Source organism: Rissa tridactyla, chromosome 4, assembly GCF_028500815.1.
Source record: "Rissa tridactyla isolate bRisTri1 chromosome 4, bRisTri1.patW.cur.20221130, whole genome shotgun sequence".
Taxonomy (NCBI): Eukaryota; Metazoa; Chordata; class Aves; order Charadriiformes; family Laridae; genus Rissa; species Rissa tridactyla.
In genome coordinates this window covers 20,976,980-21,116,604 of record NC_071469.1, presented here as the reverse complement: position 1 = coordinate 21,116,604, position 139,625 = coordinate 20,976,980, and the positions used below count along the sequence as shown (strand labels likewise).

General features: G+C 49.9%; 3 protein-coding genes and 1 non-coding gene across 9 annotated transcripts; 1 reads left to right on the top strand and 3 right to left on the bottom strand.

Moving 5' to 3' along the window:
- Window positions 1–6,564: 6,564 nt before the first annotated feature.
- On the bottom strand, window positions 6,565–13,019 carry LOC128909584 (synaptotagmin-12-like). The gene is made up of 4 exons (XM_054201468.1): window positions 12,901–13,019; window positions 10,770–10,889; window positions 9,553–9,664; window positions 6,565–7,724 (listed from the first exon to the last, which is right to left on the bottom strand). The coding sequence occupies exons 1-4, from the start codon at window positions 13,015–13,017 to the stop codon at window positions 7,423–7,425; spliced, it is 651 nt and encodes a 216-aa protein (XP_054057443.1). The 5' UTR covers window positions 13,018–13,019; the 3' UTR covers window positions 6,565–7,422.
- Window positions 13,020–26,541: 13,522 nt separating this feature from the next.
- Window positions 26,542–40,953, bottom strand: RNH1 (ribonuclease/angiogenin inhibitor 1). 2 transcript variants are annotated; one of them, XM_054200501.1, is made up of 11 exons: window positions 40,915–40,953; window positions 40,713–40,815; window positions 36,534–36,639; window positions 34,645–34,815; window positions 32,856–33,026; window positions 32,006–32,176; window positions 30,979–31,149; window positions 30,306–30,476; window positions 29,190–29,360; window positions 27,773–27,943; window positions 26,542–27,337 (listed from the first exon to the last, which is right to left on the bottom strand). In XM_054200501.1, exons 1-11 carry the CDS (start codon window positions 40,936–40,938, stop codon window positions 27,250–27,252), a joined length of 1,518 nt encoding a protein of 505 aa, XP_054056476.1. In that variant the 5' UTR covers window positions 40,939–40,953; the 3' UTR covers window positions 26,542–27,249. The 2 variants fall into 2 exon arrangements, with proteins under 2 accessions (XP_054056476.1, XP_054056477.1); XM_054200502.1 differs by lacking the exons at window positions 40,713–40,815; window positions 40,915–40,953 and adding an exon at window positions 38,692–38,769.
- A 5,431-nt stretch (window positions 40,954–46,384) lies between these two features.
- Window positions 46,385–46,457, bottom strand: TRNAA-AGC (transfer RNA alanine (anticodon AGC)). The gene has a single exon. It is a non-coding gene; the product is annotated as a tRNA-Ala (tRNA).
- A 127-nt stretch (window positions 46,458–46,584) lies between these two features.
- LOC128908435 (USP6 N-terminal-like protein) lies at window positions 46,585–133,649 on the top strand. Of its 5 annotated transcripts, none has more exons than XM_054198645.1 (17): window positions 46,585–46,678; window positions 61,237–61,318; window positions 97,002–97,290; window positions 105,108–105,229; window positions 105,551–105,624; window positions 106,159–106,244; window positions 107,099–107,138; window positions 107,861–107,941; window positions 116,250–116,357; window positions 120,585–120,694; window positions 121,619–121,667; window positions 123,123–123,243; window positions 124,172–124,266; window positions 125,869–125,934; window positions 127,330–127,429; window positions 128,671–128,823; window positions 129,048–133,649. In XM_054198645.1, exons 5-17 carry the CDS (start codon window positions 105,559–105,561, stop codon window positions 130,334–130,336), a joined length of 2,364 nt encoding a protein of 787 aa, XP_054054620.1. In that variant the 5' UTR covers window positions 46,585–46,678; window positions 61,237–61,318; window positions 97,002–97,290; window positions 105,108–105,229; window positions 105,551–105,558; the 3' UTR covers window positions 130,337–133,649. The 5 variants fall into 5 exon arrangements, with proteins under 5 accessions (XP_054054620.1, XP_054054618.1, XP_054054617.1 ...); XM_054198643.1 differs by lacking the exon at window positions 105,108–105,229 and adding an exon at window positions 61,464–61,491; XM_054198642.1 differs by lacking the exon at window positions 105,108–105,229.
- Window positions 133,650–139,625: the final 5,976 nt, after the last annotated feature.

Below are 139,625 nucleotides of genomic sequence, written 5' to 3'. Positions count from 1 at the left end.
GCCAGCACTTGGCTTTGAAGCCAGACACTCGGTTATCTTCCCGCTGCATCGGGGCCGGAGCTCCAGCCAGCCCCGTAGTGTCTCTCTTGGCCTCTCCTGATGGACTAGGAAAATCTCTGTACTGTTAAAAAGACATTACAAAAACAGACTGCCTGGACCACAGATGTCTTTTGTGTCTGTGCCGGATGCTTAAAAACGAGAGTTGTGGGGTTCGGATGCCCAAACTTGTCACTCAGGTGAGGCTTGAATTTTCCGGGGTGTAGTCAGGCTTTGGGGGGAGTTTAGGTGCCCTTAAGATGTAAGATTGGGTCTTCAACTGCTGGGGCACCAAAAAGCACGCAGTGGGTTTAATTTTTTCTCCCACTCTCTCCCAGCTGCGTTTGGATGGCAAAACTATCCCTGTAGGACCGGGGCTGGCTCCAGGAGAGGGCAATAGATGGGTTCCTTCCCAAGGCTCCCTGGGCCACGGGCAGAGCAAAGTGGTCTGTTTCTCTTCAGAGAACAAATTGAAGTCTATGCTCGGACGGATCACAGGTACCTGAAGGTATCCTCTCCCTGGAGTCTCATTTGGCTCGCCGTAACATTTCCTCCTTTTCCTTACGCCACTTCTTCCTCTCCCCGCCTCATCCCCCACACACGCATGTGGTTTCCAGCGTAGTTTTTTTTCCTGCCACGTTGTTATCCCCGTCGCCCGCGCAGCGAGATACGCCTCCAGCCAGAAGTTGGAGGGTAGGTCAGGAATCGGGTCAGGAATTCCTCCCCTCCAGGATACGTTGTATTTGTTGTCCCTGCAGGCAGAAAGCACCAAGCAGAGGTGGCCAGAAGGCTGCCAGCGGTCACGGGGCTTCCCCTGCGCCAGCTGGAAAAGGAAGATGCTGGGAGCGAGCGTGAGATCCTTGCGCCTGCTGGGACCCAAAGCCCGGCTCAGCTCGCAGGGGGGATGTTCCTCAGGCACCACCAGCAGATTCTCAGCAGGGAAGAGCTGAGCCTCGGCTCTCATCAGCTTTCACACTGGCGGGTGTGCAGGGAGATGAGGCTACGGACAAAGCGAGGTGGATCAAATACATTGCCTTTGGCCCCTGCACCAAATCCCAGAGCAGTAAGAAACTCAGACTTGTATTTCTCCAAAGGGCACAATTGCCTTTTATCCGCTCTCCGCTCTCCCAGCCTGTTTGTTTTAAAAAGCCTCATTTTAACCCAGGATCGCAAACGTCACGCTGCTACCAGGTAGCAACCTTCATCTTCTCATTTCTGCCACAGCCACGGGGTGGTTAAACAGGACAGGCTCCTAACGGGCGCCCCGGTGAGAAATGGCTTGTAGAGGGTTGAGCTGCGCTCCCACCTGGAGTAAAGCCGCCTCTGTCTGCGACTAAGGAAGGCAACCATGGCTCTACAGTTTTAAATTCTCTTTCTTCTTTTATAGCAGGCTTTCTGTGTGATTTCGGTCAATGTGCCCTTATCTCTTGCATGGGGTAAGATTCACCTCCCAGTCGGTTTGTTGGAAAAGTTAAACCGGTCGTGAAGCCACTCAGATTCCTGATGAGACCCTTGGAAAAGGAGACGAGTGGTGTGGGGGAAGCTGGTGCTTATCAAGAGCCAAGCCGGCCTCGGAGGCTCGCGAGTCGGGCCGATGCTGCTGTTCTGCCCTCGCGGGGGACTGACCGCTCCTCCTCTGGATGGCTGTCATCTTGGTGGTGCTGCTGTGGGCCCTGCGAGAGTTGACACGGTGACACAGAGATGCCACCTGGTCCCCCACCGGCTCCCTGCAGCTTATTTTTTTAAGCACGTATTTGCATTTTGTTTGCGTGGGGTAAATGCAGGGGGAAGGAAGCACCATTTCTCCCTGGCGGCTGTTGGTACAAGCCCCTGCTTTGCTTGCCTGGATGGGGGCTGTGGACCGCCACCGCCTGATGGAGCTGGATGAGGACCTTATGGCGGTGGTGTGACATCAGATGAGGAAGCAGTCACGGAGCTGGCCCAAGCGCACTCTGCTTCTGTCCTTGCAAGCAGAGAAAAATCCTAAAATACACGGAGGGGCTCCCAGAGGGATCATTTGCCAGTGCAGAGCGTGTGAGTGATGTTTGGGGGTACGCAGCTGAGCGTGGGCAGGCATGGCCAAGGGCGCTTTCTGACTCCCTGCTTTTGACATCCTAGCGGATGTGATGGTGTACTCTTGCTCTGGGACTCCAGTTTGGGTGGGAGGTGTTGCCCAGCATTAAGTCCTGAGTGCTAGAGGCAAGGTTTGGGCAAGATCTTTGGGATTTCTGCAGGAGTGGGGCTCTGTTGGCGCTGCTGGGGAGGGTGAGCAGGGTCAGCCGCTTCTGCCCAAGGTTGTCACAAACACTCCTGACAAAGGATTGTTCTCATGAGGACTGTTTTGGCCGTGCCGGATTAGGAACAATCACATTCTTGTTTTTTTCCAGAGAAGGCATGGCCACTGATTTTACTAGTGGCAGGCACCAGCATGGCATGCAGGGAGGGGAGGAAGGAGGGGGACAGGCGGGTGGGCTGTTTCACCTCACCAGCAAACACAGCTGCACCAGAGCATCACCACGACGATGCTCAACCACTGGGACTACCATCATCGTAGACTTGATTTTTCCAGTCAGCAGCGAGGGAGAGGCACCATCCGGATCTGGCTCGGCCCTGGGGAGGCTTGACCTGCTCCCGAAGATGCCCACCCCTGCCAGGCAGGGTAGCTGGGTGTCTGGAGGCAGGTAGGCAAGCAGGGTGAGCCTCAGCATTTTTGGCTCCTTCCCGTGACAGCCCATCACAAATTGGCACTTTGCAAGATCCGCCCCCCCCACCCCACCTCTCCACCAGCAGCTGCACAGGCCAGGAGGAGGAAAGGCCCGTGTGGGGCGCGAGCAGCAGGGTCGGGAATGACTCTGAGGTCTGGGTGGGACAGCACGAGAGGGCTGGCAAGGGTCCAGCAGCACGGGGAGCGTGGGAATGGCGGGGGAGATGCCCGAGCTTGATGCAGGGCGCACGCTCGAGGCAGGTGCCTTTTGTCTCTTGCTTTCAAGTGGGGAGACACGCCTGGGGAGCGGGACCTGCACTGCATGAAGATCGGGGAGAAGGGGAGAGGCAGGCGTCCGCTCCCTCCCGTGCTGCGGAGAGCAGGTGCTTAGAGAGGAGGAGGAGGGAGGGGAGGGTGGACATGGGAGGTTTGCCAGGCGCCAAAAGCAGCTGGGAGCTCCTGGAGAGGAGGCGCGTGGCACGCGTGGGCGGATTAACAAGCTGAGGCGATCGGCGGCCGCTCAGCCCTGCGCACGGGTGCCTGGGGCTGGCTGCCAGCACCTCTGAAATGATTTTTGCCTGGCCAGTGGCTGAAGAAAGGTGCTGGTCAATGGGGGCAAATTCGTGATCATCCGAGTTTTTTGCTCCCACCAGACAAGCCCTGGTTGCAGACTCTCCTGGCTGGGGCCAAGACTTGGATGCCAGAGCGCTCAAAGCGTTCAGTGGCACAGCCTAGCTGCCTTCAGAGTCCTTCCCACCAGCTGAATGGCAGCTTAGCACTGGAAACTGTGGCTTAGGGGACTTGAAACTAAATGCTGAACTGGTTCGTCCCCGAAATCTGTCTCCAGAGCTGAATCTGAGATCTGCCATAGTCTGGGGAGGACTAACATGTCCGTCTCTGAGACCAGACCAAAGGGGACCCGCGTACTTTGGTGTCTGGAGGTGCTTGAACCAGACATGTTGCTTGAAGTCCACTTACATGGTGTTTTGCTAGGGCTACCCAAACATTAATTAAAGAAGGTGCCTCCAGGCCTGTTTATAACAGAAAAGCAAAGCGTGTGACACTGTTGTCCCACCGGCACTACAGGAGCTATGCATGGCAGGGAGGACCACATCCTGATTCCCCATATGCCCCCTCCCACTCCACCATACGACGCAAGCAAAGTGCAGCTCTGGTGCCCACAACCACATGCCTGACATGGCTGTCCCCGCATGCAAACTCCTCTGGGCTCAAGGATACAAAGCCCCCTACTTCAGCCCCTCCATCCCAGCTATCCGTAGGGGAGAGCTTGTCTTCCTTGCAGTGTGTGATGCCTGGCAGAGAAACCCCAGCGACGCTGGGGCTGCTGCTGGTCGCAGCTGAACTTGCCCTGGGCCCTCTGGGCCAGATCCTGGTTCCAGCAAAGCTGCTGCACATTGATTTGACGCAGTTCTGCTGGTACCTGCATGACAGCCTGCCACTACAAAGCCAGCGGAGGAGCTCGGAAGAGGAAGCCCAAACCCTGGAAAAAACAAGGAATAATCCCAGGCAATTAAGACCTCTCACTGAAGCCACCCAGATCAGATGCAAGAGCCTTCACGTTTCCATTCTGTATTGGTGCTGCCTTCAGGCTGTTCCCAGGCACTGCGTGTTTCCTGGGTCATTGAAACTTTTTCTGCTACTTCAGTAAGGTGTTGTGCTTTACCATCCCAAGAACACCATCGCCTGTAGCCACTACAGGCAGGCAGGGGAAGCTGTGTAAGGGCTTGAGCCTGCAGTTGGCTTTCAGAGCTGTCCCGGGCACACCCAAACCAGTCAAACACGGCCAACAACCAGGACAAGGAATTGCACAGAAATGAATCTCCAATCCATGCTAATAGCTCCAAACCTAAAGTTGCCAGAGGCTAATTAGAGAAGCTTTGAGAATTTGAGGAATAAAACTATCTTAATAGTTTAACTGCATAAACACACTGACTCATTATATTGAGGGTGGAATAACTGTCTCGTGAGCGGCGTGTTCACCGGTAAGCCAGAGGCTGGCTTCTTCTCCACACGTTCGCGTTGAGATGGGGAAATCTGCATGAGAAGGAAATGAGGTTATGGCTCTGTCATTTGATGGCACTTTATTCATTTGTCCACCCATCTGTGCTCTTGAACGTATTTATTTATTTAAATATTTTGCACGTATTTATTTATTAATATATTATAACATAGCTATTTTTGTATAAATAATCTATATTTATTTATTAGCCATGTTTTCCTTCCTCAACTCAGCATTGCTTGGCTCCATCTGGAGTCAGATCTGTTGACCACGTGCTCTCATGCAAAGGCAGCAGAATGAAGGTCCTGATTGACTTCAAGTGAAATTCAATATATGGTGTTCGGGAGAGGAAAATTGTCCATTGTAGAAGACATGAGTGAGTGTCACGTCCCCAAAAAGTCCAAAGAAAGCCTCAGCCTCAGATGCAGTAACAGTCAGGGCAACAGGCGTCCTGTGTCAGGAAGGGGATGCTGCTGCTGCTGTGTCTGGACGACTTTGGAGATCAAAGCCTGGAAGGGCTGAAGATGGTCATGGATGAAAGGAAGGAGACCCCAAAGTCAACCAGACCATGCTTGGGCTCTGCAGGGAGGGGAGGACAGAGAATGAGAAAAACAGCAACTACTTTCTGTTATCCCCTTGCAGCTCTGTGATGCTGTTTGCTTGGAGAGCTTCTGCCACCCAGGGGCCACCATCCTGTCCACCTCCGGCAAGCACTCTGAGTCATCAGCTGCTCCCACCACCCTGCCTGGGCTTTGCACCTTGGCTGGTTGAATACTGTCCTCTCTGGGACTCCTCATCCCAACTCGAATATCGCAGCCAGCCTGCAGCGCATCGCAGCCTTCCTCCAGCCTTCCTCTTCCAAGCTTCATCCTTCCTGCCCTCACAAGACCAGCGAGTCAGATCTGTGTTGCAATCCAAGACATTTTGTAGGGCAAGCAAACATAAGAGGAGCTGTGCAAAGGTGGGGATGGCTGCAGGAGCACCCATTTCAGCTTCTCCTCCCTCTCCTTTTCTACTGGCCTCCTTTCACTTGCTTCCCACACCAACATAAGCCTGTGTGACCTAAAACTTTTTTTTTTTTTAGGTCATCCTCTATGCAAAACCCATCCACAATTTAACAGATTTCTCGGAAGGTGAGAACTTACATGTCTTGTGACTGGGGCAGAGGGGGAGGATTTTCAAGCAGTGCCACTAAGAAAAAATATAAAACAAAGGAAAACTGGAGTTCCAGCCCGCACCTGCCTGCAGGCAAGGCAGAGGATGGCTCTTATGTGAGGGAATTCTCCACTTTGAAAGCCTGGGAAATCAGTCAGAAGATGTGCTGGGAGTATAGGAAATCACAAAAGGGTCTCTTGTATCAGGCCAGGACAGGGACATAAGTGAAAGGAAACTTTAATCTGTGAAAAATCTTTTTTTCTTTAATGTATTTTCCCCTACGACATGCAATGAACATGGCCCAGGAATTCCCAAAGGGCAAAAATACATCAAGATTCAGAAAAAGACTAAATGCATGTGGACAGCAAGAATATCCACGTTCATTGGAATTAATGGCAGTAAGAATGCCAGCAGGTACACTAAACTCGCCGCTTCAGGCTGCAGGAAATGCTCAAGTCATCAGACCCAGCTGGAGTGGAGAGGAAGAGGGTGGGAAGGCAGCTCCAGCTCCAGCCCTTCTCCAGCCTCCATCAGAGGTTCCTGCAGCAGAAGGATGATGTGAGGTGGGCAGATGGCTGACATGTCTCGCTTTCGTGTTCCCTGTGTCCGGACATGGATCCAGGGCAGAGCCCTGTAGCTGTGGTCACCTTCCAGCGTAGCAGCCGCCCTCCCGGGTGCAGGGAGCAGCATCCTTCCCTGGAGGGAGATGTCTCTTCCCAAGCAGCATGAGAAGCTGTCTCTGCTCGGAGGTCAGAGAAGACATATTACCCTCGTGCCCACAGTGTGGGGAGAGGTGTCCGTGTTCAGCTTTGGGATGGCTGTACTGCTAATGAAAGCCTCTGGCTGGCATCTCGGAGTAGAGGTGGGTGGCGCTTTCCCGTTAGCAACCTGTCCTGTGCAAGCACAGTGGTGCTCACACCGAGACAGCTTCACTCCAATAGCCCCAGGACCTCTGTTTTCACTCTTTCTGCAACAAACTTGGAAGTTCTAACAAGCCAAGCCTGGGACATTACTAGGTAAAAAATGGTGATGGCTTTCTGAAGTGCTGGAGAGGATCTTAATACAAATTCAAGCTCCCAGCTACATTTCTTGTTTGAGCTTAAACAAATCAACTAACCTCTTAGTGCTTTTCTATCTTACAAATAGGATCGTTGACTCCTCCTCCTTCTCATCCCTTCTTCATCTTGTCTATTCATAGTGAGTGCTCATAGTGAGCAGGGCAGGCTATTTCCTTTCCGAGGTACAAACCTTCTCCAGCTCAAGGCGCTACTGAAACCCTGCTGCTATCCTATAGATGTCATGGGATCAGCAAAGATGGAGGAGCAGCAAGGAGCAGGAGAAAGCCAAAAGATCGTTACAACTGTTCACGTCTTCGGGAGCATGAATTTCAGGCTCTGATCCATTTTTTTTTTTAGATGTACCCACTGTGAGCGCTGCCTTGGCTTGTCTTTGTGACAGAAAACCTGGCCAGATTTACCACATGCAACTGCTGCAGAAGACATCCCCTCTAAATGAGCAGAGGATGCCATTTAGCTACGGGCTGCTGGATGGACTTTATCATGAGGCCCCAGTGGTCGGCAGCTTCGCTCGCTCTTCCCTTCCCCAGGGTGGCCTGTCCAATGAGATGCCTGGAGTCTGAGTCCACTTCATAAATGGAGACCAGGACCGTACAGTCCCACGCTGGAGGCTCAGGCATGTGGAATAGGAAAGTCTCGTTGAAGATGATGAGCGGTGTGTGGGCCCGTGGCCTGGACTTCTGGTGCTTTTCTCTGTGGCGTCTGCAGGAAACATCTATCCTCGCATATACATCTGGGATGGGGAAGAGAAAGGAGAAATGAAGCATTGGGGTATCTATCTCTGTCCCAGAGCTGGGCATTTCAAATGTAGACATAATAATGCATAAAGTAGTCATGCTGGAAAAGGGCTGTGTGTTGATTAGAGCTGAATATTGCAACTGTTCGGGCTTGATCCCATGTTTCTCAAAGCTTGTGCTGCCTTCGGTACTGCTGGAAATCAGACCACTCGGCCAAGGCAATCACGTCTTTGTAGGTACATAGCTACTAAAACCTAGTAGGACTTCACCATCCTGTAATAGTAAAGCGTGATTAAACAAGGACTACCTCAGAGTAGTCTCTGTAGCTGTGGAACAAGCTCTGAAGTTAGTAGAAACAGGGCAAGGGAGGAAAGGATTTACTCCTGTTAGCCCTGTAAGTGCTTATGCTGAATCCAACACCTGCAGCAAAACTCAGAAAGAAACAGAGAGGAGCCTTTGCAATTGCTCTGCCTGTATTTAATTAGTGAAATGGAAAACAGTGGCTTTAGAGGTACAGACGAGAAGACCTTTTGAGCATTTAAGGCTGTGGGAGGAGTTCAGCCCAGAAGAGACCAGCTCAAGAATTCAAAGTCTGCTGTGCTTCCCCCAGTCCCAAGGAGAAACCTTGGACATACAACTAAGAGGAAGACCAGGACATGAAGTGAGGCAAGGTAAAGGGCTGCCTACCTTCTCGCTGTTTGTGTGCTGAGCACTACAGAAGGAAAATGGCTGCATCTTCCCCTCCCTCCATTCCTCCAACTAGCTAGATGCTGCAGGGGAGAAACCCACGTAAGACAAGGGCCCAAAATTTGAAGCATTGTTGTGTTGTGTATCAAATATTGGGCTACAGGAGAAAAAGGTTGTTCTACCTCAGCCTTCTCAGGGTAGGGAGCTCTTTACAGCTCATCTGCAATGCAAAGCATCTCTAAGGCTGCTCTCAAGTGTCCATGGCCTCAGAGGGCCATCTCATCAGTGGAGATTGAAGGATGATAGTGATGCTCTGGTTACATCCCCAAGGAGCACTGTGCATCTCTGCACTGCCCCCACCCCACGGTAACCTCAAGAGGAAAAACAAATTGGCTCTATAATGAGGGCAACAGGACTGTGATGAAGTTTGGTCTTCAGGTCTCTGCAGAGCAGAGAAATGGGATTCAAGTCCTGCAATAGAGGGAAGAAGAGTGGAAGGCATTGCCTGAGAGAAGTAGCTGGGCGTTTCATTAGTGTGATGAGGCAACAAAAGCAGCTCCCATGTCAAAACTCGTGGGACCTAACATCAGATGGCCACCTTGCTGAAATGAGCTGGGGGCCGTGCACCAGCTCATGGCAGCGCAGCAACTTTCCTGTGAGCAGCAGATGGAGGCAGCGAGGTCAACGCTACCAAGGGAAGGTGGTTCTTCACAGAAGCGTGGTTTGGTGTGGAAGTCCCTGCCACAGGGCACTGTGGATGTTAAATGTTAGTAGCACAGGGTCAAGGGGGGACCGAAGGAGTGCAGGGAGGAGAAACACACTGGGGATTTCTAAATACGCAGAAGCCAACCCCAGCCCAAGAAATCTCTAAGCCATGCATTGGAAGAGGCAGGGTGAGTAGAGAGGGGGAGTATCTCTTACACCTCTCTTCTTTCCATGCTACTTTGTCCCTGTCAGAGACAGTCACTAGGCTAGAGAGACCTGTGGTCTGATTCAGCAGCGCTGGTTGGGGTGCGATGGGTATATAAGGGACCTTTCTCTCCAACACCTCCCCATCCCTCTGGGTGGGTAAGGTAAAGGTCGCAGGCAGCAGAATAAAGACTGGAGTAGCAACAATAACAGATATAAAAACCTTACTCTTCTCTGCAGTGCTTCGAGGGCATGTAGTTTTTGCCTTGAGCAGCCCGACCTCTATCCTCTGAGAGATGGGAAGGCACTTTAGGGACACAAGCACTTCTCCCACAACGTCCTGTGAAAAGCGTATGGGCATGTGATGAGCAGACATCCCGTGCAACAACCTCTGCAGCCGCCAAGGCCACACGTCAACCTTGCTGCAGCTCATGAGTGCGCTCTTGGGGCCTCAGCAACAGAGACTGAAGGGCCACCACAGCATGCTGGCCAGATCCTGCCCTTCAGTGGTTTTCTTGAGACTGCATTTTAGCCTTTTAACTTTTTAACAGTTGCTAGCATCCTCTCTTTATTTGTTCGGCATGGCAGCTTTCCTTTCTCCTAGGGAGGAATGGAAGAGCCCCTGTTCTCCTGTGTCTGGATAACTTGGATGTGAGGTTGTCTTCTGAGTTTTGAGTCCCATCAAACATGAGGTAGTACAATAAAGACTACATCCACATGCATCTGTGCTAATTTTATGGTACTAAAGTACTAACCCTTCTGGCACCATGGTCGTTTTTTCTGGAGGGACATGGGAAAGCCCACAGGCTGTAGACTTTGCTATGTTAGGGTACTATGAGAACTAGGTCTGGAATTAAATTCGTGTTGTTCACATTTTATATCAACTTCCCATATATAAGGAACAAATAGCTGTTTCTTACAAACAAATTGTTCAGGTTGCTGGACTTGAGATGCCACTTGTTCTCTGTTGTAAAATACACTACTGTCATTAGAAACCACTTAAAATACCCCTCTAACATCTAAAAATTACTATTAATCCCTTATTGGAACACTTCACATGTCTTCATTTTGGGCCATTAATTTCTTTAAACAGACCAAATGGCCACCAGTGTAATGTACAATGAACTCTTGTCTCTGTGGGTGGAGAAGGGAGAAGGTGCTGCAACATAAGCTCGGTCATCAATATGCCTTCATCCTTCCCTGGAGATCTCACCTTTAAGATGCATTTTCAAACTCCATCCCTGTAAATCCCTGTCTTCCTGACGACCCTACCTAAGAGTGTTGGGAGCAGAAGGGATCTGCTGCCACGAATATCATACAGAAGGTCCCCAAGGATGCAGGGTGGGGATTTTTCATTAATAAAATGAAGGGATGGCTGTACTGACATGCAGCTCCCTGGACACTGTGTGGGCACACAGGGCAAGGCCATGTGATAGAGTCATCACCTTTGTAGTCTTCTGCAGCTCTTTACACAAAACCAAACTTTGGGAAGCCTTTAGCTCGCTCAGGGTGACCCTGACTTCCCCCAGCACAGCGTTTCTGGAGTATTTGTCAAATCGTTGAACCTGCAGGAGAGAGGGAAAAAGCATGTCCATGGGAGTGAAGTGCATGAGGGAGCCGTGCCACAAGTAGATCCACATGGTCCATATCTGAGCCTCATTCAGGGGGACCTACCTGCCTTTATATCCTATTTTCATGTGTTTCCATTCTCACCTATGGGCTTTTGTGGGAGTCAGGATTAGGCTGTCATGATAGCAAAGAAGGTCCATGCCAAGGAGTAAAATTCAGATACTTTCTTTCAGCGGTATCACCTGAAAAATCTCTTCTGCTGTCCTTCCATCTCAGATAATGCCCTTGGGCATCTGCCTACTGGAATATCAAATGGCATTTCCTCACCCTATCCCCCTTCTCAGACCAGCTTGAACAGGCTGTGTGAAGCCTGTCCTGTCCCATAGGACATGTATGAAGTCCATGGCCCCTCTGATCTTGCTGAGTCCTGCCCTTCCTCCATGCAAACTTTGGTCCCTGCCAGGGCTGGCCAGCGGAGCCGGAGGGTGCTGGAATCCCCTTGCACAAGGGCATGTCCTCTGCCAGCTGCCCACACTTGCTCACAGCAGCTTGGGGCCATCACTACATGTGCTCACACATGGCTTCAGTCTCCTCTTTGTGTCCTTTCTCCACAGCTGTTTCTCCAGCATGTGGCTCTCCAGCATGCGGCCATTTCCCACGTCTGGCCTAAGCTCCCTGGCTTTGCTGCTTGCAAAAACAGGACAAATTCATGGCCAAATCAAAGGGGCTTTGAAGTAACATGCAACTGGACACTCATCAAGGAACATGAGATCTTTTCAACAGGTGGGAACCACCATTCAGGTTCAGACCTACAAGCCACCTAGTCCACTTGATGTCTTTTGAAGTAGCAGTTGCTGGCTGCTCCTCAGAGAGAGGAAAACCTGCCAGAGACCATTAAAGGATTACAAGACCCCGGGAAAGCCATCTACCCCAGGCTGATTACACCTCTAGCTAACACCTCGAGACTGGTGGGTTTGTACCAGCTTGGCAGTACTGGTTTGTCTTTGTCCTGCTGTTAGTGCAACTCCATATTTCTAGGTGATCCGCTTCCCTCTGCCTCCAGCTGAGGTCTTGGGCACCACGGTATAATGTGGCAAGGGGGTGAAAATACAAAGACTTCCAGCTTCATGCCCTTTCTTACTGATGGCTCGTGATGTCCGCAGATCATTCGCAGGGAACAGTTGGCTGGAAAATGATCTGTATGCTGTGGATTTCACCAGTAATGTCTTCACTGCTGTCCCCTCGGCACACATTTCAAATCCATCACAGCCTAGAGGATGTCTCACAGCTGTCTGTTGCCAAGGCATGGTGTACATTTAAAATCCCTGGGCATTCACAGGTACACCTGCAGGGTTACATCTGCAACTAGACCCAAGCTAGCTCTAACGGAGACACGTCAGAAGCAGCCAAGCAAGAGTCACAAAGACTTCGGGAAAAGAGGCCAACAGTAGCTGTAGGCTGCTTCTGCTCACCATGTTGTCTCCATTAGAGCCAGCTCTGCTCTCCCTGCGCTGTGCGATAGCCCTCAGCTCACTCACTGCAGGGCCACTCATTTACCCCAGGCCTCAGCTTTTATGGCGCATCCTGCTGCAGGACTGTGCATCCAAGCCCATTTCCACAGGGAATGCCTGAGGCAAAGGATGGGAGAACACAGAGCAGTGGGAAACACAGATTTCAGGGAAATCAAATGCTCCCCTACATCAATGCTGCACAGCCCAAAACCAAAATGCCCAAGATATTAGTAGGGTACCCCTTTGAAAGCTAAAGTGTTTTAGAGGTTCTAGGCTTTCTGACCCTTCTGGCTGCTGCTGCTGCTAACTGGAAATCTTGGTCTTATTCCTGTTGCCAAAGGGCCCAGATGGCTGTACTCTGAGAAGACCTGGTGACTAAGCTCCTCTATGTTCCTCAGAGGGGTAAGAGAAGGAGACATCTCCAGAAGATATTACACATATCTTCTCTGGTCAAGGCACCCTTCTTTATGTCTACTGAGCTAGCGCCCTGTCTCACCTCCAGCTTCAGGGTGCTCTTCTCCACCTCGGCATCCTGAAGGGAAAAGACAAAGTGGTCCCCAAAGGCTGGCCTGCAGCAGTTCTTCACCACCCGGCTTTTCCACTCTTGGACCATGCACTGGAGACCAGGGATGTGGGATGGGATGTGCCTCAGCAGTCGGACCCGGACGGCAGACTCAGCACACTCCCGGCTAGGCAGCCCCCAGGCCTCCAGGCCAGTCAAAAGCAGCTCACATCGCTCTCTGCAGTAGAGGAGAGAGAACTTCAGTGTGCCCCGGGAGCGGGGCAGGAGCCCCAAATCACTGCTCGTGCTGCTGAAGTCCTCGGTCCTGCTGGAGGAGGAGATGAGGCAGGTGCACGGCACGTCCAGCTCAGTCTGTAACACCTCCACCTAAGGAAAATGAGGACGAGAGGAAAAGAGAGATCTGGGTCTTTTATAATCTGGTAGTGTTGAACTTCCCTCCAGTTCCTACAATGGTAAGAAGAGAAGAAGGTGTGTTGAAACCTGGTGCCTTTGCAGTACAGCCAGGGGGCCTGTGAGGGCTTGTGTGGTACCACCAGCACCCCACGCGCTCCCCTCTCCTGGCACATCAGCTCTCTGTCGCGGTGCAAGCGTCTAGTCCTGGTTCAGACCGTGGGGAAGCAAAAGTTGGGAAGAGCCTGGCCTGGCTCCGGAGCCGCCTGTAAGCTCAGGCTGGACCATGGGTGAAACACACAGCAGAGCCCAACAGCTGTGCTGCAACAGGGAGAGCAAGCACACCAAAGCAGCTGCTTTCCTCACCCCTGGTCATGCAGGACGGGCTCTCTTTCAACCCTTTTCCCCCCCTCTGGCTGTGCTTTTCTTGCTGGCACCGGCTCTTAATTAGAGAGGAGCAGCTGCGAGCCTCTAATAGCCATTCTGTACTCAGCAGCTGCCCGTGGTATTTTGGTGCTGGCTCCTCTCTCCTGTTGCTGAGCTGTCTCCCCCCCTCCTCACGGCGCTGCGTGCCTGGGCTTCCTGCTCTCACAGTGAGCCTTGGCCAGCTGCAGGAAGGTCACCAGGAACTTGAGGAATTTGTTTTACTGGAAACCATGTCCGGTAACAGAGACACGGGCTGGAGGTGGAGAAGAAACTGAGTGTCTTCAGTCATGGGGAAGGGAGAGGGGATGGGAAAGGTTTGCAATTGCTTCTTTTTCAGCAAAAATGTAAGGGACGGATAAAGGAGAAGCAAGTAGAAGTCCAACTTTTGATCGAGTGAGAGGAGAGTTTTTGCAACAGTTTCCCCAGGAACTGCTCTGCCGGTGTTTTCACTTCCCTCAGCAATGGGCTCCATGAGCTCTGCAACCCTCCTTAATGCACCTGGAAACAGGAGCAAAGGTCCCTGTCGCTCACTGCGATACCGATCATCTGCCGTGTTTTGCTTGCGGCCTGAAGAGCTCGAGCTTCCCAGCAGCCCTATTTATGAGAGGTCAACATCTGAATTTGCCATCCAGAACTTACCCGGGCTACTTCTAGTACCCTCTGGGAGGGTGAGGGGCAGCGGAGGATGGGAACTGAGCGCACAGGTGCTGTTGGGTGGGCTGCGATACCTGGAAAATCCTTCCATGTTGTGTCTATCTGACTGTCTAGTCCCGCCAGGGAAACAGGGGTGAGTGGATGTGTGGCCCTGGTGCACACGTGGCCCTGTTACCACACAAGAAGAGCTTCCGTTTAAGTGGAAAAACAATATTTTATTTCATACAGAATGTATTCTACTCTACTCTACTCTACTCTACTCTACTCTACTCTGTTCTATTCTATTCTGTTCTATTCTGTTCTATTCTACTCTTCTCTACTCTACTCTACTCTACTTTGCTCCTCCCTCCATTCCTTTCAGCCAGGGAGTCTCTCTCTCAATTTTTGTGTTTTCTTGCCACTGGTTTTTGGGTCTTGTTTCCTACCAGACTGTCAGTCGGTCCATCGCTCGACCCTGTGGGATTTCTGAAAATGAGGATGGCTCTTGACTTCGCCCTAGCATCAGCGTACTTGCCTTGATATCTGCATTGCTCTGCTTAGCGGCGTCATGCAGGAGAGGTGGCATTTTCTTCCCCCAGATGCCGTTCACTGCTTTCATCCTAACCCAGCCTCGGCTGTGGCATCTCTTCTCTGTGGGAACGAAGAAAAGCTGAGTAAGTGCCATCCAGCTTGGAGACGATGACATTCGGAGATGATGATGAGAGTCTTGGAGTGGGATTTTTATTTGGCATTTTGTGAAAGCCTTTAGAGTGCGCTGAGTTTTAAAACCACCGAGGATCCTGTCTCTGGAAAGCAGAATGTTTAGCTAGGGTGCCCCAAAAATTAGTGCAGTGGATGAAGGCATTGCTGTCACACAGTCTTACACTTACATTCGCTTTAGTTTGTGCATAGCCCTGTCCTGGAGGGACGGGTTAGTCCAGGTGGGAAAGAACCCAGTTGAGTGGGAAGTGTTTCTTCCCCCAGCCCTTGCGGCAGGGGTAGGAGGACAGTGGATCCTATGACCTCACTCAGCCTCTCTTCCTTCCTCCCTTCCTTCTTGTCACCAGCAAGACCTTGTTAGTGGGACCTGCTGAAGGGCCCAGTGTTAACATTGCCGTCATGCAGTTGCTGACACTGACCACCTGATGTGAATACCATATGGTTTAGACTTTCTGGGACAGCCTTGTGACCTGCTTATCATAAAAATGCATCTTGGCGCAGTTAGCAAGCTGTGCTCAGATGGCACTCGGATCTGGTGCTTCTGGACAAGGGAAGTGGGGCAAGCCATGCTCGGTAGCATGGTTTGTGGCCTTGCACCGCTGAGAAGGGAAGAGGAGGAAGAAGCATATGGGACAGATATTTTATTATTTTATTTTATTTTATTTTATTTTATTTTATTTTATTTTATTTTATTTTATTTTAATTTTTTGTTTTGTAAAAGCCATCCAAGCAGAGTGGGGTTGCTGAGGCTGGGTGACAGGAGGCTGGGAAGAACTATGGACAGCGAGGAAGAGTTGGTGAGCCTGGCATCACCTGAGGCATGAGATAACTGTTGGACTGGAGAGGACAGAGGAAGCTGTGCTTATGTGTCTGGCCCGGCGAAGAAGCAGCTGGCTTGTAGCAAGGCTGCAACGACTGTATGGCCAGGACACGCTTGTGGGATCCTGTAATGTGTGCCTTGTTTCTCCCCCTTGCAAGTAACACCCAGGAGAGGTTACCTGCCCCAGTTTCCCACCTCTTGTCTTCTTGCACACAGACCCAACTTCATTTTAACAAAAGGAACCTGCTCCCTTACCTGTCTCAGGTCAGGTAATGGAGATCTTGGACACACAGCTTGCCATAGAGTGATTATGACAGAAATGGTGGCAGCTGGAAGCATAAAAGCTGAGGACTTTGCTCAGCTTCTGGGTTTGGTCCAGGGTGGAAGATGCTTGTTGAGAGGAAAGGGCAGCAGAAACACAGGGGCCTGGTGGCCGCTGAGCAGTGGCCCAATACTTACTTTTTCTAGTCCTGTTGCATTTCTGGAGCTGACACACCTGGCAAGTTAAGATGGTCAGGGCCACCAGGAGAAAGATGACAGCTAATGCCAAGATCCCATACTTCCAGGTGCTGGAAAAGGGCATCTGTGAGCTGTGCAAGTCAAGCATGACAGAACTCTTCTGTATTGTGTCTTGTTCCTCTGAGAGAGAGAGAGAAGGAAGGGCTCAGCATTGCTAGTATTGTCTCTCCACGTTGTACAAGCCAAGCAGGAAAAGGTGGACAAACTGCAGCTCAGACCCATACAGAATTAGTCTTGTTGCCCTCACAGGGACGTATCGATAACGTTATTTACCCGTGCTTGTGCTCACAGGATCAGTGCCACATTATCACAGATGTGTTCTCACCATTGCCACACAGACAGGCATCTGCTGGATGGACCTGCGTTTGTCCAGAGAATTCACAAAGCAGCTTATGGTCTTCCCAGATGAAAGACCACTAGAAATATGATGCACCAGTGATTTTCCCGCAAATATTTTTTCAGCCTGCTTCCTTCCCCTCCTTATGTCACTGCTTCATAACTGCTGACTGCCTCCTGGTTACCTGCCCTTCTGCTTACTGCCTTCTGACAATGCCTGACAGCAGATGCTTGGGGACAGTATAAGACCAGGGTAAGCACCCAATGATATTTTCCCAAAAAATGTTCCTCCAGCCTCCTGCAGTATGCAGCTAAGGGCCTTACTTGCTTCTGATAGGCCTCAGTCGATTTTTTAATTTCCATTTATTCATCCAATTGCCTTTTTAAACATTGTCAGACTCTAACTTCCACGGTATCCTCTACCAAGAAGTTCTCCCACCCAACACAAGAACTATCTCCTTTAGTTAGCTGCCTTCTCACATGATGGTTTAATTTGTCGTTACTTAGATCCTGAAGTGGAAAGACTACAGCAGAGACCCACTCTCTGCCATTCGCCCTCTCCAGACAGTCCTGACGTCAGGCATCTCTCCTGTCCCTCAGCCACCCTTTCTCATGCTGGGTAGTCCTAGCTCAGCCAGTCATTCCTCCTACAGAAGCTGCTCCAGATCTCTTCCCAAATTTGTCTGCTTTCCCTGAGCCTTATCCTGCTCTTCCCTGTAGCCATGAGACTGTACTACCAAGGGCCAAGCCTGTCTGCTTCACTGGATATGGCTTACTGGGTTTGATCCAAACAAAACCCCTTGCGGGGTTATGGGATTGGCAGCCGACTGGCTGGGTTGCTGTGATGATATTGGGAGGTCACTGGCTCGACTTGCTTACTGTGCTCACGTGAAACGTGCTGGCCAGCAGTCATGAAACTGTTGGCTTAGCAGGCAGCTTCATCAGATAAGGAGATTTTGGTGCCTTCATTTCAGCTGTGCCTGCAGTAAATAGTCACTCATTTGCAGAGCTGGTCAGGCAGCAGGACGCTCAGGGAGCTCTAGTTTGTAGGCCGACTCTGGGAAGTCTACAGCAGGCAAAGGAGACACTGGGAAAAGGAGGAGAGACAGGGAGAAGCAGGACTGGCGTGCCCACTTGTTAATCTGTTGGGCAGGTGTGAGGGCCTGATGGGTCTCTCCAACGGGAACCAAGGAAAGGTCTCTGGAAATTTGGAGAAAGGGATCTAGAAATTTTGTCATCCGCCCCTGGAAGGAACCTGTCAGCCCAAGGAAGAAGCAGCAGCTTAGTCTGGGCTTCTGTTTGTGTTGCTTTGCTCCGAGATGAATGGTGGTGTGTTGGACTATGGCTCGGCACAGCCTTTCATCCTTGCTTAGCCTGAGTAATCAAAATGAGGACTGGAGGAAGGGATTCGCACAGTGCTCAGGATAAGGATTCCTTAAGAGCTTTATCACCCATTTCAGGACAGGACTGAATCTAGCTGTAAAGGGGAGGGGATGGGGAGCTCATGTATGAGCAGCCTTCCCTATGTGCCTTTATACCCATTCACAATAAAGCTCTGGTAGGGGATAACATTTGCTGTCTTTCCTTTTTGATTGCTTAAGGTGAGATTAAAACAGTAATCTTGCCAGGGGAGCAAACATTTTACCCACCTCTAGCAAACAAGCAACAGTACCCAGCTTCATATAAGAGCTGTTCCAAGAAATTCCTGCTGGTTTATGCATCCCAAAACAAGCTTTAAAGCAGAAATCAGTTTAGTCAAACATCCTGTGCAGAAGCCCTGAACGTTCATGATTTCTTCACCTCAGAACAAGTTGATGTTCGTACCAGGTATTGCCTTCTATGATTTCTCATCACTGACCGTATTACCTGTACCTTTCGTGCAGAACCCCATGCAACTGCCGGGGCGCTGCAAAACATACCACCAGCAATCACTGCTGGAGGTGAAGCAATAGCGATGAACAGGAGGTGACTGGCAGAAATATTCTTCTGCGGGGGTGCATTGGGTTTGCGAGGCAAGGTTTTGGTAGTGGGGGGGGATTATAGGGGTGGCTTCTGTGCGAAGCTGATAGAAGCTTCCCCTGTGTCTGATAGAGCCGATGCCAGCCAGCTCCAAGACAGACCCGCCGCTGGCCAAAGCTGAGTCCATTAGCAATGGTGGCGGGCTCATATGTGATAACATATTTAAGAAGGAGAAAAAACACAACTGCGCAACAGCAATTGCAGCCAGAGAGAGGAGTGAGAATATGTGAGAGCAACAACTCTGCAGTGAAGAAGAGGGGGGGGAGGAGGAGCTCCAGGCACCAGAGCAGAGATTCCCCTGCAGCCTGTGGTGAAGACCACGGTGAGGCAGGCTGTCCCCCTGCAGCCCATGGAGGTCCATGGTGGAGGAAATATCCACCTGCAGCCTGTGGAGGATCCCACGCTGGAGCAGATGGATGCCCAAAGGAGGCTGTGACACCATGGGAAGCCTGCACTGGAGCAGGCTCCTTGTGGGACTTGTGACCCCATGGGGAACCCACCCTGGAGCAGTTCATGGAGAACTGCAGCCCATGGGAAGGACGTTGGAGAATTTCATGGAGGACTGTCTCCCATGGGAGAGACACCACACTGGAGCAGGGGAAGAGTGAGGAGTCGTCCCCCTGAGGAAGAAGGAGCAGCAGAGACAACGTGTGATGAACTGACCACAACCCCCATTCCCTGCCCCCTGTGCTGCTCCAGGGGAAGAGGTAGAGAAATTGTGAGTAAAGTTAAAGCTGAGAAGAAGGGGGGGATGGGGGGAACATGTCTTTAAGATTTGGTTTTATTTATTTATTACCCTCCTCTGATTTGATTGGTAATAAATTAGATTGATTTCCCCAAGTCGAGTCTGTTTTGCCCACGACAGTAATTGGTGAGTGTTCTCCCTGTCCTTATCTCCACACAGGAGCCTTTCGTTATATTTTGTCTCCTCTGTCCAGCTGAGGAGGGGGAGTGATAAAGCAGCTTTGGTGGGCACCTGGCATGCAGCCAGGGTCAACTCACCACAAGGTGAGACCTAAGTCCCAGTCTAAATAAACACTTTCTAATAATTTTCTTCCTGAAAAAAAATGGGACTAACGGGACCCTTTAAAACTGCCCAAGAAATTTAACTCAATGACTAACCTGCAACAAGATGCTGTCCTTAGACTAGCGAAGCTCTCCCTAGGAGGGGGCCTTACAACACCACCTCCTCCTGTGCTGACCAGCCCCTACACCTGTCCTTGTGAACCTGGGCCTTCCACTAGCAGGCTTAGCAGACCCCCAAAACCTCCAGGCAAAGAACATAGCCAAGTTTTTACCTATAGACACCCATAATGACTCTGTGCTCACCCAACAAGTACAAAGCCACCGGTAGAGACGGCTGCCCAAAGCCTCACGCATCTGCGATCCTTGGGCATGCTCTCAGCTCACACAGCAGCAGGGAGGTTGAAGTATTGGATGTCTGTCTTGGGGAAGGGAAGTAGTAATCAAGCCAAGGGTTCCATTACATCAGCGAGGGGGGGAGCACTTTTCTGATGGCGCAGAATGGGCTCTCATGAGGACGGGGGAACCTGTGAGCCAAGGGCACCTTGGCGTTACCAACTAGACTCTGACATCTTCCTGTGATAACACCGTGAAGGCAGAGGAGTCTTGCCTGCTCCCTTGTAAGAGCATGAGTGAGCAAAGGAGGGTCAGGAGACCCATGTATTGACTGGCTTGTCCTAGAGAAGCCTCCTAACATTGTTAACCATCACTGAGTTCTGTGTGGGATTTTCAAACAAACTTGGTAACTGGCTGTTGTTCACCTGCGAGAAGTTACTTTTAAGAACCTGCATCTGAATTATATAGCAGGTATTTAAATAAGAGCATGCAGTGCAGCTGAATGTCCCTGTAACCATCACGCCCGGCCCAGCGCTCATGGACCTTGGTTAAAGTCAGCTTCCCCTTGCAATAGGTCTGGTATAAAGACAGCTACTGCCTCAGCGTTGCTAACGAGCCAGACCATACTAATGTGAGCAACTTCTCTGCTGTCACACAAGAGGGGCAGGAGAGACTTGACACCGCACGTGTACCTCCCTGTCCTCCCCACTGCCCCATCACCTGAACCGGGCTGTCACCCATTCCCTGTCCTGTGAACAACAGCCTACAGCAGACCAGGTGCTCCCGCACGCATACAACTCTGCCAGTAACAGAAAACATCTCACCCTTCTCCTCTTTTCCCAAACCCCCCCTCCAAAAGCGCTGCAGCCCCATAAGAGTCAACCCCAGAAGGAGCTTGGCTGCCCTACTGGAGCACCAACAGCCCTGCCAGGGTCCCGCAGGCTGGGGACATCATTGTGTTACCCTGCAAAACCAAGAGGATCCCCTTCCCAGCTCCTCCCGGGTGCCTGACTCAACACTGGCCAACTTAAAAATCATACCTTCAGAAACAGTGTAAAAGCAGGTCCTCCGGAGCCCTCTGAGAGCTTACACACGCCGCGCTGCCGCCGACGTGGTAAGAGGTTATTTTGCTGTACCAGAAAAACAAGTTACCACCCTGCTCCGCAAGACAGGAGCCAATATTGACCAAGCGAGCTCAGAACAGGACGTACGTGGGGAACAATGTGGCGGAGAGGCTGCTGCTTGATTAACTCCAGCAAAACTGCAGAGGGCTGGCGTTTTGGGTGCCCGCTTGGAAAATACAGCCGTCAGGGTCACTGTGAGAGCTGCTCCGCATCGAGCTCCCTTGCAGCTCCCAGGAGAGGCCCAGCCGGCACTGGGCAGGACACGAAGGGGGAAGGCTGAGCTTCTAGATGCTTAAAGGAGAGCATTTATAACCCCTTGCTGCTCTTGGTGCAGCCAATCCATGTTGGCATGCGAAGTCCTCCCAGCTCTGCAAGCCCATAAAAAGCAGAGGGTGAATCAGTGGGCTAAGAGCACGCGCTTTTCATCTGCATCTGCTGCGCAGTTGTTTTAACTCTTCTTTCTCTGTACAAAGAAATAGGAACTCTTTTTTGGCATGTATGTCCTGTGGATGCTGGGGCTGGGGCTGTTGCAGCTGGATGCCAGCAGTGAATGGGAAGTGTTTGCACGCACTGCTGGAGCTAGATCCATAGTCTCAGCTGTGCCAATGCCATCCCATACCCTTCCGGGGCTGCCAGGCATAAAATCCAGGAGCCTGAAGATGCTCTAAACACTTACAGGCAATGAGCCATCTGAAAAGCAGGAGTGGTTCTCTCTTCTAGAAGATGGTGCTAAGTTACATGGAAATTACAGGGCCAAGAACTGTGGAAGGAGGTGAGAAAGGAGGCAGAACACCATTCTCCGGTGCTTTCCTTCCTCCCTCATCTGGTTTTCACTCCTTACCCCACCTGGGCTTCCGTGATTTTCCCTGAGAAGACTTGGATCAGTCCCAATCTGCGTCTCCAACCCTGGGAGCTCTGCTTGCTCTCTATCAAGCCATCCAAATCCGGCCGGATTTCTTCCCCAGAGCATTCATTAGCTGACTGTAACGCACCTTGTTGGGATTATAGCTATCTTTGATCCTGCTGTAGTTAGGGGACATGGCTGCATGCCATGTAGCATGTCTAATTTAGATTTGCTTTGCACGCTGTGGCACAGAAGGGGGAATGGATCCGCTGGGAGCCTGCTGTGAAGAAAGCAGCAGCTCCCCACTGCAGCCAGGGATGAACAAAACAGCCTTTTCTTTCCCCCTCTTTGGAGGAGGTGCCACGGAGAAAACTCTTTGCTGCTTTATATTCTAATTATCCCCAAGTGCCGCCTCACTACTTGAATTGCAGTTACTGCACGTTAGAGATGAGCCGACGCGTCTAACCCAGCTACGAGGAGCTCAATTAGCTAAGCTACACCTAGAAGTCACGGCAGGCAGGCTATGTTTCCTAGACAATTACAATATGGCCTGGGATGCATTTCCGTACCCAGAAGCAGAGGTGCTTTAATCATCTGCAAAGCATAATTACGGTCTGAACTAAGCATCTAAGCGAAGCGTGAAACAAGGCAAAAACAATATATAGGGTGTAAAGAAGTAAGTTGGGGTGAGAAGCGCTGGATTTGCAGGGTTCTTTGGGTCTGGACACCTTGTGGCTCCTGGGATGTGGTAACTACCAGCGAGGCAGGAGAGAGCGAGCAGCACTGGAGGATTTGCATGAGTTGCTTGCAGGGTTCCAACATGTGCCAACAACAGCTGTGCTGGTGCTTTATTTCCTTCTGCGGATATTGCGGGCTGCTGTGTGCCAGCCTGACGGCCGGGCAGCCCGACCTGAGACTTTTTTTGAGCATCCGCTCTGGAACATCTTCAAGGGCTTGAGGAATTGCCAAAGATTCACCTATCCGGCTGCATACCTGCCTTTAATTGCAAACGAGACAGGCTGTGACCTAATATCGGCCGGTTAAAGTTTCCATCCCTCCAGCTACGCTGTCCTGAATCCCACGCGCCACCGATTTGCCCTCTAGCTTGGAAAGGCTTATCATCCGTGCAGGCATCTGGCCCAGCCTCCCTTTCTTCCCCCTGCCGGAGGCTGCCTTCCCTCCCTTGGTGGATGCTGCTGGCTTTAGCTGCGAGAGGCGAGACGAACCTCACATATTCATAAAACTGTCGATTTGTAAGTCCTTGCCAAGCCGGGAATGCATTTTGCCTGGCTGGCATTCATGGCGTGGGTGCCAGGCCAGCGGGAGAAGCGAGGAAGGGAGGGGCCGTGATGCCGTGCCCCAGGAGGAGAAATGCAAGTTGTCCATGGTTCGTTTGCAGCTGTGAGCAGGGGAATGGGTAAAGTTTGTCAAAACTCTTCTTGCCTTATGGGGAGAGGGACTTCCCCCCTTAGTTTTTTGGGGGTTTTTTTTGTCAGTGTGTGTTTTCCCCATTGGTAAAAGAGACGAAATGAAAAGCAGGTGCTGGGGAGAAAGGGGTGACTGAGGAAATAAGCACGCAGAAAAGAAGCGCTATGTTGGAAAGGATAATGAAAAATCATAATTTTATGCACAAAAGGGGAATTCAGGCAAGAGGTAAGTCCCTTTCAGACTATTTTAGTAGAGGACTGGGAGTGACTCAGACGGCAAGCACTGGTTTCAAAGAAAGGGGAGCTGCGGTTAACTCTTCAGACACAGTTGGCTCGACTTCCCCTTTCAGATTCAGCAGGAGCGCTGAAATTACTGTCACCATCTGTATTATTTGGAGCCGGTGCCTGGGGCCTGGCTGTGCTGGAGCTCCTTCCCGAAAAGCCCAGGCAGCAAGAGAGCAGCCGGGGATGCCAGGGCAGCTGTGACATGACGCTCTTCCAAAGCAAGGAGCAGGCTTAGTTGGGGTATAACCTGTTTATGAGGCCAGAAATGTTTGCCTAACTGCTTCTGGCAAGGTTAACTGGAACACTGTGACCTGCCCACTGGAGATCATATGCTGTGATGAGTGAAAAATCAAGTTTATCACAGAATCCTAAACTACCAGCGGAAACCTGAAGTTTTAATGCACTTTAACCACTGTTGCTCTTACCGAGATCTAAAATACAAACCCTCTCCCTCTGGATTTAAGTTCTTGGCTATTTGATCTCAAGGGGCCTGTTTTTTAAGATTTTAGTATTTGCTGAAAACGGAAAGTCATACCTGGATTTCTTAACCACCTATTTTGGCTGCATAATTTTATCTTTAAGCTTCATTATACCGGGTGAAACTCAACCCTCCCTAGTAGAAAGTCAGTATTTGCGAACCACTGGTACCATTTGCCCTGACTGAGAAGCAGAAGGCGACTGTGACCTCCCAGGAGCTGCTGAGTGCTCCAGCTGGGAACTTGGTATGAGCAAGGCTTTGGCTGCCAGCCTGAGATCTAGTCCGCAGAAAAGGTTTGTGACTCAATTACTGCCTACTCCTTTTAGCTTAAAATGGCGAAGACCCGCACACCTAAAACGCAGGAGCAAACTTCTCTGCCTTCAACTCTCCCAAGTTGACGGCCGTGACAAGGTTTGTCAGGGAAGTGAGTTGGACCAACTAATAGATGAATAAAAACAGATGAGTTTTTTAGGAATATAAATCCTTGCTCGAGTCTTGTTTATGAGCACAAATGTCTCTCTGCTACAGTGGCTTGCTTCTGGGTCCCAGGATTTACAGCTGGTTTTTAGAGCCAAGCACAAGACTTCTCGTTGTCCTGAAGAACAGCTCATGGGTGGGCTGGTTCCCGGCAGAGCTCTGCTGGGCTGGCCCAGTCGGAGATGCTCCGAGCCCATTGAGATGGCAGAATATGGCTCCTGCAGTTTTTTCTTGCTGAAGCTATTAACTGGACAAGCGGCATGTGCTGCAGAGAGTTTCCCAGGGAATGCAAAACCACTCTGGGGACCAGGCAGGTTTATCCCCAGGTAGGAGCGTGCCATCAGATGTCTGTGGTGGGACCATGGTGGCAGACCCGTCTCAGTGCCCCTCTGCCTGCAGCAGGGGAAGAAGAGGCATTTTCCAGGCGTCGGTGCCAGAGGCCAGCAGCAGCAGCAGCAGCAGCAGTGTCCTGGTCTGCAGTGCGAGGGGAGACTGCCACCCCCTGGGTAGCCAGCACGGGGGATGCTGCGGGGAACACGTCCTGGCGACGCATGGCTGCTGGCGAGTTTGGCCCAGGTTTGACTTCGGTTGACGCACTCCTCAGCCCATCCTGATGGCGAGGTGGGGCAGAGGGAGGATTTGCCTGCAAACTCTCTCACCTTCACCCCGCCTGACCACGACCTGCTTTGGGAGCAGCCCAGGAGCACCTCCACTTCCCTCTCGGACATCCTCATTGATCCACCACACCAGGTACTCTCGGAAACCCCCTTCTAATGTTTGCTTAATTTTTTTAGAGTGCTGTCTTTACAGCCAGCCAGCTGCCTGATTATTGTGGCTCCCCCTACAAGTGCTCTTGCCCCTCTCCAGCCCTATCTTCTCCCACAGCTTGAAACAAGCCCACAGATGCCAATTCCAGGAGAGGCCATGAATGTGAAAAGCCTATTTAAGAGCTCCTCGGGACAGGTAGGTTTCTAAACACAAGAACTGCTTCTGCCCTCAACAGAGAAGACCAAATGGCTCTTGAAGCAAAAAGGAGTGTTTTTATAGCACTTTGGACAGCCTCAGGAGAGACATGTGTTGAGAAAAAAACCAAATTCTATCCTTCACACCTGCCTGAAGACACAAGTAAGACACTTCCTGAGCACCATTTAAGATTTCTGAAGGCTACCATAGAAACTATGCTTAGGTCAAAGCTTTCTTTAAGTCAAAGAAAAGCCAGTTACAGCCTCTATGGGATGAACTGCGAGCACCGCAGGGCAAAGCCGGGAGGACACCTTCAGCTTGGGTGTTCAGGCAGGATTTGCAGGTGACTGTTCTAGGAAGACAGATGTTGGGGAACATTATTTTTTTTGGCATTCCTCCTGCAAGGCCACCCCAGGGTGATGCCAGGTTTGCTTCCTACATTTTTAAAGCTACAATTGTTCCTCCATGTTTTAGGTGTGCAACAAGGGCTGCGTTTTCCCATGGAACAAGGTTTATTAAAACTCTGACTGCACAAGAAAACCCAGTCAGTGTCCCCTGAAACCAGGGGAATGTCTTCTAGGCTTGCCCTCCACATAAGGCCTTGACTAAGATCTTCTCCTGATATGCTTCAGCTAGGAACTTACCAAGAGCAAACATATAAAACATGGTATGAGTAGTATTGTAGTTCAGAAGTGATGGACTGGTCTTAAAGGAGAACTATAGAAGGATGGTCTTAAAGGAGAAATATACAGATATATCTTATTTTTTCTTTTTACAAGTAGAAAAACAAAGCATTTATTTGCAAACAGACTTTATTAAAGTTCCTGTAGAACCACTCTTGCCAGAGCAAACATATCAAACCATTTAATCATTTCCTGTACTAGCAGAAATGCACACAGCATCTTTTGTTTGTAGGAAAATCACTTTTCAAGGGACACCAATTTTGAAGTTACGTTGCTGAACAGCCACTCCTTCCTTCCTTTCTTCTCTAGTGCCTTGGCCACCCCTGCTTCTCCAAGATCTCTTCTAGGGAAAGGCAGGGGAGAGCTCCATTGTAGATTTAAAAAAAAAATAATTTGTTTTTTTGGAAAGCCTTCCCCAGAAACCTGGTGAAAGCACCACCCCGTAATAATACAGTAGGTAGTTCTCCTCCTGCCTTTGGAAAAGAGCTCTCTTTAAAGCCTGACTAACGCGTTAGAAGGGATTATAGGATTAAAGAGCTCCTAAAGGGTAAAGACCCACTTCTAGAAGATGCCCAGTATCTGTTTATTTCAAGGATAGTAATGCTGCAGTGAAAATGTACAACGTTTTCACAAGCCTCAGAGTTAGTACATCCACAGATGCACCGAAGGTTGATCAGCTCCCCGGACACCCACTCAGGGAATCCACAAACGTTTTTGGTACAAAGCAAGTTCTCTATTAAGTTAATTAGCTTTATGTATTAAACAGTTCAGATTAAGAAAAGGACGTTGTTTTGACGTTGCTCTGCAGGCAGTCACCACTCATGAAATGATCTTCACTTCAGGCTTTGACTCTTCTAGGGCTCTCAGTTCATCATCCACTTCAGAACTCCAGAAAATATCATACAAACTACACCCAAACAAAAAGGAAAGCTGGATTAGTGAGCATCCTCCCATTAAGGAAAGAGAAAGATGCACAAATCGCCGGTATGGGAAGATCATATAACAGGAAGGGCCCCATCTAGGTTGGAGAGTCTGGCACAACAGCCAGAAATGTGCCTTACAACATATAAAACCCTATTACTCCCTCCTCAGCACACCATCTCCTTGTTCTTGGGCCCTATGGACCAAAGCAGATCAATGCACTGTGGTGACATTGCTTGGAAGGGACAAGGAGTGTTTTGCAACATGCGGATGGCATTTGAACCCCCCTGGGTGACCAGTTACCTTCAGGTGCAATTCCTAGAGAGCTGGTGCTCACGGCCCCCTCCCCACAGCCCCCCAAGCTCACTGGAGCTCACCGCCTCCCAGGAGGAATGCAATCAGGACCAGAAACATCTCTCACATTAACTGCTGCAGGTTGCAGCTGGGATTCCTCAAGGCTTCACAGATCTTCCTGATGCCTTCATCTTCCAGAGAGTTGTAGCTCAGGTCCAGCTCGGTAAGGCACTGCTTGGTGACCATGACGGTGGCGAGGCTTGCACAGCAGGCTGCCGTGATATCGCAGTTACCCAGCCTGTGGGGAGAGGATGGAGAGGCCAGTGCGGTCAGTGATAGCTCCAGAGACCAGCCCACCAGCCCACACTCGGACAGCAGGTGCGGACATGCCTAGCATGGACCAGAGATCCCTGCTAGGCCGGCATGTCTGAGATATCAGCAGGGGATGGTCTGTGGTCTTCTCACAGAGACAGCCATCCTTCTGCTGACTGCTGAGCACCTAAAAGTCCTTCCTAAAGCTTTATGGTTTGTGGCTATGGGTGGAGAAGGGACCGTAAGAAGATATTCCCACTTCAACATCACACATAACCTTCTCTTTGGTTTAAACTGATCATAAATCATCTCTAAAGTTTCTTACTTGAAACTTGTAACCATCTATCTAAAAAGGGCAACTGAGGCCTCTCAGCTGAGAGCCAAGCTTCAACTGGTTAGCAAATACATCCTTCTGGGCAGAGACTTCAAGTCTTACTGATGTCTCCCACAACTCATCTGCTCAGCTCATTCACTGTGAGCATTGGGGGCATCGGAGCACAGCTCCGGCTTTTGTCAAATGGCATGGAGGAGACAAGCACGATGCCCTGAGCATCACGCAGACTGCAGCCACACCAGTCCAGAGCTTGGTGCCCGCCTGGGAAGGGCACGGGCAGATGGGGAAGATGAGTCCCACCACAGGGCTGGAAGTGATGCTCTAGCTGGCCTCCTGCTCCTACTGGTGAGGCTGGCCCAGCACTTGCACTGGCATCTGTAGAGACCATGGAAAGGAGGCAACTGGTGAATTCAGGCAGGTTTTGCACTGCGATTGGCAGGCACAGGAATTAGCACACCAGACCTGGACCAGCACTGTCTCCATCTAAGAGTCCCATCTCAGAGAAGGGTATGGGAAGCTCTACAGTGAGCTGGCTCCTCGCAGAATAAAGCATGATCCCTCCAGCCTCCCCACACTGCTTTCGATCCTGAAGGTATGCTGTGCCATGAACTTTCAGTTCTGCACCCAGGAGAGTGCCTGTGGGCGGCTATGAACGCACCCTCGCACAGGTGACAGCCTGTACTTGTAAGACACCATGAGTGGCAGGATACATGGAAGCACTTGTGGCTTACACCTACTTGCTAGTGGACTAGTTAAACATCCGTTTGTGGTGTGAATTGTTTCATGTGAGCAAAAAAATTACCATGCTACCATCTATTGCTATCTCCCTCTCTCTGCACGCCGTTCCTGGAAGGGTAACACAGCAAGAGAGAAGACGCCTTCGGAGAGTGCAGCTTACCACAGGGACTGGATGTTGCAGTTGGGGTGCAGCAGCCCTTCACACATGAGTTCAACACCTGCATCTCCCAACTTGTTCTCGCCGATGTGCAGTACTTTCAAATTCTTGTTCACACTGAGAGCGGAGCTGACGGCCTTGCAGCAAGCAGTTGTGAGCCCGCACTCCCTAACCCTGCAAGGCAAAAGTGACATGAGATCTAGAGTGGGGGGATCTAGAGAGTATCAGGTGCTGTTCGCTTCTTCACATTCGCTGCACGGGAGCCCGGACTGTGGGAACAGAGGAACCAAAGCCTTCCCGCAACCACTGTACTCCTGTTAACCCCTCATCCGCTCAATCCTTTCTAAGCAGCACCTCTCCCACTCTTTATATTCGGGATGTCTGTCTTGGAGCGTGCACCTCGGAAAGGCACCTGCCCGTAAAGCACAAGAATAATCAGAGACAAAGCGTGCTGCTCCCACAGTCACTCTCAGCTCCACCGTGCACTCGTGAGGCACCTCATCAACTCCCATGCCGATGGGGCAGGGGAAGAACCCAGCTGGGGGCAGGTGCTGAACTTGTGATGTAGGAAAGTTCAAGTGCTGCTTGTTCAAGTTCTGGGTGAAAAAACAGTTTTCCTCTCACGGCCACACGATACCAGACCATCTGAGCCTAAAAGGTGACGCTGTCAGCAGAGAGGATGCTGAGAATGGTTTATGTCATTAAAGCCTTCTTTTGGCTCGCCAATGAGAGAGCTTGGACCCAGTGGGGAACCTGAGATAGCTGATCACAGCACTCATTTTGCTATTACACGAGGCCTTTCAAACTTCAAAAGTCTCTTAGCTGCCATTTGTTACACAATAAAATACATTAGACAGAAGCTCTGCAAGTGATGCTTGGTCTCCTATTGCTTATAACAGGATGACTGTGGGGTGGATCTTCAAAGCGTCTACAAGTTTAGAAATACAAATCCCTTTGGCTCTCTAAGTCTAAAACCTTTAGGTGACAACTGGCACGAGCTGTTCGTGGAACCATTGCAACTCAGGATCTACCTGGTGGACACTACTTCAACTACATCTTTCTTCTTCAGTGAGGTCTCCAAGGAAGGCAGTGGGTACGCGTAACTTGACGGCGGCTCACCATAGCTCCTGGAGTTTAGATCTGGGATCCTTGAGCGCCTGACACAGCATTTCCATCCCTGAGTCTCTCAGGTTATTGTCTATCAGACTGATCTCTGTGAGGGTCTCTTTTGTACTGATGAGTCTGGAGAGATCTTTACAGCTAGCACTTGTGAGATCACAGTCCCATAACCTGCGGGGAAGAACAAATATTATTTTCCCCCAAGAACCACTTAGATTAGAAAGCAAAGTCCTATTTCAGCATTCTGAATTTCTGGTTACATCATCTCATTTTCTTCTACCCTTTACAAAACCCGTTCATGCATCACACCACACAGCTTTCTCCTGACTTTCCATCCGTTGCACCAAAAGCTCTGCTTGTAACACAAAAAAGAAATAGGAACATGCAATTCTAGTAGACAGATAACTCAACAGGAAGGCAAGCCAACGCCATCACAGATTTCCATCCAGCCTCTTCCCAGAATTTGATCTAAGCGATTCCAGTGCAGTCCTGCTCGTTCATGGTGTCCTCCACCCAGTTTTGAGAAGCAGCTAATTTGCAGCAGAGACATTCTTGTTTCACTAGGGGGTGTCACTGAGAAACTTTCCACGTAGGAGCAAACCAGCAGCACAACGCAGATAGCTCACACGCTGCAAGAAGGACCGGATTTAAGTAACCCTCTGCCTACCCTTACCATAGCTTCTGGATTTTGCAGTTAGGATGCATCAGTCCTTGGCACAGCAGAGCCAGACCAGAGTCCCCGATCTTGTTATCCCCCACGGAGAGATCTAGCAGCGATGACTTGTTACTGAGAACAGCGCTGATTTCCCGACAGCTATCGCTGGTTATGCCACAGTTCTCCAGGCTGCAGAAAGAAGCACAGTTGGAGTTGCTGCCCCAGACCTGCTGTGTTAGATACACCCCAACGCCCCCGGTTCAGACTGAGAAGGGGCTCTGGGCTGGTTCCTTGCTGCAAACCAGTGCAGCTCAGCTGGGCGTTGCTTAGACCCTGCAAGGCTCAGAGATGGTACAGGTATCCTACATGGGCTCTGGGTCAGGCAACACACGGCTCCTGCACCCCAGGAGGCTGCAGGGCATTTTTGCTCTGATCCACCCATTCACATCCATTAATCCAAGGATCGTTTTTGCCAAAATCCCCCTTTATATTGACTGTCCCTTTTAAGAGCAACTTTTGGCTGTATTGCACAGTGAGTCCCTGGCAGCCAACCCCTGCTGAAGCACAGGGGCAAGATAAAACAAGGTGCGCTTCTCCCCTAAACCCCTTCAGGGGCTTTATCCCAGATATGAGGACAAATCCAGCATCTCTGTTTTGAAGCAAAAAAGGGATCTGAATAAATATGCTCAGCTGGCTGGTAATTCAGGGGTAAGAACTGCAGCCATTGAGGGTGATTGCTCTTCTGCTCTCAGATACTGGTGAGCAGTCTCCCCTTGTAATTGCAGGTTTAACCTGGGGTACACGCTCACACTGCACCAAGGGGCGTAAGAGTGAGCTCAGAACCACCTGCTAAAAAAAAAGGTCAAAAAACCACAAAACCGAAAGCCCCCGACATGTGCTTGCAGTTTCCAGTTACAGAAATCTGAGCTGGCAAAAAAATCTGGCCTAAATGTCACGCGTTCCTGACAATAATTTTTCGTGTCTTATGGATGGTATGACTAGCAGCAGGACTAGTTGAAGTTAGCGATAACCGGCTCTTCCTTACTGTAATAGCTCTAGGTTGCAGCTTGCCTCCACCAGTCCCCGGCACAGCTGCTTTACAGCTGTATCCCCCAGCGTGTTGTTACTCAGGCTGAGCTCCTTCAGGGTGGGCTTGCTTTGCAGAGCGGCATTGAGAGCTTCCACAATGTCAGCTGTGAGTTCACAATACTCCAGCCTGCGAGAAGAAAAGAAGTGCAAGGGAAAAACAACCATCTTCACCACGTCCCACCACCCGCAAGCATCAGCTGTGGCAAAAGTGTGTGCTAGCCAGGTCAGAAAACATGCCAAGGTGAATTGAGACAAGGCAATGCATGAAAACAAAGATAATCATATGAGTTTTTAACAGCATCTCCCTGATAATCTCAGGAAGCGTTAATTCTTAAACTAAACCCCAGGGGACCCTAGCAAGACTAATTACCCACCCCATTTTTACACTAGTCCTCTGTTAAACCAAGGCACAGGCTGCCTTAGAACACAGGACTGAGTTTTGCATTGCAACACATCATGCAGTCAGTCTCGCCACCGAGCCTTCCCGGGAGGAGCTGGGGGCTGTGGATAGACCTGTATCCCTCTCAGCTGTAAAACAAGGACCAAGTGCATCGGAATCAGATTTTCCCTGGGCACCTGAGAGGTCCTGCACCAACAACCACCACTGCCAGGAGGGCTAAACAAAGCCTATGGGAATATATACCCAGCTCTTACAAACCCATGAGACCTACCAGCATGAATAAGCACGACACAATTTCAGATAAAACATGAAGAAATCCACACCTGGCAACAAAATTCCTGCTGGTCTCAAGGGAAAGACAAGCACGACCTGTCTGATGACCAAAAAACCCCCAGGGACTACTTACTGCAGCTTCTGCAGCTTACAGTTGGGGTTCATCATCCCTTGACACAGCACCTTCACTCCAGCAGTTCCCAGTTTGTTATCACCCACGTGCAGCTCTGTCAGGGACGGCTGTGCGCTGAGGACGGAGCGGAGAGTCTCACAGCTGGCACTCGTCAGATTGCAGTTTTGCAGCCTGAAGGGGAGAGGTAACCAGGGTGAGGGAAACGCACCCCCAAAATTACAGAGGCTCTCCTCAGAGAGATGCAATTGCTGAGGTTTGAGCTTGGAAAGGACACCATGGCACTGACAGTGCGTAACCCCCTAGAAAGCAGCACGTCCAGGTCAGTACTGCTACTTTACAGGCGTGCCAAAATATTTTATCAGCTACGATTATACCTGTAGCACAAACAATAGCTCCCGTCCTTCCTTCAGTGTAATCGCTCATACAGCGCCTCTAGCAGAAGAAGGATCCATCATACATTAAGTAGCACCGCAACTGTTTTATAGAAGTGTTCTAATCATCATGAAGCTTATCCCACGGCTAAAGCAACAGCATCTTATGATTTCTTGCCCCCCTCTGGAAATGTGAATCCACAGTAGCTAAAAGTAAAAATCTCATCCGACTTGGCTTAAAATCCCTCAATATCATTTAGAAATTTAATGGTATACTACAAGAAGGATCCATGAAGCTGATCCTTCAGCAGTCAGGCTGGGAGTAGCAGCGTAGGAACCATGCTGATATTGCTATTGGGAGTTATCAGACGAGACTTTCCAGCAAGAGAGAGGTGGTGTGCATGGTGATACTAAGTTTGGCTTGGGTTTGGCTGGTCTTTTATTCCCTAAGGCACCTTACCAGAATCCCCAAAACGAACAATTATGTTCCTACAGAACTGAAACAGCCTAATCCAGGCTGTTACTTGAGCATCTGGAAAAGTTTGAAGCTTAGGACAAACTCTCTGAAAAATTACTTGTGTTAGTCTTCCAGTACAGAGTATCACAGTTATTTCTTGAAGTCCCATCAGAGAATTACAGTTTGATTAGCTTTACAGTCAACTTTTCCTCTATTTGTCGGTGAGTCCTCATTGCAGGGGGCACAAGGACTTTGAAGTAGGCATATCTGATCTAAAAGGCAAAGGATTTTTACAAGGTAGCATCATGAAGATCCTACACCCACCTCAGGAGCTGGGGGACTCCAGTACCCTGCAGAAGAGATGCTGATCAAACAAGGCAGCATCTCTTTGAGGGTCACCGAGGAGCAGCGTCAGGAGCCACTGACTTTGACTACGACTCCTGCACCATGGCTGCTGAGGGAAGCCCACTAATGCTAGAATGTGGTGCTGGTGCCTCTGCAAAACATGCTGTCTTGAATCAAGCTGGCCCTGCCCAACTGAGAAGACAAGGCTTGAGGCAGAGCCAGTCTGGTAGAGTGCAAAAAGACTGACAGCCAAGGCTCATGAGAACACCCTTTTGCTTGTCTCCTAGAGAAAGGAGCAAGCAAACCGGACCAGACGGTAAGTGCTGTGCTTAAAACTGGCAGAAGAGCCCTCTGAAAAAATGCATTTGGCTGGGAAAACCCTACCTGTCCTTCCCTCAGTGCTGGAAGACAAAGGAAGACCGAGTGATGACCTGGAGTCTTCCAATAAATATACCACTTAGATAAAAACTACTGGGGTTTTCCAACCATCTGACCCAGGTAACTGCTGAGATGCATCAGCACGGCTCTTACCACCATCACGTACGAGTTTGCCTCATGGCTTCACCTGCAGTAGACTTGCAAGCATGTTAGAGTACGACAATCAACGGGGCTTTACCATAACTTCTGTAGGCTACAGCTTGGCATCAGCAACCCTTTACACAGGTATTCAATGCCTGCATCTCCCAGTTCATTGTTGTTCAGCTTCAGCTCGGTGAGGGACGGATTCATATTGATGATGGAGGAGAGATCCTCGCAGTTACTGCTGGAGAGATTGCAGTCATCCAGCCTGAAAGAGGAGGAGAGAAGGAGCACTTTAGTCCTCAGGGTTGCTCTGTTCTCCCTGGCTGGAGCCGCATTCCCCGTGAAGGCTTAGTGGGTGATTTACTCCTCTACAGCCCCTGGGATGCCTTTGTAAGTACACGCGTGGCCTCCTGGGTGATACGTGGCCCAAACCAGGTCGTGCTGCCTCTGCAGGGCTGTGGCACAGGAGAGGCTGCGACAGCAGTTCCCCAAGCCATGGACCTCCTCCGTGCTGCACAGAAGAGGGCAGTGACTCCAAGTCATCCCCCCTTGGCATGGCTTCAGCTGGAGGATGCACCTGCATTTAAGCGTTGATATCGACAAACTACCTGGTGTGTGAAGCCATGTCTAACCCGAGGCCAGCTTACAGGCTGTCAGACTGGTTCTCCACTGAGACCAGCCAAGCTGGGCCTTCAGCCAGCGCCAGAGACACCCATCAGCAGTTTGGTCTCGTGTAGGTGACTCACGCTGCTCTGCACCGTCTCTCTCTGGCGTGACTCTCAGCACAGGAACTGTGAGTTCCCAGGGTGGCAGTGGCTTCTCCCACTGGACATCAACATTTTTCTAGTTGTTGCTAAATTGACGGGGGTGGGGAGCTGAATTAGAAGGAGAGCCAAGGAAGGGATCAGGAGCCCAGGACAGGCAGGGAGGTGCACAGGGAGGCAGAAAAGACATGGGGCAAAAGGAAAGTGTCATGAAGAACCCTACAGCCCCAGGCACAGCCACAGCCAGGACTGCCAAAAGTTGCTTGGCCATTTCTCCTTTGACAACACTATGAAAACTGAGGCTCTAGTACACTTCTCCTTCCCTCCCTCTGGCAAGAAGACTTGGCTCCTAATGGGATCATGTTCAACACCAATAAACAATCCCTGCCGCAGCCACTCTCATCCACTATGTTTTGAACAGCCCAGCCTTTGCCCAGGAGACAACCATCCTTCTGCCTTCTGCCACTCAAGGCAGACCTTGGGAAGTCAAGGTCAGGCCCATGAAGCTTACCTGCAAAAAGCTCCTTTGCAAAACAAAAGCAAGTCCCCTTCAACGTGCCTGACCTCCTCCAAGTCACCGCTGGCTTGATGTGGCCCATCCTCTCCAGCCCAAGCAGGACGATACCAGCCCATGGGGTGTGAATTCCCAGCCAGAAGAGGGGAAAGAGTGCAGAAGCAAGTCTCCTGAACCCTGTCCTACAGCTTACACTCCAGGAGATGGCTCTCACGCGGGTTTGCTCAACCCGCAAGGCAAGTACTTTGGAAGGCCACGTGAAGAATTAAAAACTGATGGCATGTGGCTTGTGTGTGACTATTAACTAGCAGTTATTTGACAGCATCCGACCTGCAGCCCAGAGAGCGTGCAACCTAATGAGCACAGAGAGATGTCTTCCCTCTCTTGAGGGAGAAAGACAGAATTACCAAAACAGCGGTCAAATGTTGAAATAACCACATTACCTAGCTGAGCTCTGTGGCGTGCCATAGAACAAGGGCAGCATCACTTCATACCAAAGGATGCTATGCATAGTTGAAAAAACTTTGCAAGAGGGTGTGGGGTGGGTGTCCCCCTTTAAATTAGCTTTCTGGGTAAAAATAGGTAGAATCATTCCTGTTACTGTGCAATTTCTAAGTCACGGGTCAACAGTTCTGCAGCTCAAAAACACAGGAGAGAAACACAACAGCTCTTACTTAGCAGAGGTGATACGCAACTAGTTACTACCTGATGGTTTTGCAGGATTTCATGGTGGACAGAAGTTCAGCCCATCTAGATGGGCTCATCTCCTCACACTGGATGTCAAGCTCCATTTTGACAGTTGAGATAAGACCTGAAAATTGAAAAAAAAATTTAAAACTGTTATTTTTGTCATTGACTGAGAAGCAACAATCCTCTTCAACCCTCACGGCTCTCAGCCATGAGTTACACTGTGCAAAGAGGACAGATTGTGCTTTTCCAACACCAGCCCGCTGCAAGCACCAGTACGAGGCAGCAGTGTTGGAGCAGTTTCGTCTGGGACTCAGTAAGGCCCTCGTCCAAGGGGCAAAAGCACACGGATCCTGGAGAGATATGGCAACAGCTTGTTATCTTGTACGAGAGTAAGATGCTCCCCTTCCCTCTCCAAGGGAGCTTAACCAGAATGAGCTTTTTAGAGGCACTGGTGCCACTCTCTCACTGTCGCACTACTGGGACACACAGCGGCTGAGAATTACCAGTGTGGCACACCTGATTGATTGTGGGACCTCCAGCTATACTTAAAATTAGGGTATCTTTGAGAGAATGAAGGTGAATGAGGAAGATGAGCACGAGAACTGACTGGACTCGATTAAAAATCCTGCTGGCCATGCGGCCCTATGTGAGAGGTGGAATGTAGGCGGATGGGAGAAGCGTTCCTCCACGATTTGATATCCAGGCTTCGAAAGGTCACTCTGGTTGGGCAAGTCCACGTACAGAGAAGCTGGTAAGCAGGAATTTTTTTTTGCTCTGCAGTCAAACTGCATTTCTGAACCAATGTAAACACAGCACCGTGTAGAGCAGCTCCAGATAAACATGCACAAAAATATGCCAAAGCCAGTAGTTGAGCTCTATGCTGAGTCTACAAGGAACAGTATTAAAGGCGGTGCTCCAGTAGGTGACAAAATGCAGTCTCAGTGTTTTGGCTTTGCTAACATGACTCAGACTACACGGTATTTGTTAAAAAAAAATACTTAAAAAAATCTCTTGACCTATCACATTGGAATGTGAACAGTAAAAAAAACCAAACCACCAGGCGTTACTGACTGCAGTTCATCACTGTCCTCTCCCATCTCAGTTACCTCCTTATAGAATTGTAGAATGGTTTGGGCTGGAAGGGACCTTAAAGATCATCTAGTTCCAACCCCGCTGCCCATGACCAGGGACACCTCCCACTAGACCAGGCTGATCAAAGCCCCATCCAGCCTGGCCTTGAACACTTCCAGGGATGGGGCAGCCACAACTTCTCTGGGCAGCCTGTTCCAGTGTCTCACCACCCTCACAGTAAAGAATTTCTTCCTAATAGCTGATCTAAATCTACCCTCTTTCAGTTTAAAACTGTTACCCCTCGTCCTATGGCTCCACTCCCTGATAAAGAGTCCCTCCCCGTCTTTCCTGTAGGCCCATAAAATCAAAGGTATCCCAAACTAGGCTTTTCACAAAGGTGAGCTGGTATGAGGGCACAGGTCAGGTTTCATCCACAAGAAATCCCTCATCCACATGGGGAGAGGAAGTGCCAAGAGAGGAGGGATGGTCCCGAGTATATGCTCTTAAAAACACACGAAGGAAACTGAGTAGAGCGTCGGCAGAGCTCATGTACGCACTTGGCCTTTCCACTTCCAAAATCACAGCAAAGCGCTGCTGGAAGTCAGGGGCCACGTCCTCAGTGGGTTGGCCCCACGCGTTAAAAATCAGCCCTGACCCAAAACCAGTGGAAATAAGCGAGAGAACAGCGCAAAAGGACGCCAATTACATAATTCAGCAAACGCCTCCCTTTTTTTTTTTTTTTTGGCTCGCTCTGTTTTTTGGTTTTCCCTGTTTTAAATCCCTCGGATCAAAAAAAGAGGTGGTTCCCTCCTTCCTCCCCCCCCCTCCCCCGAGAAAAAAAAAAAAAAAATCTCTGCGCTCCTCTGCCAGCGGAGGGAGAATCCCGTTTCGGGGCACCAGGCTCGGTCCTAACCCTCGCTCCCCCCCCCGCCATCGCTGCCGTTCCTCGCCCCGTCACCCTTCTAGCAAAGTGCCCGTGGCCGCCATCATCATCATCATCATCATCTCCTCCTCCTCTTCCTCTCCCCCTCCCCCGCCCCCGCTTTCTAACGCCGCAAAACTCGCTCGGGTCTCCCTCCCCCGGCCCCCGCCGCTCTCCTACCGCCGCTCCGCGCAGCCGCCGCCGCCGCCGCCGCCGGCCCCTCCCCGGTCCCACCTCCGTGTCCCTCCCCGGTCCCCCCACGATCCCGCCCCGGCTCCTCCCCGCCTCGCCCCGGCTCCTCCCCGCGGGGCGGCCGCCCCGCGGGGAGGAGCCGGGGCGAGGCGGGGAGGAGCCGGGGCGGGCTCTGTTCCCCCCTTTCCCACCCCCTTTTCCTCTTTCTCTCCCCTTTTCTCCCCCCCCCCCCCACTTTTTTTTCCCCTGCCCTCTTTTGCCACTTCCCCCCCCGGCCCCCGTCTCTTACCTTTCTCTTCCTTCGTTTTTTTTTTGTTTTGTTTTTTTCGTTTGGTTGGTTTTTTTTTTGTCCTGACTTCTCCCCGCCTTCCCTCTCCTCCCCACGCCTTTTCCCTCTCTTCTTCCTCCTTTCTTTCCCCCGCCTCTCCCCTCTTCCTAATCCGTTCCCCCTTCCTTCCCGCTTTTTCCCTGTGTCGTCCTCACTTCCCACCTTTTCCTCTCTTTTCCCCTTCCCCTTTCTTCTCTTTTCCCTGTGCTTTCCCCACTTCCCTCTTCTTCCTCCCTTTTCCACTCTTTCCCCTGTTTTCTCCCTCCTCCCCTTTCCTCTCTCTTCCCTCCTTTTTTTCCCTTTCTCCCCTCTTTCTCCCTTCCTTCCCTCTTTTTTCCATGCTCTCTCCACTTCCCGCTTTTCTCTCCCTTCCCCCCTTTCTCCCTTCTTTCCCCCTTCCCTCTTTTGTTCCTTTTCCACCCTTCTGCCCTCCTTTTTTTTTCCCCTTTCCCTCCTCTTTTCTCTGTGTCTTCCCTCTTTTTCATCTTCTCCCCCAGTTCCCTCTTTTCCTCCTCTGTTTCTTCCCTTTTCCCCCCTCCCCTCTAGCCCCTTTTTCCCATCCACCCCCATCTCCCCCCAGAGCAGGAGCACTCAGATACGCAGAAAACAAGACGGGAGAGGGGGAATTCCCTGTAGCAAGGGGATGCGCAAGGGATGGGAGGATCAAACATTAAATGGGAAGGTGTCCGTCCCACTGGGGCTGGGAGGGCAACCCCTGCCCCATGCTGGGACCCGGAGCGGGATGCGGATGCATGCAGGTCACTCAGGGGAGAGGCAACTTGGGGGGGGTCTCAGCCAGGGGAGACAGGACCCCCCCTTGTACTTGCCCGAGGAGGTCAGAACTGGGAATGCCAACAAAAATAGCCATTCCTCAGTGTTGTCCCTGATGGCTGCGTACAGGAGCAAGCTGGGAGGGCCTGGGATGTCCCCCCTCTCCATCCCTTTCACCAGTTCTATCTGTGACGCACCTTCTCTCCTATTCTCTCTCCCTCATTAGCACAACACGTTGACGAGCTGCACCTCGCCCGCACAAAGGTCTCTCCTCTAAGCTGTTTGAAACGAAGCCATGAGAGCAATGGAGGATGGGCGCATTGGAGTTTTGCTGCTGCGATGACTGTTGCCCTCCCCGGGCTTCCCCTGTGCCGCTGCGCCCACCCAGTCCCGGTGACCAGCGGCTTGTCAGCACATCCGTCACGGAATCTGCGGGATCCCATCATCCGCGGGGGTGAGGGTGCCAGCGCCTGGCTGGGGCTGGAAGGCATTCGTCATCGCTCACCGCGCTTCCTCCTCCGGCTACCGGCTACTCCCTGTCTCCCTATTGTTTCCTAGTACTTTTAGCCCCAGTAAAAGCTCATTCAGACTTTCGCAAGACAGAGCAAAGAAAGGTTTGGAAGTGCCAAGGAGAGTTTTCTAGGCAACCTACTGAGTCACTTACCTCCACCCCCCACCCCCCACTCCCGCCTCCCCCAAAATCTTGGCGTCTCCCACAGTTTCTTCTTCCTACACACACCCCGTCCCCATCCCCCTGGCTCACACAACAGTTCAATTCAGCACAACCGGCTGTTCCCTACAAAGCAGCTTGTGCCACGCACGGCTTCAAAATCGCTCCGTGCTCCTCCCCGGTAAGCAGAAGAGAAAGTTTGAGAGAGTTTAAGAGCCCGGTTCTGCTGCGGATACGTACCTCCTCGCTCTTCTTGGCGCACTGTGGGGAGCGAGGAGGGCAGGGCTGACGCCTTCCTGCTGCCGTTACCACGCAACCTCTGCTGTTGTACACATGGTGCCTGCTAGAGGGAGAAAAAGCAGTTTCGGGTTGTGATGGCTTTTTTTCCTCCCAGGGCGGCTCTTCAGGGGCTCGCGGAGCCGCACTCCATACGCGATCGTACCTGGCTCAGTGACGATAAAAACATCCCACAAAACCTGATGATGATAGAGGTGGCTTTAACTCCTTACCCCTGATCATGTAGCCACTCGCCGGGTTTTAGCCCAGAGCAAGGGAGTAGTTGCCATTGAAGGATCCATTTGAAAATGAGGCCACCGCAGTGCTAAAGTGTGGATAAAGATGCTGAAGTTTGCAAATAGTTTCTCCGTTCCTCAGGCAAGCCCTGTCCCGCCTGGACAGGGAGTGATGCTGAGCACATTACTGCTTCCCTGCCACCTCACCTGGGGGTTGATCCCCCTCCGGCAGGGGCTCGGGCACGGCCAGGCCCCTGCTCCTGCGCAAACTGGATGCTCACACACCGTGGAAGGGTCCCCCGGCAACAGCCCTGGTCGTGCCTCCCTAAAAACTGCCTCTCAGCAGCAAGCAAGGCCTCCGGTCCTACACCTCCTCCTCCTCCCAAACCCCCACGGGCTCTTCCCCTCCCCGAAGATTTCCCTGCCATCGCTCAAGCTGCATCGCATGCTAATTTGTAACCCACTTTCTCCCCCCCCGCCAATCCTCAACAGCGTGAAGATTAATTAATGTTTCAATAGCCTGCAAATGAACCAGAGGCAGAAGGCCAGCTCCATTTTTCCCTCCCACGGCTGCCGACGCTGGCAGAGGAGATGGCGGCACAGGGCTGGGAGGCAGAGTCTTTGCTGCACCCCAGGGGGAGCAGTAGAGGTTTTCCCCCTCGTTGCCTTGATTATCCTTCTTCTGGAGGAGATGGGAACGGGCCACCAGAAGAGCTCAAAGAGCTAAAACCCACCTTCCTTAGTGCCCAGAGAGAGTTGAATGCCAGAGGGTGCACCTCTTCCCCATTCCCTCCCAGGAAAGGCAAGGTTGTCCACACACAAAGGGGTTGCTAGAACAGTCCTTGTGCCCCTGGGTCTGACCTGGAACCTGCTGAACCCCAGCCCGAGCCTGGGGATGGCATCAGCTTCTGGCTTCAGTGCTTGCCAGGAGGCTCCCTGGCAGGTGGATGGGTGGGGTGATGCCACCAGTGAAGGAGGTCTCTGCCCTTCGTCCTTAGTGTGATGCTCTCAGGAAGACCACTAGTGTTAGGAAGTAAGGGAACGCTGGCAAGAGGGTTGCATCACCCCCCAGTCCACCAGGTAATTTGAAATCAGATGCCTGTCATTCAGCCCGACAGCAAAGGTGTCATTTTCTATCCAGCCACAGCTGGCCTTTCGCTGCTCTCTGTTCCTGCTCTGCCGCCAACATCAGGAGTCTCCAAAGGACAAAGTCTAGTGTTTGTTAGAGGTTTCAGGGCAGTTTATGTCACGTGGATCTTCTGTAGACCTCCTGCCCTGGGCAAAGTACCCACTACACAGTGGTCTGCACTGGCAAAAAACCAGATTTACATGCCAGGTAGCCATGCCAAGATGTTATCAGTGTCTATCTGCCTCTTGTCCCTTTGGCTGCCCTCACTTTGCGGGGACAACAAAAGACATTTTGGGAAAAATCTATTGCCCTTTCCCCAGAAAGCAGGACCAGGCTGCCCTACTCACTGAGGTGCACACAAGTCCAGGGGAAACTATGCAAAATGGGGCTGAGAAAGCCAACAGTGAGAGAACACTGGTGAGACAACACCGGTGAGAAATGCATCGTGTGTGTATGTCTTTCCACGGAAACAGTGGAAGACTCCTGGCATGGAAGGTATGTCCACTTAGGTGTTTGCACAGACTCAGGTCTGTGAGTGGGAGAACACATCTGCCTTGTGTTGCCTTCTTCTTTATCGCCATTTCCCCATGTCCTTTTTGAGGTCACTCACTTTTATCTCCCCTTTTTTTAGGGTGTCCCCTTCCTTTGGCCTTTGTACCAGGGAGGAAGAGCACGGCGGTCCCTGCCTTGCCCCTGTGCTTGTGGGCATGGCTGCCATGGACCCTGCAAGGGGAGGTCTAGTGTCCCAAGATCTGGAGAAGCTGAGATGTGTTGCTGCATTTAAGATGACTTCATTTTAAAACTAAATTTACACACATAACCCTAGAGAAAACTTACAAAAGGATACTTAAATTAAGCTTATTAGCATAAGCTGAAAGCTTTTCCTTTTACCCCTCTAGCAGTTTCCCATTCTGTCCTCTCTGCTTTCATGATGCCTCTGTGCATACACTTAATGGCAATTAAAGACAATAAAATTTTCAGGGCAGCGACAGACCTTTGGCTAGCTTGACCATGCAGTGCTTACCAGCAAATTCATTCCATAAATTCAACCACGGTAATCCAGACAGCTAGGGGTAAGCATGTGCCCAGCTCCATTTGTTGCACTGGGAGCCTTGTTTTAACTCCTGTTTGATCCATTGCTGGAAGACATTTGTTCCTCCAGCTTGTGTGCGACTTGAAGAAAGGCTTTGTAGGGGGAGGAAATGCAAAACTTGTGTCATTCCTGAAGAGCCAGTGGGCTGATAAAGCACTGGGGAGCAAAAGCATCTGTGGAGAATCCGACACTGTGGCTTCTCTGATGCCTCAGGACCAAAACAAAAGGGAGGTCAATAAACAGATGCTGGTAGCATGTAGCTGGGAGATGCGAGGTGGCTGACCAAGCTTTGGGCTCCTCAGCAAACACAGGCAAATGCTCACCCCAACCTGCATGTGTGCACGCACACATATGGATGCTCCATGCTGTGGCAGCTCATTATAGATTCCCACAAGAAAGCCATGAGGGAGGAATTTTTAGCTGTTCTGATGTGGTCATCTTGTTCTCGTAAAAGAAAAGCTGGTCTCCTCATTTCACGCTGGTTTTATTTTTGCGGGGGGTGGGAGCCATGATAATGAAATAGTGCTGTGAGTATATGCGTAATATTTTTAGCCCTGCGTATACAGTCTTTCACCGTGGGTCCAGTGAAAATGGGGCCCCAAAAAAATGGGGCTTTCCAGCCGTGTTCATCAACCGCTGCACTGCATTGGCCTCCAGAAAAAGTATGGGCAGGGGAATTTTTTGCCCAACCCTGCTTTTTTTCTGCATCTTTTGCCTCAACCTGTGGCAGCTGTTGCCTGCCAGTCTGCAGAGGGCGATGCAGCACCAGTTTGACCAGACTTAACGGCCCTCCTTTAGCTTTCCGTCGTTCCGAGGTCGCCGGTGGTCACCAAGCTGTTGCAGGGGTTGAGAGCCGAGATGAGGCCAAAGTTAGAGGGGAAAATGAGAGGACCGGACCATAGACACATACATTTCACAATACAGTCTCTTCATGCCGGCTGTGTAGCAGCTGATGAAATAGGAGACTGCGATGGATTTCACTTTCCTCTTAAACCCTGCTGCATAGGAAGACTTGAATCGTTTCTTGAAGCTTTGAAGACCATTGTAGCAACAGCTGGTAATTTCATGAGTTTGTCTCGGAAGCATGAGTGTAAGTCAGCTTTAAAAGGCAAGAATCACAGAATCATAGAACGTTTTAGTTTGGAAAAGACCATAAAGATCATTGAATCCAACTGTAAACCTAATATTGCCAAGCCCACCACTAAACCATGTCCCTCAGCACCACATCTACCCGTCTTTTAAATACCTCCAGGGATGGTGACTCAACCAGTTCCGCAGGCAGCCTGTGCCAATGCTTGATAACCCTTTGGGTGAAGAAATTTTCCCTAGTATCCAATCTAAACCTCCCCTGGTGCAACTTGAGGTGTCTTGTCCTATCTTGTCCTGTCGCTTGTTACCTGGGAGAAGAGACCAACTCCCACCTCTACAACCTCCTTTCAGGTAGTTGTAGGGAGCGATAATGTCTCCCCTCAGCCTCTTTTTCTTCAGGCTAAACAACCCCAGCTCCCTCAGCCAGTCCTCATGAGACTTATGCCCTAGACCCCTCACCAGCTTCGTTGCTCTTCTTTGGCCACGTTCCAGCACCTCAGTGTCTTGTCAATGAAATCTTCAAGCTAAAAAAAGCCCCACAACAACCATACACTCACCTGTTTGTCCAACTTCAGTTTGCATGTTACCATTGCCATTTTCTGGAAAGGACAGGTAGATGTCCACTGCTGGTGGAGACGTCTCTCTCTACTGTCCATGAGACTATCCATGAGAATTCATGGCTATTTATGCCAAATAATCACTTTGAAAAGCCACCGCATCCTCTCTTCAATTCAGCTCTTCTTTGGGCTATGGCGAATTAATTGGGAATTGTCTTATTTAAACAGCCGTGCTGCCTACAAGGAAGGGCAGTGAGATTAGAAAGACTTTCAAAGACCTGCAGGAAATAAAGAGTGCAACAGACAGGACTCAAGCCTGGGGAATGGCATGGCTACAGGTGCGCAAAAAGACCGTAGCTAAGTAGTGCTGCTCTGCAAAAATGTCTGCACATGAGACTTATTCAGACAAAAAGAGTTTCCCCAGGTTTATTCTTTCTAAAAGGAGACCCAGTAATATTAAGGCTTCTTACTCTTTCTGAAGATGAGGTTCGATGTAAGCATGTTGCAGAAGAATTTGGTCAGTCTGGAAGGCACCTGATGATGTTTTCCACCATGCCCCAGGTCCCACCTGGGGATCTGATGGATGTACTGGGAAGTCCCCTGGGATTTAAGAGGGGGGGATCCGAGCCAGGTCTCTCCCCTCATCAGCCACCCCAGGTCCCAGCAGAGGGGGGAGCCTACCCTGGGCGCCCCGCGAAGGGCTCGGGACCGCAGGTTTTGCAGTTTGCTCAGGTGTAGGCTGGGGGCTGTGAGCAGCCCAAAAGCTGAGTTGCAGTCTTTGCCATTGAAATTTGTCAGAAAGGTCATTTCCTCACGCATGTAACTGGAGAAAGTGTGCGGAATTGTTTTCCCCCTTCGGTTTCCAGTTCAGCCTGTGACTGCGATGGAAATGCCAACTGAGTGTATTCCTATGGAGCTGGGTTTTTTTCATGATACAGTCACTTACTAAAAGTTAACCTTCAGTTTTTAAAATCTGCTGTCTTTGTCTTTAAAGCATTTGATTTTTCCTCATGTCTTGCTGCAGCGGAATAATAGTAGAATGTGAAGAATTTGAATATTTGCCTGAACTTTGCAGCTGGATAAATTCGCCCCACAAAAGCTTGCCAGTTTGTTGGCCAAATGGCACGAACATCGATGCCTCCCTGAGGCATTTTGATTCCTTCTCGAATTTACTAAAAGCAAGCGAGTGTTTTGGCTCCATTGGAGGCTTCTGGGAAAGGGGATCTCTGGGGGTCTCCGGCCTCTGGATGGAACGACTTGGTGAGGGCCGGGGTCAGAGCTGCTGTGGGTGCAGCGCCCTGTCGTGGGCCTTGTCTGGTATTAAATGAGAAAGCAAAAGGCCCTCTTGCAGCGCCACATGTACAGCAGAATGCTCTCTGCTTGCCGTAACCACGGGTATAAGCAAAATATATCTTTAAGGAATGTTAAGGACGCAAATAAGGAATTTTGTAGAAAAAAAACAAGCAAAACGTATAGGTGAGTCGTAAGGGCTGGAACGCCGCGGCCTGGTCAACCTGAGAGGCAAAAGCACCTGGAGAATGCGGGCATCGATCCCGCTACCTCTCGCATGCTAAGCGAGCGCTCTACCATTTGAGCTAATTCCCCTCCGCAACCCCATCGCCGGCCAGCGCACTTGTATTCTCTTCTCGCGAGATGCCGTGCGGTTACGCGTCCGGCTCGGGGGCTCCCACTGCGCCTGCGCGGGGGCGCGCCGCCTGGGGCTCGGCGGCGGCGCGCGGCGGGCCGGGTCGGGCTGGGAGCTGGGCGCGCGCCGGAGGATGCGCGGCGGGGCCGGCAGCTCGCGGCCGCCCGCGAGGCGCCCCGGGGTGAGGAGCGGAGCGGGCGCGGGGCCGGGGGGGCCGCGGGGCCGGGAGAAGGTTGGGGGCGAGCGGCGGGGCCCGCCCCGGGACGCGGCGGCGTGAGGAGCCCGAGGGGAGCGTACGTGGGGAAGCACCGGGCGGGGTGTGTTGGTCTGGGGGCATCGCGGGGGGTGCGGAGGGCTGTAGGCGTGGGGGGCACCGGGGCGGAGGGGGGGGGCGCGCGGAGAGCTGTGTGCCCCGGAGGCACCGGGGGGGTTCCAAAAGGCTGTGTCCAGGGGCATGGAGGTGGGGGGGGGGGGGGGCTGCAAAGGTCTGTGTGCTCCGGAGCATCCAGGGGTTTGCGGAGAGCCTGGAGCACCCCCGAGTGGGAAAGCGAGGGGTGTCCGGGGGGGGGTCCGCGAGTGGGGCCTCGGGAAGGCTGCGAAGGGCTTGGTGTGCACCCGAAAGCGTTTTGGCGGGGGTGAAGGACTGCACAGGGCTGGGTGATGGGGTGGGGGGGGGGGGGGTTGCTGCACAGGGCTGGGTGGTGGGGTGGGGGGGGCTGCACAGGGCTGTGTGCCGGGGGGGGGGCCGTGTGGAGGGTCACGGCGTGGGGCTGTGCACCTGGCAGAGACTCTGCCAGGGGGCTGGGGGGGTCCTTTGCATCGAGGTGGGGCTGCATTGAGGTCAGAACAGAACAAAACGTAAAAACAACCCCAACAAAGTATTTTGGTTTTTCTTCCCCTCACACTGAATGGAGCAGCGCAGGAGCTGCCCGTGATCATCTTGGTTGCTGTTCGGGGGGGAGCTTCGTAAGGCGTGCTCCTCGAGGGGGACGGGGTGGTGAGCCTCCACCTGCCCTCCCCGGCCCCGCTGCTCTCGGGGGACGCGCAGGGTGGCACTGGCGTGGCCTGGGTGTCCCCGACATACCTGCTGCCCGAGAGGTAGCTGTTGACGCTGGTGGGACATCTGGGTTTGGTCCCTGCGGGTGACAGGGGCAGTTGGAGATGCGGCAGCTCAGGTGCCTGGGTTAACAAACCCGCAGCTCGCAGTTGGTTCCCCCCCGTCCTTGCGTTGCGATACCTCCTTTAAAAGCAACACCCCAAAAAAGTGAAATCTAGCACCATGAGGTCTTTTCCCTCAATAAACGGCTCCGTCTGCTCTTGTGCTCTGGCTGAAGTTGAGTTATGGGCAACAGCTCCCCGTTGGATGAGAACGGAGGTGTTGGGTCGGGAGCAGGGATCTTCGGGCACATGTCGAAATGGCTGATGAGGGCATGTGCTGGAGTATTTTGCGGAGCTGTGTGGACCAGCCGGGTCAGTTCTTGGTGGGAAAAGGAGATGTGCTCGATCAGGGCATGCGTGGCAGAGCAGGTGAGAGCGTTGGGACCTTCCTGTGCTATCGCCATGCTGGGAAAGAGGGGGCTATTCGTGGGCTTGATGCTTTAGTTTAAAGCTGTGTTCAGCAGCGGTGATACCCGGGGTTTAGCAAAAAACCCGTAACTCTAGTAAAGGGCTTGCCTTGTGCTTGGTCACTTTTCTTCCCATCTGGTGTTCTTGAATAAGAAAAGGCAAAACTGAACAGGGGTAAAGGCCAATGCAAAATGCTTTCTAAACCCAAACGATTGCAGAGTCGCTTCTGTTGTATAACCTTGGTGGTGGTGCTTAACACCTTGCTGTTGGGCGAGCAGCAAAGTCCTGGGCTGAGCTGTCAGGGCTGCAGGCGGTGATGCCGGCCCTCAGGTTATTGCAATTTACTGAGCAGCGGGGAAGTTGGAGAGCACGATGGGACTTGCTGCCACTTTTGCTTCACCGAGCTCCTGGGTCCTTCACACTGTTTGCCTTCCCGTGGTGCTTTTGTACTTCTACCTCGGCTGTGTTCAAGCTGTTGTTCTGTTGGATTCAAACCCACTCTGATCAATTTTACACCCTTCCTTAAGGGATTTGCCTTGGTTCTTGCTCTGATGTACAAGTTACTTTTTTTTCCTGCCTGCATTTGCTGAGTTAGCCTCCTCCAGACTGTGAATTTCTAATTAAATAGTCCTATATATCAACAGCTTTACAATTGAAGAATAGATTTAAAAAACTATTTCTTTGACTTGACAGGTTCCGGTTTGTGAATGGGATCTGCCTCTTGCAGGCTATGCTTATTAGCTTCTCTGAATGATATTTTATCAAAGATACTTGGAATTTTAAATTTACTCCTCTTTTGTCCTTTTTAACATAATAATATGTTGCATCTTACTTTAAAGGGTCTGTGAAGCATGATCTCGGCTCTTTGGAAGTTGTCCTGCCTTTCATTTATCATTTTCCTCATTGTGAGCTTCTTGTGTTCTTTTTCAGCCAAGGGAAGACTGGCCAACAAGCATGTTCTGAAAGACACGTTTATCTTTTAAAAAAACCCTAACAGTGACCAAACAAGGAGGCAGCCGCACCCATCCAGCAGGATGATTTCTTATCTTGGAGCTTGACTCATAATTCTGACGGCTCCTTACCTTTATCGTTATTTAAAAATGAAAGTAATTTTCTTAGCTAAGCTGTTCCCCTGGGTGCCAGGCTGAAGAGCGTTGCACGTGTGTCATTTCTTTTTCTGATGTCTTTCTGTCTCTTTTACATCACCCTGAGCTGCAGGACCCTGTAATCTTACCCATAGGCTTCTTTTTTTGTTTTCTTGGTACACAGAAAATGTGGAGATGCTTAAGACTTACCTCTTGCTGGCGAATCTCACCTTCAATGCAAGCGATAGCGTTTCACCAGCTTGGTTTTGCAAAACGTGTAATCGACTCTATGGAGCTGGAAGAAACGTTTCAGGCTGCGTTTTGCACAGATGCTCTCGGATGTGAGATTTCACCGCCTGGGTGTTACGAGTGTTTTTCCTGTCACGGGGCATGTCTGCCTCCCTGAATCGTTATGTCGCTGAGAATGACTGGCAGAGCCAATGCAGGGGTGAGGGGGAAGAGAGGACTGCCTTCAGCCTTGCTTCGTCAGTCCCAGCCACAGTCTCCCTCATTTGCTCCTTGTCTGGTTTGACAACAGGGTTGTGCAGGATCTTTTCTCACAGCAAAACCTCTTTTTCTCTCTCTCTTTTTTTTTTTTTTTTTAAGAATTAAAATCGCACTGAAGAGTGTGTGTTAGGATCGACTTTGAAACTCAAAGCCTGCTAGTCCTTCACAGTCACGCTGGAGTAATTCCTGTGCTTTCCTCTTCTGCATTTTAATTACAGGAGAGAGTAGTTCAGCTCCCACAGCTCAAGCTGTTGCAAGGGCACATCTATACTCTGCAAATAAGCTTTCCCCTTGCTATCTTTTTATTTGCTATGGCAGTGCTGTGTGCCTGGGTCTCCATACCTGGGGCAAACATCGTTCAAGTGCTGATGAATCTCTGTTTTCTCCTTGTGCTCCCTCCCTGCCAAGGACAGAGAATTCCCTTTGCAGGTCACTGGGAAAAAAACCAACAACCCAAACAAACCCACAGCTGCCGCGTGCAAAAAACAGCCCTCGGAGATGCTGAAGTCACAGTGCTATCAGTGGAGCTTTGCAGTAGGGTTGCTTGCTGCATCCCCTTTAGTTTTCGGCAGCCTGTGGTGCTCGCAGTTGTCCATTTTATTGGGTAGTGCGGGGCTGGTTTAAGGCACTGGTTCATACCATGCTGCCCATCGCTCAGCAGGGCAGCGCCGTAGCCGCTGCGTGATGGAAGGCAGTTTTCTAGCATGTGCAAGATAATCTCCCATGCTGGTTAGCAATCTTGGCTGGTTTGCTACGATACGCCTCCCCATTTTACATAGCAGTGGGTATTTATGACACAACTATTCCGCTTCGAGTGCTTGCTCCGTGATTTTTGAGGTGGATGGATGTTCTCCTTAGCTGTGGGTTTGCTTTGACACCCTCAGCATTGGGTATTTGCAGAGGGACCGGTGCAGATTCACCTCCCTAAGTGTCTGCTTGGTGACCGGCTGTGCTTTCTGGCTCGGCATCCCGCCGGGTTGCTCCTGCGCGTGCCGTCCACGTCCGTGCTGCAGGAGAGCTAAATTGGGTCTGGGAGAGAGCTGGCAAGAGGCCTGGGTGTTCCTAGAAAGATATTGATTGCCCTGGACAGTTTGGGTTTGTTTCTTTTGTTTCCCTGGCTCTCATCGCAGGGTCGGGCTCGTTAGGGCAGCAGCTCGTTGGAGGATGGAGAAACAGTGCAGGCTTTGCGGCTTGAGGCTGGAGCGGTGCCATCCCAGCCCGCCTCTCTCAAGTGTTAAGTCTGAAGCAGCCTGCCTGGTAATTCCATTAATGGGAGCCTAGTGCTGGGGAGATAAATGTAATTCCAGGGTAAAGCCGACGCTTGGGCTCAAATGGAGAGGATTTGCTGGTTCTCCTGGGTGTGCCGCTGTGAGTAATGTACCCCTGTGTTACCCACAGATGATGTTTAAAGCCTAGATGTCAGCGTAAAGACTGGGCAGTGATAAAAAAAAAAAAAATTGCTGCTAAATCTGCATGTGAAGAAATCCGTAGCTCTGGAGCCTAGCTGTCTCCTTGCAATGGCTTTTAGCAGGAATAAAAGTTTCTCGCTTAACTCCTGACATGCAGAATGACACAGAGCTAAGCAGCCAGCTGGTTCAGGAGACAGCTTGCATGGGATATAGCTAGAATGAGCTCTCTGTGTATAATCAATGCATATATCACACCAGAAAACTTGCAAGCACATCAGAGCAAGCCACCACAATTGCAAGCGGCACAAGCTCCTCCACATTTTTGGGTGTTGTGGTCCATGCTTGAATTCAGAGATTACTGTCCTGGCCAGCTATTTTCCCAGTTTGATTTCTTTTTCTTTTTTTTTTTTTTTTTTTTTTGCAGACCACATTTTCCTGTTTGCAGTTGTATAATACCCCCGTGGCCCCATCAGCGAGTCTTGCGTTGAAAAGGAATGGTTAATTGTGATATTTTTAGCTCTCCTTGTGGCTCGGATCCTGGAAATCAAACACGGGAGCCAGCACCATTCAGCTTTATGCTGAGGAGCTTCCCGTGCTGCAAGCGGCTGCTGAGCAGTTGCATCCGGCAGGGTGGGAGCTCACAGCCCCCATGAACCCCGGTGCTGTGGGTACCCCAAAACCCAATCAAACAAGGCCCTTGCCCCCACCTTTTGGAGCTCAATGCAGGATTTTCTTTCTGGGAAACTAATTTTCATTGGTCCAAAGAGGCAGGGAAAAAGGCCTATGAAGAAGAAGCAGGTGCTGGGGATGCTCAGCCCCCTGCAAGCCCCCGTCATGCCAGCTTTGCCCGAGTGTCTGTTGGTACAAATCTGATCTCCTTAGGACTTGGGGCCCTGCTGGCATCCTGACAGCAGAATTAAAGCCAGCTTGCTCAGAAATGCGTGTTTGTTGGTGTATTCAGCAGCTTGCCGACGCTGCCTCTGCTGTGAGAGGTGTGGGGGAGATTTGCTTGTTCAACAAAGTGGGGTGCAGGCTTTGCTGGTGATCTAAGCAGCAGCTGGGACAGCTGTCCAAGCCTGCACCCTGCTCATGCATCTCTTACTTTTCTTCACAGTAGCTGTGCAGATGTGCCTGGCTTCTTTACGCACACGCTTCGGGCTAGCTCGCTCGCCAGAAATCAGCAGGATCTCATTGAGACTCGCCGCTTGGCTCGAGTTTTTATATCTCCTGCCTCCCCTTCCCTTCAGTTCTGTTCCGTAATCGGTGGGGGTCATGCTTTGCGTGCCTTTCTCTGGCTGCTAAAGCTGCAGCTTGCCAGGCACGTGGAGGGTTTGCTGTGGAAAGCTGTCTGGCAGTTGCCTCAACCAAGCGTGCGAGAGCCGCATCTGCTGCTCACCGCCATGGTGGCAGGATGTTGGGGGGGATGCAGGTATCAGTTTGAGCTAGTGCACTTGCTTTTTCTTTTTTTTTTTTTTTGTTTTGTTTCCTCCATTTGCCTCGTAGCTGACTACTCAAGTTTTAGTTTAGTAGCATGGTTTTCTCTTCCCAAGGTAAAATTTCTGGGTGTCTCCTTTCCTGCTTTCATAGCTCTGACGTCTGATCTGGGCTTGAGTGGAGCAAAGTTGCACCAATAGTGAATTGTGTATCTTGTCAAACGTTTCAATACAGAGTACACGAGGAGTGGGCAGGTAAGAAAATGACCTCCATGTTTAGAAATTCAATTTCTCAAAAAATATTGTGCCTGTGGTGTCTTGTTCTTACTGTTTCTCTCTTTCCTCCCCCCTCAGTTCTGTGAGTCTAAACTGGTCATGAGAGCATCCTTGTCTGAATGAGGGGGACTTATCAGGGAGGATGTAATACGTTCGTTTCCTCTGAGTGGTAATAAAGTGGGTCAGAAGTGTTGCCTGTGCTATTGCTGATGATTACAAAGCTAACCAGATAAAGTTACCAAAATATTTCGATGCATCGCTATTTTCTTTGCTCCCTGACTTGCTGCATGAGTTTCACAGGGAAACCTGTATCTGATCTGCAAAGCATGGATTTGCTTCATGGCTGTTCTGGCCCAGGTGCACAGTTCCACCACCTTCTTGCACCCTGGCACAACAGTTTGGGTGGTCCAGCACTGAATTTGTTCTTTACCAAAGTGTTTTTGAGCCACATCTGCATCCTTATCTGGTTTGCTACGTGGCTGACCAGGCAGCTGTACCTGAGCAGCTGTGGAGAAACGGCCTGAGCTACTGTGGACTGATTCCCATCACACTGTTCCCGAGAAGGAAGGGCTGGTAGGACCATTGGTTGGCCTCCTGGAGACTCGAAGTGTGTTTGCTCTAGACCTCTAGAGGCTGAGCAAGTGGAGCCTGATAACATTGTCCTTCTGACTGCCTTGAGCTTAATGGTGTAAATCCCACAGGAAGCTCTGCAGGTCGTGAACTGAGGATGCTGAGCAGCACTAGAGATGCCTTGAGCAGTACAATATTTGGTGAACTATGTTGCCTCACTGCTGGGCTCTAACAAGATGCCTGTTGAAAAGCCACAAGCAACTGGACTTGGCATTAATTCATATTGTAGTATCGGGGAGTCAGCTCCTCTGGGTCGCCTCTGAGTTTTTGAGGCTGGAGACCTTCTGACGCTGCATCTGCTCAACTTTGGGATGTTTGAGGGATGACCTGATGGTTGTGCTTTGGCACTTCTGTGTGGTGAAGAGATCTGGCTGGAGGCTGCTCAGAGTCTCCCATGCTGTGAGAGAAAGATGCCGTGAGATATGGCTGGTGAAATTTGAATTGGGAGTGGGAATTGAGGGTATATATAACATATAGCTCAGAAAACCAATAAGCTTCAGAAGACCTTAACCATTGAAGGGGTTGAACTTGTTTCCAGCTGACATGTTTAAAATGTGACTAGCTGCCTCTTGAAGTGGGGTGCTGTAATCTGGTTTCCGTGGAAAAAATTGCACGGTGCACGTGTTGAGACAAGGGGTGAATTCGACTCGGCAAGCACGTGTGGTGTTTTCAGGGTCGGTCTGTAAATCCCCTCATTTATTCTGGCCTTTCGCAGAGCAGTGAGAGTGCAGGGAGCTTTCTTTCCTGCAGTGTTGCCCTCACTATGCTTTTAATGTCCGAGGATCTGGATGGAAATTGTTGTCCTGCCCTCTCATGCACCAGCTCTTGGTCCGGTGGCAACCAGAGCTTTTCCCTCCCGTCTGTGCTGGAGGGAACAGGAGGGAGAAGAGGTGGTCCATGTCGCTCTTTGGCAGTGGTGGACTGTTGTCAGTCCCCTGTGTATCTAAGGAAATGGTTTTCCAAGTCGCTGTTGGGCTTTTACAGGGATCTCTTCCCTTACCGCTTTCCTGCCTTGGGCATGGAGGCCGTCTGGATCTCCACTGACCTCTTCCTGCAGCATGTCAAAGCAGTTCAGTCCTTGGGGGATTAAGCAGTTATCTCTTGCAGGGTGCTGGACCCAGCATGGGGACAGCTGGATGGACAGAGAGGTCCGTGTGATAGAATCATAGATGGTTTGGGTTGGAAGGGACCTTAAAGATCACTAGTTCCATCCCCAGGAGCTCCATCCCTGGAGAGGCTGGGCAGGAGGGGTGATTGCCCCACCAGCCTGAGGCTGTGAGACACATCCCTCGTCTTCAGTTTGTAGCTCAAACAGTGCCGCTAGTCCATATTCTCCAACTGATGGAAGTGGCAGGCTTTGAAATGAAAGGATTGGGTTAGCCGGTGTCCTGCTTGAGCTGATAGAGCATGAATTTAGCTCTTCCTGTTTTATTTCAATAAATTATATTAAGAAATGAGCAAAAGAGGCTGTGCACCAGAGGCTGCTCCCTCTGCAGACGTCTGATTGCAAAGCTGTGTGGCAGAGCAGTTCCTCGTGGTGCTGCAGAGCTGTGGCACGGGCCAGGAGACCTCTCGGGAGGTGCTGCCAAAGGGCTGGCCGATTGCTTTGGCAGCTTGTCTTTTGAGCCAGGCATGGGCATTGCTTCTGTCTATTAACAGTGGTCACTTGCGCCTTGGTGAGTGCAACAAGCTGCTTTTTTCCTGCAAGCTGAGGGGCCGTGCTCTCCCTCAAGTCCCCACTGCTGGGAGGCGGCATACAGGTAACTGAAAGGTCCCCAACATAAACGTCACACGTGTGATGGCTCTTGTGTCCTGCCTACCATCAGCTTTGTGGTTACAGCTAGTTGCAGCTGACTTCAAAAACTCCGCTCTGTAAAAACGGGCCTGGATTAATCCGTTGTGGTTCATTTGTTTTTGTTTTGTTTTTTCTTTAAAACTAAGAGAAGGTGAATTTCTGCAGAGGTGAAAGCTTGAGCTTTGTAATAAAGTCCATGATTTTCCTAAGGATGCTTTGGGATATTTCTGGGATGTGCGTACACTCTGCATGGTAACAGTTATCAGGAAAACTGAGAACGGAGCAATTGGAGATGCCTATCTGGTTAATTGATTTTAATGCCACGGAAACTCGGTTTGAGTAGCTTTATGCTTTTTCTGGGGGTGGTGGTGGGGAAGCTGCATTAAGTGGAGGAGCAGCTCTGGGTATTTTTCTGAAGAGTGTTTAAAGGAGGCTTGAATGTGAGGGTTTTAACCGTGCTTGTCTGTTCGTGTCAAGAGCTGGCGGAGTTGGTGGTTTCGGTGCGAGCACAGCAGTGATCGCAAGGCTTGCCTGGGGGCCCCGGGGCAGCTTTGTCAGGAGCCTGTGTGACTAATGCTGTGTAAACTCAGAAAAACAAGAGAGGATTAGCTCTGCCTCCTTTACCTCTGTCAGGAGCTAGGGGTGAGGGAGCTCCGTCAGACTGCTGCCGGGATGTTTGGATGGTACCTCTGGAGATGCTGGTGCATCAGCTCCCTCCACTCAGCACAGCTTCGTACCATGTATGTTTTTAGGTGGGGATCATGCTCTTGCTGGTTTTGGAGGTGAGGTGGCTGGCTTGGCTGTGAAGACTTGTGCTGACAGCCCCTGCAGTACCTGGAGCTTTACCTGGGTCCATCAGGACCCCTCCATCCACCCCTGCGCTGGAGGAGAAGTGGGATGGAGGTGGAGGGGAGCTTGGGCCACCCTGTGCTGGGGACAAGCCCGCCTGTAGGGACCACGCAGGGTCGTGCCACACTCTTGCTCTGCGCTCCTGGTGGTGTTGAAGGAGGTCACATCTCAGGACGAAGGGCTGGCGTAGAGTTTGAGCCTATACTTCGTTTTTTCCGTCCTTATTTTCCAGGGTTTCTCTGCGAGGAATTGGAAAATCCCTTCTATGGGCTCCTGTGACAGCCTCAGAAATGTCCAGATGGATTTGAACTTTGGTGCTGCAAAGGGCTTTGAGTATTTATTTTCAGCATCCTGCTGTCTGCTTTGCTTAAGAGCTTTTGCTAGATCCTTCGCATATGCTTGTACTTGCTCCTCTTCTCCTGGAAACCATTTGAGAACACCCTTCAGCTATGGCAAAAAACACCAAAAAAGTATATATCGCTAAATCTCTTGGAGAAATTTTGTTTTACCAATATTCCTTGTTAAGCTGCGAGGCTTGCATAGCTGTGGTGTGTTGCGGTTTGGGTGCACCAGCCTAGTTTAGAGACCTCAGGTAGGACTTCACCGTGCTGTTTTGGATGGGTCTTAAGAGTGAGTGGTTGGGCATGTTGAGCAGTGAATGAGCCATTAAAGAGATTTTAAGTGAATTACCACTGTGCAAAGACAAAGCATCTGGTTGAAGCATCACAGGTTGAAAGCCTCATCTAGGCTTCCAGATGTACCACTGTGCCATCTTTCTGAGGTCATGCTTCCCATCAGCTTTAGCTGATCTCAGGCTGTTCTTCTGCCAGAAATCCTTTCCCTCTATTTTCTTCTTTCTGGGATGGCTTCCAGTTGGATCAAGCAAACGATGGTTGCTACCACAAGCGTAGAGATGACTGGGATGTGTTGAAGGGGGAGGAGGGGAAAGGCAGGACTGTCTGTTTTGGCAGCATAGTTTTGCATTAGTCAAGCTGATGAATATGTGGGAGTGGGCACGGCTTGCTGAAGGGCAGCTGTGTAGCTCCTGGTAGAGCATGTCCTGCTTCTACCCTAGTTTCCCTCCCTGTAAAGGAGGAGTGAGGATTGCAAAGTGTGTTAATGTTTCTGGGGGGCTACAATGTCAGTAGAGTCCTTTGAGGTGCACTGCTGACTGATGGCTTCACGTACGTGCAAAAAATGTTCAGCTTCGCAGTTAACCCAGAGGAGGTATCCCTCTGGGAGGACTTTGAGCACAGCTTTTAAATAAAGTCTTCTGATGAACATATCAAGGAGAATATAAGGCAGAAAATTTCTACAATGAGGGTGGTGAGGCACTGGAACAGGTTTCCCAGAGAAGTTGTGGATTCCCCTTTCCTGGAAGTGTTCAAGGCCAGATTGGACAGGGCTTTGGGCAACCTGATCTAGTGCAAGATGTCCCTGCCCACCACAGGGGGTTGAACTAGATGGTCTTTAAAAGGTCCCTTCCAGTCCAAACCACTCTGTGATTCTATGATTTCTCTGCTTAAATACGCTGCAGGCCAGGGCCTGATGTGTTAGTGCCTCTCTGGGAGGGAGCAGGACAAATCCTGCTGTCGTGTTCTCCTTTAGCCATAAGGCTAGGGGTAGGTTTATCTTCCTGCCCAACTAGTTATAAACATTTATCTGACCTATCTCAGGCAGAAAAGCTCTTGTGTTAGGTGCTTGTTGCAAGTACGTTACTGCCTTGAGGATGACTTCTCAAGGTCTGTTGGTTGGAGAGCCGGCGTGGTTTTGGTAGCGCTCTCGATGTGCTAGCCATATCTGAGGAGCTCGTCATACGTGCTTGTCTCAGAGGGGGTTGCGCATCTTCCTGGTAAAAGCAGCACAGACACTCAGCCTTGCTGTTGGTGATGGCGGGGCAGAGCAGTTTGCTTGAGCTTGAAATTGCTGGTGTTGCACGATCATCACAGGAGGGAGGGGGAGAAAATTAGCATAAGCCTCTTAAACAAAACTTTATTATTTCTCAGAGCTGTCAGAAAACACTCCATCCCCCTATTTAGGCTTCAAATTAGGGTTTCTTTTATGGTGGGTGCATGGTCAGGCTTGGGGTCTGGCAGGACCTCCAAGGTCATGTGCCTGCTCTCTTGGCCAGTGCCACCCTTTTCTTTTACTGCTTATGGCACGGGGGACTTCTCTGGTTGCTCCTGCTATGCAGAGCCTTCCTATTTCTCTGTCCCATCGTTTTGCTTTCACCCTTCAGTCCTGATCTGGTGATCTCCCGTTGTAGGTTACCTGGTATTGCTCAGTCCTCTGCCCCTATGCTACATAACTTTTTTTTTAAAACTGTGGTGAATCTTTATTTGCCACGTTAGATGAAATAGAATGTTACTGTGTCTTTGCAGTACTAGTTCAGTCTGCTAAGAAGCAACAGGTCGCGATGTCAGGGACAGAAAGTGGTTGCTAGAGTGGTGACACCGAGAAAAGTGTATTTTGGTGGACAAGTTGGAGCTGCAGGAAGGCGTCAGAGGAGCTTTGCTGGCATGAGTGTGTGCCATGGTTTCAGTTGGGATAGAGTTAACTTTTTTATTAGCAGCTGGTGTAGTGCTGTGTTTTGGATTTGGGATGTGAAATACTTTTGATAGTGCATTGGTGTTTTTAGTTGTTGCTGAGCTCTCAAGGCCTCTTCTGCTCCTCACACCGCGCCGCTGGTGAGTAGGCTGGGAGGGCACAAGAAGTTGGGAGGAGACACAGCCAGGACAGCTGACCCCAACTGACCAAAGGGATATTCCATGCCATATGACATCATGCTCAACATATAAATCTGGGGGAAGAAGAAGGAAGGGGGGGACGTTTGTAGCGATGGCATTTGTCTTCCCAAATAACCGTTATGTGTGTTGGAGCCCTGCTTTCCTGGAGAACACCTGCCTGCTGATGGGAAGTAGTGAATGAATTCCTTGTTTTGCTTTGCTTGTGTGCATGGCTTTTGCTTTACCTATTAAACTGTCTTTATCTCAACCCACGAGTTTTTCCTCACTTTTACTTTTCTGATTCTCTCCCCCATCACAACTGGGGGTGAAGCGAGCGTCTGCGTGGCACTTGGTTGCTGGCAGGGGTTAAAGCAAGACAGTGTGTCATCCATGGTCTGCATTGCCTGGAGCATGGTCATGTCTCCTGGGAGGAGCAGCCCTGGGGCAAGTGAAGCTACTGGGCCCTTCTCGAAGGTAGTTTGGGAATGGGGGGCTGATTTCCTGGCACTCAGCTGTGTTTCCAGTATGTCTGGCTGCTGCGGGACAAAACGCTTTGTCTGAGAGCTGCAGTTGCTTTGGGGAGGCAGGCCAGGCCACCTTCATATGGGTTTGATTAAATGTAGCAGCACTTAGAGAAGCTACAAGCATCTCTCTTTGCCTTGCTCAGCAGTACTGGGAGGCGAGGAGTTTGAACTTTGCCAGGGATGTTTCTGCGATGTTGTCTAATAATAGCAATCGCATTGAGAAAGTTAGAGGAAAAAGGAGCGCCGGAGGAGGAAGGGGGAAAAGGTGGTCTGCACAGTGACCATAAGGTTCTCCCCTCCCCATACTGAGCCCTGGTGCAGGAGTGGGTCGATGCCAATGCAGATGAAGTCCTACAAAGCTGATAAAGCCCTTTTAGATGCAAGCCTTGTGAAGGTATGAATTTCATTGCTGGGGGCGGAAAGTTGTCTACTTTTATAAATAAGCTGCAACTAAAGATTATTGGCCAGGTTGTATTTGTCGTGTTATTTCTGTCTTTGTAGAGACTTTATGTTCCACTGCAGAACAGTGTTCAGTTACTGACTTCAAAAGAAAAACAGAAGACCCTCCTGGAAGTACATAACACAAGTAAATAACTCTTGTGTTTTGGCTAGAGTGGTAATTTAAAGCAACAGGGAGAGCAATTATAAATGGTGATGGAAAATTTGTGCTTGAGGCTGGAGTCCAAGGTCTGTGCTGTGCTCTTGTGGTCTCCAGCATTGTTTTCATCCTTAGAAATGCCTTCAGCCCTTCCATAGTGGGAAAGGAGAAAGGGGAAAATGGGGGGCCAAATGGATTATGTTTTTTCTCATTTCTGTAAATACCGGCTGGCAATGGCTGATGTCTGTGAGTCACCCGCAGAGACTGAGGAAAACAAGCAAGTCTCTTTTTCTCAGTCCAAGGTAAACCAATGCACTGCATGAGTAAGTTTTCTCGCCGTTCATAACGAGGTCTAGTTGGCAGGAAATACGTGAGATGTTGTCGGGCTGATCCTGTATCTTCCCCTTGCCGGTTTGGTGCTTTGACTGGAGTTGTCCCACTGGGTTTCCTTACCTCCCCCTGCTTCCATATCCTCTTTCCATTACAAGATGCTTGCGGGTGGTTGTTCATCCACTGTATTCTTTGCTGTCCCCAAACAGTTGCATGAACAGAATGGGAAAAGTAAAACCATATTAGATGTGGTGACCTTTACTTCAGTTGCTTCAGTTTGCATCAGAAGACGGAGACGGCTGCTTAGAATTGTTTCCAGTAAAACATCTTTTTTTCTGATACCTCTTTGGCATGCAGCAGGCACTTTGCATGCCTGCAGCGAGGTGTTTCTGCAGCCCGCAGAGACAACCTCTGTGACAGGTTTTGCTCAGTGCTGCTAGATGTCTTTTGTGTGACTAATGTACAAAAGCCTTATAAAACAATCTGTAGGAAATATAAAACCATTTATATTATGAAACCATAATGATGAACCAATAATAATGAAAAAATGGAAGCAGCCTGCCTCTGACATCAGATGGGATTCATCTGCCCTGCAAACTAGGAGAAATTGCACAAGTGCTGTAGAGCAGGAGATCTCCAGCAGCATCTCAGGGAGAGGAGTAGAGGAGTTGCAGGTGGCGGCTTCCATCCCATTTATCAGCCTCTTTTCTGCCTCTCTACTTAGACGTTAACTTCAGTGCATTGACTGTTGAGGAGGCTTTGCAGGATGAACAGCTTTGGTTTGGGACTGATCGTCTTGTCTTTACCTTGGCTTCACTCTGTGATTTTGGAGAAGTCCCCCGTCAGCCTCATGCCGGGTACCTCCACTGTGGTGCCAGGGCTAGGCAGGAGTGTGTTCAGGGCAGGGATCTAACACCCTCCCATCTCTCATGAGGTTGCCTTGGCATCTTTCCCTTTCACCAGCCAGTTCTTATAAATGTCACTAATTACTATTCTCTCTAATGCTTACAGGATTTGCCAGTTCCCGTACGCCGATGGGGATTGTGTTCTGGCTGCTTGTCGGTGCCTTAAGAGAAGCCGACGCTCTGAACAGGTACGTTTGCTGTGCTCCTGGCGAGGGCAAGAGGGTCTGTCTGTGTCCAAGAGTGAAACGTGCGCAAGGCTTCCCTCGTGGGTGTGGATTGACACATACTGTGGGAGAGGCCACTCCACAGTGAATGTTTTTTTTTTCCATTCAGATGTGTTGTGAAAACACCCAGGCAGAAGGTAAGGTTTGCACTTAGCCTTGCTGACAGTCCTCTGAGGAAAGCATTGGAAAACACAGCGTGGCTGCAGAGCCGCTCCTGGGAGGCCGTGCTCCTTGCTTAGGCAGGCACAGCCTTTTCCTTCCCATAGCACCAGCTGGGGAATCCCAGTCGAGCTTGTGGCTGCACACGCCGCTCCTGTGCCCTCCTGCTTTGCTGGCTTTTGGTAGCTTCCCTGTGGCGTGCGTCTGCCTGCTGTCCTGAGCCGGGGTGGGAGGAAGCTGTTTTCATGTTAGTATCCAACCATGAACAAATCTCCTGTTGTTTTCTTACTGTATGGCAAGAACAGCCTGTAGCAGCTTATTCCTCCTTGGATAATTACTGCTCTGCTCTGCCACTGATTGCTATCGGAAGCAGTGGAGTAGTGCCTCTGCTGTGCTGCCCAGTGCATCCTTTTGCCTGATTTATTTGATGTATTTATTGCTTTAAGGCATCGGCACTCAACTGAAAAAATCTCATCTGCGCTCTCTGCAACTGTTTGGCACTGTAAATGGATTGCTTGAGTTGGTTGTACTTTCTGTGCTACCAGCAGGTCCGCTCGCACCTCAATTCTCAATTCCTGCATTACTTTGAGGAGGAGAAAATACAGGGCTGGGTTGCAGGCTGCTTTTTTATTAGCTGGAATTATGTTCCCAGCTGAGCAGAGGTGTGCGTGCAACCACTGGAACTGGAGTGGAATATTTCACCATTTGCGGTCGCTCAGGGGAGGTCTGAGAAGTGGGTAGATGGACGCTGCTGCGGGAGCGTCAATGGACAAGGAAGGATTGGCCTGACACACCGAGCTTGAGCCTTCAGCTTGCTGTAAGAGCTTACAGAGCAAAAGAAGCTCCTTCCTGATGTCCCTGATGGGCTTCATCCCAAAATGGCATTGCCTTGCATTTGGCCTGCCTGAATGGCCCATTTGATTGTAGGAGGACATCACTGTAACTCGCTGCGTGAAGCTTTCTTGATCCCTAAAAAAGCAAAGTGGATTCATTATGGAAAGTGATCTTTCTTGAAAACCTGGTTCACCCGGGACTGTCAGGGTGGTGCAGCAAACGCACTGGAAGAGTAGGAGTCAGGGTGGAGCTGTTTCCACCTAAATCCCTTGCGTTTCCCAGGGTTTATCGCACCAGGCAAGCAGACGTGCTCTCCGTTCGGAGCTTAAAGCAGAGATGGTTACTAGAGCACCACCTGTGCTTCCCGGTGCTGACCTTCTCGTTGTTATTCCCTTTCTTCAAATTAATTTTCTAGCGTAAAAGGCCTCTTTTTAAAGGGAGAAGTGTGATGAGAAGGGGAACAGCAAAGGTAGGAGTGCCTCCATTTGCTACCAAGCTGTTGCAGGTGTGTCTGAGTCGGAGGGAGCCAGCACTGAGTCAGGGCCTCAGACTCCTGGTGACTCAGGTGGCAGAAGCCCAAGTCGTTCTCTTACACGCCTGAATTGCAGTGAATTTCCTGTAAAGGCGTTTTGCCTCCTGTAGTGGCCATGTAGGGAGCGGTGTGACATCCTCTTCCTCCTGTATGGGTTATGAGCAGCTCGGTTCACAGGGGATGCAGGCAAGTGGTGGTGGCGGCGGCACTTCTCTTCCTGCCAAAACAGGTGGAAGTTTGATTTATCCCATCACCCTCAGCCCTAACTCTGTCCTTTTCTTCCCCCCTGTTTTGTTGGGGTTTTTTTAAGATGGGACAAGTCACAGTAGTTGCAGTTGTCTATCTGTTGAGCTTGATGAGATTCTTATGCAAATCCGGAGGTTGTGTTCTCCTGGCAGGTCTGCTTGCATGCATTATCCACTACTTCATCGTACTGGGAAGGGATCTATTTTCTGAAACAGGGTTTATTTTTAGTCAAGGCTTTCCCTGTCTAACTGGCAAAAGTTCAGCATTTGCAGCGCAATTTGCAGAAGCAGCGATTTCACCAAATACTTGGGCTGGGGGAAGGGAGAGGAAATGTCGTATTAGCTAGCGAAAAAGCTAAATGCTGACTTGAAAAAATAGCGTGAGACGCTGTTGTGAGAGCATAAGGATGGGTAATGCAAGTTGAGAACAGCGTTGCGTTGGCTGCAGTCGATAATTCAATATGGGTTGCTCGTTTTTTCCTTGCGACGGCTGCCACAGAGGTTAACCAACAGTGGATGGGTGGGAACTGCTGTTCCGGGTCTGGTGGTCAGTGTAGCCAACCTTTTGGCCTGACCCTGGGGCAGTGAGTTAACAAACTCACCTGAACCGCAGCATCCATGGGGAAAGTACGTCCATGCAGGACATTGCACTGCCCTGTTACACCCACGCTTGGGGCCATGGGAGGCTTGCCGAGGGTTGAGCTTTGTAGTGATACAGGCACTATCATCCCCATGTTTGAGGACGCTTGTCAGATACCCTGGAATGAACAGAGTGGCGTGTGGGATGTCCTGGGGCAGTGCTGCAGCTGTCTCCTCCGCTCCTCCCCAGCTGCTGCTCCAGGGACAAACTGTCTTCATATGCCCCATTGCTCTCACTAACTGCTCAGAGCCATTCTGGGTCTTGAACTGGCTTCTAGCGTGAGCAACTGTCCTTCAGAGGTGCAGAGATCTTTTCTTGTTCTTGCATCTCCCCTGACGTTTCCACCGCTCCTTCTACAGAGGCGTCTTTGCTACTGTTAGCTGTTAATGCTGCAAACACCAAGGTGTCTGAGGATGACACTGGCGAGTGGGTGACTGTGTTCAAAGCCTTTGATACTTACTCCTCTGACAAATGAGGCTTGGCTCCGCGTGTGGGCACATGAATGATTTGTTTGCAGCTGCAGGTTAACTCCTGCTGTTTGCTTTATCCTTTTTTTTTTTTTTTTTATTCTCCCCTACCACAGCAGACAATTGCACAGCAGCTTTGTCACGGTTCCGTTAAGAAAACAAGGAGAAATTGATCATTTTCAATTTTCTTTTGAATGTTTGGAAACTAGAAGAAAGAGGGGAAGTAGCACTAGGTTATTAGGTGTATTCTGCGTACGGTCCGAGCAGGTACACATTGCGTGCAGGTAACAGAGATGTATTTTTGTGAAAGAGTTGGGAATGAAACTTTTGAGTGGTGTTTCAGTCACTGGACTAGAAGCACCATGAGAATCAAGGTAAGAGCACCCATTGAGTGTCTAGAGGAGTAATCTTCCTGGGGGAATTAATCTCATTTAACCTGATAAAAGAATTTATGCAGTGGGGGAAGTCTCTGCCATTTCCTGCTGAGCTTCCTGGGAAGGCTGAGAAAAATTAAGTGCTGAAACGATCCTCTTCTCTCCGGGGGAGGCTTATGTTTTCCTAAGACCTGTTATTATCTTCCTGTTGAAAAACCATCTGTATCAGCTGGCAAATTAAGATTGTTTTAGCTACTCTGTTTTCCCTGGCTCCCTCTGGACTTGCTTGTTGCGAACCTATTTGCAAATCCCCTGTCCATGTGGGATGCAGAACATCTTGCATGTGTCCCAGTACTGCTGCAGTGGTTGGCCCCATGCTTGCCATACCCCTGATGACCTGTGGATATGTAGGTTTCATAAGTTTGAAGTTTTTCCTTAGGGAAGGTTTGTGGGTGGTTTTTTGGTTGGATTTTTTTTCTTTCTTTTTATTTTTTTTTCTTATATTGCTAATTATTTCAGGGGAACTTATATCTTATTAGTGCTTTCTCCCTGAAAGGTGTTTCACTTCCTCTCTGTCTCTTGCCCTCAGTGGCCAGAAGAACCCTGATGCATTAGGAAAGCCAGTCTCTACTTTAAATGGCCTTAAGCGTGTGCATATTTAGCTCAATTTCCTTTTACAGCAGCTTGTTACGAAACGAGCAGGAATCTCAGGGTGTCCCTGGGTCAGCTTTTCTTCTGACCCTTGGGTGAAAGCAAGAAGGGTTTCACTCCAGTGGGTGAGTGCTTGGAGGAGGAGGTGTCCAGCTCGAGGTTGGAGTACTCTGGGTGGAAAATATTTCTCCTATCAGGGAATTTTTGCTGATATTGTTGAACTATGCTTAAAGTATGTGGGCATATATTGTAATCTGCTGGCAAAGACGCTGTGAAGATAGCCGTCCTGGGTTGGAACAAAGGTGCATCTAAACTGCTTGTGTCCAAAGCAATACCCCATCTTCAGTGGAGGCAGAGGAGCCGGATGGAAGCTGAGCAGCCTAATTCAGGACTCCATCTGCTCTAGCCTGGCTTTGTGTCTTGCAGATGTGCTGGGTTTTGAGCAGGCCGAGAGCTTCACTTGGCTGGCAGCCTCCAGCCCCAGGTAGTCTGTCAGGCCAGCAGCAGCCACCTCTGTGGCCACACTGAAACCAAGGTCTGCATGTGTGGTTGCAGCGGTCGGAAGGCTGTCTATGGGTTACCTGCAGCAAAGGACGGAGCTGACTTCTGTAAGGTTCAGATCACCATTTTTAAAATCTTTGTTCAGCACAGATGAGCTGTTGTGGCATGCGGGTCTGTCTCTTAGGCATCTCACAGTTGGTGCGTACCCAGCCCTGTGATCACACGCTGCGTCTTTTGAGTGTCATTTGATTTGCTTTCACAGGCAGAGATCTCATGTAGCCCTCCCCCATGGAGGGTCAGCGTTTGGTGCCTGTCTAAATTGCTACTTGTCCCTTGAGGTTGTTCTGCTCTGCTTTGCTCTGTAATTACTTGCCAGGCATTGCATGCTTCCCAGCAGCTCTCACTGCAGTTTGTAAACGGGAAGATAAGGAAGAGTGGACAGATGGACATCTGTGAGGGCTGCTGGTAGTGGGCAGAGGGAACGGTTTTAGCCCTGATCACATGAAGCATACTCTCCAGGCAGATCCCACTGTGACTCTTGATGAAGTTTCCCTTTCCTTGGCTGACTTGTTGGAAAACCTTTTCACTCTGAGTTTGGTTTGGAAAGAGAAACACCCACACAGATGGCTGCTCTTCAGTTGTCATTCACGTTGGGGCTTTTTATGTTCCTTTTTGCATTACCCTCAGGTGAAACCCAGGCTTGCTGCCAAAAAACATATCCCAGAATTATAAAGAAAGTAAACACTAAGGATATTCTGGTTTTTCTCTGTAAGCTGGAAATGCAAGGGGCTATCTAATATTTTATCAGTTCACAAGGGATTATGTTGCTTTTTCTTTTTGGCTGAGTTTCCATGTCATTCACTTGTTTGTTTTCCTCAGATAAAAGATACAGCTTTCATTAAGATTTGTTTTGGCTATGTTTTGCGCCTTGCTTGAGACTGTCTGAATGGTGCCACTTTTTCTAGACAAATGCCAGTGCTCTGCTTTGGAGTCATGCTGAGCTCATCTGATAAGGTTGTTTGGGTTTTTTTATCCAAAGTGGCTCTCAGAAGAATTGCTGGATTGTTAAATAATGAAAAGTATTTTTAGGTCTTTGGGGTATTGTAATTGAAGGCAAGGGAAGGAGAGCAGTAGCATTGCTGGAAGACTTGTGTTCGGTGTGCTGGTGATTTATGAAACTGAAGTTACTTGCTCGGCCTCTTGCCTGGATCTTTTGTTGGTATCCAGGATGCTAGGGATGGCGCATTCCACGTGAACTGCAGGTTTCTGGCCATACTGGATCTTTCTGGTCTTGCATTGCTCCTGGCTTCTTAGCCAGTAGAGGGGAAGCAGAGTTAAGCCATGGCTGGCCGGCATGCAGAGGATGCTTGAGAGGATGCTTGGAGGGTCCTGCACTGGGCTGCCAGGGTGCAGGAAGATGATGCTGAGGAAGAAAGTGGAAATGGCAACCTGCAGGCAAAGGTTTCTGGTGAGTTTCTAGAATTGAGACTTGCTGTCCACTTCATTGTTCGTGTTCTCTAACCCTGCAAAATTGCTGTGGCAACGCCTGTGGTAGGCTTTGGTAGACAGGAGGGATGCTGGTGCAAGGAGGTGGCTGGTACTTCCAGGTGTATTAACTCATTCCTGAAATACTCATTTTTTAAAAAAAAAGTTTTGTCTAGGGCAGCTGTTTTTGGGGCCTTGCTGGCCATCCTTTGAGTGGAAATAGGACTGACTGAAAGCTGCTTTAGGAGGACAGGGACTGGTACACGCGTGGCGTGCAACGATGCTGACAGTGCTGCCGTCAGCCCACACGTGTTTACATACCTCCATGTTGCACGGTGAGGACCACACTGAGGAGAAGCACGGTCTCCCAGTGATCTAGCAGGTTTGGCATTTAAATTTGCCAAGATTTGTCACTGCAAGATCGGTGGTGACTTGAAAGATGCCCCTTCTGCCTCTCTCCTGCAACAAGGATTTTTTAAAAGAGGGATCCGTGGAAGAAGGAGGCAAAGCAGCATCAAAAATTTTCTTGAAGTAATGGGAGGGCAAGTGAGATGTTCACTGCTGTTCCCGTTGGCAGCCCTGTATTTATTCCACGTGCGCGTTGTCCCATCTCGGGAGGGCCCTCACCCTTTACGTTGGGAATTGTAGCTTGTTTCTGGGGGTGGAGAGGGACTCTCATGGCCGATGGGGCGCCTCCTTCCCTCCACAATCAATCCTTCATTCCTTGTTTTCTGCCGCAGGCACTGTGCAAAGCGGAGACATCCTCAAGGCACGGTGCCAGCGGCCCAGGCGTGGTGGTGGCTGGGCTGGTCCCACGCCTGGGTGGGGAGGACCAGGGGCGATGCATCCCTGCGTGGTGCAAGTGCTGGGAGCTGCCGAAACCCCCACACCAGGTTTCTGGCAAATGCACTCCTGGACTAAACCATGTAAAAACCAGGCTTGCGGGAGCTGGGATAAGTGGCTCGACCATGGCGATTTTCTTTTTGGTCTTTATTTCCTAGTGTGCAACTGCTGTAATTCTTCTGTGTTACTTTTATCATCCTCGATTTCTGAAAGTATGGGGTTTTTTTTGTTTTTTTTTTTCCTTCTTTCCTGAGGGTTTTGGGCAGTGTTTTCCAAAGCCATTGTGGTGGGCATTTCCCCTTCCCTCCCAGTAGCAGCTTTCATTTTTGAATCAATAGCTCAGCATTGTTCACATTGTTTTCCAATTTTATGGCCTTTTTTTTCCCCCCCTTTTGACTTTGACTAAGGCAGCCTCCTAAATGCTTCTGGAGTCTTTCAGGTCACTTTGCAGAAAATATTTTTTTCCTGTTACAGAAGGTCTCATATTCAAAGCTCCAGGCAGGAAAACTGCTTTTGTAGTGCTCACATTTGAGTTTCTGAAAACGTGATTCTTGCGAGCTTTTTGCTTGTTTTTTTGGCCAGGTTTCAGTTAAGATCGTGCTAAGTTCAGCTTTAAGCAAGACTTCATAAGCTTGATGGAGTTGACTGTTGTTGAAACGTTTCTAATGACATAACAAACCCTGCTACTTCTGGTTTCTACATAGCATCCCACGTGCTAAATCTGTTCTACTCTTCCGGTCCAATGCCTGTTCCCCCCCCCCCCCAGTTCCCTCCAGAAATAACAGGTTATTATTAGGATCTGTATGCATATGCATTTACCAGGCTTGATATAGCTTTGCACTGAAGACGTTTATCTCTTTACCTATGTTGAACTCAGAAGCTGGACCCTGTGGTCAGCATAGCGCACATCTGCAAACTTCCCTTGGTTTGTTCAGAGCGGGATCTTCTGGCTGTGCAAATACTTAGGTTTTCTTCCCTAATTTTAAATGAGCTGCGATCATTCATTTCTCTACTCAGATTTTTTTTTGGAAATAACTCTCTTTTAAGTGAGAAGTGGACTTTATTTGCATTTTTGGGTTTTCCCCCTGCCCTTTGAGCACTGAATACCAGTGAAAGGCTTTGAGTTATATCAGCCCGGGTAGATGGTATTTGCAGCATAGCAGTGGTGTCTCCTGGGATGTGTCTGACTTCTTTCCCTCTCCGCTAGCGAACATTGGTCTTGTCGAGGGGGACAAGATGTCCTCACCCGTTGGGTACCGGGAGCCTGCTGATCCGGCAGTGGGAGGACTGCGATGAGCAAACCGCTCGGGGAGCAATGCAAGCCACCCACAGCAAGTCACTGAGATCTTCTCAACCACCAGCTAATTACCGTGACCTTGCAGTGTTTGTGGCTTGTGAGCTGATGCTCAGGAGATAAGCTTCCTGAGTGTTAACTGTTTGAACGGTGCAATCCCAGTACTTGACGCAGGTAACCGAGTTGGATGCACTTGAACGAACAACACGTTCATGGAGAGGGAGAACGGAACGCCTGTAGAGATGAATAACCTTTTCTCCTTTTCTCAAGTCACTGTTCTCATTTATCCTTTGAACTAGCTTTTTTTCCCAGTGTAACACCAGAATTTTGCAATAAAATCCACATGTGAGGAACCAGTGGCGTGTCTTCTATTCAAAACGGCCTCTGTGTCATCTCACTGCTTAAATGGTCATAGAGAAATGTTTGGATTAAGCAACTAGGGGCTGAATGCATGTTGAATGAATTAGTTTCTCCCCTTTATACTGTAATGACAATGCCGTTAGAGAAACCACATGAGAGGAACGTTTCTCGGAGCATCTCTTCCGAGTTCATGTGTTTAAAACTGCAAACTTGAGTATTTTTAATCACAGTTAAAACCTTTCTGGGTTTTTTTTGGGAGATGCTTTTCCTTGGTTAGGTTTTGTGGCAGTGCAGCTGTGGTATGCGTGCTTGCTGCTGGTGATGGGTTGGTCTCGGAGCAGAGGAGGTTGTGTCCTCCTCTTTCAGCCCTTGACCTCTTTTCAAGTCATGCCTTGCTGTGTCAGCCCCTCTGAGAAGCTTGGTGATAGATGTGGAGGGATATTAACTATTTTTCTTCAAAATTATGCAGTGGTTTCTTATATTCACCTGGAGTAATACTTGAACCATGGTAATGACTTTTATTTCCGTAGGAAAAGATGCACTTTCTTTCCTTGTTTAACCTCGTTTCACTTAAGGTTGCCCTAAGCAGCTGTTTTCTTGGCTGTTTTCAGACACCAGCCAAAAATACTGGTGTTCAGCCTCCAGAAGGCTTTGTGTGTGTGTTAAATGAAGGAATAATTTAATGAAGCACCTAACCATGTCACTGCAGCATCCCTTAGGTAGGTGTAGTCATGATTACCCAAAAATGACAAAGGTATATGGTAAGAAGTTGATTATGCTCCTTGAAAAACCTGGTTAGAATTAGAGGTCAATTTAAAAAATGTAATTTTCAGAAGGGCTTGTCATTGACAGTTGCCTGAATGCTGAATTCAGTTGTCTGAATATTATTTCTGAGGGAAAATGCCATTTCCTTCTCTTTCTGCCACCAAAACTGGAGATGCCCCCCAGGCCTCCAAGATGAGACAAGTAGTAGTCACCTCTGTGCTGCAGTGGTTTCTCTTTGACTCTTTTTGCCTGGTGTATTAAAACCAGGTAGGTTTTAATACCAAACCAGCCTCCAGGTAGGCTGTGTTGTATATAAATTAGGTGGTTCTCTACCTCAGTTTAGAAGCTCTCTTGGATAAATGTTTAGTGTTAGTGTTGAGAGAGAACATTTCTGGAAGTAGCCTGATGCCAAGGCTATTGGTATGTTAATTGGGAGAAAAATAAAAAAGAAAAAGGAAAAAAAAAAATTTCCGTGGACTCTGCAGCTTGCTTGAGCTTTCTAGCCTTAGAGGTTTGGCAGGCGTGTTGCGAAAGAGACTCCTGCTTTCCTGCTGGAAACCCTTTGGATTAAACTTTCTTTCAGTCAAGGGACTTTGTACGTCTGGTATGGAAAAGCCTGCAAGTGTACTCAGCTCACAGCGTCTGTGGAAAAACCAGCTGCTGTGTCTGCTTGTGAGTTGTCGTCCTGGGGATCTGCCCAAAAGTCTGTTTTTTCCATTGCTCAAGCCACAGTGTCAGGCTTGGCACACTTTGTCATGCAAAATCATATGGATGGGGTTTGCAGCTGGCACACCTTTTAAAGAGCCTATTATTATACCTTGCCATAACAAATTAATTATGCTGTTGAGGTAATGAGAGTATACTAGTATAGCTAAAATGGCTCCTATAGCTATGCTACCGAAGATCACTTTGGTTTGGTCTTTCCAAGTTGGCATGCTGCAGAGGTACAAGGCAGTTCTGTTGTATTTGCTCCCTCATCATGTTTGTACGGGTATCCACGATAAAATATTCCCCTGCTATCCCTAATAAGATTGCAAAAGCTGCAAGGATGAGTTGTGAGAAAACAGGCTTGGTGTTAATAATTTAGAAGCTAGATACCTAATGCTTTCTTAATAGTTGCAGTTGCACACATGAAAATATGATTTATGTATTAACATGATACGAACACCCTGCAAAATGCATACAGTGTGAATTTTTACCTGCATAAAACTGTACTTGTAAGCATAACTATTCATCTTATACTCAACTATTAATATATCTAATGAAGGATTGCCCTGGATGTCAGACTGAACTTAAAAAGTTACAATGGTCATGCTTACTGAGTACTTTATAAAGCTGTATTGATCTGCAAATTGGGCAATCACCTCCTTTTTGCTAGGAAACGTGACCCTACTGAAGACAAGTCTTTGGTTTAATTTCAGTTGCGCATTATTTTCTGTACAAATCTAGAACTACCATTTATGAAAGCAGCAAGGAGATGGCTGCTTATTGAATGCTCTTGAGCTCTTGAGAGGATTTTTGGGACACCATCTGCAGCAAAAAGGCAGGGATCTGTCAACCCTTTCAGTTCGGAAAGCTTGTCTCCAGGTGTGCTCCATCTATGGAGCAGATGCTGGAGGGCACCAACTCGGTGCATGTTTTACAAGCTCTGCACTGAAGCATTCTGCTTGGTTTGAGATACATAAAATCACTGTATCTTTTTCCTGGAGGCTGAGCTATTCACCTACCCTGGAACTGAAGAGAAAAAAACCCTGGCCATTATTAGCAGATCAAAAAGAGCAGTCTGCCAGCTCGCCTAACGCACGGGTTACGCCACAGCCTGGAGCTGGATTTTTTGTTAAGAGCAACTCAAATAAGAAGAGCAAGCAAACCTATGAACCTATGAACAAAACAGAAACCAAAACTAACAAAGGAAGCATCTGCTATTCTGATGAACTGATATAAGTGAGGGAGGAAAAAACAAGTCATCAGAGACCTCCAAAGGCTTGCTACTTTGCCCAGAAACCTGCAGTTCGGAGATGGCAGGCATTTCATAGTCTGACGATGGTGATGCAGATGTTCCTATGGTGCAATGCTAGGCAAAAGCAGGCTGGGTGATAAAGAGTGGCAGAAGATGCTGAGCTAGCATGCAGGGAAGCTGTGTCTCGGGTCTTGTTCTGTTTAGACGAGTGCATCTCTCCAAGGCAGCTCCGGTTCTGTTCTCCACCGTGGTTTTGGTGCAATGAGAAATACAGTGGGGAGGAAAGGAACCTGGTCCCAGCATTTGCCTCCATTTTTGGCTTGCGTGGTGAAGTGGAGCGCAACGCTGGTGTGTGGCAGCACTGAGGGACTTGCTTGGCTGCTCTGCATGAACATCTCCCCGTGGCGGTATGGTAGGAGGCCTGGTCTGCAGGACACTTAGCTTCATGCTGAGGTGGGTTGGTCTGTTTGAAAGCGTGGCACAAGGCAGAGATGCTTAGGTTAGTGTTTTTATTACTATAGAATTTGTAATGCGGGGTTAAGGATGCATCCCTGCAAACACGGGAGCAGGAGGGCTATTTTTTTTCTAGTTCAGAAGCCCGGCTGGTACGAGGTGGGAGAAGAAACAAGAGGAGGGGTTGTTTTAGCTGTAAGCCGAATGTAAAGAGCAGGTACGATATGCCCACAGGCTGCATTGTCGGCACATAAATCTAGTGAACAGGAGAGAGGACAGACTGTTTGTATTGGCACTGCTGTCAGCTCTCATTTTCTCACAGCTGGGGGACCATGAATGCACAGACCCCATTGATGGGATGTCCTGTTTTTAACCTTCTCAGAGAAGGGATTTGTCTGCCCTGAAGCGTAATGCGTTTCTGCGTCTGCCTTTCCAATAGCAAAGGGTTTCACATCCCTTTGCTGAACGGTCCCTGTCAGCCCCAGAGATGGCTAATGCCACTTTGCTTGTCTTCACCTCTCTGTGGAGCAAGAGGTGCCTGGCCCAGAGTTTTTAATTGTGATCATCACTCTCGTTATTACTGTCTGTAATGTCTGTAGAGCGTGGAGTCTTTTATTTAACCAGCAACTGGGGAGAGCATCCTTATAAAATTTTAGTAACCTATCATTTTAATACCTTACAAGTCTCGGCTCCTTGTATTCAGAAGTGAGTAACCTGGAGCGCCTGGTTGCTCATAGTGTGCACACACTCTTGAAGCAGCTGCCCAGAGTGGGTAGTACAGGAGGAGCGCAGAGAAACGGGAAGATTTGGTCAGCCTCATTGGAAAGTAGCTACAGCAGCAAACAAATTCTTCTTACACGCACACGCGATTTCTGACATCAAGGCAGAAGGCTGACAAGGTGCCTCGGCTTGGAGAAAAAGTTGAGTGATCTGCATAAAGTCCTTATGATTTTGTCTCTCGAGGCAGAAACAGCTAAAAACCTTCAGAAGAAGAAACCTCTGCCTGATTTTTGTTGCTGCTCATTTGTTCTGGATGGTTGGTTCCTGCAGGGAGAAGGATCGTTGATCTCTCTGCCCCGTATTATTCGTGTTGCATCTGCTCCTGGTTCAAGGGAGATGGGGATGTCCTTTGTGTGAGCCATTAACCTGTTTCCCAGACCTTGCTGCATTCGTGCATCTTCTGACAGAGCAACCCTACAGTTGAGCTGATCAGCTTCCCCCCTGCCATGAATGTTTCCGCTGTTAATGAGAGATGTTTTCATGTTGGAGATCAAACACACTCAAAGCCACCCTGGCAGGTTTGCTTGTGCCAGGGTTCAACTTGTTGCAGAGCCCTGGCAGAGATGCTCTCTTAGGATGCCAGGACAGAGGGCTTAAATGCTGGAGCCCAAAGCTCTCCCAGCTTTGCTGTAATGCCAGCGCTCAAGAGTGGAAGACCTGCCACAATGGCTCCAGTCAAGGTCCAGCTTGGCCAGTATTGCTGCCCTAGTGATGACCAGAATGGATCCTCAGGGAAGGAGAGCAAGTCGCTGGGTTTAACAGCTGCAGGTGGACCGAGTAGAATGTGCCACAGCCCAGTTGCGGGTCACTTGGAAGAAGTTTTTCCTTCTTCTGTTTGACTTTTTTAATCCGCTGTCTCATGGTCTTTCACTGTTCCTAACATGGTTTGCATGACACCAGTGGCTCCTGCAGGTTGTTTTGTTTCTTTCCTCAGAACGTTGATGCCTTTCTTGTCGTGCCCACAGCCTAATGTTTGCCTTGACTGTGCTGCTCTAGAGTCTGCGTTTAGGCAAATGCTTTGTGGATGCTCTGAAGAGGATTAGAACTGACCTTCTGATTGGAATGAAAAATAGGGTAATTGCAGACTTAGCTGAAAAAGTGTTCTGTGCTTCATTGCATTGACTTTCTTGCTGGAGGAGCTGTTGAACATACTGAAGAGAAGGAATTTGGAAGCATGCCCACATGACCCCACATCTATTGCTCAGCAGGCATTTTTGTTGCACGTCTTGCATTTATTCTCTTGCTGAAATATTAGGCAATTTATCAGTCTTTCCATTCTGCAGCTGGACATCCCTTTGTGCTGTCTATCTTTCCAGCTAAAAGTGAAGGGAGTGCGATGCTTGCTAACAGCATAATCTCAGCAGTTCATCTAGAGGAGGACAGAAGTTGGCTGCTCTCTCCATTTAATCACTCTGTTAAAAGTACTGGAAGTTGCAAACGAACTTGTTTCATTTTTCCAAATGCTGTGATAAGAAAATAACCAGCCCCGTTTCTTCAGAATTACCAGAGTCGATGTCCATATGCATAAAAATCCAACACAGCCAAAGCCCAACGCACAGGTTCCTATACAGGAGCACTGCTGCTTGAGATGGCTTGATGGAAATAAAAATGCATCTAGTGAATTGATCGACTGATCGTCATGCTCCACAATAGATGATAGTATGCTTTCCAGCAGCTTAATTTACTGTCGTGCATGGGGACTACAGGTCTGTGTTGGCTGTGGATTAATTGGTGATGGGTCTGCACAGAGGAGATACCTGCCTTCCTGTCTGACTGATGGTTGCTTGGTGGGACTTCTCCTCTCCTCTTGCTTTTTGGGTTGTCCCACCATACCTGTCATGGTTTCCTGTGAGGCTTGTGTTTGCTGTGCGTGTGGGATTTGTTCTTCACCTGGGACCAGAACATGACTGATGGTACTTTATGAATAGCAGCAGCAAAACCCGGCTGCTGTCATCTGCTCTTCGAAAATCATTTGGTTGCTGTTTTTCCCCCGTGCTACTACAGAGCACTGCAGACTTCTCCATCTCGTGCTACCACAGAGCACTGCAGACTTCTCCATCTCTTGCTCCAAATGCACATAGCTTTCTTTGATTTTTCCTGTTCCTGAAGAACCTTGTGGCAACACAGCACCAAAATTCTGCTGGTTGGGATATGCCATGGACATGTTCTTCCCCTGAAGGGAGGAGGGGAGCATGGACCTAAGATGACAGATGTTATGCATTGAACAAGGTGACTTGCCACAGTCTAGCTGGCATTAGTCGTGCCGAGAGCTAAACTTCCGTGGGGCTTGGTGTGCCCATGTGTCCTTTCCACTGTGAGACAGAGCTCGATACAGTCTGGTTTTGCAAAGGAGAGCTAAGTGCTGTTGGAGAGCCTTCTCCTGACCTTCTGCCTTCCTGCTGGAGCAAAGTTTGCCAAGCCTTTGCCGATCTGACGCCAAGGGGCTGGTGTCCCACAAGGTGCGTGGTGCCAGGGGATAGAGGAGCCTCGCGGCAGGTTGGGAGCAGTGAGCATCTGCCGTTGTGCCGAGCGTGTTACGCACCCGCATGCCAGAGAGTGTCTGTCAAGGCTTGGGTTTACAAACAGAGGAGCTTAGCAGTTAGTGCAGCCAGATGATGTGGCAGGGTGCCCAGGTTTGGGTAAGCTTTTGGGCAGCTGCTTGAAGGAGGAGGCAGTTGCTGGAATATTCATAAACTTGACTGTGAGCAGACTCTTCCCGGTTGCCTGGTCTGCGGTGGAGGTGGGGGAGCGCAGGCGAGAGCTGCCGGACTCATCCCCGGGGAGGCGGCAGGGAGCAGCCTCGGGAGCCTGCTGCTCCCCAAAACGCTCCTCTGCCTTCATACTCTTCGTTAATTCCCATAATAAATTTCTGCCTTCAAAAGCCTAAATGAGCAGAGGTCTGCCAGAGCAATGCCAGGAGTGGTAGCTTTATCTATTTTTATGGGTTTTTTTCCTCCCGTAAGTTTCATATGGAGGAGAGTGCTCTTACAGTCTCAAGAAAAATAGCAACAAACCAATGCTAAATACTGGCTTTAAAAAAAACCTACTTATTTGCTGCATGCATGTTGCAGTGGCAATGCAAGCCCCTGGTTATTTTACCTTTTTTTTTTTCTTCCCTGCTTACTTCCCTTAAAAGTTTAAGACTCTTTTTAATATTATTCCCATATATTTAGAAATAAGACCGCAATCGTTTATCCTCTGAGCACCTTCAGTCTTTGCGTGTCTCACAAGATGGCTCGGAGGCTTGCTGGTACCGGGTGTTACAGCCCCACGTCCAACACAAGCAAGGCTGACCCATCTGGTTGTGAGCATTTCCCCAGACTGTTCTTGTCTTATTTTCCTTTATAAGCTTTCTCCTGTTTCCCTCCTGAAAAATAACACGGTGGATGGTGGCAGGAGCGGAGTCAGGGAATTCAAAATTGACTGCTGAGCTTGTCCTCAGTTCATCCCTCTCACGTCTCTCGCCACGGCAGCCTGTGTTAGCAAAGGTGCCGTTGTGTTAGCCAGAAGAAATAAATGTTCTGCTGCATGAGGAGCCAGCTAATCATTACGTGCCTCAGTTTCCCCATCTAAGAATATGTTCTTTAAATCTTTAAAATTGCCTGTCATCTCCCAAGCTTGCATCTCTGTCAAAAGGGCATGAATTTTGTTATGAAGTCCTCTGCAGCAGGGCTTCACAATCCCATGCTGCATCCTGCAGACAGGCGCAAAGTGTCTTTCTGTGCATCATTTGGGGATTTGCCTCGGTAACAGGATAGGAACTGAAGTTTTCCATTTTTTTTAATTTATTTTTTGGCGGGGTATTTTTACAGACGTTGTGGTTAAAGGCTTCTGTTTTTAGAACCTTAAATCTTGGAATGTGTCTCCATAACAGTATGTAGTAGAATTTGGAAAAAAGTCTGCTAAAATTTTATATAAGGGATAGTGCAACAGTTAGGTCGTGTTAAAGTTGTTACTTTCTGCTGCTGGTGCATGTGATTATTATTTTTTTTAAAGAAGGCAGACCTACGAATGTTTTTTTTTAAAAAAAAAAAAACAAATAATGGGCCTTCCATCTTAGACAAATGTCCCTTTTTTTTGGTGTTTTTTTTTCCCCAGTTAATGGCTTTTTTAGTGGGAGCTGCCCTGTTCTTTCCATCTGATCTTTGTGCCCACACCTCTGAATGTTTCCATTTCAGAAAGGAGGAGAAGATGCCGGTGCCAGCAGACCAACTTCAAAAGCTGCCGTGCAGGAAAGTGTCACAGTTCTGAGGCGTTAGGAATGAGGAAAAAAAAAAAAAGAAAAAAACAAAACAAAACTCAACTCCAAAACCCCTTAAACTTTTACTGCCATGCGAAGATAACAGGAAAGCTTGTTTCTTGGTTCCTTTGGTCTTTGTCACACTAAAATACTGGAACTGAATAATCTTGTCATCGCCTAAAAAGAACTGGAGAGATTTAGGAGCACTCAATAGTTTTTAAGGAAAGTATGATACTTGTAGAATGCTGCAGTTGCATTGTCATGCTCGGTGACTTAAAATGTGACTTTTGGGTGCTGCTTAGCCGGAGGACACAGGTGAGGGCTCTCTGTCTCCATATGCCATCATATTGCTGGTGTTGTTCACACCGCAGACCCAAGTGGTACCCAGTAGTTGTGCTTGCCCCCATCCCTAGCGCCCAACTCCAGCCATCCTGCTGGAGCTGACTTTGAATTAGGCAAGGTTTTTCTGTCCAAACCTCCCAAGAGCCTATTGAGAGGGAAGGGGAATGGCTTCATTTCACGAGCAGCTGAATGCAATGCCCTAGTTACCATGGTTTTTTAAATGGAGTACTTCAGAGGATGTACAAAAGCATCTTTAGCGCTTGCAGTACAAGGAGAATGAAAGGACCTAGATTATGTCAGCACTGCAGTGGAAGCTTAAATGAGTGTCATTCATTTATTGTTAGGAGATGACCCAGTTTGGATTATATTTATGGAGTGGGAGGGGAGAATGGACCTGTTTCAGATGACTTTTGAGCCTTAAATGTACTTACAGGCTTTGTTGTAGGGCTTGCATTGGCTGCCGCTGGGTAAACAGAGCCCTTTGGAGGGTGTTCCCTGTGTGCTGGCACGGTGATGTGTCCTGCCCTTCCTGGCTAGACGTGTGCTGCCAAAATTGGTTGATTCATGCCACGTCTCTCTGCGCGGCGTTGTATTGCATGAGGAAAAAATGAGTTGTCAGACAGAAAGAACCTGGCCAGCTGATTTTTATTTATTCTATTGCATTTTCTTGCAAGGCTTTTAAAGCCTCCAGTTACTGTATAATTTGCGGACCGGTTCCAGCCAAGTAGATCCTTAGCTGAAGGCTGTGACCCTGCAAAGGACTGGTGAAGGTAATAGGTCGTTAAGTCTGCGCACAGTGGGATGCTTCTCTTTTTGCCTCCCCCCCGCCCCCTGCCAGTAAAACGATGGGCAGTCTGTTTTAAGCATCACCTGTGGTTGGGATGGCAATGAAGAACTTCCCTTTCATCTTAAAGGGCTTTGAAAGCTGGGCATTAGGGTCTGCTGCCCCTGTCTGCATCTCCGTCTGGAGAGAAGGCTCTTATCTGTCTTCTAAACAATTTTGGTCCTGCTGGGAGGAATACATCAGCTGCAGATCCTATGAAGGATGTAATTTCTCAGATTATCTTTTTATTTTTCTTTTTTTCTTCTTTTTTTTCCCCCTTCCTTGCAAAGATTCCTGTAGTCATTACATCAAGCTCAACCCTGATGACACAAACTGCTTTTGGAAGTGTCCAGAGCAGAAGCTGCTCTGGGCTTAAACCCATCAGCAAATTTGAGAGGTGGAAGGAAGATAAGCAGGGAAAACTCATGAGGAACAGGATCTCGGAGAAGCTCAGCCTTTCCAGCAAACACTCCTTTCTAGTTCAGATGGGCCTCGTGTGAAGACTAGCGGAAATCTGAGTTTCGTTGTAAATTCATTGGCAGCACTCCAGTTCATTTCAGTGGAGCCGGGGTTGTGTCCTCCAGCTAAGCGATGCTGTAAGCCCATGCCTCCTCTTCGGGAGAAGAGGGCTGCAAGCCCTTGGAGGGACTGTCTGGATTTGCTCCTTTGGAGACAGCGTGAGCTGCAAAGCCTGGATGCGTCCAAGCATGGATGCGTCCAAGCCCAAGCTGCGCTGGCACCGGCTGACTTCTGCATTAAGGGGGGTTGTTGCTCTGTAGGAATTGGCATCCGATGCTTTTAGGTTTGCGGAGAACCTGCTGACTGGGAAAGCTTTCTTGTTTGTGGGCGAAAGTATCAAAATCGTGTGAAATGCAGGTGTGCTGCGCAGCTGGGGGCAATTGTTCTGTGGGGCAGGGTCCAGCACACCAAGGGCACAGCGGCACCAACTCGCCTCCAACAGCTGCGGAGCTGAGCCTGTCAGGGCGAAATGGCATTTCCTCCTTTCCCTGCCTTTCCCAGGAGTACAAATGGCAGTTTTTGATAACTGAAGGCTTAACACAGAGAGGTCTGTCTGGCGTGGGAGGTGTGAACCAGAGTTCAGGCTTGGATGTGTCCCTTTTCTATCCATACGAGCTTTATGCCGGTTATTGTGTTCAGCTCATTTTTCTTCCTGATTTTTTTTTTTTTAAATCAAATTTGATAATGCTGGTCCGAGTAAATGATAACGAAGATTAAGTGACTTGCCCTACCTCTCGCACAGCCACTGCTGTGTGTAATTAGTGGCTTGATGAGAAATGAGGCAAGGCAGAGCTCATTTTGCTTTCCTATGACCAAGCTGGCTCTGCAGGACTTAGAGTAAGATGGCATAGTAATTGGGTGTGATGTTGTGGTCTTTAGGGCAAGACTACAGGAAATTCATTGTATTCCTTTGAACAGGATGGAGCCCTTCATGTGATTATTATTTTTTTTTTTTTTTAAACTTAATTCTGTGATCTTGATCCATTATCTAATAGCAGGAAGACTCCCTTGGAAATGTATTTGGAAATGTATTTCATCTGCTCGGGGAGCAAAAGACCCCGTTTTTGGTCTGCTTGGGGAGCTCTGGCTGTCCCCCGGTGTGGGGCGTCTCGTTTAGCAGATGCTGGGGGGCTCCCTGCTGAGGGCGAGGTATTGAATCACTTTTTAACTTGCATCAGGGCCAGAGGATTTTTTTTGTTGCAGCGGGCTGCTGCTGTTGAGAGGTGTTGTCTTTCTGGCTCATCTCCAGGGTATGCTGTGGGCTGCATAGTGCTTGCTGACGCGGACCTCCCCGAAACTTCCCCTCCTCTGTGTCTCTTGTACCTGGGAAGTCGCTCCAGAGCAGCTTTCCACTGCATCCTCCCGCTCGGTGAAATCTGTCTGTAGGGGCGGTCTGTCATTCATCTGTCCTGACTGGTAAGCTGGCTCCTTCCAGAGCTCACTGGGATTTCAGAAGGAATTAAAAAAAAATATCTTTAATGTCAGTGTGTTTGCATCAGGATTGATTACTGCTTTTTCCGTCATCATGATAGCTTTTTGCCTAGACTTTTTAGGCATGTGCGGATTATAATTTAATTTCCTCTTTAACAGCTTTAAAAAGGACTAAAATCAGAAGCTGGTTGGAGTTGTGACTGGGGACACAGACACTTTCATGCCCTTTTCTTCTAGAGCGGATCATGCTTCAGATGCAAAGAGAGCAGAGATCTGTCCCGTAAAGCAATCCGCTGCACGTTCAGCCAGAGTCCTGTTTCAAGCCCGACGGGGTAGTGTTTGGGGATGCTCTTTTAATCCCACGTGTGACCCTCAGATTTTAAAGAGCACAGCCGAGTCTGCTTCATCACCTTGCCAAGTGCGAGCAGCACATGCAGTGGTCCATGAACCTGGACCTTTTTCCGCCACTGCGCTTCTCCCTGATGCTTTTAACCTGGTTTCAGTGCAACACCCCTGCCCACTTTTCCCTGTTTCCCACTCTTGCCCTGTTTCAGCTGAATTTTTATGGGGTAGAAACCCTATAGAGTTAATTTTGTGCTAGCTGGAGAGATGCAGCCCTAAGTTAAGGGCTCACCCTGAGGGAAGACAGATGGGACTCTGGCAGCCCTGCCAGCTTCTCCTATGCCAGCAGCCCATCAAGGCCGGAAACAATATGTCTGGTGGCTGGTCACTGGAGATCATGGAGAGGTTGTTAGCGTATTTCCATAGGGTGGTAAGACTTGGAGGACGCAGGGAATGACTTCTTAGAAAGTTGGGTTGCAGTAGTTAAGGTGTCCACAGAATAGCTCACACCCGGGCTCCACTCTTACGTCTGGTTCAGAGGCTGTGGGGTGGTGGAGCCACCCAACGACCTGTGGCGCAGATGGGAGAGCCTGCAGATGAGCTGTGGTAGAATGGGTGACATCCTTGATCATCCCTGGCGTGGCTGGGCACCGGGCCTGGCATTGGCTTGCGCATCACCTGCGTGGGCTCCTCTCAGTTGCCTCCCGAAGCCCCGGTGGGGGGAAGCATGAGCTCTTTTCTCTGAGGCTCCTGCAAGACAAAAGGCAAAGTGCTACAAACCACAACAGCTTCCACTCTAAAAATACCATAAAAGGCTGTGTCCTTAGAAGCTGGGCATGGGAGCTGCTCCCACCCACATTACTGCAGCATGAGTCACTGGGCTATTGCAACTGCTCTCCATGTGGATGCCCGGCTGAAGATGCAGCGAGGAGCAGAGGGAGGAAGGGGAACGGCTCCACAGCACTGTGGAAGCGATGAAGAGTTACAAAGAAGAGGATGACGTACAGGCACACATGAACTCAAATCGAACTGCCGGATGGTTTTGCTTTTGTTAGTATCTTTTTTTTTCTTGAGAACTTCCAGCAAACGCTACTTGCTGAGGATTTGAGCTTAAGGTGTTTGCAGCCAAGAGTCTTCTGAATATGCAGAAACTGCCAGTTTGCTTTTAGGAAGCACAGTAATTGCCACATGAATAATATGGAGCTGGAAAACCCCTCTGACGTGGAAGTGTGTTTCATTTACTCTCTTTAAGCAAGGTTTTTCTCTCCCTATCTTCCCAGCTCGTCTTTATCCTTCTCTCCTCTACCCTGGTGCAGAAATAGGCTGCCCTTCCTTGTGACAGATGGTGTAAAAACATATCTCCCTTATATTACGCGTTGCTCTTAGCTGTGCTTTTTATCTGACATGCAAGTATTAGGGAGTAAACTTGGGTTTGTTTTGGTTTCTTTCCTGAGACGCCACCCACCTGCCCTGGCCCCAGTGATGGTACGCTTATTGTTTTCCCTTTTCCGTCCCTTCTGCTTGACGAAGTCTTGGCTATCAGGGTTTACCGGATTAAGTTTGTCAGTGGGAAATTCTATAAAAAGCTTCCTTTATTTAGACGCCAACCCAGTAATGACATCATGTGGGCACGTCTTCCAAGTTCCTCGGGGCTGAAGCGGATGGGGAGAGGTAGTGGCCGTGAAGCTGAGCCCTGCCTTTTTCCCAGTGCATCTCTGTGGTCCTGCTCAGTGGCTGTCCTTCAAAATAACCCCAATCCTCCTCCTCCTCCGGGGAGAGCGCAGTGAGGTCCCCCAGCAGGCTGGTGCACTGCCTCTAGCAAACTTTTTAACAGTATAACATAGCTGTGGTTGTCTCCCTGCTCATCGCTTCCAGGTTAGTCCTTCGAAGTGCTTTTTGGTGGGTATTCACCCTGACTTCTCGGGGAAGCAGGAGGCCTGCACACCCTGTATCTTTGATGCTACTAAATTTTGCATCGGGGTAGTTTCAAATAACTTTTGACAGGGGAGCAGGTGGACTGAAGGTACAAATGCCTGCATGGACAGGCAGAGCGCAGGGGGAACGGGCACATATAAGATAGGTATGCTGCTTGTTTTATGGTGGAGGGAAGGGGGCAGCTCGGAGGGACAGCAGGGCGGGAGTTGGCCACCGAAGTAATGGACTGACAAAATTTTGCGTGTGTGCAGTTTCTTAAAAAAATACTGTTTTGAGTGTTTCTGAATGGGGGAAAGGTGTATATTTGTTAAGGGTTGCAAAGTAAAGAGTGGGACCTGGACAAGGTTTCTGGACCTTCTGGAGAAGTTATTCCTGGACTTCATTTACATCTTTGGAGGAAAAAATATGCTGTGGTATGCTAACCTTCCCCTTGTGCATGGTTAGCTTGTAAAATGTTAGCACAGGCGTTCCCTTACCTGCCTGCAGTGATTCCTGGGTATTTTTCTACATGATCAATAAACCAGAGCTTATTTAAGCAATGAAATGGTACAAAACTCTGCTGGGAGCATTTAATTGACTCCCTTTATTTTGCTTATCCTGCGGTTGAAAGAAGCCGTCAGGTTGCCATACATCATAGCTGTTTTGCTGTCCACTAAACATTGATTATACCCTTTAGAGCTGGGAGGATTTGGGGCAGCAGACTGAGTACAACTGAGTAACCAATTCAGTCAGTCCTTAATGCAGATTTTTCCAGTCCTACCTAGGATTTGGGTCAGATGAGAGGTGGTTTCCAGCCCTGTGCCAACGCTTGCTCTGCACTGCTGCTCTCCTTGTTGACGTTATCTCCTTCCCACATTCTCCACCTCGATACTCTGAAGTATTAAAAAATAAAAATAAATCCATGTTGCACAAACGCTCTGCAACTCGGTAGGGGTGTCCAAAAGACTTTGTTCTTTTTAGAAAGTTATTTTGCTTTGTGCTAGAAGAAAATACACATTTGCAGGTGCCAGTTTCAAACAGTATCTTGCCATCAGATGGCACAGAGAGTGGGATCTTTGAGGCAGCAAACAAGGTCTTTTCCCAAGGTCTCTTATTGTGTTCCCTGGCAAGAAAATCCAGTGTTCAAAATACCACCTTAATTAAAAAACAAACAAACATGTTTTTAGCATTGAGAAGTGACATCTGATAATGTTTTCGCTAAAGAAGGGGTGTGGGGATTGGGTATTTTTAGCTGCAGCTATTCTCAAGTTGTTGTTCTTCTATGACCTTCTCTTAATAATACATTTCTCTAATACTTTCTTTAAAGTTTCTGTAGTTCCAGCAGCTTTTTCAGCCAAAGGCGTGTTGCTGGGGGGAGGAGAAGAGGGAGGGAGGAGCAGTCCACAGGCAGGAGAAGGGTTGGAATCTGTTTTCTGGTGGATTTTGATGCCTAAGAGGGCGTGATGTTGGAGTTGGGTGCCTCTTGTGAGGGACCATTCCCAGGTCAGAGGGGTGGCTTGTGCTTCAGCTTTTCCCCCAGCTGCAGCAACTGTTAAGATTGCTACCACCTACTTCTTAAAAGCAGTTGAGAATGGGATCAAAAAATGTAATTTGGACAACAAGTTTAAAAGGTTGGAAGAGGAAAGCTTGGACAGAGGAATGGCGTGCTGATGGAGATGCTGTAGTGCAGGAATCCCATGGGATAGCAAGCGTAAGGAATGGCAGCTTAAGTTTTAGGTCTTTGTGTAGTAGTTTGGGCTGTGGCTGACTGTCTTGGAGACACTTGGGACTTACCTGCAAATGTTGTTGTCTCTGAGATGATAAGAGAGCCAACAGATTCCTATGTAAAACTTGAAGGTCATCTTCATCAGTCCACAGGCTGCTGGGCTTCTCCTTGCCTGATGCCTACAGACTGAAAAGCCAGCACAGATCCTAAGGGTCAGATGAGCTGGTCCTGGACTTTTGTGAACATCAGAGTGGCCATGAAAAAGCTGCTCAAAGAGCAGTGGTATAAAAAGCAGGAGAGGAGAAGCGTTTTCACGTTGGGTTGCTGATGCTGTCTGTCTCTTGGGAGTTACCAGTAGAGACGGTTGGGCTTTCCAAAGTGAACTGTGCAGTTAGGTGTTTCTCCATGCTTGCCTCTGACAACATTGGGTGAGGAAAGCAGTTAAGCTGAGTGTGAACAATAAGCACACACCACGTGAACGCAGGCAGGAGGAAGGACAGGCAGGAGGTGTCCGTGCTGCATCCGCAGGGTGCTGCTGCATCGCAGTGGGCATCGGGGAAGCTGAACCTGGTGGTGGGGCTGGAGAGGTATCTGGCTTAGGCTGAGCCTGGGGAAGGGACAAGGAAGGTGTTTAAGTGGTTGTTTACTTGTTTATTTATTTATTTTCTCAATACCCGAATCAGCGATGAGGAGTTTCTGCTTATTGGCAATAAATTAAATGAAGGAAACTTTCCCTGAGCTGAGACTGTTTTGCTTGCCAACAACAAGTTCATTCATGCCATTGTGCCTTTTTAACAACTACAAGCACCGTCAGAAATGACAGCCCAGCCTACTGAAGGTGTCAACACCACACATGGTGACTGGTCCAGCCTTGAGTCAGAAGAAAAAAAGGGTTGCTGCTCCCCGAAACACCGAGCCTACATCCTGCAGCTGTTGGCGGGGGAGAGCGGGACTGTGGGGGTGTGGGGATGCTTGCAACCCCCACGCTCTTCCAGGTCTCGGCAGGACTTCCCACGGTAAAGACAATATTGCTTGAAAGAGGTTATAGATCATATGGATCACTTAATACCAAAAACTTGGAAAAGTGGTCTTGTTGTTTGGTTTTTTCCTCTGTTCTTAGACCAAAAATTTATTTATTTATTTACTTACTTATTCTGAAGCTCATTCTTCCAAAATCTGTTCAGTCTTTGGTAGAGCCTCATGCCAAAGCGATTGCCAGAGTTAAGACTTGATCTTTTCTCTTCTGGATGAGACCTCCTGGGAGCTTTCACCAGCGGATAGTGCAGGGCTGGTGCTGAGCTCCTGCAGGGGCTGTTGCTTGTGACTTTACTTTTTCCCTTACATCAATTTTGAGGTACAGAGTGGCTGTCTGGGAACCTCCACGCGTGTGTATGAAAGCTGTTTGGGCTTGGCGACAGCCGTTGTGAGCAGATTTCAGTTAGGAGTTTGCAGGATGTCAGCTTGGGTTGTGGTAGTTGAGTGTTTCATATCCTGAATAATACTTGGACTTTTGGTGCCCTTCTTGGTTTTAGAACCTGACACTTGATACTCTGGTTGCTTAAAAAAAAAAAATTAAAAATAAAAAGTGACTGTGTGCATGCATTCAGTGCTTTTTTTGGGAAGTGTAAGCTTGGCACCGTGTTTTCATGTGACACCTGTGTTTAATTCTGCATCGCTCATTGGCAGGAGTGCCACGGGCTTAGTGCCTGGTGCGAGAGTGTTTCCTTTGGTCGCTGAATAAAATAGCAGCATCAGCAAGAGTGGAAGTTTCATCCGGGTAGTTTTAGGGTAAAATGTGGTGATAAGGGATCTGGCAGAAAGGAAGCGCGGTGCGTGGTGAGAAGAGAAACAGCAGATACTCAAAGTATGATACTCGGGGTATGATAGAGCAGATACTCAGAGCAGGCAGAGTATCTTTTGGAGATGGTCTGCAGCTAGAAAACAGGCAGCCGCTTGAGGCCAGGTCAGTGGTGCAAAGTTGGCCCTGTCTCTTCAGGCACGCAGCTGGAGCGTTGTCTCCTCCGAAGGACATGTAAGATGACGGAGGAGGTGTTGGAGCATGCGGTCCCCAGCAGGAATGGGAAGGCCAGGATGGGGCTGCGCCTGGGTCAGGGTTGGGTTTGTCGGGTGGGCTATGAAGGGCCTCTGTCCCAAATCAGCCCCTGCTGCTTTTCATTGGGAATGAGCCTGTTATTCTACTGAAAACCCTTCCAAAACAAGGAGGGGAGAAACAATCTGGGAAAGCAAGTATTTTCTGATAACAGTGAGCAACAGTACAAGCTTTTGTTTTCTGTCAATAGTAGGAAGTGGGAGAAACATGTAATGGCTTTACCGCAGCACAGGCTTTGCTGCTGCAAAAGAGATTTAGTGCTCAACCTCCTGTAGAATCATAGAATGGTTTGGGTTGGAAGGGACCTTAAAGGTCATCTAGTTCCAACCCCCCTGCCATGGGCAGGGACACCTCCCACTAGATCTGGTTGCTCAAAGCCCCATCCAGCCTGGCCTTGAACACTTCCAGGGATGGGGCATCCACAACTTTCCTGGGCAACCTGTTCCGGTGTCTCATCACCCTCGGAGTAAAGAATTTCTTCCTAATAGCTAATCTAAATCTCTTTCAGTTTAAAACTGTTACCCCTTTTCCTATCACTACACTCCCTGAAAAAGAGTCCCTCCCCATCCTTCCTGTAGGCCCCCTATAAGTACTGGAAGGCTGCTATAAGGTCTGCCCGGAGCCTTCTCTTCTCCAGGCTGAACAACCCCAGCTCTCTCCAGCCTGTCAGCCCTCTGATCATCTTCATGGCCCTCCTCTGGACTCGCTCCAACAGGTCCATGTCCTTATGTTGGGGGCCCCAGAGCTGGATGCAGTACTCCAGGTGGGGTCTCACAAGAGCAGAGTAGAGGGGCAGAATCACCTCCCTTGATCTGCTGGCCACGCTTCTTTTGATGCAGCCCAGGATACGGTTGGCTTTCTGGGCTGTGAGCATGCGTTGCTGGCTCCTGTTGAGCTTCTCATCAACCAACACCCCCAAGTCCTTCTCCTCAGGGCTGCTCTCAATCTATTCTCTGTCCAGCCTGTATTTGTGCTTAGGGATTGCCCCGACCCAGGTGCAGGAGACCTTGCACTTGGCCTTGTTGAACTTCATGAGGTTGGCACGGGCCCACCTCTTAAGCCTGTCCAGTTCCCTCGGGATGGCATCTCTTCCCTCCAGCATGTCGACTGCTCCACACAGCTTGGTGTTGTCACCAAACTTGCTGAGGGTGCACTCAATCCCACTGTCCATATCACTGACAAAGGTGTTAAACAGCACCAGTGCCAGTACTGACCCCCTGAGGAACGCCACTCATCACTGGTCACTACTTCGACACTGATCCGTTGACTGCAGCTCTTTGAGTGCAACCATCCAGCAATTCCTTGTCCACTGAGTTGTCCATCTGTCAAATCCATGTCCCTCCAATTTATAGACAAGGATATTATGCAGGACGGTGTTAAAGGCATTGCACAAGTCCAGGTACATGACGTCAGTTGCTCTCCCCTTAATCCACCAACGCTGTAACACCTTCATAGAAGGCTACCAGATTAGTCAGGCACGATTTGCCCTTAAGTGAAGCCATGTTGGCTATCACCAATCACCTTATTTTCCATGTGCCTTTTAGCATAATTTCCAGGAAGATCTGCTCCATGATCTTGCCAGGCACAGAGGTGAGACTGGCTGGCCTGTAGTTCCCGGGGTCTTCCTTTTTCCCTTTTTCCCTTTTTTCAAAATGGGAGTTATATTTCCCCTTCTCCAGTCATCAGGAACTTCACAAGACTGCCACAACTTCTCAAATATGATGGATTAGCAACTTCATCTGCCAGTTCCCTCAGGTCCTGTGGATGAATCTCATGAGGTCCCATGCACTTGTGCACCTTCAGGTTCCTTAGGTGGTCTTCAACCTGGTAGTCTTCTACAGTGGGCAGTTCCTTATTCTCCCAGTCCCTGTCTCTGCCTTCTGCGACTTGGGTGGTGTGGCTAGAGCCATTGCTGGTGAAGACTGAGGCAAAAAAAGTCATTGAGTACCTCAACCTTCTCCATATCCCGGGTGACCAGGTCTCCCATTTCCTTCTGGAAGAGGGCCCAGATTTTCCCAAATCTTCCTTTTGTCACCAACATATCTATAGAAGCTTTTCTTGTTGCCCTTTATCCCTGGCCAGATTTAATTCTATTGGGGCTTTAGCTTTCCTAACCTGATCGCTGGCTGCTCAGACAATTTCTCTGTATTCCTCTCAGGCTACCTGTCCTTTCTTCCACCCTCTGTAGGCTTCCTTTTTGAGTTTGAGTTTCTCCAGGAGCTCCTTGTTCATCCATGCAGGCCTCCTGGCGCTTTTGCCTGACTTACTCTTTGTTGGGATGCATCGCTCCTGAGCTTGGAGGAGGTGATCCTTGAATATTAACCAGATTTCTTGGACCCCTCTTCCCTCCAGGGCTTTATCTCACAGTACTCTATCAAGCAGAACCCTGAAGAGGCCAAAGTCTGCTCCCCTGAAGTCCAGGGTAGTGAGCTTACTGCGTGCCCTCCTCGCTGCCTTAAGGATCTTGAACTCCACCATCTCATGGTTACTGTAGCGAAGGCTGCCCTTGACCTTCACATTCCCCACCACCCCCTCCTTGTTGGTGTCCAGCGTGGCATCTTTTCTCATTGACTTCTCTGCCACTTGGAGAAGGAATTTGTTATCAATGCATTCCAGGAACCTTCTGGATTGCTTATGCCCTGCTGTCTTGTCCCTCCAACAGATATCAGGGTGGTTGAAGTCCCCCATGAGGACCAGGGCTTGTGAACGAGAGGCTGCTCCTATCTGTCTATAGAGGGCCTCATCCACTCAGTCTTCCTGGTCGGGTAACCTGTAGCAGATGCCCACTGTAACATCACCTGTACCTGCCTTCCTTTTAATCCTGATCCATAAGCTCTTCGTTGGCTCCTCATCCATCCCTAAGCAGAGCTCCATGCACTCCAGCTGGTCACTGACATAGAGGGCGACACCCCCTCCTCATCTCCCCTGCCTGTGCTTCCTGAAGAGCCTGTATCCTTCCATTCCAACACTCTCTCTTCAGCAGCCCCATGTGGGTGGAGGCATCAGGCACCCCTGGGGTGGATGGTGCAGACCCCCCAGCCTGAGCTGCAGCTTTTGCTCTCAGATGAGTGCCCACCATTCTGCCTTGAGAGTCAGGTAGGATGAGTGCCCTGTACTGGTTCCTAGGAGAGAATCCAGTGGGGAGATATCCATAAGGAGGGTATAGACTGCTTGGAGCAGGTGGGAAAGGTGCTGCTTTTGTTTTGCTGCAGCCATGCATCTGCCTGAAGCAGGTGCTAAAGGAAGGTCTGCAACCGGTGAGCTGAGATGGGAATCCAGGTCTGGGCCTACATGGGAAATGGGAGCTGGGAGGATGAACTCCTTTGTTTGTACTCAGCCAGGACAAGACTGAAGCAACTGTGCTTTAAATTAAAGGGTGGGCTCACAGAGGCTCCTCTCTACTAATGGTGCCGATGAAGATGATAATGGTAATGATAACGAGCGAACCAGCTCTGATCTCTTCTTTCTGGAAGAATCTTTCCTGATGAAGGACTTGATGTTTTGTAAAAAATAAAATGCAAAAGACTCCTGTGCAATTGCTATTCTATTTTGAAGTCTTACCTGAAGGCCGGCAGGCATGTTCTAACCTGAGCATAGATCGTATTCTTCATGTTGGTCCCACTCCTTACTTTAGGGAAAAAAAAAAGAAGTGATTTCTCTGTGCCTTTCCTATCAAAACCCTCTCCGCTGCCCTCAGATGCTTATTTATTGACAACTTCCCTTTTCCAAGCCTTCTTGCACAGTGCCAAGTCCAGCTGCACTTTACTAGGATACATTCGGCTCTCCCAGGTTTTGATCTTGGAACAGGAAGATTCCCATTTCCCAGGCTGCTGAGGAAATCATCATCCTGCTTGCAAATGTCTTCTGTGGTGATTAACTGAAATTTTGTGTTTATAAGTGAACGGGTTTAAGTGAATGTGTTTTAAGTGAACTGTCTAGTTGTTGCTTTGTTGGGTGAATGTTGAAGCATTTTTAAGATAAATGCATCTTTCAAGTTCCAACGATCTTTTTTATTTTTCTTTAGCTAAGCATGTCTTCAGCTAAGTAAGACTGCATTTTGAAACACAGGTGGTACTTGAGTTGTGTTCGTTTATTTCCTGGGGAGAACAGCATCTGCTGCTGCTTTTATGGACAACCTTGCATCGATCTCATACTACATGCTTGTCTTTGTATCACTGCCACAGGCCCTCATCTACTTAAACTTCTCCCTCTGCTTTTTATCTCATCCAAGAAGGGATTTTGTAATTTTTTTAGTTCCCCCGTGCATACTGTCACCTTCTCCTGCAAGCTCCAGCTTTCACTGGAAAAACCCTTCTCAAACGTTTTCATTAATAGGCTTGAGCCTGCTGTGGTCCCTTTTGACTTGCTTTTATCCAGCTTCTCTTGCTGTCCATTATTGACATCAGAAGTGCTGAGGACATGGAAAACAGTGATTGTAGGTAATAGATTCATGGCAGTTTTGATCATTGTTTTTTCTGAAGTTCCTTGGGTTGCTTTCTCAAGTGTATTTGATCAAAGGTGCTACCTGAATGCCTCTGAAAAGCTACAAATGGAAAGATGACATCTGGTGTGGTGTCTGCCTGTGTCACTCAGTTCACGTGGTTGTACATCCCCATGGGTACATCTCCGTGGGTTTGAGTCCACACCAGACTTGCTCAGGGCTCTCCATGCACCATGTGGAGCTGACCTCCAAACATGGGGCTGGCTCAGGCCGCTCATCGTGCCACCCTTCCATGTTTGAGTCCCTTGTGGGGTAAAATGAGGGATGACTCTGATGATGTGCTTGGGCATATAGCGTTCCCCCCCCAGAAACCAAGTTGAATTCGTGCCCTCCTCCCGATGTTGTGATCATCTCAGGAGGTTTCCAAACCAGGGGCGGGGAAGACGCTGGGTCGGCAAACCTGAATTTCTAGTTCACACTGGTTTGAGGTGGCATAGGGATGCTGGGGGCATATGTCGATATACAGTGGTACATGCCCACGAAGTGTGGCAGTGCTTTGCCATCTCCTTGATGGAGGGGTGCACGCCTGGGGGCTCGGCCTTGCTGCCATGGGTCAGGGGAAAATGCTGCCATTGTGGTAAAGCCCATGAGACGGCAGCGTGGTGACATGAGCAATCCTTGCTGAGCCCTTCGGAGGCCTGTGTTCAGCTAATTAGGAAATACCCCAAGAGCTGAGGGTGTGCTTGCAAGGAAAAAAAAGCGCTGTTGGGGGCTTTGGGGTGAACGTGGGGCTGGTGGAGGTGGGGGGAAGACTCATTTTATCCCCCAAGCACATGTGCAAAGGCACAGCTGTCTACACCCACTGCACCGGGGTGGCTTTGCTCTGGGACTGGGGAATCCCCGCTGCAGTGACGGAGAGACGCGTTCCACGCTTGCACAGGGTTGCGGTTGGCAGTGTGGGCTCGGACCGCACTTTCAGGAGCGCTGGTTTGGCTGCTCTTGATGGCTCAGAGCTGATGCTGTTTGGTGCTCGTCGTTGCCCAGGGTGGGACCTCACCAGCTGCCGCTACCAGCACTGGGGCTTTGACTGGGAGATTCCCATCCTCTTCCACACTTAGCTCGTACCAGCATCCAGCACCGACCTGCCTGGCTGCATTTCCACCATTCCCCTGAGCATCATTTCATTGCACTTATAGCTGAGGAACAGGAACTGCTATTGCAATAATATGCCTTACTCCAGAGTATCAGCCCCATTTCGTTTTCCCTGGCTGGAAAGTTGCGTGTCCGTCTTTCAACCCCAGCAATCTTGACGGATCCATTTTTAGTGTCAGGTTTAGTTTTACGTTGACCACGGTAAAGTGGTAACAGCCAAACACATTGTGAATTGCAACATGTATTTTGAAGCCCTGACAAAATGACACAGATGTTGATTTCAGCACTATTAAAAAAAAATAAAAAGGCAAAAAGGCAAACAAACAAGAACCCTTGAGTTATTTTTAAATTGACTCCTAAACTGGCAAGCTGCTTTTAACAGGGTGTCCTACACGACCATTGCTGTTTCATAAGCTGAAGCGTTACATCTGCCTTAAGTCTTCAGCTACGGTTGGATTTTATAAACATGTTTTCCACGAAGGGAAGAGGGGAGGACTTCTTGTGCGAACAGTTTCCTCAAAGGGAACACATTAAATTTTCTTGTTTATGTAAAATGTTGCTTTTGCGCAAAGAAATTGCAAAAATTCTTGCGACTGTTCAGTTGGGGTAATTTTAGGAGTTATCAACAAGCAAAAAGGAAGGGAAAGGTTATGTCGTAATTTTAAAAAGGTTGCTTTCGTGCTCCTTAAAAGCATTGTGTATCCTAACGCTGTCCCGCATATGGTTCCAGGCTGTAAAAGAGCTTTGGGAGACATCTTCTCAGTACTTTCCAGCGTCGAATCAAATACTTCTTGTTTCCCTGAAGTTTTCTATTACCGGACATGCTTGCCTGGGGCTTTGGTAGAAGAAAAGAAGTTAACAACAGCTCGCCCATTGGCGCCCGAAGACGCTTTTTGACAGTAAGGCAAGTGCAAGGTACTGCCAGCAAAATGGTCAGGGAGTGTCCTCCGCAGAGGCTGCCAAATACAAATAGTTTACGGCATGGGGTCTGTATTTGGAGGCGGCGTGAGTTGATTAAACTCGTTAAAGCGGTTGAAGGAATGAGGGAGGTACTCGGAGAACCTCATTTAAAATAGATATTTTCCTAGGGGATGGGCATTAGTCTGGGTCAGGGTCAGGCTAATGGCTGGAGCTGCCTCCTCTCCTAAAAACAGGGTGCAGCCAGCGGCTCTGGCAAGCGGTGCAAGACCCACACGGTCAGCGTAGGTCTCACTTTAACTCAGCTTCTATATCTGTAACTTATAAATCATTCACCTCGATGATTATTTTGGGCAGGTTTTCCACGGACACGCTACATCTTTTTGTTAGTGGATTTTTAACTTCCTACCCATTTATTTCATCGGCTGTCCTGGGGACTTTATATAATGGTGCATTTGTTCTTTCCTTATTTGTGTTTTAAAAAAAGATGCCGCCCCTCCGTGCCAAGGAGAGCACAGGTTGCTGGCAGCACCGTAGCTTATTTTTTGCATCCTTGGTCCTTTGGTTTTGGCTGGTGACCATTGCTAGCTCCACGGTGCCCAGGGTGACGTCTTAGGTATCAGCCAGGATGCGTGTCCTCACCCCGCTGCTTCAGGCACGTGTTCGGTGTGGGTGGCCTCTAGCTGTGGCGGCGGCTGCCAAGCCGAAAAGCAGGAAAAGTTTTAAATAGCAAAAGGAGATGAGAAGAGAGCTTTCAGCTTTACCCAAAATTGCCGTGTGTAACCGGAGGCAAGAATGACCGTGGGGATGGTGAAAGGGAAGAGCAGCGTGTCCTGTGTGGTGTCACTACATGGACTGAAAAGAATAAAATACAGTGTTTTGAGAGGAATGTGTGTCTAAGTGGAGAATGACCCTTGTTGTAACTTCCTTTCATTTATGGTTAAAGAAATGTAAACTGCTCTTCCAGTCTTAAGCAAACAGAAGAAGCTGGTTCCTAAGCTCCATGTTTATATAGTTCCTTTCCAGGTCAGTGCATCACGCAAAAAAAAGGGGATTCCCCCCCCACCCCCGGCTTTTCTGGCTTTTTTATAAATGCTGGAATGGAAGAAGGAGGGAGTGCAGAGAGAGAATTAGTCTTCGGTTCCCAAAGCAGCACGTGGACTTTTGCATTCTTCAGTTCACTTCTTTATTTTAAATGAGAAATCATTCAAATAATGGTGTTTAAAAAAAAAAATAATTCATGCATCTTGGGGGTTTTGTGCTGCTTTTTTTGTTTGGTTGGGTTTGGTTTTTTTTTTGCTTCTGTTGTCTGGAGAAGATGAGTTCCTGTCAAAAAGAGCTTAAAAAGATGTTGGGATACTCTTTTATTCCCCGTGAGGTCTAAAAATAGGAGCTGCCGAAGAATCGCTTGTAGCCCCCTCACTGTTGTGCTCAGAGGGTTTAGCTTATGTCTAAAGCCGCATCTTCTGGCATTGCGACAGCAGAGCTCTGCGGAACCGCCAAGGCTGGGCTTACCGAGCGTAAGCAGGCAGGAGAGCAAATCTCTTCATCAGCCTTCTTGCTTCTCTCCTCCCCTCTTCATCCTCGGGCAGAAGACCTTAAACCTGAGCGCCAAGGCACAGTGCAAAAAAAAAAAAAAAAAGTGTGCGTAAGTGAGAGCAAGACGTAAGCGCTGGGAGCACAGGAAGGATGGTGGGGAGAGAGTTGAGGTTTTATTTGCTGCCGGTGCGGCCGCGCAGGCAGGTAGTGTTGAGGGGGGTCGATAGCGCGTAAATGCAGCCTTACACAGCTTTTTAGTTATTTCTATAACTAAAAGACTTGCACAATGTGTTTGGGTTTCACGGTATTGCCGTAGATAGCGGCAAAGTGTTATCATCGCTGTGACCACGGCTTGCCATCGTGTTTTAAAAGCTTGGTGCAAATTGAGAGATCAGAGGGAAATGTGTGTAATCTGCATTATAATGTGTGTAAGCCCCATTATAAGCTACTCAGTCATGATGTATATGTAATGTAATCTGTGTTATAGGCTGCTTGATGATAAAGGTGGCCACCTCTGAAAGGGTGTGACTTCTTCTGCACTTTGGGGTCTCCGAGGCGTTATGTCTGGGTTCCGGGGGGGGAGTGACAGCAGGGAAATTCAGCACAATCCAGCCCAGGAACGTGGGGGAAGGTCCATTCACAGGTGCTTGCGAGGGGGATCGGAGGAGAGGTGGTGTTATTAAAGTGGCTGCTCATGACGAAAGCGAGCTGTGCTTCCTCTCGGCGCACGCTTCCCCCTCCCAGTGCTTGCTGTCTTCAAACAGACGTGTCGCACTTTGGAGTGATGTCTCAATTTCACAGTTGTGAAACCAGTGCGTTACTTCTCTGGGTTGCTTGAGGTGAGAATTAAAAACTTGTTTTAAAATATCGATAGCTATTTGTTGGGCTCTGGTGTCCTTTGCACTGGTTAGCTGTTTGGATGTATCGGGTGGGAACTGCAGGCCCTGGCGGGAGGCTCAGGTGGCACTGCTGGTGCCAGCCCTACCACCACGCGAGTCAGTGATGTTGTGTTACTGGTCTTAACCTGACCGAAGTCCCATATGCTGCTTCTCCCTTTCCCCCCAGCTTGTTTCTGGAGGAACAGACTGGAACCCCCCACTGCATCCCTTCTTGGTGTCAGCATGCTTTTAGATGGGCTGAAGTCATGTGTAATACTGTCCCTATGGCTTGGGCAGATTCTGGCTGCTGAGTTGCCAGTAGCTCGTGTCTGCTGGTACAAAGGTGTGATGGATTCTGAGATATGAATGGGAAGCCCCTCCATCCCCTGGCACTCAACCAGGCCAGAAAATAGGCTAAAACACAGCCCCCCACTGCAAACCAGGTGCTGGGTCATGTCTGACCTGAGCATCCCTAGATAACTACCCTGGACAAGACGATGTTGTGCAGCTGGGGGCACACAGGCTGTTTTTCCAGTAGCCGGCACATGTGGTCGGATAGTTGTAAAATTCCTGCCCAGCCCCAAACAAAATCCCTATAATGAGTCCTCTGTGGTAGCCCAAGTTCGTGCTGGGCTGGGCTGATGCTGTGAGCTGGGTGGGAAGGAAACTCATCCTGAAAAACCCATCGAATCAACAAAATCCGAGCATGACCCACACCAAGGGTCTTCTTGCAGTGCAGATGAGCGTAGTTTACTTTCTGCCATTAGGTTCCCTCCCGTTACAGCCTGTTCCATCCCTGCCAGGCTGAGATGCTGCCTTGCTGCCCCCTCCAACGGGACCTGTGTGCAAAGACCCCCTGCGCTGGCAAAGGATGCTGGCTCTGCCGTGCCAGAACTGAAAAACTTACCAACTTCGTATTTCCTTTGCAGTGAGCCCAGGGGAAGAGAGAGCCTGCGTGCGGATTGCCTCCTGCCTTGCCTTTTCTCCCAGCTGCTCATGGTGAGCTCCCCTGTGCCAGAGGAGCGGAGGGCAGAGCTGCCACACTGAGCTGGGGCAGCGCGACTGGGGCCACAGGACGCTTGACTGGTGGGACTCTGGTGGCTGGGGGTCCTTGCCACCCTGTGGCGGAGACAGCCAGCTCCTGCCCGGTTTATGCCCGCGGGGGAGAGGACAACTCCAGCTGAACTGATGCATCTCGACACCTGATACCAGGCTCAGGTAAGGGCACCTTGCTTGGAGACAGGTTGTATTTCCACGCTCCCTTCTCCGAACTCACAAACAGGCTCCGGAGGAGGTGAGAATCGCCCCGAGAGCTGCTGTGTGCTGTGGGTACAGGTGCTGATAAGTCAGCAGGATCTTGTCTGCGATGATGCTGGCTACTCACTCTGGCTTGTTGGGACATGCTAGTGGCATCCAAGTGAGTTGCAGTGGAAGTTCTCACTTGGGTGTTGCCAGTGCCTCTGCTAAGAGAGGTGAGCGTGTTTTTATCCAGCGCAGCATCCAGTGCAGTTTCAGACACAATGCAAGTTTACCAGGACAGGAGCTCATTAGAATTTTCTGTAACACGTACGCGACTTATATAAAGTGATCTAAGGGCAGTCGTTTTCAACGACTCCAAGACAGTTAAAACATAAACCTCCTTGCAATTCAGCTGGCTTAGTGCTCCTTATGCTCTTAAAAAAAAAAAAAAGCAAAACTTGCTTGTGTGCTCTTGAGTTTTTGTTGTAGTCAAGGAAATAAACATGCAAACAGGATCTCCTGTATCTTGGTTCATCCTGCTTGATAGTAATTTCATTCCTGAAGTCATAATTCACTTTGTGAGCACAAGTCCGATTTCCTTTTGGGTAGCAGGGTTGTAAGCGAGTGCTGGATTTGGGCTAAGGTTGGTGATGTGTGATCCGGTGATGTGTTGTTTTGAAGCTGGTGGCTGGCCAGGGTGTTTGCAGTCTGGGTTTGTTAATGAGAGAAGAGCTGCAGATGGGGATCAGCAGAAGTCCAGAAGTCCTCGATGCAAGCGGATTGAGCATGTTGTCCATTTTGGGATGGAAATTTGGGGTTCTAGTAAAAAATACTGCAGCTGCTGTGGTGCCGGAGGTGGGGACACTGGCCTGTCTTGTAGCAAGACCTCAGGAGCAGCTTGACTTCCGCGTGGGAAACCGGGTCTCACGAAGCAGAAGCTCTGCCGGCAGCCGGCTGCGTGTGGCTGTCACTTCCTCCTGCGGCTCGTCCCCTCCCGGGCACGCAGCCCTGCACCAGCCCGCAGCTCCTCCTGGATATCTTGGGAGGCTTTGAGGTTTCTACGGCCCGTGGCGATGCAGTCGAAGCAGACCCAGAGCCGTGCTTGTTTTGGCTGTGCTTGGTAGGTATGTGCAGTGGTGTAACCCCGTGGCTTTGCTTTGGAAGGCTTGAAGGATGTGGGAGAAGAGCCTCTGATGACAGCTCGCAGCTGCTGGCTGTGCCCCCCCAGATTATACCAGGCAACCAGGATGGGGAGTTTGCTGCGAGCCGACAGCCTGCGTGGTTCCAAGCATGTCAAGTTGCCTCTTTCACGCTTTTTAAAAACCCTGAAAGGGTTCATTCAACTTTCTGCAGCTTGTTTTAGCTGCTTTGTAAGCAGCCTGTTGCACCGCTTTGCCTGGCCGGGTTTATTCCAGGGTGTGCAAGCGCACGAGCCGCTGTTAGGAGTAGTGGCAGCTTTACAAGTGCTTCGCTGGGAAGCAATGCAGGCTCCAGGCGCACCTCGTGCGGGGGTCTCGCCCCTGCGGGTGTTGTATGAGCATTTCCACTCGCGTAGGTGCACGAGCATTTCATTTAAGCTTGTCCCCCTAAAGGAAAAATTGCAGGCTTATACCATAGGCAGCTAAAGATGTAAAACACTGTGTTAAAATGTGATTTTAAAATAGAACACGAAACAGGAACAGCGACTTGTTGAGTTTCGGCCGTGGTGGATGCGGTTGTAGTAAGTACGTACCTCTTTGACTTTATTCCACAGCAATAGTTTCAGTCTGATACAGGCCAGCATGGTGTTAAAGTACGGTGTGTCGAAACTCGCTTTTTTTTTCCTCCTAACAGCAGTCTCTGTTAATTAGGCACATCCAGGACTCCAGCACACCTGCACGTAAACTCATTTCTCCTTTTTCAATGACCTTCTGCTTGCAATAGCAGGCAGCAAAAAAAAAAATCATATACATTTCCATGGGCTTGGGTGCAGCTGGACAGGAGAAACGTAGGGTGCTGTGAGACATTACTGAAGCAAAAAACGCAAATTTTACAAGTTTTGCCCTGGAGGTAGAGCATGCTGAGGAGTGAGGAGGGATGCAGGAGGTTGAGATGACTCTGCTTGGGGGGAGGTAAGTGTTAAGATCTTGTAACTGAATAGTATTTGGCTGTACTCCTGCATCATGCTTGCCTTTAATCTGCTCTAGCTGGTGGATGCAGCAGGAAAGAAGAAATAACCAAAACATACAGCCTGTAATCTCAAGTGGCTTGAGTAGATACTTTTCTACAGTATAAAATATTTAAAAATTGAGTTCCAGAATATCCCCAAATCCAGCCCAAGGTTGAGAAAATGATGCTGTGCTGTACTTCCTAAAAAGAGGAGATTCTACTACTATTTTCATTTTCAAAGGCCCTTCTGCCAAGGGACGCTGTATCTACAGTTCACCTCTCAGCAAAATGGTCGAGCAATACAGTCTGATCCTAGTGCAGCCCGACAGTATAAAACCAGCGTAAAAGCATGTAAAACTTTTGTACTTTCCTTGTAAGGAGGCAGAAGGGGCTTGAAGAGACTGAAAATTGAGCAGCCTTGGCTCAGATGGGTTGCTTGGTAGCATCACCACAGCTACTCCGTTCAAAGGCTGGGAAACTCCTTTCTAGCCAAGGTCCCAACAGCAAAACCACTTTGCAAGGAGGGCTCAGAGGAGTCAGGTCTGGAATCGTGGTTGCAGTGAATTTCTGGGAGGGCATCTCAAGACATGCTGATGTGCAACCACCTGAACCCTCTGCAGGGACCATCAGCTGAGCCTTTGATGTCTCGGCTCCAGTCCTTAGACCACATTCATTTGCATTTTTGATGGGTTGAATTCTGCATATAGGTCTTGCATCCTGGTCGAGTTTCATGGAAGTTTGTCCTTGTTTCATATAAATTGAGCAGTGGGGAGAGGAGGACCTGGTGGCGAGCAGGGGGCTGCAGATGTGGCCTTGGCAAGCGACCTCTCTGGAAAGAGGTGGCAGTGTCTTCTATCTTGTCTTCTGCAAGTACTGGTGCAGAGGGAGCGAACCAGGCAGGGGGTTGCTAATGGGTTTATAAGCTGGAGGCATCATGTTGTGGTTGGGAGTGGCAGGGGACGTGCATGTGTGCATCCCCTGGGCCGTGGCAGAAGCAGCTGGAGACATCAGGTTGTGGTTGGGGGTGGCAGGGGATGCGTGTGTGTGTGTCCCCTGGGCCGTGGCAGGAGCAGCGCTGACACCGGGCCATGGGAAACGCGTGGTTCCTCTTCTGGGCATTGAGCAGGGTTGCAACACGCAGGTTGGGCGTCTGGTGGCCAGAGGTTCCCATGCTCCTGGTGGGTACCACCCCGCACTGGGCGTCAGGAGCTCAGCAGATCTTACTGTAAAAATACAGGACTTTTGGGGGAGGGTTATAACAGTAAATCTGATTTATGGGTAACAATTTTTGCACCAAGTCTTGGATTTTTTGATGCAGGCATCTTCTTTCTGCTGCCAATACTTGAGATCCCAGCTGGTGAATTAATTTCAAGAAAGTTGTTCTCATCCAAAATTTGGATATTTTATTTCAAGTTTGCTGATGTCTAGATAGTGTTCAGTGCGGGTAGGCAGTAACATGCATTTTCATTAAGCATCTTTAAGCTTACTGTTGCTGGGATAAATTTTTACTTCCTTAAATTGTAAACTAGAAGCTGCAGGTTTTAGTGTGAGATGACAGATTGTGGTGTTTTTCAACTCATTCTTTTTAAAAGGAACTAGTTGGTAACTTCGTTTCCCAGTTGAATTTACCTGTGCATGGCTTGGGGCTTTCTGTTGCTTATATTCTTAGTAAATTTATCTAATACCATTCTCGCACTGTTCACATTTTCTTCCCATTCCTGTTCATAGCTGCTTCACCTTGTGTGTTTGTCATGGAAAAAAACCCCTGTTTGCTGGGAAAATACAGTACTCAGAGGAGAGAATTGGGTGGCAGGCTTGAGAAAGTCGCTGGAGCTGTGTATTAAAAAACGAAAGTCTTCAGTCTTATATAGGTACGTGGAGAAGCGCAGCAGGTACAGGCTGCGCCTATTTATAGGTAGCCTATTTATATCAGGGCAGAATGATGTATTTCGTCAAACTCTCCAGAAAATAAATGTCTCGGTAGCTTTCATATACACAAGGTATCTTTTCCCTCAAGCGAATGCTATAACTTTGTGGTGTCAAACTCCTCTGGAGTTCAAGTATGCGCAGAATTAAATAATAAAAGTACCATATTCATAATCTGTATTTAACTTAGGCTGTTACAGAGCTAAGCTATATTCTGTTCCCTCTCCAGAGTACTTTGAAAATCACCTGGTCAAGCACAGCATCGCCTTCGTACTCCAAAAAGCAGCAGTGTTGGGGTCAGATGCCGCGGTCGGCACAGCCACTTGCCATCTCCATCCCTCCCACTGCCATCAGCCATTTTCTCCGCTCTCAATTTTTTTTTCCTAAATTGTGACTTTTGCGCTGTTACAGTAGAAAGAGAAAACAAACGTGCACATTCCAGGCGTGAGATGCAAAACTTGCTCCTTTGCACCAGTCTGGCGTTTCTGGCTGCAGAGAGGCTTTCGCAGAGGCGGATGCCTGAATATATGTGGTCTCCCTGCTGTCTTCTGCTGTGTGAGCCCTCCCGTGTTACCGAGTCGCCCTTCCTCTGGTTATTCTATTACAGACCGCGGTCAGAGACGTTCAGAGTAACTTCCGCTTCGTAAATGTCTTGAAAAATTGCCCATTTAATTTGACATACAGTTTATTTTTTCCCCTCCGGTCTGCAGAATATTTGTATTTTTAGCAACATGTAAAGGACCTCATCTGAATTCTTTGGCCTCATAACAACGAAAAAATAACGTCAGAAGTGGGGGAGTGAATTTGCCTTTCAGTTGAACTTCACAGATGGAGGATGTGAGAAGGAGAAGATGCAGATATATTAGGTGACACTGTGAGACAGTTACTCAGACCTTGCTACTTTGAAAAACGAAACTGCGATTAACATGTATTGAGCAAAATTCATGGCAACGTTTGAAGTAAGAGCTGCAGCTTGGAAAAATAAGACAACAAAGTACACTTTAAAATTTCTGTCCTCGCTTTCTGTCTTGATTGTGGAGTCAATAACGGGGAAAGATACACGCATTCCTGCTGTAAATTTGAAGAGTTTGCATTTTTCCGGTGTCTGTATAGATGAGTTTCAGAGGGCTATATAGATGATTCAGAGGGCTGGAGCACCTCTGCTATGAGGACAGGCTGAGAGAGCTGAGATTGTTCAGCCTGGAGAAGAGAAGGCTCCAGGGAGACCTTATTGTGACCTTCCAGTACTTAAGAGGCCTACAGGCAAGATGGGGAGGGACTCTTTATCAGGGAGTGGAGTGATAGGATGAGGAGTAATGGTTTTAAACTGCAAGAGGGTAGATTTAGATGAGATATGAGGAAGAAATTCTTTACTGTGAGGGTGGTGAGGCACTGGAACAGGTTGCCCAGAGAAGCTGTGGATGCCCCATCCCTGGAAGTGTTCAAGGCCAGGCTGGATGGGGCTTTGAGCAACCTGATCTAGTGGGAGGTGTCCCTGCCCATGGCAGGGGGGTTGGAACTAGATGATCTTTAAGGTCCCTTCTAATCTGAACCATTCTATGGTTCTATGAGTGTAAAGCAGTGTAATGCCTGTGCTGTTGGCTGATAACAAGTCAAGGAAGAGTTGCCCTCGTAGCCCTGATTATTGCGTGTGGTTTAATGTTTCTGCCACTGCTGGCAACTGGGAGCGATGTCTGCTTTCGAAATGAAGAGTTAGGGAAAGATGAATCTCCTGTCTGTCTCCATCCGGGCCTGAAAGACATGGTGGCAGTGAGCAGGTTGCATTAAGGAGTTCGTAAAATGAGACAAATAATCACTTACAGGTGTCTGAAGGTGCAGAGAAGTTGGCAGAGCCTTGGAGAGCACTGATGCTTTTGCTCATCGTATCTCCCCCACTTGTTTTTTTTTTTTACTGCAGTTTTTTTTGCACTCCAGGAAAAATCACATTCTTCAGATCATCCCAAGTGCAATGCCTTTGGCTGCTCTGGCGTGTCTGGTGCCAAGCGCTGCTGCAGCCGGTGGCATGGTGGCTCACCGAGATGCAGCTTCAGCCAGAAGCCTACGACAAGAACCCTTCAGGTTCCTCCTGAAGGGACGTCAGGACGGCTCCTGGTGTCCATTAGAGAGCTGCAATGGCAGCGTGGGGTAAACTTGTTCTCGAACAGCTGTTGCACAGTGTTTTATGTCTGGGTGTCAATGCTCCTCTTCTCTGCAAGGAGGTGGTCACCAGCACTTTGGGACAAGACCAGAGCACAGCAATGCAGGATTTACGTTCCAGCTTTAGATGCAGCATGGGAGTCAGCCTGCTTTTCAAGGCTTTTCAAAATTTTGTAATTTCTTGTGGGAGGCTTTCAAGTCTGTTCTGCTAGGGCAAGCCCACATGCTCCAGGGAGCTCCTTTCAAGCCCTACAGGAAACTTCTGGACTGTATTACTGACGTTGTTTAGCTTTCAGATGTTCTGGGTAAATCACTGGATCGTTTGCAATGTGACAGTGGGGAAACTATTTTAAGGCTGTGGTGGCTCTTAACAGTTTTTTTCACAACCCTGTTGGACATTTTTACAGCAGGCAAAATAGGCAAAACCTCCTTAGAGCAGGCAAAACACAGTCTTCCTCTATAACAAGCTGTTCTAAGAGGCTTAAGTGTTCAAAAACTTTTCCAAACACTGAGACACTTGCAACCATGGGCTAAAATTATTTTACCTTGCTTTTCTTGAAATGCGTAGTATCTGTCTGGGACCTGTGGAAGTCGGCAGGACTCTGAAGGACAGAGCCATGTAGGCGATAACACAGCGTGACTTCCCAGTGCTTATCCTGTCTGCACCGAGTAGGTTTGTAATTCATGGCAGAAGTGTGGGAAAAACTTAAAACTGCTTCCAAAAGCTTTAAAAATATTTTTAAAAAGAGATAAAAATAAATAAATAAAGGATATTTAAAAAAAAAAAAATAAAGCAACGAAGCACTGGGAGGGCAGCAAGGGGAAGATACCAAGAAGACGTACAGCTCTGGGACTGGCTGGAGTTCGTCCATTTACATTGGGAATGTCGTCAGTGGGCTGGAGATGAGGCCATCCCTGTTGACTGCCTGTCCCTACTGCTGTCCTCCTGATGTGTCCGGCACTGCACTGTGGCAGCATTGCTCCCGAAGCCCAAAGGTTTGGGTAACATGGCTTGCAGTAGTGGCTTTAGGTGGTGCCGTAGCCATTGTGTTGTCTGAGTTGGGCTGGTCAGTTCCAGAGAGTTTCAGAGGAGGAGGACTTGGTAGACCCTCCCTTTGCCCTCTTCCTTGCAGCCGCGCCTGGAGACTGAGGTTCCCTGGGGATTTTGTCTGCCCGTGTTTTCTCCTCAGTGTGTTAGATCAACCTTTTCTTTTGGTGAACAGCGAGAAACTAGTTACAGCTGGACAGGGAGGATGCTTCTTTAAGGTTGTACAAGACAACACTCAAGTCACGTTTGATGTGGAAGTTCTCTTGCTCGTACGTATGTGTATGCAATCAGGCAGAGCAGTGGGCACAGACCTCATGTAGCTAGATTGGGTCTTGTTTAGACCAAGACTGATCCGTCTCAGAGTATGTGGGGACTCTGCGATCATCTTGCTGCTGCGTTGTTTTTCTTTCAGGTGTGTGTATAGAAGGTAGTAATCTACTTTACGTGTTGCGTGCACACTTCAGTAGGCAAAACCATCTCCTTTTGCTTTCTCCTTTGATGTTAAATCTGCTTTCAGATGCCCCTACAGAGCTTCACATCCATAGCTGAGGGCAAGAGTGAGGTGGTTTGCTGTGCAGTGCAAGGGCTTTGTGGCTGGTTTGCCTGTCTCGATTTAAAAGCACGATGTCTTTCGTACAGGTATGCGTGTGCCTAAGAACAAAGGCACGGGTCTTGTCCTCCAGCAGACAAGACACTTCCCTTGCTCAAATTCAGTTGTGGCCCCGTGCAGAGAGCGGGGAGCTGCAGTCCTGCTGCGTGCAGGCAAGCTCCATGCACGCTTTGTACAGGGGCTTTTCAACCTCAGCCTAATTTTATGGCTATGGGATACGGCTGCAAGCTAAAGTTGTCAGCAAAGGTTTTTTCTATTAGCACTTTCCTAAAATATTTCTCATGCCGTGTACACATTTACTTATCTCCTATTCCCTCTGTCTTTTTTTTTTTTTTTTTTTTGCCTTACAGCTTCTGACATGAAGAAAGATATAGAGTCTTTAATAGCCCAGGAAAAAGCGGAGATCATTGCCAAGTATGAGAAGGTACCAACCTCGTGTTTCTCCCTGACACGCTGGCTAAGGCTGAAGCTACTTAATTAATTAGGAATGCTTTGAATAAGAACTTTTGCCTTCCTGCCATGTATCACCCCAGTAATCCTCATGCCATCAGGCTTTGTGCTGTCTCTCCCTACCTGCTTCTGCCTGCGCGTCCCCTCTCACCCTCTCACCACGTCCCCAGAGTTTCTCGCGGATCTCGTGTATGCTCAGCACAGATACTGAAAGGTCTTCTAGTGCTCCCTTAACACCAGGGTGGCATATGCCCGACAGCACTGGTTTCTCTGACGTACAGCCCTTCCCGGACGGTAGCAGAAGCACACCAGGGATACTGGATAGGCTGAACTTGTGCGTTTTTCTCTTGTCTGCATTGTATTTGTCTCTTTAGAGCAAATTTTGGTCTCCTGGCTCTGTGCCTTCCAGCATGCAGGGAGGCAGGGATGCGGGCGCTGGGGCTGGGATGCAGGCACTGCGGCATTCCCGATGCTGGGGCCAGCTCACCGGTGTCCTTTCTGCTTTCAGGGCAGGCAGGAAGGAGCTCAGATTGACCCGTGGGAAGATGCCGATTTCACGCTGTATAAAGTTACAGACCGGTTTGGATTCCTGCAGTAAGTCCTGTTGCCCTCTCCTTTCCTTTATATGACCTGTGTGTCTGTGCAGACCATCTGTCTGCACAGAGCGTGGCAGACCCAGCATCTATAAGCCACTCTGTGGCTTGGCTTGATCAATCCCAAATGCAGGAGGAAAGACTAGATTTGCCTCCTCCCTCAGCCACACAAGTTCAAACACTCTGATGGTTCGGATCTGCTGCAAGGCACAGCTCAGAAAAGGTTTCCCATCCCAAGCCTGGTGTCAGAAGGTGCAGGCTGGTGCTACTGTGCCCCCGTGGAGGCTCACGGTGTGTCACAGAGGGAGGGGGTCTTGCATTTGCACCTGATGATTCAGGGAGGTGTAGGAAGAGATGAGACAAGGTATCTGATCATTCTCGGTTCCCTTAGGAAATCCCCATCCTAAACAAGGCGCAGATGAATTAGATGCACACCCTGTGTCTGGGGAGAATGCTTAAAAGAAATATTTCTATTCCAACTCCGAACAAATGTTTATAATAGTAGGTGATGTGTGCAGGAGGGGGGTTTGAAGCAATTGCTGTCCAGAAATCTCCCCCCTCCTGCTGCCTTTTAATTGCTGATCGTGTGTGCATTGAAGAGGAGCTTTATGCCCATGATTTCCAGCCATGTCCAATGTCCAGTGCTTGATCACCCCCCGGCAGCTCCCGTAGGGTGTTGGGGTTTTGGCTGGTGCTTCCTCTCTGTCTTCCTTGTTGGGGACAGCTGGAGGAAAGGCACGAAGCCCCCGAGCCATATCTCCTCAGATGGCTGAGGTGGTCCCCGAGCTACAGCACCCCACACTCCGCCGCACCCTTTCTTGCCCATAGAGTAACTGGTGACTCCTTGCTTTTCAGCGAGCAGGAGCTGCCGACCCGCACGGCCGTGGAGGAGAAGGTGAGAACTGACAACTCAGTTGTCATGGGTGTCACATCCTTATCACACTGGCTGGGGAAGGGATGGTTTTTGAGGAATCGAATGTGCAAGTGAGAGTGAAGCAGGCAGCCAGGGCCTGCTGGCCCCTGCTCTTCACGCAGAGGTGGGAACCCTGCATGATGCCCAGCTGTTGGAGCTTGTATTTTGCTGGGTCAGGCATCTCCTCTCCTGCACTGAAATTACACCTTTTAAAGCAATTTTGAGCTTTTCTCTCTGCTACGTCACAGTGCTCAGCGGCTGCGACTTGAAAAGCGGATTGCACGTGTTGGGGAGAGTGGTGGAGGTTGTAGGTAACCATCATCTCCGTCACCATCTCCCCTGAGCTGCGTGGTTGTTAGGATTATGCTAACTGGGACTAAATAGCGTCGTTTCTGACATCTGCCAAACAATATGATTTGAGGCTAGCTGAACCTGCAAAGGTTTTTATTGTCAAGGAATACTCCTCTTGGAAATGCTTTCTCTGTGTTAAGCCTGTGTGTCTCATCATTTTTACTAATGCTGCTTTAATTACCACGGGTTGAAATTACCAGCTCCTGCAAGTGCCTGTGGATTATTCCCATCCCTGGTGCCAGGTCTTTGCATGGAAGTTTAAGCCTAAAGAGAATGAAGTTTTGTGTTTTCAGGAGGTATCTTCAAGGTCTTTTTTTCTTAAATTTCTCTTGTCTTCCTGCCCCTTGCACCAGCAAAAGCAGCAGGAAATTGAACGCGTGGACAAGTGGCTAAAGATGCTGAAGAAATGGAGCAAATACAGAAACAGTGACAAGGTAAGGAGGAAAAGAAAGAGCACGTGTCCAGAGGGATGGGAATGGTGCATCCTTCCAATGAGTCAGGCTTTCAAAAAGTTGATAGAGAAACCAGAGATCACTGGAAAATATTGCCTAATTCTATCTGTTAGTCTTTAATATTTTAAATCTTTCCTTGAAGTTGCTGGGTTACTAGTTGAGGGAAAAGACCTGTTCTGACTAGTGTAGTTTTAAAAATCGTTTCTTAAATGCTGCTGGCGTGTTTGCACTTCTGCTTCCCTGGGCATACAGGAGAACAGCAGGGGTGTTGTTCTGCCCAGCTGGGTCCCTTCCCTAAGAGCAGAGGGTATTGCATGCCATAGGCCGCGTCTGTGATTCCACCACCAGTGAATGGCGTGGGAGATGTGACTGATACGGTCCAGATGATGTTCCTCGTAATTCTTCCTCGAGGGAGAATTATTTGTCTACGACATCACCTAGATTTTGCATTTTGCTCCTAGCTGTGCCTGTGAGAAGCCCCTTAGGTGTTAGATTGCACCCATCTGTGGAAATCAAGGATGGAGACACCAGCCTTGTGTCTTGGCTTTGGTGTTCAAAACGAACTCTGCATCAAACGCCACTGCAAAACAGAGTTGTTTTTAATAAATAATATTTGTAATGTGTTCCTGTTACAAACCTCTTGAAACAAAAAACGCTTGAGCCTAATGACAGGACCCTTGCTGGGTAAGGAGAGGAGCATCACGCCTGACCTGCTCTGCTTACGACACTGCGCAGGAGAGGGCTGAAGGCCCAGCATCACCTTGTCAGCCTTGTTTGGCGGGAGGCACGGGATGTTTGGCTGTATTACTTCTGGCTCCTGCTGAGAGTCCTCGGGAGAAAACTGAGCTTGGTTAAAAGGTTGTGCAGAGGATAGCTGCAGGGGGGGCATTGAGCAGAGCATCCTCCTCGCCCGGCCATCCAGAGCAATGTCGGTTTCACCCAGCCAAAGAGCAGCTGTAGTCTCGTCCTTTTCTTAAAAAAACACAAAATCTGATCTTCGTTCTAGCAGGGATGGGGTAGAGATGGGTGTGGGGTTTTATAGTCCTGTTCAGGGTGGTTCTAATTATTTTATTCATTGGTGCTGCTCCACGGGCAAAAACGGAGGCTCTCCCGTGGCTTTGGTTTTTCTAATTAGAAGTTAGCACTAATTGTTTAGTGGCCTTGTGGGTAAATTGCCAAATTCCAGCAGAGTGCGGGGAATTCCTCCAGGTCCTGGAGGATGTTTGGGATGGGTAATGAGTATTTTCAACATGCCTTGGCTTCCCTGGGTCAGCCGGTGGGGACAGACGGGATCCGGGATGAGAGGTGTGTGGAGAGGTAGTGATTGCCATTCATCTTTTGGGTTTACCCTGGTAATTAGCGGGTGTGTTAAGCATGCTGCAGCTGATGTTGCTCAGGTCTGCCGGATGGCAAGGGGCTAGACCAGCAAGTGGGTTTTGAGCGTCTTTGGGTCAGAAAATCACAGAGCTCTTGTAATGGAATAAATGATGCTATTTATAACAGACGGTAAGTGGCTGATGACTCTTGGGCACAGACGTGGCATTGTCCCTGTGCTGGGGGACTGGAAATGGCCGTCCCCCCTCCCAGCAAAGGGAGAAGCAGCGCTTGGCCTCCAACAGGGAAGGAGCAGTCTGCTGACCCCGGGGAGCAAAAAGGAGCTTTGGTTTCAGTCCGGCCCAGCCTCGCACCCCGCTGCCCTGTGCCAGTGCCAGCGCAGGCAGGAAGGTCTGTGCATCGCAGCAGCCACGCAGCGTCAAGTGCCTGAGAGGCACAAAAAAAGGTGCTTTAAAAAGAAAAAGATAAAATTAGGTTGTATCCTTCACCTGGATATGCAGTCCCGTGCTCTTGTGTCGGGAGCGTGAAAGCTGCTCGGATATTCCTGCTGCCACAGCTGGTCGCAACTCAGATGTGGCGTTTCAAGGACCTTATGCTGGGATCACAGTCGTGCCTTTCAGATGGTTATGGGTTTTTTTGTAGCTAAAGTAAATGCGGCAAGCCCTTGATCTGATTTTTCTAAAGCAGAGTGGGTTGGTTTTGTTCCCTCGCTGAGCGCTCAGGCTGTCACATCTGCATTGCACGTTTCCATCAGGTTTGTTTTCAGCACTTCGCTGACGTGATGGAAGCCCAAATGTCACAAGACAGCAGCTCTGTGTTATTTTAATAAAGACTAGGATGTCGTCTTTGAAAAAAACCTCTTGCTGAAGACAGGAGCCTTCCCTTTGATGTTCATTTTGATAGACTGCGCTTTGTTAGAGGGGGGAAAAAAATCTCGTTGCAGGAACTCCAGGCAGTTTCACAGGGAAGCTGCCCTGACTTTGTCTCTGCATGAGTGGTGTAGAAACCCATCTTATTTTCCAGGCTGAGCCTTTCTGGGCTTCAGGGCCAACGTTTTGAGTGCCAGTTCATGTGCTGGAGCTGGCAGACAGCTGACCATATTGAGTGCTTGAAGTGGTACTCTTGCTTATCAAGCAGGCTGTGATGTTTTGCCGCATCTTAGTACCGGATCGGGGCTTAGGTTGTCATCTCAGCATCTGTGTTGTGAAATGTCGGCAGGAGGAGAGAAGTTGTGTACCTGTCCAGCCCCTAAAGCGACCACCCGTCAGCGGGCGAGAATGCAGTTTTTCTAGGCCCCAGTGTGAGCCATCGCCAGAGAGCAGCAGGTTTTGCTTTCTGTTTCCCCACCTGCACCCAGTGTGCATCCCTGCCTGCTGCTGGTCTGTGTGGCTGTCACAGATTATGGGAAATAAGGCTGAAAAAAGCCCTCAAGGGAAGGGCCTCTTACAGTCCCTAGCCCAGGATGGCCCGGCTATGCCTACAATCATTCCTGGCATAACCTGTTTCAGGATGAGCAACAAATAGGATTATCTTAATTGAAGTAATGCCCTGGGGCTCCTTGTGCTCATCAGATCTGCCTCCGTATCTGTTCTAGACAGGTTTCGTAGTGATCTAATTTCAGTAGCGTCATCAACAAAAAGTGACACCAGTGCAATTCCATGCATCAAGGGGGTTGGACTGATGCAGTGGTGCCTTTTCCTGGCTGTACTTCCACAAAGGAAAGGGTACGAAAGTAAAGGAGTCCATGCCAGGACCACACCGCTTTGCAGAGTTCAGGTACATCACACCTGCAGAGAAGTGCTAAATTGTGTAATTCAGGCTTCAGCACAGGGAGGTGGTGGTCTGTGTCCTCTTCACTCCTGTTTTAAACCTGAATTTAAATCCCAACCTGACTCTGCTTGGGAAGGTTAGGAAATGGTCGGTACCATGTAAGAGTATACACGGTTAAGGCAAGCCCAGTTTCACAGAGAAAAAAGAGGCTGTGCTGCGTGTGCTCCAATAGCAGGATAATTTATTCATCATAGCCCTGAAATAAGTGGATTTCAGCCAAAAGTTTCGGTCCTAGGAAGAGGATGTGACCTCTGCATCATTTGCAAGCTGCTTCTTGCTGCTGGCCGTGTGGGATGGGACCTTTAGAGAGGGATGTCTTTGGTCGGAGATGTCTGGTTTTTAGGCAAAGCCTGTCTTTGTGCACGGGGGGAGCCTTGTCTCTGCTAAGGTCACGGGAGTGCAGGGCGCTTAATCCAGTGCATGCCAGCAAAGCGGTTTAGGATGAATCGGGGCTCTGTATGGACTGACACGGACCCCCAAGAGCGAATAATCTGCTAACGCTGGGGAGAGCCAGCAGACGTTTGTCGTGTCACGGTCGGATGAAGTCAGGTCTCCTGCCTGCAAATGCCATGGGAAAGAAAGGGGGTTGTGCTTGGGAGCTGGCGGGTGATTTCTGCTGCTGGTTTTTGCCATTTTGAAAAGGCGGGTAGCATTTTCCTTGCCCCCAAAGGTGGCCCTGGTAACAAATATAGATGCCCACCCACGACACACCAGCTTTAGGATTTAAATTTGCCCCTCCTTTGCTGCTGAAGCCCCTGCAGACCTGCTGGCACCCCATCCAGCATAACCAAGGCTCCAGCTTCAGGGACGATGGCTGAGTTGGGAGCAACCATTATCCATACAGAAAGAAAACCACGCACAGCAAAGTCCAGCCTGCCAAGTATCTTGCATGGCCATATCATCAATCAGCCTGCTTCGTGGTGCAAAAAAGAAGTCCTCTTCTCCAGGGTGGCGGTGGTGATGGTGGTGGTGGAGACTTCACCCACCACTCCAGGTGAAGGTTTTCACAGCTCAGCTCCCCCAGCACATCACTGGTGGAGGAAGTGGAGTCCTTCCTCTCCAGAAGGATCACTCTTTGAGGCCTAAAGGAACTGAACTGCATCCCACTTCAGGGTGTTGGAGACATATGGTGGGTGTACAGAGAGGCTTGAAAGTGAAGTTGCTATACATACCCAAAAGTGGGGTATTACTCTTGCAGTCTCTTCCCGGTGGAACATGCACGTGGCTGAAAGACATACTTTAGACAGGCTCTAAAGTGTGAAAGTGGGCTGAAATGTGTATATTCTGCTTTAAAAAAACAGCCCATCCCTCCCAAGCCCTTTTTAACTTCAGTGTCTGAACTACTGCAAAAAGATGTCCCGTGTTTAAAGGCAGTGACTCCTTCCCTCTAACTAAAGACCTGGGGCACTTGCTTGGGTACAGATCTCTGATGCAGGAAGATGTAGCTCAGATCTGTACTTCTACAGTCTTCCCCATCCCATCTACTGGGAAGAAAGTACATGGAGAGGGGAGAGATAGGGATGGGGTGACAATGGCCTCTGTGTCGCGAGCTTTGTATGTTAAAGCCTAGAGAGGGAACATGATCCTGTGGCAAAACCTGGAGCAAGTTTTAAACACTTCAGGTTCAGTCCTTGGCTCTGACATGGCCTTCCTACACAGCACTGTGAGCTTTCGCTCCGACCACCAGCATCTCCATTTGTGAAACAGGATGATGCCGTGTGTTGGCACGGTCTAGCTGCTCTCTTCCCATCTGTAAGAGCTGAGCGATTTATAAGAGACAGAAGATGGTGACCTTGAGGGTTGTTTTTATTTCTCATGTTGAGCAGGAATCACCATCACCTGCTGCCTTCCCTCCATCAGTTCATCCCAGCATAAATGCTGCTTTTAATGATAACTTCCCTGTTTTCCTTCAAGTTTCACGATGAAGGAAAATTGCTCATTTTTCCTCTGCATGACTCACAGCTCTGAGGTTTTATCACTTTCGTGTCTGGAGGCGGTGGGAGGAGGAATGCCCTCGGATAAATAACAGAGAGGCATTTCAGTTCAGTTGCATCTCAGCATGTTGTGTAACTCTGCTGTTACTGCCACACTCTCATGTGGAGAAAATCATTACAGACATTTACTGTATGCCAGTGAGGGTTGCACTCATTAAAGTACGACAATACCAGCTCTGACAATTCAAAACAAAATTATTTTCTTCCCACAGAGACGAGCATCATCTTCTACCTTGGCAGCTGTCAGTCAGTCTCTCCTAATCCGTTGGAAATAAATACTTTTTTTCTGAATTGGTGATTTTATCTGAATTGGTACATACTCCAGTTTCTTGATCCCATCTCAGCTTTTGCTTCACGAAGTCATGAGTGCTTGTGGGATCAAGGCTTTCGCTGGCACCTTACCAGTACCACTTCGGGGACGTGGTTCATCTAACCCAGTCACTTTGTGTTTCCTGATGCATTGCACTTCTTTCCTCCTGATTTAATGATTCTAGGGGAATGGGAATCTCTTGTTCATCTCCTTGGTCTTTCAGCCATGGGGATGAAGCTGTCCGACATGGCTGTCCTCCAGAAACACCTCCTCATGTGAGCTTGGACAAGGAGGAGTGGCTCCCGTAGGTGTGCAGATGGTGAATTGGAGATCATAGAATCATAGAATCATTATGGTTGGAAGAGGCATTTAAGATCATCAGATACAACAGTTAACCCCGCACTGCAGTCAACCACCTCACTGCAGCCTCCTTTCAGGTAGTTGTAGAGACTGATAAGGTCTCCCCTCAGCCTCCTTTTCTCCAGGCTAAACAACCCCAGTTCCCTCAGCCACTTCTCATAAGGCTTGTGCTCCAGACCCCTCACCAGCTTCGTTGCCCTTCTCTGGACACGCTCCAGCATCTCAATGTCTGTCTTGTAGTGAGGGGCCCAAAACTGAACACAGTATTCAAAGTGTGGCCTCACCAGTGCCAAGTACAGCGGGACAACCACTTCCCTAGTCCTGCTGGCCACACTGTTCCTGATACAAGCCAGGATGCTGTTGGCCTTCTTGGCCACCTGGGCACACTGCTGGCTCATATTTAGGTGGCTGTCGACCAACAACCCCAGGTCCTTTTCTGCCAGGCAGCTTTCCGGCCACTCTCCTCCAAGGCTGTAGCATTGCATGGGGGGTTGTCGTGACCCAAGTGATGTCCCACTTAAAATGCGGGATGCTGTTGAATAGGATGGTGGCCTTCCATGGATGTGTCTTGGTAGTGAGATGCTTTTTAGGGGGCAGTTCTTATTTGGTGCATACAGAGGGGAGGGCAGGATCTTGCAAAGGATTTCTGTGGGCTATGGTCCTGGCTATGCATTGGACCTTCAAAGCTGGTGCTAATCAACACCTGGGGCAGAGCAGGTATTTGGCAAGTGCTGAGAATGGGGTTTTAAATGTTGAATGTCCATTACACTTTCAGGATGAGGATACATTGCACTGACACTTTCTGTGTCAGCAGAAATACTGAAATATTTACCATAATGTGGTGGAAAAGTGTTGTAACACACATCTAGCTCTCCTAGTGTTACATGGTGGTCTTGGCATTCATTACATGAGTATTTTATATCCTTATTTTGACTGGGATAGCAGTGTTATTTCTTCTCTGTCCCCTAACCTGTCTCCTTGGACCTCACCTCCTGTCCCATCTCATACTAGCTCCTTGGGACAAGAGCTGTCGTTGCTGTGTTTTGCACTCAGTAGGTGCAGTGCTGCCATACAGACGGTAGCAAAACAAGGAGCATGGGTCTGTGCTCTTGGAGGCTGTGAGCCCAGGTGGGTTGACAACATGGTGCCATGGTTATGGTCTTTATAACCTTGTGCGTAGGCTGGTGTTAAAAAGTCAAGCCAGAAGTGAAAAAGCGAGATGGGTTAGAAAGGAGAGGTACAGGAGCAGATGTTCAGCTTTGTGTAAGAGATGCAAAGGCAACACAGCAGGACCACGTCAGTAAAGTCTTCTGCTAGGATCTTGGTGCTTCCCTGTGAATTGCAGCCCTTCTCTTGCATCAGCCTGAAACACATGAAGCAGAACACCCTATGGAAAGAGAAGAGGGATTTTGAAGGAGGTCAGATGCATTTGTACCAGGCAATGCCAGTGGCTCAAATTCATTGCCTGGTTGGGCACTGCCCTACTCAGCCCCGAGCTCATTTCCATGACCGGGAATCCAGCACCTCTGTCCCCTCCCAAGGAATTGCCTGGTCCTGAGGGATCGCCATGTCACAACATAAATCACCTCCATGGCTGCAGCTTGGGCACATGCAGCAAGTCCTTCAGCATACCCCAGGAATCTGGAGGAGTGCCATGGTTGGCTTTGTAGTGTGAGGCATTTCACGGGTGGGATGAATGAAAGGGTGGAAAATATTGAGAAATGAGGCTTTTTTCTTTTTGATTAAGCTTTTTCTTTTAATGGGAGAAGTCAGGGATGGAACAAAAGCTCTTTTTTCTGTTTTCCATTGAAATTGAATTGTCTCTTTAGAGAGAGAGAGCTTTGTACTAAGACAAAAGGGAAGAAGCATCTGTGAGATGAAGTGACCATGTAGAGGCAGGAGGAGGGACACATGCAGATTTGTCCCCATTCTGCCTCTTTGCTTCAGGGGGAGCCCCTGGTGTAGCCCAGAGTCTCCTTTGCCACTTGTGAAGCCATGAGAGTTGCTGTGGACACGTCCTTGTGGCTCTCACGGTAAGGTCTCTCCTTTCCAAGGGGAAATGTATTTTTCTCCCAGTCCCTGAGGATCCAGGTGAGAACAGCCGTGCCAGGTCAGATCAAAGGCTTCAAAGCCAAGGGTTCAGCATCTGGTCCTTGGAGTCCAAGGGCAGGCTGGTGTGCACAGAATGTGACCACTGTGAAGCACCTGAGATGTCTCCACATATAAAGGGGATGGTCCATGTCCAGCTCTTCCACTAAAGTTAAAAGCTTGAGATGTGGCATGATTTTGACAGAGTAGGTGTCTTTGAATGCAGGTGCTCAGCTCATGCCCTCTCTGCACCAGCACAGGCAGAGGAAGTGTCTGCTCAGATGGCTGGTGGTCCGTAGCAGCAAACCATGGAGTACATCTGTTCTGCCACCAGCAGGACCAGCTAACCTTCCACGTGTTTCCCTCCCCGCAGATGTGCCGGCGAGTGTACAAAGGGATCCCACTTCAGGTGCGAGGCCAGGTCTGGTCGCTTCTGCTGGATGTCGAGAAGATGAAGGAGGAGAATGAAGGAAAATATGAGGTATGGGCTCTTCCTGGCAAAGACAACAGGAGCAAGGTGATACGGAGGCAGGTTTGGTGGGGCTTCACCGGCTGGAGCAAGTCAGACCTGTGACAGATGCAGGTGTCTCCATCTCCACCTGCAAGGGCAGGAGGGAAATGGGGGCTCCTAGGGGGATGGTTTAAGGGGCAGGGGACACAAACCCAGCCCTTGCATCCTCCCTCTCAGGGTGACAATGTGCCAAGCACCCTATGACACACGCTGGTGGTAGGGCCCAGTCCCGTCCATGAACTGCTGCAGCCTCTGGGAAGGAAATGCTTAAAATTAGTGAGGACTGAATATGCAAAGGGGATAAACTCTTTAGCACGTTAGCCAGCTGCTTTCCCTAACGTGCTGCTTCCATTTATTCTGCTGGAAGCTGTGAGCAAAGATGCTTTCCTTAGGGAAAGATGCAGGGAAGAGGGAGGGGAAGCTTAGCAAAGATACCACTCACAGTTCCCCAAGATCCCTGGAGCGATGCAGAGTAGCCAGGAGTACCCTGAAGCGGGATGGGGGTACCCCAAACCTCTCAGTGTGCTTGAAAATTTCCCTCAGGGCATTTTGAAATGTGCAGCAAGGTCAGAAGCCTTAAACCAGCTGAGAATGGGATCGTTAGTTGAGAAACTAAGGTGGGGTGAAGGCAGCTTTTGCAAGGTTGTGGGGGATTTCTGAGCCCGGGGTCCTGGCTCACAAGTTAGATGTGCAGCTGGAAGTTGACTGGCAGCGTTTGAAGAGCTTGGATTGAAGTGGCTTCTTTTATCTTCCATCTTCAGTCTTTTTATAGCCGTCTTGAAAGTCTCTATTAAAAATCACTATTCAAAACCAAATAAAAATCATTTTTCTATTAAAAATCACTTATTTTCTCTGCAGATAGGAAAAAAGCCTGCCTTGCATTGCTTCCTCCCAGAGTACTGCATGCTGCAGGCTTGGATTCCTTGGTGTAAAATAAGAATTTTCTGTAGTATGCCCTGAACAAGAACCTAAGTGATGGGCTGTGCTGTATTTTGTTATTTTTCAGTTCAGGCATCTCAGCTCATTTACACTGCCTCTTTCCATGGGCAGCGTGTGGAAGCCCTTGGTTGATAATGAATTTATTTTCCAAACTGGTGTTATGATTTAGCTTGCATCGCGTACCCGGGCAAGGATCAGGGTGTCGTGGAGACAGTTATGTTTCAGAGGCAGGAGGTCAAGTGCTGCTTCCAGCAGGTGTTTCTAAAAATCCCTGCTGCTTAATAAAGCAGGATGATGCTAACGCTCATTATACTTAGTCAAGCGTAGATGTTAATAGTGAGATGCCGCTGGGATGGAGTCACGTGCAGGGGCTTGGGGAAGGCGGGCTGGGCTCATGGTAATAAGCAGAGATAACTAAGCTCTCCCAGCACGCAGATTCTTATCACGCTCCCTCCCTCGAAGCTGTGCTGCTCAGGCAGGGAAGAAATCCAAACAAATGAAAGTCCCAAGGAGTTTATCTGTGACTCCAGAGGGGTCTGCGATAAACAGGAGCTTCAGGGCTAATAGGCTTTGCTGGATGCAAACCCCCTACAAGCTCATTTTAATCCTCCTCTTCTTTGGTGCCACCTGCCGCCAGTAATTAGCTCTCCTCTAATTCCTCCAGAAGAGGCTCTGTGCAGGTCCTGGATGAGGCGTTTTGCTTTCAAGAAGGGACAAAGCCTCAGCCCTGTGTCCTGGAGGGACTGGTCCCAGGGTCACCTCATTTCTCCTTGGGGTGTGAACCACGGCGCAAAAGCCTGGCTTTTGCATGCACCTTGAGTTTTGTGCCACCTAGCACATGCCAGGTGATTTATCTTTTTTTATACCCACTGCTCCCTCTGTACAGAAGTTGCCCTCAGGCTGGTGGAGGAGCAACTTTTCCAGCCAATCAGGATACCTTACTCCCCATGTCCGTGTTGCCGCTGGAGCGATGCAATTAAAAAGCCTGGCATGTTTGCTTCTGTAGTGCTTTATCTTATCCCAGCTGTCCTCCAAGTCCTTTCCATGCAAGTCTCCAAGTCTTCTTCAAGACCATGGCGGCTCAGTTGTCCCTGATGCAGCAGGAGCCCAGAGGCTACCATGGAACGTGCCACATTTGGTTTCAACTTGGGTGGGATGCTCAGCCTCCGTGGGATTTTACAGCCACAACCAAGAGGGCTGGAAGAGAGCTGAGAAGGCAGCAGGAGAAACTTGCTGGCCATGGGGCAGAGCAGGGGCAGCCTGGCTTTTACCTGCTGCTTTGCAAAAGGTCTCTGGGACAGTCTGGCTGCTTTGTAAAAGGTCTCTCCAGCTTCCCAGCCTCTGCTGTGCCATGGGCTTGCAGGGCTCGTGGTGCTAATGAGCTCAGCTGAGCGTCTGTGGAGCCCCAGGTTACTTAAACAAGGGAAAAAAGGAGAACAACCCATCCTGGGCTTCTTGTTTACCATCTGCAGAATTAATAAAGCCTCCTGGGTGCATGGAGGTGACAAAGTGCTGTGCAACCTGCATGCTATTCAGATGCAGTGATTTTAAAAAAACCCCAAAGTAGGGTTTTTTGTAGTCTTTGGGAGGTTTCTGTGTTGTTCTGGCAGGGAAAACAAGAGGGCCTTTAGCAGGGAAGTTTGAACTGAAGTGACCCAGTGCATATGAATAGTCATCTTGTCTCAGGTAGTCTGCCTGCTTTACAGAGGGCAAGGAGCTGTAGGATGCAGAGAGCACAGAATTTACAGCAGGGAAATGATATTGTTCAGCAGATCTTTGTTCCATTGTCGCTTTTATCCTCCCTTGCCTTGTGCAGGCAATGATTCAAAATTGCCCCTGCAGTGTTGCTTCTCCGTACAGCTGCTTTCAAGGTTGGAGTTAATATTCCCGAGATGCTGTGCCTGTCCCGAGTGTTGGCTTTGCTGGACACATCTGGGTGCTAATGACCTTTTGATGTTCCCCAGAGCTGATGTGGCCACCTCAGGAGGTCAACAGCAGCCTGGAGGCACCTTGTATGAGGCTGGCAAGCATTTGTAGGATGGCAGCTGCTGGAGCAGATGATTAAGTATCTGTGCAGATGTGCTATTTACTATCCCCTGTGGTGAGCAAGGAGGGTTCCTGACCCTCAGCTCCAGGCAAGCTGGGCTTGCTTCTCATCTCCGCTGCCCTTAACCTGACAGTGGACCTCAGGCTGCCTGAAGACAGCCACAAAATGTATTTCATTAATGCAATTAGCCCTGCATATATTAAAGAAGGAGGGCAATTGCATGATCACCAGTGGTATGTAAAGGCTGTGAGATGAGGTGCTTGGCTATAGCATAATGGTCCTTGGCTGTGTGCACAGGGCTGAACAGTGGGTTCTGAGTGGGACTGCAGTGGGAGTCCAAGGAGCATCTTGAGCTTGGGTCTCTGAGGGTGCAATTGGTTGAGGTGGGCTTAGCTTTGGTTTGAATTTCCTTCCTTTATCTGTGTGATGCTGCCTTAAATGATTAGCCAGCGTAGGAGGAACATGGGGGCAACAGGACAAGAGGTAATGGGCACAAACTTGAGCACAGGAAGTTCCACCTAAACATGAGGAGGAACTTCTTTCCTTTGAGGGTGGCAGAGCACTGGAACAGGCTGCCCAGAGAGGTGGTGGAGTCTCCAACTCTGGAGACATCCAAAATCCGCCTGGACACGTTCCTGTGCAACCTGCTCTGGGTGACCCTGCTCTGGCAGGGGGGTTGGACTAGATGATCTCCAGAGGTGCCTTCCAACCCCTGCCATTCTGTGATTCTGCAATTCTTGGGTTTGAGTTTAGCTTCTGTTCTGGACTCTGCGAAGTCCCTAAAATTTGCACCACTACAGGTGAATACCCCAGAACTGCTTTTCTAGTGGAAACTCCTTAAACGTCTTCTGCAATGGAAGTAGTAGTAGGAGGCTGCTTCATAGAGTCCATTGTACAGTTTGGACTTTATTATGACTGAGCCTCTGAAAAGCTCAGAGACTCGGTGCGTATGTCTGTGTGTTGGTTACAGAAGTGTATCCTTAAGCACCAACAGGGGCGAGGCACCAGTGAGGGGCTGGGGATTCACCTCCAGGCTGCAGATGGTTGCTCACTGCAAGACGGCGGTGTCCCCGAGTCACTCTGCGATACCTCTGTGCAGCTCACAAGCCGCTGCTCCTGCTGTAGGGAGTGTGCCTTCTCGCTGCCTGGAGAGAGGTATGGGCTGAGATGGTGTCTGACTCCTTCCTCTTGTCTGCCCCTCTCCCTTCCAGCAAATGAAAGAGCAAGCAAAGAGCTTTTCATCGGAAATCAAGCAGATAGATTTGGACGTTAACCGCACCTTCCGAAACCACATCATGTTTCGGGATCGCTATGGAGTGAAGTGAGTACGCGAGGCTTCGCGTGGCTGTACGGGCATCGGTGGGAGTGGGTGTGCGTGGGATGAGCTGGATGGGGTGGCCACCAGCCCCCTGGCTCAGAGCAGCCCACAGGAGAGCAAATCCATCTCTGCCTGCTCCACAAACCATCGGCACATGGTACCACCCACAGATGTGGGGCTGTTGATTCTCTCTTTGGACAGGTCCACACTGGACTGCATTCAGCCCCAGTTCTTGAGCCAGGCATCAGTGTGTTGCGGTGCCTTGTCCCCCACGGTTGCAGTCGCAGAGGGCTTGGTTTGGGACAGCTGGGATGATGGGCTGGGTCTGTCGGGAGCTGGGTGGGATGGGGCGTACGTGGCCTCCACAACAGATGGAGTTGGAGAGGTTTAACAGAGTGGCTTTGTCACTTGGTTGAGTCACACCTGGCTGCCCTACGCAGACGTACAGTCTGCAAGGAAGCATGCACTGCATATCTGTATGGTCATGACTCCTTTAGGAAGGAGGGAAGGGAGGAAGGGACCTACTAATAAAATGATGGCAGTGCTTTCCCCAAACATGTATAACACTTGATGCCTGGGTGGTTGCAAGTCTATTAAAAACCCACCACCGCTCCAAACTTGAAGAGGAGGTGTGTTGGCTTGTGTGGGTACGTGCATGTCTCTCCAGGAGACCTGCAGATGGAGCAGGCTGGTTCAGCCGCGCTCTGCACGGCCAATGCTGACTGACACCCCCCGGAAGGAGGAGGTTCCATCCCATGTGCCCATCAAGGTGCTTTCTGGTTCTGTGAGCCCTGCTCCTTGCAAAAGGCATAAGTACCAGCTGGCTGGGTGTTTTCAGAGCCTTTGCTCTCTGTGCGTACGCGTTGGTGTGCACACGAAGCTGGAGACCTCACACTCAGGTGTTTTAATATCTTTCTTTCTTCCCAGGCAACAGGCACTCTTCCATGTCCTGTCAGCATACTCGGTTTATAACACCGTAAGTAGTAAGTTAGTCCAGTTAAAGTGAATGGTGTTGTGCTTATATATCTCTCTACATAAAGTTTTTTAAAAAGCTTTATATATATTTATATATGTGTGTGCATGTATGTGTATATACACACACACATATTTAGCCAGTGGTAATTCCAATTTTAAGTCCTAATACTGGTTTGTACAGACAGCTGCAAGACCCGCAGAGGCAGCACAAGACTCTTTGCACAGTTGTTTCATTCCCTTGTTCATTTTATCACCTGGTAAATGACATCTGGCAGATGCGATTTGGGCAAGTATCAGCAAAGAACAAAGGATTGCCCTTTGGCTTTCCAGCAAGACTAGGCTCCTGGCTGAAGGTCTGTCATCTTCCTGACTTCTTGTCATACACTGAATGGCATCCTTGTTGAAAACACTGATTTACTACAGCAAACCTGTCATTTTTAGTTGAAGGGCACAGGCAGAATAAGCCTAAATTAGCAGCTGAACCTACTGCCTGCATCTCCAGGAGGGGACAGATAACCCAGAAGGCACAGAAGATGCTCAGGGAGAATAGTCAAGGAAACAAAGACCCTGCCTTCCCTCATACCAGATAAATGCTTACCAGATTTATTTAGTCTTTAATTACTTCAGTGCTCATGTGGCTGAAGGAATCCAAACCAGTATCAGAACCACATGCTATTTATCATCCCATACCCTATTCCTTGAAGTAGCTGCAGGCACCTCATATGTTGGGGTTTCTGTCCGTCGCCCTCCAGGCTTGAGCAGGGCTAGTGGGTGGAGCAGCGTGGTGGGTGGCATTGCCTGCAAGCCCGTCATCTCCTGCTGAAGGACCTGCTAGAGGAGGGCCATGAAAATGGTCAGAGGGCCAGAACACCTCTCCCATGAAGAAAGGCTGAGAGTTGGGGATGTTCAGCCTGGAGAACAGAAGGCTCTGGGGACACCTTATTGTGGCCTTTCTATATATAAAGGGGGCTTACAAGGAAGACAGACTTTTTACCATGGCCTGTAGTGACAGGACAAGGGGCAACAGTTTTAAACTGAAAGAAGGTAGGTTTAGATTGGACATAAGGAAGACATTTTTCGCAATGATGGTGGTGAGGAACAAGTTGCCCAGAGAAGCTGTGGAGGCCCCATCATTGTAAGTGTTCAAGGCCAGGTTGGATGGGGCTTTGAGCAAGCCGATCTACTGCAAGATGTCTCTGCCCATGACAGGGGGGTTGGATGAGGTGATCGTCAAAGGTTCCTTCCAACCCAAACCACTGTGTGAGTTAGTGGCATGGTAGGTGCTGTAGACATATGGGAGCTGTGAATTTGGACATAAGTGATAAAGACCTTGAAACGGGACAGTCCTTGAAAGAGGAGAGGGAAGTACAGGCAGCCTCACCTGCTTCTGCAGGTTTAGCATCATGGTGGGGTCTGACGGCGTTGACAGCGTGTGTACCCCTCTTGGCTTTTGCAGGAAGTGAGCTACTGCCAAGGCATGAGCCAGATCGCAGCCATCCTCCTGATGTACTTAAATGAAGAGGATGCATTTTGGGCACTGGCGCAGCTGCTGACCAACCAGCGGCATGCCATGCACGGTAAGGCTGGGGTGTAATGCGGTTGGGGCCTCTTGCGACGGGAGGGAAGGCTGTTTAGGTTACTCTGTAGAGCATCGTTTCTCCTCGCATACTTGCTTAGAGCAGGTAAGGCTTAATTATGTGCTGACGCAACCTGACCATGGAGCTGAACTTCGCTCTTGGAGGCAGGCAAGTTCATCAGAGAAAAATGTGGTTTATCGGCACTGAGCTTTAGCACTCAGTAATTAACACTTCCACAGAGGTGCTATCTTCCCTATGGAGTGCCTTGCCCTTGGCAATCAATTAACTCAAGGTTGTGAGTTTTTAAGAAGTCTCACAGAAGTACATCCAAGAGCATCATGTAATGCCCTGTTTTTAGCATGCCACGAGCTATGGGCCCTTGTGCTTTTATGAAGATGTAATTCCACTAAATGTGCTGTATTATTTTACTTCAGACACGTTAAAGATCCTTTCTCCTTACTTGTGGTGAGCAGTAATCTATGCACAGGGGGTTATTTTATGAGCAGAGGGCTAAGCCTTTTGGCTTGATAACTCCAGTCAGTCTTAAATGCACGTCCTGCTAGACTGTGGGGTGCTGCACGAGGTTGTGGTGTTCAAATATCTTCAGCTTTCCTCTGAACCTTGGTGAGCACCGAGATGTGTTCAGAGAGGTCTTGGCCAAGCCAAGCCTCCGGCTGGGAGGTGAGTGGGTCTGCTCTGTGGGGCGGTGGTGAGAAGGACCATCCGGGGTTGGTGCTGAGCTGATCGTGTAGATGGGGTGAAGGGCAGGCTCTGGGAGGGATGCCGTGGGAGGTAGCTGGACATGCCATGGTGCAGCCAACTTCAACAGGCAACGCAGGGGAGGAGTTTCTAGAAAATCAGGCTGCCCCCATGGCTGCTCCAGAGCTTTTCTGATTATTTTTTATTTCTCTCATCTTTTCTTGTTAAGGTTTTTTCATTCCTGGATTCCCGAAGCTGCAGAGATTTCAAGCTCACCACGAGCAGATTCTAAGCAAACTCTTTCCCAAACTGAAGAAGCACATGGTATCTCTTTGCTATCAGTCTCCCCATACTAATATCACGTTTTAATGCTAAAGCAATTAGTGTAATGTTCTGCCAAACAGAGGCACAACTGAATGTATTTCTAACTGTGTAGGACTGCTTCAGCCGCAAAGAGGCAAGCGTTTCTTAAATGGTGTGCCTGAATCTCGCTGAGGCAAGTGGTTATCATTTGCTTGCTGGTCATCGTTAGTGTAGGAACTGCTAAAATCTGAAGGCTTCCTGAGGATAGCCAGGCAGGAGTGCTCACGGAGCCTGCAGCAAAAGGACCTGTTGCGTACAGCAGCGAGGCTGGGCTGTGTTCTTACACCAGCTGCAAAGCCTGAAGGGTGATGATGCCGCGCTGGATTATTAGCCCCAAGTGCTTGCATTTAACGGCTTTGCTGTTGCTTGAAGACGGGAGGCATGTAAGATTTGCCGTGTGGTTTGTTGCTTGGGCATATCCAGTTGTTTTTTTCTCTAGCAGATGGCACAAGCCCATTTGGTGGCTGGAGGAGCATCTGCAGGACACATCGACTGCAGTCTAACGTCTAGGCGACTGTTTTACAACACCTGCTCCCTTTTTTTTTTCCCCCTTGTTCCCCCTCGCATTTACTGTAGACAGTTGGTATTCAGTGGCCAGACTCCTGAAGGTTTCTTACGCTCCCAAAGGGGATCCTTGGCCCGGCTCCAGGAAAAGCTGTTTATATTGCCATCATCTGCAACAGCTCTTGCTCCGTGCTGCAAATGAGCCAGCCCTGGCCATATAAGTGAAACAGAGCAAGGACAGGTTTTCATGTAATTGTAGTCATGAGGGTGGGGAAACCTGGGTGGGGAGGATGGGAATAAGTCTCTGAAAGCTGCTGGTGTCTCCAGGCTCCCAAAGGCTCTCTCCCCAGGCTTGCAGGTGCCCAGCGCCAGCCGAAAGCAAAGACTGGAGCTGGCCCTTAATCCCATGCGCTTCTTTCTCTTCCCCATCCCTGCCAGGAAAACGGAAGCTGTGTGCGAGCGCTGTGCCAGGTGCCAGACAGGGATGGAAAAGTGGTAGACTGAGGTGATGTTGGTGAGGTTTCTAAGAGTTTTGCTTAGCCTGTCAGGCCATCCTGCTCCTGCAGCAGCCGTGCCAGGCGAATGAGGTAGTGCTAGCAAAGCAGGCTTGACTGTGCAGGTCTGGATTTACCTGTGGGATACTTGGGATTTATCATTTTTGTGTTGCTCTGAGAGGTTCACATGGGAATTGCTATGGAAACAAAAACGGTAGTCTGCAAGTAGTGCATGGTTTGGGTTCCTGGAAGGCTTTTGTAAATCCCTGGAGCAGATATTAGGCCAGAAAAGCTTCTAGAAATCCCTCTCCAAAGTTGTGGCTGAAATCTGGTCGCATTGAGAATCAGGTTCAATGAATATCTTGCGCAAAGGGCCGAAGAAGGTCTTCAACATTGATATTTAAAGCAAGGGCTTTGTTGGGAGACAAACCGCAGCCAGATCCTGCATTCAGATCCCAGCATGAATAAACCAACCAACCAACCTCCCCAAAACCCCTAAGAGTTGCTTGAACCTCCAGCAGCCAGCTTGGTGAAATTCCTGTCTCTCTCTGCTGTCTCCTCCTAGGACAAGGAGCAGATGACTACGGGGATTTACACAACCAAGTGGTTCCTGCAGTGTTTCATTGACCGGGTGAGGATGCTCTGCAGATTGTTTGCTGCTCTGCTGCTTGCATGCGTAGTTAATCCGCCTGTTTTTTTAAAAAGTACCATAATTTGAAGAAGCAGTTAACGTTTTATAAGATGGGATGTTATGCACGCTCTCATAAGGCAAAAAAGTTAATAAGGGAGAAGCTAAAAATAACTGCGTGTCATTGATGACAAGCCAATTCCTGCTGCCTCATCACGAGCGGTCGCTGGGAGATGGCTCAGCAGCAGCAGCAGGGTAAAGCTTCAAAGTCAGGAGAGATCTTTCTCTTGCCCACTGGCAGTGCTGCAAAGGCAATTAACTCACTTTGGCTCTGGAAACAACGTAGGGAGAAGAGCTGGAGGCACCAACCTGAACAAATAGCACTGTAGCAGCTGCAGGCAAAGGAGCGGGCTCGGCACTGGAGACACATGAAAGTGTGAGAAAATTACCCTGATTTGTCCGGAGCTAATTTGCCAGTCCCGAGCCAAGACTACTTTATTTTTAGGGGCAGCGTTGTGCTTACACACTTCATCGCAAGATCCAGACTTGCTCATGTGTAGGACATCTGTGTGTCCCCGGTCTCAGTTTTCGGCTGCCCCTTCTATAAAAGAGCGGATGACCTCTTTCCCTGGAGAGGGAAATCACTGCTTTGCAGGCTGTCACTAAAAGCTGTGTAAAATGCAAAATCGTTTAACTGCAGTAATGTGTGATAAAAGAGTTGCAACAGCCAGCCGTGCCAAACTCCAGAGAGTAAGCGCAGCATCCTAAATTTGAACATAAATGTCACAGTAGAACTAGTATTAATTTCTGTGTTGATGAGATGCCTTAAATCTTTGCTGGGAGATGATGGGCTGCTCCATCATTTTGGATATCAGTTCACTCCTGTTTGCAGAGGCTTTTCTAGCAGGCAGGAATAAGCCTGTGTATAAGGAAGACCACTTTCCTAGACACCAAAGGAGTGATTTTTTAAAATGCTTAGTGAAGCACCGTTGGGCCTTCAGACCTATGCTATAAAGAGCCTTTCATCTGTTTGGGCAATTTGGATGGATACAGGAGTGATTTAGCCCACCTGCAAGGCTGAAAGATGATGATACTCCCTCCAGCGTAGGGGAATCCACGTGCTAGTATGTCTGTGTGGAAAGTTTCTCCTTTTGCTGCATCCACAACTGGGTTTTAAAGTACTTTCCTGGTCACCCAAGGGTTTAAGGCAAAACCATAGGTGATAAAACAGGGGTTTGTGTTATAGATGAATCCTGGACATCCAGTGCCTCACCCTGTTGCGTGTTGTGGTGCGAGGGGACATAGTGATGCCACTAACCTCTGTATCATCACCCCATCAATCAGTGCGAGCGAGTGTGGTGCTAACGAGCTGGTTTTTCGTTTGTGTGTTGGAAACAGACCCCCTTCACCCTCACCTTGCGGCTGTGGGATATCTACATCCTAGAAGGAGAGCGGGTGCTGACGGCCATGGCTTACACCATCCTCAAACTGCACAAAAGTAAGGTCCCAGCAGAGCACATCTCGTATAGCAGAGGTGACACCATGCTGGGCCACCCTTGTGCTGCCCACCCGGAAAGCCTTGCTGGCCACCACCAGCCTGCTTGGTGCCCCGTGCTGGCCCCAAAAGGCACAGTCCTGTGCTGAAGCTCCGGGGAGGAAATGAGATGATGCAAGGGTTGAAATCCTGCACTCGGCGCACAGCAAACCCCACCTGAAACGCTCCCATCTGCCTCTTTCTGCATGCTGCACCCCACCTCTTTTATCAAGACGGTTTTAGGGGCAATACAGACAGCAACCCATCTGTCTGCAAAGCTCCATGTGGCAGTTCAGCTGAAAAGGCTGTAGAGGGAGAAATAAATCCATTAATATACTTCTAAAATGACCAAAACCTGGTTTTCTTACATAACATTAAGGCAGTGATGTTTCTACCTCGAGATCTTTGGGACTTCGAGCCCCTCCACTCCCATAAGCTAGTGGCCTTGATTTGTTGCCCTGTTAGGTCTTTAATCTGGGACGGGAGTGATGCTGATATTCCATGCTGGGAACCTTTGGGCCAGTGGGATTTATGGGACTGTGTGCGCTGGCTTCTGCAGACAGCCACCCTGCTCTTCCTTCAGTTGAATGAAGAACAGGCCATCCAGAAATACACCTTCGAGTATCCCATTTGTTTGCAAAGATGGGAAACTGTCAGGCAGGCAGAAATTTCAGCCTGACTGTGAAATCATCTCTTTTCCCTTGGGGAATGGGGTGCGGATCAGCGTTCCTGCCTGCATCCCATCCTTGTCTGCATCCCTGGCATGGGTCAGCATCCCTCTCTGCATCCCTGCCCGCTGGCTGCTGCAGTTTGGCATCCCTGGCTGGCGGTGGCGGCTGCCGGCAGTGGCTGTTCAGTCTGACGCTCGGGGTCTATCTCATGGAGCTTTTCCTCCTCCTAGAGGTATTGGTGAGAACTTCCAGAAATGGCCCAAAACGTGCATCCTGGTCAGCACAGGTCCCAGCCCCACCATCGTCCTGCCATTGCTGAGCCACTGCCCAGAGGTGGCACGTATATGTAAATATATCGACAACCCTGAGCAACAGTGGGAAGGTGGGAGAGAGGCAAAAACGTTCAGGCTGTCCCACCCTGGAGTGGGAACAGCAGCAGAGTCCCAGATGAAACCAAAGCAATTGCAACCCATGCGGGTGCTACCCTGCAATTTGGCTGTGACACTGCCATTACTCCTTTCTGCCGTCCCCCAGAGCGCTTGCTGAAGATGACGCTGGAAGATTTACGGGAATTTCTGCAGGAGAAAATTGCTGCTTCCCTGCAGTACGAGGACGATGCTGTCATCGAGCAACTGCAGGTGTCGATGACCGAGCTGCGCAAGATGAAATTTGACCTCCCCCCGCCAGGTGGGTAGAGGGGAAGGCGGGCAGCCCGCCGGGAACGGCTGGTGGTGCCCATGTCCCCTGGGAGCAGAGCATCCCTTTGGCATAGTCGGAAGCCAGGGCAGCCCAGAAGGGCTGGCACCCACTGGGTGCAGCATCTGCCTTCCCCACGGTCAGGGCGTGCTGGATGCAAAAATGAACTGATGCACAGTTTGGCTTTAATTTTGTTTTCTCTGCTTCCAATGTAGCAAAGCCTGAGGAGTTCCCACGGAAACCCCTGGGCCTGGAGCTCTCCCTCAACCCAGTAGCCGTGAAGGGCAATGTGGCAGCCAACGGCCAGAATGGCCAGGTGGGCGAGCACCCCCCGGACAGGGAGCCCCATGCCCACAGAGGTCCCGGGGAGCTGGGAGGAACAACAGTGGTGGAGGCGAGGACTCCCACCCCCCAGGGTGGAGCAGCTGAAGCGACGGACCTCCACCTGCATCCTCCTGGTGGGGGGCCGCCAGGAGAGGAGGGTCAGGTGGAGCCCACCAAGGATGGGCAGCTGCCGTTTCTTCTGAAGACAAGCAAAACGCAGGCCCATCATCACCTCCTGCCTCCGGAGCAGCCTCTTCTCGTTCCCAGCCATGCCATGGTGGATCACGAGTCGGTCTCCCCCCCGGCCCTGGCCAAGCACGGCTCCTCGGACTCCTCTCTCCAAAACACGCCAAGTCCTCCTGACTCAAGCACCGCTGAGCTTTCTGCTACAGACCATGCAGTATGTCAGCCAAATCCTGCTGCCCTGCCTGTGGGAGAACAAGCAGCATCTCTCTGCGAAGAGAAAGCTCTCGATGCACCCCCTCCTCCTCTGCCGGGCAGCTGGCAGCAGCTCTCCAGTGCATCGCAGCATGACGGCTCCCCCGAGAGCAAGCGGCGGGAGGACGTGGCCGAGGAACGCTGCAGAGCGGCGCTGCTCAACAAAAGGGACTTGAAGCACTTGGCATCCAAAGCTGCATCCACGGGGGAGCTCGCCAGCCTGCAGCAGAACGGGCCAGGGAGCCCCACCGGCCCCGTGCATTGGTCGGAGGGCTTGGGCTCGCTGCCCGCACCTGGGCTGGCCGGCGGCAGCGTGCCCATCCTGTCCGGCAGGGAGTCGGAGGCAGCGGGGCTGGGCGAGGGCTGCCCCTCCCAGCCGTCGCCGTCCCCCGCCGCGGTGGAGGGGAACAGCCCCTACACCGTGATCAAAACCACCACTCCCCTCCACCTGGCCCATGCGACAGAGCAGGACTTCTCAAACAGAAAGCAGGTGGCATTGCCTCTGCCGGAGACTGGACGTCCCCTGCCTGCCGCCTCCACGGCACCGCCTCTTGCGCTGGACCCAGAGGAGGTAGATGCCCAAAAAAGTTTCCAGAAACCATTAAATGCACTGAAAGCCCCACGACCCCCCCTGAGCCCCAAACCAAAATTACCACCACAGGTTGCCAAATCCCGCTCGGAGAACAGTTTCCTTTCAGGCTCTCCTCCCCAGGCAAAGCTGCCCAAATCGGTGACGTTTTAGTGGGGATGGGGGGAGGCAAGGGAGAGGAAGCAGGTGCTGGAGCAGCATCCTTATCCCATTTTTCGGGACCTCCCCCTTCAGCAGGGCTGTGTCGAGGTGACAGCACAGCAGCCATCGTCCAGCTGTGCTTTGGTACGAGCGCCCGGTGAGGCGACAGAGCAGTGACCGCCGGCGCCAGGAGGCACCAGCAAATTGGGTTTGCATCTTTCCTATGGACGAATTGGAAATCGCTTTCGTTTTTGTGTTTCATCGAAGCTCCCCGAGCCTCGTGGCGCATCAGGGGAGAGGCGGCGCTGGTGAAATGTGTTGCGTGTTTTCTTCAGCTCCTGCCGGCCGTGGAAGTGGGCGCAAGGCACGGGAATCTGAAATGCTTTCTTTAAAATGCCCCATCGGCGCAGCCAACAGCATCGCTTTCAAAGGCCCTTTGTAGCAATAGATCTTTTATTTCTTTTCCCAGCCCCGCGGTTGTAGGCAGCAGCATTTTGAGGCGGTGCCGGGGGGCGCGGGCAGCCCGCCGCCAACTCTATGCAATTCCACAGAGCGGTGCCCGGCTCTCCCCAGCTCCCGCCCCAGCGGCGGATGGTGTCCCGGAGAGGAGGTTTAACAGCAGGTGAGTCCCCAGGGAGGGGGGTCTCCTTGGTGCGACCCCAGCGAACTGCCAGCAGGGTGGTTCTTTCCCAAGTTTTCAAGGTGACGAGGACAGGGATGAAGGTTGAGACAGGTCTCTTGGGCTGAGGGGCCTTTCTGCTGGCCTTTCCCGCGGCAGGTTCAGGGCGGCAAGCAGGCTCGCCGCCTTTCCGTTGGCTGAACAGGAAAAGGGGCTGCTGCCCTGGCAGGCCTTCAGCTTTCACTAGCCAGCTGCTGGAGGTGGGATGGCATCTGATCGTGATGCTCAAGCTGAAGCCTGCTTTTAAGCAAGTTAAGCGTCAGGGTGGAAACAGCGTAAGAGTTGGGGAAGGGGTGCACATTGCCCGGAACCCGATCTCAGCCTTTCTGGTTTATCCCACCTAGAAAGCAACAACTAAGGACGGAAACCTGGGCAGAGAGGTTTGGAAGATGATGCTGTAGAGCATCGACGTCACGACAGAGCACTGCTGAGGAGTGGGTGCCTGCTTGCCTTTCAGGCACCAAGTCTCGGTGGCCTGTCCATCTCCTCCCCATCCCAGGGTGTTGTTGCTGCACAGCCCAAACTGTTGGCTGGAGGTGCGTGGGGGCCCGGGGACAGGTCGTCCCATTGAAAGAGCTGGTCCAGACTCCTGTTCCCAGTATTTACTTCACCCCTACAGGTGAAGGGACTTCATCAGGAAGGCAGATAAATGGAAGCAGCAGGAAATAAACTAGTCCAGATGTGCTGTATTAGACTCTGCTGTCCAGAAGGGGTGGCTGCAGGTGCCACCTTAGGTAGGACCGCAGGTGGGATGCCATCCCTTCAATGGAGACCCTGGGCAAAAAGCTCCTTTAAGTTCTAAGACAACTTTGAAAACTGCTTTTTATCGCACAGGCTGCTTCAGTAACATACCTAAGTCTGGAAGCCCAGCAGAAAACTTCCACTAAGTTACTTCATGGGGTTTATCAGGGAGGGTGTATTTTTTTGTGTGCATGTAGTGGTTTATGTGAGCAGCAGGGAGAGCGTTGAAGGGAGCACCCCCATCTTCGGATGTTGGCAGCCAGACCACAGCACCCTCGGCTTATGTTGCAACCCCCGCTCGGTCGGAGGCCCCCATCTTCTGCTCAGTCTCCAACTTTCCCCGTCCTCTCTCCCTCTGCAAAGCAGGGATAACCCTATTAGCTACCTCGCAGGGGTGTTGTGAGGAGTCGAGAGTTGCTCTTTGAGAAGTGCTGGTTGAATGTTCAGTATTTGTGTTTTGAGACACCACAGGTCCTTTCTAGGACAACGGTGCTTGAATTGGTTTTAATTTAGAGTACTTTTTTTCAGTAACCGTGCAGTAGTTAAACCTATTTGTGTGTTAAAATACCTGGGAACTATTTCAGGACAGGTATCGATCGCCTTTCACTAGCAGCCCTGGAGATCACTGGGAGGCAACGAGACACATCTGAGGGCTGGTGATCACCTCTTGGCTTCGTTGCTGTAGCTTGGGGGGGGGATCTGTCCTCCTCTTGAAGCACACATAGGACTCCAGCTAACGCATCTGAGCATTCAGCTCATGTGTGCAAGGGCAGAGACCTCTTCCCCCTCATTTTGACCTTTTCTCCCCTCATTTTGGGCGCACAGCCTTTGCACGTCACATTGGATGTGCCCAGGCTCCTCACCCAGCACGTGTCTGGGGTGTTTTGCAGTATTCACATTTTAAAAGGTGGTTTGCTCTAATCTTGGAGAGCTGTCGAATGCACAGTAGCCATTGCGTGGTGCATGGTGTTATACAAGAATGTGGGGGGCTTCCTCCCCTCCAAGCCCTAATGGGAATGAGCAGCAAGGTCCTCGGTCATCTCCAAGCCTGGGGGAAGCCACCAGCTGGTGTCGGTAACCTTTGGACCAGGCAGACGCAGGCTCCCCCCATCCCACCAGTGTGCTTCTCGCTGGGAAGGCCTCTGACCTCCTCACTGTGCCACCTAAGCAGCTCTTCTCCAACCTGCAGCCCCTGAAAGCTGGCAGATCTGGGAAGAGTTCCTGGGGCAAAGTAGCTCCCATCCGAGCTGGCTGGGAGCCGGCGACATGCAGTGTTTTCCTTGGAGAGATGCTCTCACTTCAGCACATCAAAGCGTAGCCTACCAGAGACGACGAGCCTCTCTCCTCTGCCTCTTGCCGCAGGTGAAGGTGCGGCCATGGTGGGTCTGTGGCAGCAGGGGTGGGCAGGACACGGACCAGCCTCAGCTTTTTCTCTGGGGACAGCAAGGGAAGGAGAAGGGTGAGGGTGGCAGCTCAGCAGGACAAACAAATGGCCCAAGCCACCTGTGCCCCTGCCCCAGCCTTCTACAAGGGCCTCAGCCCCGTAGCAAAAGCCACTCTTGCCACGAGCAAACTCAGGAAAGCAGCTCCCCCTGTCCTTGCCCTCGCAGCCCCGGGATGGCTCCCGCCTCGCTGCCCCCCGCGTAGCATCGATGCAGGGCTGGGGGGGGGTGGTGGGGGGCGTTGGTTTGTATTTGAGCACTTTGCGTGGCAGCAGGAGCCACGGGGACCGGCTGCAGCGTGGGACGGCCAGCAAGGTCAGGGTCTCTCGGCCGTGCACTTTGAGAGCCTGGCTACCATCTGCTTTTCTTTTTAATTGCTATTCTTGTTTACAGCGTGGAACGCTTCCTCCATGACTCTTTCTAATGTATTATAATTATTACTTTAAAAAAAAAAAAACAAAAACATTTTTATGTCTGTGGTTTTTGTTTCATTTTGGGTTTTTGTGGCTTTTTGTAGGGACAGTTTTTTGTTTTTGGTTTTTTTTTTGGGGGGGGGGGGGGGGGGGGAAGTCAATCATTCCTTTTTATGCTGACCCAAACCGAGCGTCCAGAGTATTTGATGCTGTGTTTTACATGGTTGTAATGATAATGGTTAAAAAAAAGTTTAGCATAAAAATCAGACTCCAGGAGGTTTCTTACGGTGCCAGATGCTGCAGCAGGACGGGTTGCCTTCTCCTGCTGGCTTTCAGCTTGGTTCATCACCAGGTGTGCTTCAGCTGTGGAGGGGTCCAACCCGCTCCATCTCCGCCTTCCTCCCTGCTTTTCTACCAGGGTTAAATCCAGCATCCCCAGCAGCAGTGAAAAGAAAACTGCTCTTTTCTCCGTAGGGCTGTCTCCTCCCAGCCGCCTGAGCCAAAGGCAGCATCCTGCCCCCAGCCCCTGCACATCCCTTCCCACACACGGCTGGTAGCCGGCAGCCATGCTGCAGGCTTTAGGTTTTTCTGGCCAAGATGTGGGGTTTGGAGCTTGTTTTCCTGCCCCGCGGGCAGCGCGGGGAGGGTTGGAGGGGATGGGGAGCGGGGTGGGCACAGCTCCTGGCACGGAGGGCGGGTGGGTGGATGCGACTCACCGTGACGCCGCGTGAGTCAGGACTGAGTCACGCTTACGCCAGTCACCAGGAGCGCAAGGTGGTGCCGCTTGCTGCTGAAAATGGATTTTAAAAAGCTGTGCGTGAGCAGCACCTCTGACACACCCCGAATTTCACGGCCAGTGCTTGCTGCGCTTAAGATGACCACGGTACTGTTGGCTTTGGGGTGTTAAATTGGGGCAGTAATCTCATTTCCCAGAGAGAAACCCTGCCATTTGGTACTTGAGCAACATGGTTATGGTCAACACAGGGTCACCTGTCTCTACCAGAGCAGCACAGTGGGCACAAAGAATGACAGCAAAACGGAGGGGCCAGGATTAGCTAAATGCCACCCTGGGGTATAAGGGCGGTGCAGGAAATGTGGCATCCCCGTGCACAACCCGGTGGGTGCTGCAGCCTGGTATTCCTGCTTCTAGCAGCACTCTGCCTCACCTAAAAGAGGTCAAACAGGAACAAAAAAAGCTCCTACCTTGTTCTCCGGTGTCCTTAAGTTAGCTTATTTATATTAACTCATTAAAACTGGTCTGCAACCCTATGAAAAAAAAAGAAAAGCCAGCACCAGTAAGCACCACAGCGGAGCAGCCGTGCAGTGAGGCCGCAGCTCTCGGCACATCCCCCGTATCATTTAACGCTGGATGCCAGCCCAGGGATGCTCCGCTGTCTGCACGGGTGGGACATCCATCCACGGGCTGGAGTGAAGCAAACCTCATCTCCCCCGTGCTTCCAGGTGCCCGCAAGCAGCCCAGTTGCACAAGCTGCTTTGTGTCACCTCCTGGCCGCCAGACCAAGCCAACCTGTTGGTTTTTGGGTGGCACAGAGGAAGCAGCCGGCTGGGAGCGGGTTTGAACGGCTGTGGTGGTTTCCTACGTGACAGGCACTGCATGGCATTTATCCAACTGCTGGGACAGCTTCAGCTCCCTGCTGATGGGGAGGGAGCAGAAGTGTCTAGAAGGGCAGGGTTTCCCCGAGGGAAGGCGAGTTGGGCTGGGTTTGAGCAATGTGGCAGGCAGAGACTCCTGTTCCTCTCTGAAACAGCCCCGGTGCGCTTGGTCATTAAAAAAAAAAAAAAAATGGACTAAGATGTTGTTTACTGGCATCCTTGGTCCCACACCCCATGCATGTGCCCGGTCGTGGTCTCCCGGCTGTGGGGGGACCAGGGGCAGGCAGGGCTCCACCACATCCCCTGACACATCCTCCTTCCAGCTAATGCAGGAGCCACAGCAGCCCCCCAGCCTTGAAAGGGTGCTAAAAGGGGGTCCCAGGTAGGGTTGCCTGAGGAGGACATGCCAAGCATCCACTGCAGAGTCCTCCCCAGGGGGAGGCCACCCCTGGGACTTGCCCAGCAGGTAGGCCTAGGACCTCCATCTCGTACCAGAGAAGTGAAAGACCTCAGGGTGGATGCAAGCCATGCAGGGCACCGGCACACTCTCCTGCTGTGGGAAGGTCCCAGCACGGGAGGTGCTGGTGTCCCCAAGGGGACAGGAGTGCAGATAGCCCCTGCACCAGTCGAGCAGCAGCCTCTACCCCCTCCTATGACCCCCAGGGCCTGGGTGCTGCTCCCAGGTGGACCAAGAGCAGGACAGCTGTGTAGTCCCAAGCCCAAGCTTACCAATACCCGTTTGCTGTACAGCACTGGCACCAGGGGAAAATGAACTCTGTAGAGGTATGGAGGCTGCTGCTGAAATCCTAATGTCTTTGTCAGCCAGGGACCGGTCCTCCTGCTGCCTCTCCCTCTGCGCTCGACATTTGCCCGTATTAAATCCCCCCTTTTCCCTGGTGGAGCCACTGCTCCTGTCTCGGCTTCCAGACAACTCTAACAGCAGGTGTCCAGCTCCCAGGGCTGGTCCCTGCCCAGAAACCATTCCATGCAGACCCACAAGCCGCGCTCAGCTCTGGTGCCCTGGCAGCCCCCTGCGGCTCCTGTCCTTCCTGGCTCATGAGCAGCCAAACCAGCAGCGCCAGGAGCTGGGACAGGCAGGCGGCCACGTCTCGTCCTGTCGCTCACTGGCTCTCTGCCGAGCCACGGCTGCGCTCCTCATCCTCCCTGCCCACCACTCACAGCCGCCAAGAGCTCGGCAGCCCCGCTGCGTGCCTCCGCAACACAGCAGCGAGTCAGCACTGAATAATTGATGCTAAGTGGAGCCTGGAGCAGAGCCAAGCCGAGGGAGGGAGCAAGGCTCTGGGCTGGTTTAGGCTCTGGTCCCGGGATGCAGCAGGGGGAGAGCGATGGGTGCGCGGTGTCTGGGAGCTTTGCGCCCCAGCCGGTTTGGCAGAGGCAGTGCTGGAGTCTGGCTAGGCCTGCGAGTCTTCCTCCTCTTCGTCCCGCTGTGCTGCTCACCTGCCGCGGTGCTGCTCGCCCGATGCTCGCGTGCTGCTGCGCTAGCGGTGTCTGCTCGTGTGCTCCTGCTGTGCTGCAGAAGGGCTGTGGCAGCGGGGCTGGGGAGCAAACCCAGGGCTCGCAGAGCACAGGGGGCGCAGACCCAGCCCAGCAGCCTTGGCTGGGGCCGGTACCTCGGCTCTGCTGAACCCCAGACCCTGTGCTCAGCCCACAGAGAGAGCAGGGCTCACCTGCCCTAGGGGGAACGAAGCTGCGCATGGGGCCAGCCCCATCTGCCTGTCCCAGTTCCCACCAGTTGCTGGTGGCCAGGATGCTTGCGGTCACACCATCCTCCCAGCAATGCCACCCCCTTCCTACAGCACATCGGGTATAAACACGCACACAGAAAAAATAATAGCCCAACAGCTGAAAAGACGCAGGTCTGACCCCTTCCTAAACCATCTCCCAAATCCTAAAACCTCAGCGGCCGAGAAAGCCCCCAGGACGTACAGCAGCATCCTCCTGGTAGCAAGCAAACATACTCATCTAACAGGACGTGGGCACCACAACAGCGCAGGAGATAAGCAAACCAACGCTGAGACAACTCAGCCACCATCTCACTAGGAGACACAGCAGCTGGTCCTAACCCACAAGCATCCTACTCACTGGCAGCAGTTACAGAAGAGCCCAAGATGGGAACGCAGATGGCTTTGAAGGCACAGACAAAGGCACAAGTCCGAGGGATTGGTCACTGAAGCCTGGCTCATTTAGCCCTGTTCTTCCACACAGTAAAACAGGCTCTTCCTAACACTCAGAGAAAGGTTAACTAAGAAACTTCCATCCTTGCTCCAAAACTGGTATGAGGTCCCTAGAGGTACCTGCGCATAGATGGGGTACAATACCACAAGCTCCTGCTTCCAGCCACCCCATTAAGAGCCTCAGCCACTCTGGTGCCCTGGGCGACACTCAGTCCAGCCTCATGCCAGGGCCACGCTCCTGGGATATCTAAGCCTGCAGCTCCCTTAGGCAGACATGGGGAAGCTGGTTTTTGGGTGGCTTTGCTTACCTTTATGGCTCCTGGTGGAGCCAAGAAGTGATACAGAAGTACCGCTCGGGCTGGAAAGGTCTGCAGCAGTGGACTGGACCATAGCCCAGAAGGGAAACCTGGTCTGCTCCTCCTTACCCAACCACACTGCAAGTGAGGAGGACGAGGCCAGCATTTAGCCAGGGCTGCTCTGTAAAACTCAGCTTTCCATTCAGCTCCCCCGCTCCTCGTCTCTCAGGTCTCTCTCCAGCAATGAGTCACTGCTGCCAGCTCCTGCAAACTCAACCCAGATGCTTGCCAAAGCCTTCAGCAAGCACCATGTGCTCATCTGCTTTGGAGTCACCACCTCTGCTGGCTTAGGAAAAAGCTTCTGTGGAAGCCCTCACAGACCAAAAGGCATGAGATCTGTTCCAGCATTTAATCAGCATCTTTAAGGACTTGTAGGCAATTTTGTCATTTGACTCAGCTGTGATGTCTCTGGAGCCCCAACCCCTCTGGAACAGCGTGCAGGGCACTTCAATGATGTGGGAGAGAAAAGCTTATACATCAGTCCTGAGACATCTGAACCTGACCAAACCAAACCAGACCAGACCGGACCTCCTCAGCTATTCTGTCATTTAACTACAGGTTCAAAGGTGTCACTCCTCCATCACAGGAGATGCAGCTTCAACAGATAATCAGTACGATGCTGCCTGAAGCCTTCTCAGAGGTGGCGTTCACACTTGCCTGAGATCCATGGCACAGCACCAAGTTCAGTCCAGCCTTGCCATGACCAGCTGAAGAGATCCCGGCAGCCAAACATGAGCTGATGTGCCCAAACACAGGAAAGAAGCTTACCTCTATGGACTTCTGCAGCTTCCAGCTATGCAACTGGAGCGGCTCTTCAGAGTAACTGCACGTTCTGCTCACCTAAGCTTGTACCAGAGAAGCAGAACTGAGATGGGCAAGAAACCCCTTGTCATAATGGAAAGAACTGCAGTACCTGAAAATCACATCTTCCAGTCCAGGTACTTATAGAACAAATGTGCCTTAAATAACTATGGGGAAAATCAACTAAATCTACTCCAAACCCACCAATTCCTTCTCCAAACCTACATTCACTCCAACGAAACTGCAACCCTGGTGTTACTTTCAGACTCAAGAAGTTCAGCTAGCAAGCAGAGAACACATCGTGACCTCATATACTGACATCCTGCCTGTCATGACCAGCAAGTTGCTATCCTGGACCTAAATTACCAGCACCAAGTCAGCAAGTCAAAATGCCAAGTCCAAAGTAACAGCTCCACCTGAGAGGAGCGATACGATCTGGTTTTTGCCTACCCCAAAGATCAGATCAGAGCTGACATATCTTACTGCACACTGAAGAGCTGTCGTGATTCTCCTGAAGCCAACCTCACGGAATCAAGATGTGGTACTACATTAATACATGATTAAGATGATTTCTGGGGAAGAGCTATAGTGTCAAGCTTTTAGCACCTCCTTTTGCTCCCAGCCTCCCTCCAACCTTCAGCATGGACTTGAACATTGACTTGAATCAGGGTTCCTTGCGATCCTCTCATTACAGCAAAAAGCTAACCAGTGGTGCTTCTAGCTCCTGAGATGGCCATGTTACTGACCAGCATTGTTTGACAAAGGGTCCTGGCTGCCTCGCTTCTGATGGGTGCAATGCACAAAAGGAATGAGATTGGTCTGCCAACCTTCCAGGCTCAGACCACCAGCTATCAGATAGGTCCTCCTAAGATGCTTGCAGCCTCCAGTTCCAGCTCCTACCTGCCTACTGGCCTTCTGAAGTGCTGTCCTGTCAGGACAGAGCAGTGTCCTACCATGTGCACCGAGATGAAGGTGTACCCTGGGTTCTGAAGAACTTTAAGGTCCGTTTGCAGAACTCTGGTGACTCCTCGCACATCTATGTCTGCTTTAGCCATACATA

What these genes read in the sequence shown, in the direction of transcription:
- LOC128909584 (XM_054201468.1), bottom strand. Translation starts at nt 13,017, where the DNA reads ATGGTCCAAGAGTGGAAAAGCCGGGTGGTGAAGAACTGCTGCAGGCCA. An exon ending in AGAGCACCCTGAAGCTGGAG is followed by an intron (nt 10,890 to 12,900) that starts GTGAGACAGGGC and finishes TCTCTCCTGCAG; the next exon opens with GTTCAACGATTTGACAAATA. An exon ending in AGCTGCAGAAGACTACAAAG is followed by an intron (nt 9,665 to 10,769) that starts GTGATGACTCTA and finishes CGCTTTTCACAG; the next exon opens with GACGTTGTGGGAGAAGTGCT.
- RNH1 (XM_054200501.1), bottom strand. Translation starts at nt 40,938, where the DNA reads ATGTTTTTATCGTCACTGAGCCAG. An exon ending in TGTAGCCTACAGAAGTTATG is followed by an intron (nt 33,027 to 34,644) that starts GTAAAGCCCCGT and finishes TCTCCCCTTCAG; the next exon opens with GCTGCAAAACTGCAATCTGA. An exon ending in TGCAAAATCCAGAAGCTATG is followed by an intron (nt 30,477 to 30,978) that starts GTAAGGGTAGGC and finishes TCTTCCCCGCAG; the next exon opens with GTTATGGGACTGTGATCTCA.
- LOC128908435 (XM_054198642.1), top strand. Translation starts at nt 105,559, where the DNA reads ATGAAGAAAGATATAGAGTCTTTAATAGCCCAGGAAAAAGCGGAGATC. An exon ending in TCATTGCCAAGTATGAGAAG is followed by an intron (nt 105,625 to 106,158) that starts GTACCAACCTCG and finishes TTCTGCTTTCAG; the next exon opens with GGCAGGCAGGAAGGAGCTCA. An exon ending in GCACGGCCGTGGAGGAGAAG is followed by an intron (nt 107,139 to 107,860) that starts GTGAGAACTGAC and finishes CCCTTGCACCAG; the next exon opens with CAAAAGCAGCAGGAAATTGA.